This window comes from Acanthopagrus latus, chromosome 1 (genome assembly GCF_904848185.1).
Source record: "Acanthopagrus latus isolate v.2019 chromosome 1, fAcaLat1.1, whole genome shotgun sequence".
NCBI classification, from domain to species: domain Eukaryota; kingdom Metazoa; phylum Chordata; class Actinopteri; order Spariformes; family Sparidae; genus Acanthopagrus; species Acanthopagrus latus.
In genome coordinates, this window is record NC_051039.1 from 25,204,746 (window position 1) to 25,348,924 (window position 144,179).

Consider the following 144,179-nt stretch of genomic DNA (forward strand, 5'->3'; position numbering starts at 1 on the left):
CTCCTGTACTTGTATAGAATAGAACATTTTTACAAATTAATGAAGTGAAAGTAGGACAATGAGAGAAAGAAAGAAAGTAAAGAAAGGGAGAAAATTACAAGTAAAGGTGTGCCCCATTAATGACACATGCAGCAGTTTGTTCCAAATGACAAGCAATGAATGAACAATGCAGGAAGGTGCATAAACTGTATGTATCTAAAGTGCTATGTAAAAATGTGTGGGTCATATCTAACTCTCTAGCTTTGTTTTTCAAATGTGATTATATTTATCTGCTCATGCATACTTTGTGGTCACCATAAACTGCCAACTACATAAACGCACAGATGCATTAAACTACATGGTAGCAGGGTTTTATATCTCTCAGGTTGTGGATGTTTGTTTATCTGTTGCTATTAGCAACCTGTTTTGCCAAAGACCAAAAGGCAACAACGCATTCAGAACTGGAAACAATCTATGCTTCTCCAACCCACCTGCTGTGAAACCAATTCTCCTGTGACCACTATTCTAACAGACAGGATATCACACACACACACACACACACACACACACACACACACACACACACACACACACACACACACACACACACACACACACACACACACACACACACACACACCACCACTCACCACGACACTGCAGCGCTGACTCTGATGCGTAAAAGAGACACAAGGCAATTGTTAACCGCTCACACACGTGGTCAGATGGGAAGACACACAAATACTCACTCACACACACACACACACACACACACACACACACACACACACACACACACACACACACACACACACACACACACACACACACACACACCACACACAGACAATCAAAGAGCCAGTAGGTTATTGTTTATTGTGACAATGTGACAGTTGTTCTCAGTGTGCTGATTAATTTTTAACCCTGGCAGTAATCTGCTGTCTTCCATAAATGTTTTGTTTGTGCTGCCAGTTATCATATGTGTATATGTTGTATTAATCATCATTGGTGTACAGTGGTTTGACGAGACTGACTGGGGTTAAAATGTTGGAAGAATAAAGGCATTGCAAGAAAAAACAAAACACAGGCAAGGAAATCTGTGTCTATCTTTTTATTGATTGTTTTTGTGTCAGCACCTGGCCGAGTCTGTAGATTAATATGGTTTCCTTACAGCCCTCTGATTCTCTATGATTGTATTATGGGAGTTTTATCACTGTGGGGTTTGCCTGAAGCATTGTAATCTTAATGTGACATAGAAATGTGCTGTCATGCAAGACAAACAGCATTATGTCAGACACACAAAATATCCTTATCCATACAAACAGACACACACAGACACACACACACACACACACAAAGCACACACCTATCCAGCTATATGTTGAGCAGTCATTGTTATGCTGCTCATGTTGAGGGTGTATTTGTGCATCTGGTCCATTCATCCCCAGGAATTGGAATGTGAAATCCCAGACTAATCATTTTTATGCTCACCCAGGTACCCGTGTTGCCAACCAACTTCAGCCCCTTCTGTGTGTGTGTGTGTGTGTGTGCACGTATGTGCGTGCACGTGTGCGTGTGTGTGTGAATGAGGCTGGGTATAAGTTTGTGACTGTGAATGAATGACAGAACCAAAATGAGAGAAGTGTGTAATGAAAGTGGAAAAAAGGGAGGGACCAACAGACGGAGCAATGAAAGCGTGGACATCCATAGTGGAGGGAGATCAGAGAACTCACAGGGTTTATAAGGCAGCAGATGGACCATTTCGACACCATTAAGGATCAAAGAAGCAATAACCTCACAAACAATCCCCACATCTAAAATATGGGCCTGTGTGTGTGTGTGTGTGTGTGTGTGTTTGTGTCTGTAAAATGGGTTATTTTCCCCTTTTCCATCGCCTTCATCTTCAGTCCAAGGGTGGTTTTAAAAGCTTACAGCTTTCTCAATCAAACTGTTCCAAGAGACTTGCACTTCAGCTCTCGCTGACATTTAGGACTTGTAATCTGCCCTCTATAGCTCGTGTAAACTCTGTTTTACTCTATAGTGCTGCAGGAGCGAGTCCTAAACCGTGGGAATGAGTTAGAAATTTTGCACTTCTGGTTCCCTCGTCTGAAAGTCACAGGTTTTTTTTTGACTGGGTTTTCAGTTAAATACTTGATATACGGTCCTTGCGGCAGGCTTAAGAGATTTTCACATTTTGTTCGACAATATACTATGTGAGGAAATAACCCACCTCTGAACTCTGAAGCCAATGTGTCTTTAAAACTTGTGTGGCAGGAAGCTTAGTGGTGGGGATATGTGACTGCAGTGTAATTCCTTTATAGTCTAACGTGAACTTTTTTCTCCTGGCCATCACATTTAAGCTTCAAAGAACATTAAAAAGTGGCGTTTATCTATGAAGATTATCTTTCTGAGAAAAACACAGAAGCATCTTAGACTTGTGTTTGCCACAGATCTTATTTTCTGCAGTAATCCCAAATCCAATTAAAAAATCTCATATACTTTTCGTCGAGGGAGATGCTAACTTTCGGGTTAGCTAACAATAATATTTCATCCCTGCAGCACTCTGTTTGACCTCAAAGATACAATGTATTTTGTTGAGAAACACAGAAAGAAGAATGCCCCCATAGGGCACCTTTAATAGAGAACTTCTTGAGCTGCTGTAGATGACAGCTCATGTAAAATATCTCGATGTTATGCTGATAAGCCAAATAAGTCAGGTGGGAGGCTGCTGACATACAGATGGCAGCTGTCAGTCACTTGCAGCCTCTGTACAAAGGCTGTCTGGAGTTTGAAAGGATGACTTGCAGCGATAAATAAGCATAGACACTGGAGAACTGTCAGCAGCAAACTAACTAATGTTTTCTCATTTAGCACAGAATTCAAACCATCTACACATTTTGTATCTATGTTTTTTTTTTTTTTTTTTATCTGATTCATGGCTAGGATTGCACTTCACTTTAATAAGGAGTCACATCTGGTTACTGCTTTCACGGCCCTGAACACAAGGCTCATTAAAAAAGCCACACTTCTACTACTCGCTCTCTCTCTCTCTCACACACACACACACACACACACACACACACTGACTGACCTTGCTGTTAAGCCTGCGGCCTGCGTGCAGACCTTCTGCTAAGGGGTGCCAGAAGTCATAATACAACTTCCTTTTCATGAGGCCATAGATATGTGGTCTCTGGGACTGACAGTTGTCGAAATGTCTACAGGTACCCCGTGTACCCCGTGAACATGGATTATGATACGCTGGAGATTGAAGATGCCAGAGGAGTTTAAATACCAGGCAGGGTTCCGATCCATGAATACAAGGTAAACGGGACCTAGAGCAGTTGATGGACACAGAACATCAGAGAGATAAGCGCCTGTTGGTGGACCTGATTAAAAGGATGCTGGAGCTGGGCCCTGAAGCATCCATTCTTTACTCACAGCTTCCAACAGAGCTCTCCTGCTAACACCAGCATGGAAATACCAGATTCTGTAGAGTCTAGTGTCAGTCAGCAGTCTGTGCGCAATCAGACAGCAGGACCAGAGAACATTCACTGCAGGGTAAAGATACCAACTGTCTCCCTGGCAGCTGAATCAAAAGACAACACTGACGAGGAAGCTGTTTCTCAGCCTGGGACTGATGCTAAGAACGACAACTGGTTAAAGCGTCTCTTTCTACTACTTCTTCACGTTTGTCAATTCTCTATTCAGTAAATATGGCTCCAGATACATAGGGTATTGAATTAAAAGAACCCCAGAAGTCAACGAAAAGCAGCCTTTCTAATTTTTCTTTTTTCTTTCTTTCTTTTTTTTTTTTTTTTACCACACATTGGCTTGTGACTCTTTCTCATAGTAGCTGAAATTCAAGTAATATTTTACAGTGATTGTTGATGACCCTGAGAACAGATTGGTTTCCTGGGATCAAACATGTTTTATTCTCAGAGGCCCAAGTTTTCAAATTAAATCAATTATCGGTGAAATCGTTTACACAGGCTTGTTACTCTATTTGTGCTTAAATTCTAAGATGATTACTGCAAGTTGGTGTTCTCTGTGGTGATGAATTTAATGTTAATATTCTACCTGCTTCAAGAGCTTCAAAAACAAAAGGTTTCTTACTTTACTTCCTGTTTTGCCTGTCATGTAAAAATGTCACATTTATTGGTCAATACAATTTTCCCTGGCAAAGTCAGATTTTAAAACAGTACATTCTCATTGTCTGAGACGAATGAATATTTGAACTCCATCACGCTGGATAATATGTTTTCTTATTCTCATACCTCATCATTAAGAAAAACATTTATCAGTTTTAGAAACAAGATTTTCAATATGGGATCATCAATTCTGGAGGGATCGGGAGCTTACGTGGCTTTCGAGCTGACAATCTTTTCCAGTTACACTGCCTAATGTGAGTGCGCCCTCAGTCGGTAGCGTGCCTAACCACATTCGATTGGAATGGAAAGTTTGGAAGTTCTACCTGTGTACTAGTGCTCCATTCATTGGCCTTTCAGGAACTGACACGGAAACCTGTAAAACACGTCAATATGCATTAAATAGTAGACTAATACCAAGCAAATTCTAAAAGAACCCAGAGCTGCCATAGCCGATACGTTATTTAAACGTAAATCTTACTGCTTTGTTGTGCTCCTCCTAATTGACGCTACAACACTTGGGGATCATGATGGATCAAGGTGGTCGATTTTTTTGTATTCTGAAGCCTGAACCTGCTTCCTTTTCTCTCTGAGCTTTTCAGCACCACTTTTACTTTTTCACATTTCCATCTGATCTCGCTGTTGGTGCAGGTCTCTAGGCTGTTAATGCAGCAGGGGGCATGGAAGGCCTTTGGTCAAACAAATTTCCCAGCAAGCCTTTCTTTGTTAGCCCTAAGGCAAAATATGAATAGATAAAACATAGGCTGTAACTCAAAACCAACTGTAATAGTGAAGTACAATCAGGGAAAGTGGTGTATGTATAGCTTCTAGCTATAAAGGTCGTAACATTTCAAACCTTTAGTCTGGTTGATTGATGATAATGACAGAAGAGTAGGCTGGCGAAGAGAAAAACTGGGCTGGTGTGAAGAGAAACGTCTGACCAGCCCAACACTGCAGAGGCATGCTGGGATTTGTCCTGGCGGGCAAGATGGTCAGTCAACCTCTGGATAAAACCCACAAGAACTCAGATGTCTTTCGGAAAATCTGTGACCATCTGCTCAGTCATAGATACCAGAGAGCAATTGCTCTTGGCTTGATGTTTATATTGGTGTTGACATTGATAGACACATCAACGACATCAGAAGACGTGAAATCCGATGATGTGACACAGTCAGAGACTGAAGAGACCTCAGATACTGCTGCATTTATCAGTACCCCAACCCCTGCAAGAAGCAGCACCTCTAACGGAAGGCCTTCGTCAGTGAGCAGGAAGAGGAAGAGGAGGATGGAACGATGTGCGTGACATGATGAAGGCCTTCATGGTCATGCAGAGGAAACAACATGATGACTTCATGCAAGCAGAGCAGAGCTGTCAGCGTCAAGAGATGGAGATGTTAAGCGTGTGGCAAGAGACAAATATAATTCTTTTGTCGCTTCCTGCCATGGTGCCTTCTCTCCAGAGGCCCCCGCATCTGCATTGCCATTCCACTCCTCTGCACTACAACGTCTCTGCCCATGAGGACCCTCTACAGCCACTGCAGCATAAACAAGACCCATAAGCTTTGGTTTTACTTAAACTGCGTAACATTCTGCAAATTTCTTGCAGCAAAATGCTGCTCCTTACACATTGCAATTTTTTTTTTCCAAAGACTACCTTTATATTCTAAATATATTGTTATATTCTGTTTTATTTTCAATTTCCTTAGGTGCCCCACCCAAGTAGATTGAATAAGAATTTCAACTGTTTGAAAATAAATAAATAAATAATCAAGATGTCATTTTAAGGTGGATTGATTAAAAAAGGTGAAATAATATGCAAATAAAGTCATAATTCAACAAGAAAAAAATCCTAATGTCAAGCAAATTAACTCCTAACATCACAGGATAAAAAGTCAAAATAGAATAAAGTCATAGTTTTATGATCATGAATCAAACTCATCATTTAAATAAACCTGTATTTTTACAAGAAAACTTCAGTGCTAAGTACATTCTCAGCCTGTTGGAAACACTGCACTGTGTTTCAATCAATATGTGAAGGGAGTGCCCAATCCTTTACAATAATACAGCAGTGTAAGCTTCTAACACAAGTTAGAGCTACTGCTTGACACAAGGCTGCTGCACAGACGGACACACACACTCAAGTTTGCCTTGATCAAGGAGGAAAACACTGTCCATGTGAGTAATGCCCCATACTTTCTAAAAGCTGTTATATTCACAGGAAGAGGAATACCAGAATGCAACGGGCAAATAAGCTTCCTAATTATGGCTTTACATCTGGCAGCTTGGCGATACGGGCTGTGTAATGCATGTGATTAGAGAAACAGAGAGAGATGCGGAGAGAGAGCGCTGTTGATTCTCTCATAAAGACGCTTATCAGCCTTGTGTTAAACATTATTGGATTTTAGCACTTACTGCCAACTTATATCAATAATTGATAGGTGTCAATCCTACTGTGAAACAGTGCTGACAGTGTGCGAGAGTAATGTCTTTTTTTATAATCAATCAGTGCCAGTAATTGGGCATTACATGACTTCCTGTTTGATTGAGCTGCAGCCAAGCATTTGTGTGTGTGAGGTTTTGCTTGCTGACATCAGAATAAATAAGTGCATTGTCTGTATGTGTGTGTGCACATGTGATTGAGCATGGCTGTGCATGTGTGTCATCTATAATTTTCATTTCATTATGTGAGACTGTAATTGAATCTCCGGCAGTGCAAAGCTGCGACTGCTGTTGAACTTGTGAAGAAACTGACTGTAGGAAGCAATTGTGTGTATGTATCTATTTTTCATCATGCGTGGAGGGATCACAAGATTTTCTTTACTTTGTTACAATTCAAGGACATTAACATAGGGTCTGTCTATTTACATGACTGCTGGCTACAACAGGTGGCCTATGGGAATGGATATGGTCTCATGACCATGTCAACTGGAATCTGTCTATCCACAGATCATTCATTTATTGTAAACAGATCTGGTGGTTTACTTAAAATATTCATTTATGAAATACTCCCTTATAAAATTGATTAGGTATTGTGTAGTGCATTAAACACAGTAACCTAAACAAAACCCTCCCCAGCTATTTTGTAGAGACATACTGCAATTAAACTTTACAGTCTTTTCACTTTTTCTTTATGTTTTTAAAAAAGCACTTTTGACTTCTATCTTCCTTCTATCACTCAAAGTTTCAAAGCAAAGCCTTTTAAATCATTTTTAAAGTCAAGCCAAGCTGAGTGTGGTCCATGTGTGGCTTAGAACCTTGGATGCTGCTTTGGCATGGCCCCATTTTTAAAGCTTAGAAGCGAGGAACAAAAGTGTAAATCTTGTCAACTGAAAACAAAATGAGAGCTTGCTGAGTGCCACCAGCGACACAAAAGTAGGTACAAATGCATCACAAAACAACAAACACGAACACTGTCAAATCATGCTGGGGTAACACTGGTCATCAGACTTCGCACAAACTTGTGGAGTGCTTGCCAGCTTGAGTGCATGCTGTCATAAAAGTGTGTGTGTGTGTGGGGGGGGGGCGAACATATCTTGAACTTCATGACCATTTTTCAAAGATTGAACTTTCAATCAAATTTTTAAGCTGATATTATCATTTCAAACGAAAAAAAAATAACAAAACAGTATTACATTTGTTATGTCATGTATGTGATGTCTGTCATATACATGAGCTAAAATTAGCCAAGGCTGACTTTTTCGTCTCACACTGCATACGTCTTGTAACATCAAGTACCTAGCGCAACATTACTTACTTACTCATTTAAACCCAAACCATGATCTTTTCCTTCACCTTACCCAGTAATTTTCTTGTGCACGGCTAACCAAACGGTAGGAGTGTACCAAAACATCGATACTATGATATAGTGCAATATTTCGTCTTGAGGTAAGTTATCGATACACTGGTGCCAAACATCGATATTTAATAATATTTGAGTTGCGGTCAGTGTGTGTGTTGAGAAGAGCCACTGTGCAGTATACACTTTGTTTCACTCTGCTGTTATTCATATGAAACTGATTGACAATGTTTTGTAATTCCTGTGAAATGGATTCAGTGCAATCAACATATTTTGAATTTCAGTGACACAGATATCGTGATGTATCGTGGATGAAATTTCTTGCAATATGTATCGATTATTGCAGAATTGCTGTATTGTGATATTATCGTTATCATGGGCAAAATATTGTGATAATATCATATCACGAGGTACCTGGTGATACCCAGCCCTATTTTATAATGTACACAATGGAGAGTAATGTCACATAATGTCCATGTAACTTTTGGGCAGGGTCATAATCTTAATCCCAGTAGTCATTGGCAAACAAGCTATTTGTCATCTAGGTGAGGATGTGTTGACTTGGACTAAGATGAAATTAACACCTTATGAAAATATCATGGCCGTTTTAAAAAACTTACACATCCAGCAGAAAACATTTGCAGTCATTTGAAATCATATTTCTATATTTCCCCCCTTTAATCGCCTGATGTTAGCCATTCGTCACTGAGGTGTTGCTAACTTTGTCTGATTGGTGTTTGGTATGGGGCAGGTTGTTTAAACAAAGACATGAGACTGCAAATGGCTAACTAAAAGGAATGATGAGACGGGTGACAATCAGTGGGAAAATAATGAAGAAGCTAAAATGCTCCACATAGCTAAAAAAGTGTTTAACATCCAAGTCTGACAATGTTTTAGGGAACTTTTCCTACAAACTTGCATCTGTTACTATGGTGATGTAGTCCCAAAAGTGAGTGACCATTCTTAGATGGAGACTGCAGGGCTCAGACCTTTAGCCTGAGGTGGACTTTCCCTTTAGGAGATTGTTCTCTAATTGAGCAAAAAATGATTTAAATGACAGTATCTGCAGCATCTCTGACCTATGACTCTAGAGGAAGACCATTAGAGCCAGAGGATAATCTCCTCTGACACTAACTGCAGACCTTCCACTGATGATTTCTGCTGTTGTTTTGTTTTTTTTTGTTTTTTTTTGTAAAAATAAACCATTCTGATCCATATAGATCAGAGACTAAAACACCACCACACATCAACAAGAGTTTAGTCTTGATTTCCTGAATCTCTGCAAGGGTTGGTTATTGCATCAATTTGGAAAACAAGAAAAAAAGCACAAGAACATTTTCGGCATTTCAACGAGATTGGGATAATAAATCACACATTTTTTTCTTGTGTTCACACAGCAATGACTTTCATTAAAAAATGCTACAATTAAATCCCCTGTTAGTCACAACTCACAGGAACAGACATCAGCTGGAGTCAATGATCAAATAACTGAGCCCGATAACAAATCTCAATTACAACAGTTTTTCTGGGAGAAACAGAGAAGAATGAAGACGGCAGAGGACAAAATATATGATCTTATATGCCACTGACAAGTATTTATGACCTGACATGCCACAGTAGATGGTTTGTTGCACACAATGACCTGGCGCGGTGCAACTAGTAACCATTGAAAAAGTACTTGGCAGATGATTGGACAAACCATCTGTCTCATCACCTCATCACACCCGGCTGGTAAATCAAACTTACTGGAGCCAGTCGAGAGAAGAGCGAAAACATCTTTTACACCAAGGACAGCCATCAGTGCCAATCTCAGCTCCTATTTCAATAATACACATACTCCAGCTCTGATATACAGTAATTGATGCTTAAGGAGCCGCCAGTCTCTTCTCTTCCCGTCGTCACACCGAGACCGTGCCTGAAGCTGCCAGTAGAACCTCATAGTCTGCTGATTGGTCAGACCCCTTTGATGATGATGATGATGGCGAAACATATTGAAAAAAGTCCAGGTTGTATAAAATACTGAATTTCTCTTTGAAGACATTCAATCCTAAAGCAGTCCCATCTCACACACTGCTGAGGGTGATAGAAGAAGAAAGCCAAGCCCCCCAGAAGATCATTTGCTTTGACACAAGCTGTTTAACACTTGTCTTTCTCGCTCTGTGGTATCTTTTAACTGCACAATGCAAATCGTGACACGCACACACAAACACACACACACACACACACACACACACACACACACACACACACACACACACACACACATACGGCATCCATTATTCACAGTGGAGGTCAGTAGGCAGTAATGGGCAGAGAGGCTGAGATGTCACCGCTCCAGCTGAAAAACCACACTGACACCATAAAGGCCGTCTGTATTCAAATCAGCCGGCACTGTCACTGCCTGTCCACAGCCCAGACTTAAAGGGCTTAGAAGAAGACACTCGGCAGATGTGGAGTATTTTCCAAACTTAAAGAAGATTCAGCTGCTTTGATTTTCTTTTGAATAAAGCATGTTTCCTGTGAGACTGGGATAAAGGCAAGGTTAGTGGAGAACGGCACAAACATGCACATGCAGCAAAAGACAAACACACACACACACACACACGGACTGATTCCCAACTCACAGCTTGAAAGAGGAAGAGGAAAAGAGCAATGATACAGATGCAAGCCTGGGCAGTGGACAGAGGTTGACAGGTAGACAGGCGGGACCAAATGGTTTCATCATCATGTCTAGGTTGTAATATCTGAGAGAAACGGCAATAAAACGACAGTGTGACAGTCTTCATCAGATGGAAACATATTATCTATAACACAGTGAAAGAAAAACTGACACGAACACTGACAGGCATGGAGGAACAAATATCAATAGCCACAACTTTTTTACTCCAAGAGAGAAGAGCATTCGCCTTCGGATTTGAGCACTCAGCCCTGAAGATGTGATATTACGAGGACTGATGTCAGTGACAAAGAATTAATGAACAGAGAAACAAATCAATCATAAAAAGTCTTTGAAAGCAATGATGCAGCTTGTAGTCTAATGGTGTAATGTAGCAAAAACAGAGTGATGGCAGATCTCTGGAATTAGTAATGCTTCACTGCCTCTGTTATTTGTTTTTCAGGTCAAAACTGAACATGTTTTAACCTGTGAGTCTGCCAGAGGAAGGGGAAACAATCTCTGCTGCTGTTCCATTAATCCAACTACTGTAACTGGAGAGATGCTTGTGTGTCAGTCTGTCTGTCTGATTGTCTGTTCAGCTACTCCTGAAAGCCACATTCATCAAACCTGTTCGAGCCAGTTAACCTTAGCTAGGTCAACTAAATACAACTCAAATGTCATGTGTGACAAAGTGACCAATACACATATATCAAATATTACAGGCTTTGTTGTTTGGTTCAAGTAACTGCCACAATAATTATTTTAACAAAAATATTGTCAAATATTTGTACTAAGTATTTTCAAATTGTTAGATGTTATTTTGGAGACATAGGCCATGTTTGATCCATGCGTGTAAACTAAAATGAGTGATAGATATTGCATCAGTAGGCATGAGTAGGTCAATCACAGCTTGACTTATTTACTTTAATCGTGATAGAGCCGTGATATAAAAGTAGTGTAGCTCCCATAGGGAATAAAGCAGTGGTCAATGTGTGTGCATGGACACTGATTGGATCATTCACTGTGACATCAAATTCAATGCAAACGTAACAGTAAAACATTGGAAATCTATTTCTCACATGTGAAATATTATCTCCCCTTGCTTGTTTTTTTTTTACACTTTACTTTGTTACAATATCCACAAGGAGCTCAAACATCCGGCATTTCATTGTGTGGAGAGAGGCCTCTCACAGCCCAAAATTGTTTTGACCACAATTTAATGTAGTTTTCCCCTCGAAAGTCGATATCAGATTTTTGCCAAGGCAAGAGGCATTGTCTCCTCTATTGTGTACAACTTGTTTGATTTTTCCGTGGTAAAGTTTGTCTAAAGCAAGTGGCCAAAATGAGAGAGGTGTATGCACTGCTGCATTCTTAAGACACCTGCTAATAAACACGTAATATCAATCATGGGAATCATTTTCCCATAATATTTCATATGAGTGAATGAAGGCCTTTCATATTGCTTAATAAACAAATGTACAATATTATTTTTACTGAACTTGAATTTGAGAGTTGTGTGTGTTTGTGTGCACATTTTCACATATTTGCAATTCAACTTTGGTCACATCTCTTTCTAATTTACCAGAAATACAGACAGCAGGTCTGTACTTAGCATTAGATATCTTTAAGGGTTAAACCAAAGGCACCAAGTGGGGTCAGGGACAGCTGGCGCTAAAGCAAAAGGGAGGGCTGGAATAAAGGGGCAGTCGAAGAAATATCTGGAAAAAGCCAAAGAACACTCTGTCCTATTTTACTTCAGTTAAAGCCTCTGTGACGGATGATAGCATGAATGCTTTTCCTGCTTCACTGCAAACTTTTGTGCTATTTTCAGTTTTACACTCTAGGAGTATGTGGGAAACAAACTCTTTTGTATGATGTGTAGTCAAACCATATACAAAGAAAAACATTTTTATTGTGGTCTCAAGTGACCACTGGAATTGGATATTGAATTTGACTGGGAGCAAGTAAAAAAAAGGTGTAGAATGTGTCCCACAAGAGGTTTTGAATGACCTGGTCAACAGCTTAGCAGCAGCACGTAGCTGTTGTGAATTGTCCAGGGATGCTTTGCAGAGACAGGTCGAGGAGGAGTTACAACAGTTGAGGTTGGGACAAGATTACAGTATGAATTATCAATTCCATTTCAGCTTGGGACACAATAGACCTGAGTTTTTCTCATTTTTTTCTGCTGGAAAAAAAGCAGAGTCTATAGTGATACATAATTTAATGCTTGAATAATAAAAAAAAATGTATAAGTTACCTGCTTATACTCTGTCCAAGGTAAATCATAAACGAAGCAAAGAGAACAGGCCAGAACAAGGACAGAACCTTCGGGCACACCACAATGAAGCTTTCAAGAATCAGTTGCCAACAGCAACTGAGAAACCTCTGTCACATATAGGAGGCGAACGACTTCAGGATTGAACAGAGATTATTGTTCCTGAAAAAGCGCTTGAATAACAGTTTGTTCGAGATAAGCAGGGACATGACCAGATAAAAGAGAATATGGATTATATGTGGCACACAATGACCAACAGAGCCAGTCCAATCAGAGATGAAGGTAGATGTCAAGGGAGCTGGAAAATGTTTTCATATAGCTAACCATGTTTGAAAGATGTTTCAGTCAGAGTCTCCTGTCACAGAGAGGCAAGGAAAAGTTCAAACTCGTGTGTGAGCTTGTCAGATTTAAGATTTTATACTGATAACTGGAGCTCTGCACTGGAGATGCTGACACCAGCCATTATGTGCTGCTAATGGGTGGATGTACTGTCTTTTAGGACGCACTTTTAATTAGCTTTTAATGGTTGTTGCAATTTGGTGAAATAGATCTATGCAGCAGGATTAGAGTTTTGTTCCAGCAGCAAAACCCTACACTGTCATTAACATTCATTGTAATTAAACAGAGCACAGGTGTGAATGCTTATTTTCACTGAGCTCACCTTCAAACTTTGCTTGATCTGGCAGCTGCCTGTCCATTACTGGGATAAATCCAATCATAATCACAGAGATGCACATTTCCCTCAAGCTCCAAACGATGATGCCATCGCTTTACAGTCAGCTTGCCCAACATCAGCAGGAGCAAAATTTCATCCAGAAGAAAAGTGTTGGGGAGTCATAGTGGTCAGAGGGTTGTGTTGCAGTGATAACACAGCCGTGAGGCTTGTGATGGCAGTCGACCTGTCCTACGATCCCAAAGTGTCAGTATTTGATGAGTATCTTACAAATAGGAGCCTTGAGTGACAATGAGGCCTTATGTTTAAATAAATGGGAATAAAGAACGAGGACGCATTCTTGGTCTGCAGTGGCTGATAAATGCTACATGAGTGGTTTGAGGCCATACAAACGTAAGACTTCATTGTTCTCTATAAATCATTGATATCTACATTCATGAATGCAGCATGCCATCAATTGTCTTTTCAGGTAACCTACAATAGATAGGAGTTCACTTTATAGTAGCACTTGTCTCAACGGCCCCATCAGGGTAACTTCTGACCATCTGGTTGTAACTGATCACAAACTGAAAGCATCTTTAATGCAGAGAAAACAATTGAGTTCCCAAGGAGCAGTTTATTGGCAGCGTGTTTACGGGCTGCACATGTGTGTTTGACCAAATCCATAGAACAAATAAACCAACCAACTAACCCCCAGACCCAATGGTACCCTTTGAGAACACGAGTAAGAGTAAGATGGGTAGCGGAATCCGATTTTCCACTCAATTCCCAAAGTGTGAATAATGCTTTCCAAGCCAACTGCTAATTAACTAATAAGGAAAGGTTTAAACCACTCATTACAAAGAAGGGATGTAGGTAGCCCAGCCTCTTTTGTTCCCTAAGACTCGACTACACTCAGCTGGCTTTCTTCTTTCCTCTGTTGTTCTCTCTCTCTCTCGCTCTCTCTCTCTCTCTCTCTCTCTCTCTTTCTCTTGCCTCCTGTTTGCTTTATTCTTTTCTCCTTTCTTCCTCTTGCTTTTCTTCACTCCACTGTTTCTTAGACTCTGCCCTTTCCTCACTGGGCCGTTTTGGCTTTAAAGGCTGGGATGAGGGAGGGATTATGCCAGGAAGCCAGACATCTTGGAGAAACCCAGAGCAGTTGAAAACAGGTCTTGGAATGAAATGACGTATGGATCAGGGTATAGATGGATGAGGTGCTGTAATGGAAAAAGTAAAGCGGGTTTATCTGCAGATGGTGCGTTACAGTGTGGTTCCATGTTTGATTGGGTCTCAAAGTGCCCTCGTTTGGGTGGTTTACTGTACCAGCTGACACGTCTGGCACTGCAGAGCTGTGTGCTGGTTATGAGGGGGAGCCTGCAGGTGATTCAAAGCTGAGTGTCTTGAACTGGTTTTGTTCAAGGTCCACATTAGGCAGTTTTTCTTCTTAAGTTGAGGAACATTGATTCACAGGATAATGTACCATCATTCCGACATCTCCAGGATTTATTTCTGTACATTACTTGGCACACGTGATGCATTTAATTCTTCTGTGTTGACTTTATCGGCAAGCCTAAAGTAATGATGACTCCCCGTAGCCAATTCTTCACTCTCCTGTCTTCATCGTCACATGCGATTCCCATAACAATTTGTCTGTCCTCTCTCGGCCAATCTGTGACCTCTCTCCAAGTGACACTTCACAGATGGTCATTTTTCACCAATGGCAAGTCAATCTGGTGTGCAGATCATGATGCAACACCCAGTCGATGGATGTCGGTCTGTGTCTGGCGTGTCACGTCCTTCAACACATTCCTGCTGTGCTCAGCTCGCCTGCAGATCTGCCAGCATGGCCCAACTGTCCCTCAGATGGAAGGTAATGACTGTGCCGGGCCACACAGTGCACAGCCACTCATCTCAAGCAGGGAAGTGCTTCTAATTGGAGAGTCCATCTATGATGGGATAGTTGCATAATATGTAAAGTTGTGTCTGCAATGTAACAGTGTGTTGTGCCACAGCAGACATAGTAAAAATGCTTCATGAGCCTGAAACCTTGTGGTGCATCATTTTTAGAAAGCTTTGATTTGTGTTTAGAGGCACATACAGAATCACGAGTCCCTGATACTTACTTTGGAAGAGACAAAGAATAACAGAGATACAGGGGAAGACCTGGACCAGGACTGCTGAATAAAAGCGATAAGAGGCAAAAACATGCTCAAAGATATGGATGCTTTATTTTTGTGCTGAATATCAGCCAGATTTTAAAACAGTCAATAAACTGATTCTCAAAAAGGTCCCTTCACTTTCAGGAACCATGAGCAGATTCATTTAGAGTTTGACAGAGCAAAATGAGTTCTACTGACTGCTATTGAGCGATCAACACAAAACTGTGGATTAAATGTGATTGTTTTTTCAATGATAGAAAAGAAAAAAAAAAAACAATTTTGGTTTTCAAAATCATTTGATATTACAAAGTTATTATTGCAAAGTTATCAAATTCATATGTGACACAATGGGAATGGTATATTTTTTACTTGCATGTGATCAGATCACCAAAGATGCATGCTAATGCCGGGAAAAACAGCCTAATATTTCATTCTGATGCCGTGTAGTGAGGATACAGACATTTCATACAGGGGACAAGCTTATATAATCTGGAGCTGCCTGTTTATCACCTTTAACAGAGACTCCAGTCTGCAGGAGTTCCTACAGCTGCTGTATAAACTACACAATTTTAGAGTAACAATAGGCTTCATGATCAACAGGGTCATCGCTAGGAGTGCAAAACATCCGGGGCTTTAGCCCCGCAGACAGTGTTGCCTCAGATATGGTGGAAAAGCAATCTGATTGCTGATTACTCCTTTAAAAAGTAACTTTACTGATTACTTGTTTTTAAAAGTAACTAAGTTACAAAGTTAGTTATAAAGCACAAGTTACTTTATTAGTTACATTCAGCAGCTGCCGACAACACCCCTGCCACCTCAACATGAAAATGAGTTTTGCCAATACTCACTTTTGAAGTGCACTTTTAACAGTAACGCCAAGCACTGCTTTAATAGTAGCAGGGATCTTGATTATTATGGCACGAAACGAGGGTGAGTCAACCGTGTTTGAGGGCAGCACTTCCTCTACAACATACCACTAGACCAACTTCTTCAACTCTCCCCTACATACTTGTTTTGCACTGAAGTCCAGCTTTTGTTGTTTGGGTGGTGGGGGACCTCCTGCAGAAGTCGTGGCTGTGGCTTTGATTGCAGCTCTCTGCTTAACACCACCTGGTGGGACTTGCTTTGTAAACCTACCTGCTGAAACCTGACAGTACTTTGTTGCCAGCACAGAGTGCACAACAAACCTTAATATTCTCATCTTTAGCTGACAGGAACTCAAAATAATGACTGTATTTCTAGCTAGAAAACACACATCTCGCTCCACCTTCCACTGTTTGAGTTTGTGTTTGTGTCGCTGCGTGGTGTTACATGTGAGTTGTCCTCATGCTGAAAATGTGACATGTCGCAGACATGACATCACTCCCCGAGACGCAAGAAGAAAGCAAACAATGACAAAAATAATAGTAACAAAAAATTTGGGAAATCTTGAAAATTGGGCTGTTAAAGATGCAATTTCAATGTAGTTTGAGAAGGAAAGTAAGGCCAGTAGTTAGGGTCCTCATTGTCATATTTTAATCACAAATAAAGGTAATTTTCCCTCACTAGGCCTACTGAGTAATGTTTCCATTACAGATATTATAAGTTATAAGACCTGTGCTGTGTGCATAGGCTATTAGAGCAGGTAGAACATTCCCTATTATAATTTCTTTGCTTCATTGTCTATCTGCATTAGGCCTACAGAAGGCTTTGAAGGGTATTAAGAGAAAAAAATCATCAGTTAACAGAGACTTCACACCCACGACCACAATTACATTTTTCAATAACCTGAGCTGATGGAAGTGTTATTAGGGGACTTTTTTTTTTTTCCCAAAGAACCTCTGTATATCCATAATAACTAAGCACTATAAACGCTGCAATGGTAGTAAACAGTAGGCTAATAGACAGGCTCTGGTAATATTAGTGACATATAGAGGGGGAAAGAATAACACTGATGTTGAATTTGAAACAAATTATACTGACTCTGCCCATATTTGGGCATATGCCATGAGGAAATTTACGCTGGTGACGGTGTTGCATTTGTGGCTGCTGGCTGTTCGTTATGAAACCACATAAAATCTTCTGGGGCTATTTTCATCATTAGGCAATTGTATTTGATTTTTTATTATTATTTTTTTTTAAGTCAAAGAGATCTTGGGCTATTCCCAAAACATCCAGGGCTATAGCCCCAAATTCCCAGGTCTAACAAACTTGCTGATGATCAAGGAAAGATTTTATATGCTGTGGACACTTCTGCATCACACTATATTACTGATTGCTTTGTCTACTGTCTCGTTTTAGGGTGTGCTGCAGCACCCTCAGTACCCCTAGTTTCTGTGGTTATGGTTATGATCACTGGGCAATGTCTGCAGCCACCGACAGTATGCTTCAGCGAGGAGTAGAAAAGAAGGTTGCTGACCCGAGGAGGCGACTGCAGATGAAAAGATGCTGGAGGAGGAGCACGATTTGTAACCTAATCTTAAAAAGTTTACCTAAAGTTAAAACATCGGAGCAGATTTTTGATTTGCCATCAATTTTCATGAAACTGCCCAGATATCTATATACTTGATTTCTTGCATAATATATTCTCAGAGGTGAAGTTAGGGATCAAATAACATTCAAAAACTCCAGTGCACTGCTTGGAACTGTCTGCCTCGCCCTCTGAAGAGATGCAATGCATTCTGGGGTAGCTGAGTATGTGCAGTATGCACACGGCATGTATTCTTGTAAATTCTTGCAAATGGATTTTACATCCAGGCATTTTTTTCGCACACAAAATCCACATCCTATGCAGCTGGACCACATCGTATATTCAATTCAGCGGCATACTTAGTCTGAAAAGTACTCTGTCAGAGGTTGTGCATGTGGTGTAGGCATGGCACACCTTCCTTGACTCTCCTGGCTTCAGGCTCCCTGCTGATCACACACACCTGCCCTCCATCCATCTCATCAATATGCATGATATCAACCAGTGGCTGTACACGCCTTAGACCACGATGTCCTTGTGCTTAGTGATCTTGTGACTTATGTAATTGTCCCTTGTCTTTTTTTTCTTTTTTTTTTTTCTTATCTCCATGCTAATTGTGTCTCCTTTCCTGTGCTCCAGAATCATTACTCGCCCTCTGGCCTGCCTACTGCTTGGACGCGTTCCAATCAACTAGCCACTAACCCCAGCCAGCCCACGCCATCCTCCTCCATTGATCTGCCCTGCTCAGAGAAGATCCTGCCATACCTCACCATCCATCTTGCCCTTTGCCTCAGCCCACTTCTCTTCCCTTCATCCCATCTCCATTCTCTGCTGTCCTTCCAATAACTCTTCTTAATCTATTTTACTTCTAAGTCTGTTTCTGCGTTTCGGGTCAACCAAATCGTAATGTAAACTGCATCGTGCTTGACACACAGCTGCCTGCTTCACAGGGACAACTACGCCAAGGTCACTGTGGATGTGCTGGCAAATCTCCATCTCTAGTAGTTCTGACAATCGCACATACACACAGCTATAAATGAAGAAGCAACTGAGAGTGATTGACTGATCTGGATCAGCAGGAGAGATATGGGATTGTTCTCCATGGAGATGTAGTGAGCTAGAAAACAGACCGCACCACCTTTAGTGTTCATTTTAAAAGATTTAGGATTCAGGGTGGAAGAAGATAAAAGCAGTCGGAGAAATCCAAATCAGCAATTCCATTGATCTTATTTTACAGTTTTCCAACAAGGTAATTCGTCACTGAAGGGCCAGGTACTAGATAACAAGCGGGCCTGGTTCTGTGAGGGGATGCTTGCGAGAGAGAAGCTCCCCTGGGCCAGATGTTGCTCCGCTGAATTATTTGTTCTCCACTCTGTAGTTGTCTACCCAGGTAGCACCACCATTTGTCACTGTCAACAGCTGGTGCAATACCTCCCCCTTATATGGGGGCCTACATGGAAACTACTGCACATTAGGGAGGGTGGGGAAATTAGAAGCGCCTGTCATTACTGCTGATAGATTTGATTTCTTTAGGGAATAGCCTTTGTTAGCATGTAGTTGATTTAGTATTCTGTGCTCACGTTGCACATTCATGCACAGTATGTACAGGTAGATGGTAAGTGTTCATAAGCAGGAGGATAGATGCCTGTGGCAGTATGTCTTCTATCCATTATGGGGAACTGATGGTGTGAAGAAGCGTAATAACTGGGACGGTCAATGTATTAGATTTCACTGGAACCACTAACGGCAACTCATGTTACCTTGAGAGAACACGTCAGGTGTTATTACATTTTTGAAGCTCTATTAGGTGAACGTTATTAGGCTCCTATTGCTTCTTTCTTCTACCTTAATAGAAAGCTCTCGGCCTCTCCTCCGCTTTTTTTCAGCTCCGCAATTACAGTGCAGCACAAAAAAAGTTCAGTGACTGCAAAGCAACAGCCACTCGGTTACAAGCAGCAGACAAGGGCCGTTCTTTGTAAAACTGCGGTGACTCAACCAGAAGAACAAAAAAAAAAAAACAACAACAAAGAAAAACAAAAATGAAGAACATTTAGAATGTCAGTAGTGTGAGGAGAGCAATAAAGCATAAAAGCCTTGACTTAAAGACATAAAAAACTCATCAAAACAGTCTCCTTGGCACCCAAAAGCTAGCTTGTGGTGAAGCAGGAAGAGCCAACTTCTTCCCTCAGAGCACAGCACAACGTTGGGAACAAGAAAGGGGCTAGATAATAGCTGAGATCGCTCACTGGTGCCCCAATTATATGGACAGAGCTGCGGCCCCAGGACACGAATTAATGACCATAATAAGGCTTGTCTGTCTGTTCAAAATCAGCTTAGAGTGCATCCACACTGACCTACAGCATCACTCCATCCTTAGTTCAATTTAAAGAGGCAGCATGAGAAGGAGCAGAGTGTTTTGGGGGCTGGGAGGGGACAAGTAAAAGACTGCCCGCTGTCCTGACTGTGTGTTTCCCAGGCAGATGGAGCAGGACCCTCTGAGCTCCTCTCATTCCACCTCGTAGCCTTGATGAGGATCAATTTGGACTTGAGCATTTCTTGCGGCTGTGGGTGCTCTTTAATTCAGTATGGCTGAGCGCTCTGTGATTAATGACAGGTACTTAGCCGGGAGACTGGTCAATATACACACTGGTCCAGGGACTTAATACCAGGCTATATGCCAAAGGGGAGACAGGCTTTCTCCAGGCGGCAGCACCACCCAGATTAGAGGACGTTTTAAAAAAAGAAAAAAGAAAAAAAAAACTCTGTTTGAGTGGCAAGTGTGCATTCACATGCGTGTCCCGGTGGGAAATGAAATAACCTCAGACAAGATAAGCTGGAAGTCACAGTCATGATAGATGCAGCTCTTTATTGCCTGTGATAAAGTCCACCCAGGGAATGCACCCATGACTTAAAGGTCTATACTCATTAATCATATAGCCATCATGCGAGCCCCACTCTATTCTACAGCATTCACCCTGATATTCACAACAGCTGAGCGCTTCTCAGCTCCATCAGATCATACATGACAACTGCACCCTGTAATCCTCTAATCTTCTCATCAACACAGTTACCACAACACAAACTAATAATAACAGGAGAGTGCAGGGAAATGACAAAAGTTCCCACTGCAAGGTCAAGCGCTCTTTGTACCTCCATCCTCCACGGAGAATGAATAAAATACATATCGGAGTGTGTATTCACCTGACGGCTGTGTGGATGTAACAACGCATCTCTAATCTTGTTCATATTCACGGTGCGTGTGCTCGCTTGTTTGTCCCTCCGGAGCTGCCTGTTACAACACTGACCTCCAGTGTGCGCACAGAAGGACGGAGCGGCGCGGAGCGGAGCGGCGCGCGTCCTGCTCGCTGTCAGTCTGCGCTGTGTGACAGCTATGTGACCTCACCCCAAAAACAGCTGCTGCTCACTTGGAGAGGCGAGAGCACGCTCGAAATGCTGAAACGGACCTTCAGAAGACAAAAATCAAGGGACAGACTGATCAGCTGTCGGATTTGTGACTGACAGCCTGCTTGCACGGACAATGCAGATGAACAGGACACACACAAACACAAGCGCACACGATCGCTCCTCCAGCATCTGCAGCCGACACTGATCCTACACAATATTCCATATTCTTATTAAAATGAGCATTTTAATTAGCTGTAGTTTGCTTTCTTATTTAACTGGTTTCATCTCCCTTCCTCCAGTTATCACTCCATCACCTCTCCGAGGCAGAGAGAGAGAGTGTGTGTGTGTGTGTGTGTGTGTGTGTGTGTGTGTGTGTGTGTGTGTGTGAGAGAGAGAGAGAGAGAGAGAGAGAGAGAGAGAGAGACACGTGGTTGTTACAAACCTCTCTCAGGACACAGCGGGGAGGCGGAGGTGGAGAGATGCGGGCGCAGTCGGGATGGGAGAGGACGCGTTGAGGAGAGAGCCCGCTCTCTTACCGTGGACATTCTGCTGCTGAGCAGCCCGCATGCTTTTGGAATAAGGACTCAAAAGACTTTTCGTTTTGCGTCTCTCTCTCTTTCTTGATCTCTTTCTTTCCACCAAAGGAGATTCTTGAATGCAAGATGTGGAAGATCGCAGGTGAGGGGAGACGGAAAAATGTCATTTGCTGTCGATGAGATATGCGCTCAAGTCCCAGTGGGATATTTCTACAGATTATTTGGGCACATTTAAAATTTTTGAAAGTCATCCCTTGACTGAATTAACAAAACAAAAAAAAGAAAAGAATCAGAATGGATTTCTTCAATAGCTCCAGCCTGGAGGACAGGACAGAGGCGGATAATATCTCCTCCACCTCTCAGAGCCAGTACAGCCAGCTTGCTATCTGGGGTCTGGCCGGACTTGTCAGCTTCCTCATTCTGTTTACAATAGTCGGGAACGTGCTGGTTGTTATCGCCGTTTTAACCAGCAGAGCACTGAAACCACCCCAGAATCTTTTTCTCGTCTCACTGGCCAGTGCGGACATACTGGTGGCCACCCTGGTCATGCCCTTTTCACTGGCTAATGAACTCATGGGCTACTGGTTTTTTGGCAAAATCTGGTGCGACATCTACCTGGCTCTGGACGTTTTGTTCTGCACCTCCTCTATTGTTCACCTGTGTGCCATTAGTCTGGACAGGTACTGGTCAGTGACACAGGCGGTCGAGTACAACTTAAAGAGAACGCCTAAAAGAGTCAAATGTATGATTGTGGTGGTGTGGTTGATCTCAGCCGTCATCTCCTTCCCGCCGCTGATATCAATGGACAGGAGCAGCAACGAGGCCAGTCCCCAGTGTATCCTGAATGATGAGACCTGGTACATCCTCTACTCCAGCATTGGCTCATTCTTTGCCCCCTGTGTTATCATGATCCTGGTCTATATTCGGATCTACCAAGTGGCGAAGACAAGAACCAGAACAATGTCGGAGAAGAAGAGGGACGTGGACTCGCCACTGGAGAATGGGATGGACCAAGCAGAGTCAGGCAGAGGAGGGTCGTTAAAGTCCAACAGGGGCGGGAGCATGAAAGACCAGGACCGCGAGAACGGACACTGCCAGGAACACGGGGCTCAATCCCCGCTGCCGAACGAGCCGAAACATCCAACGACGGACCACGACGACGACTACGACGACAGCAGCTCGTCGGACGAGAAACCTAAAAAAGGTTCCAAACACCACCACGACGACAGAAAAGACCGGAAGTCCAGCCGGAAAAGCAGCTCCGCCTCTAAATACTCCAGCAGGAAGTCGCGTGCCAGCTCCAAGTCCATGGAGCTGTTCTCATCTCGCCGCAAACGCAGGAGCACCGTCAATCGGAAGAAAGTCTCCGCCGCTCGGGAGAAGCGCTTCACCTTCGTCCTCGCCGTCGTCATGGGCGTTTTCGTCGTGTGCTGGTTCCCGTTCTTCTTCTCCTACAGCTTGTACGGAATCTGCCGCGAGCCGTGCCAGATCCCAGAAACGCTGTTCAAGTTCTTTTTCTGGATTGGCTACTGCAACAGCTCCCTGAACCCGGTCATCTACACCATCTTCAACCAGGACTTCCGCAGAGCCTTCCAGAAGATCCTCTGTAAGTCATGGAAACGTTCTTTCTGAATGCTTCCTGCATGGATGGGTTTGTAATACAGACTTTACCCAGCAGACACACATTTAAAAGTCTTCTGACCTGACGGATAAAGCGCTGGCTTTGGGGAGGGGGGGCTGTCGCACCTTTACATTCAGGAATTGCACTGGAAATAAAGGGATGCTTAACAGATCAAAGGATTGAACTGAAGTGCAGTAAAGGCTTTAAAAAACAGGAGTACGCTCATTGAGGAGACTTTCATTAAACACCAACCAGGCTGACTTTGGACTCTGATGTGGGCTTCGGCTCATTCCCCTCCTCACTGACTGCTTCTCCCCTCATTTAAATACAATAAACTGACTCGTAACAGATACCGTGATGCATGCACGCCCCAGCGGCCGAATCTGCATGAAGTGCACAGGAGGTGAAGGGTTTACAGAGACACTTGATTTATTATGTGACCTCGTTCACTGAATACAACGCGAAAGGCCTTGACAATCTCCACACAACCGTTGTTTGTGACGTTAGACGGTTATTAGACGTTATCTACCTTCTCTCTTTCTGTTTTTCTCTACCTTTCTATTACGTCACACTCTCAAGACGAGGACCAATGGGACGAAGGGGCTCCTTGCTTACTGTTTCAGTAGCAAAACCGTTTCACAAAAAAAAAAAGAGAAAAAAAGAAGAAAAAAAAGACTCAAGCTTAAAAACTACCAAGTCGCATTTCTGCTTTAGTGTTCTGTGTCTAAAGTGGGAACATTTTATCAGGACGCGTGTTTGTGTAACTTGTACATGTGGCTATGACGACTTGGTCTGGTCACTGGTTCATTTCCTCTCAAAGGAAAGTGTTTGCATCGTCCTCTGAGAAAATAAATGGAATACAGCAGTAGTGCTGAGGCAGATGGGCACCAACAGAGGCTTTCACTGTGTGTGTGTGTGTGTGTGTGTGTGTCTGTGTGTGTGTGAAAGTCACTGAGAGGACTAAGTATAAAACGTGGAATCGTGTTGTGATAAAGTGAGCCAGAGAGTTTATCTTAACCCAACTGTCAGTAAGTGATTGTGTGTGTGTGTGTGTGTGTGTGTGTGCGTATGCCTGCTCTCTCAAATGGCCTGATTCTTTCTGCTCAAGCTTCTATTTTCCTCCCTCCTATTTTCTGTCACGCACCTTCTTTTCCCCCTCGTACAGCCACAGTAAAAACCAAACACCTTATGACTCTGTTGACGTGTCTGCTGCTCACTCACGCACATTGTTATTATACACACAAGGACACACAAATGACTTATCACAGTATTTCCACCTTGACATTTCAAGTATTTATAGCCAGAAGGGCTAATGCTTTGTTTCTTTTGTGTATATAATTGAAGACAGCACAGTACTATTGTGTGGTGCCTCATAATCACACATATATCAATATGCTAAAAAATGTATTGTTTGTATAATGAACAACGCTCCGAAAGATTTTCATGTTACACCGACCTCTGTCCTTTTCTAAAAGAACAAGTGTTTACTTCTCTGCTTTGAGCACATTTGAAAAGATCAAATAAAGCGACTACTTCAACTTCAATTATAACAGTGCACGACTGCATTCTTCTTGTACCGCAGTAACGGTTTGGAGGTATATTTTTAACTGCTGTTTATCTGTTATTCAAACTGACGCTGTCACCGATGTGACTCAGAAGGTATGACAAATGATCTTTTTTAAGTGAAGTTCATTTCAGGTAGCCTCTGTGGAAAGCTGCTGTTGTTCAGGCTTGAGAGTGTCAGTGAAGAATTATCCACTCAGAGTGTACAATTAAAAATGGAAATTATATCAACAACATTAATCCTCACCACTCTGTTTGGTTATTGATCCGAGAAATATCAGACTTTAAGGTAGGGAAGGCAATTGTGAAGAAAGAGTCTCCAGTATTCTCCAACTTAGTTATTTCCATACATACACACAACCCAAATTGGCAGTATTTGACAACCTGGGAATGACATTCAACAATCAACTGTGTTTCTCCAGAATCACCTTCCCTTTAATATTAATGGGAAGCTGAAACCATTTGTTGAATTTTCAGACAAAGTCAGTGCTAATTTGCTCAAAACGACAACTTTTTGTTTATAGACAATGGACATTTGTGGTGGCCCCAAATCCTGCAGCACACAATCAAAACAGTAATCACATCACCATCAGTTTGCAGGGCTATAGCAATGCTAAGCTAACAAAACGGTGGCCCTGAGAGCTCACAGCACCACAACTGAAGAAAACACATGCAAAAAGACAAAACACAAGCTAATTAAGAAAACATCTTCATCAATTTGACAACACATGCGCAGCATTTTCGAAAACACGCTGCAAAGACCACAGTGGAACACATTAGAAAAAAGTGATGCAAATAGACCGCAACACAATGGAAGTGTTTCCTTTTTCCCCCTTTTTTTTGTTTCCAGAGGACTCTTAAAAGTGATGCACACGTCCGGACACGTTTGTTGTTGACGTGGATTTTGAGTCACAGCGCTATTAAAGTACTTTTACTTACTTTTTATCACATTTTCCAACACCACTGATGGAAAGAGAATGTCAGTAGTGCTGTGACTCAACTTCCGCGTCAACAACAAGTGTGTCCGGACTTGTGCATCACTTGTCCTCTGGAAACAAAAAAAGGAAAAAAAAGGAAACACTTCCATTGTGTTGCGGGCTATTTGAAGCACGTTTTCTAATGTGTTGCGTTGTGGTCTTTGCAGCGTGTTTTCTTAAGTTGCAGTGCTGTGAGCTCTCAGGGCCACCGTACAAAACACATTATGAAACAGTGAGAAAATGTAACATATCTGTCACAATAACCAGTGACATTCCAGCTGCAACAAGCTGACTGCACTGGACCTGAGTCGGCTGCAGCACAACATGCTGCCGCAGAGCGAATGAAGACTTGTGACTCGGGAATGTGAGCAAACAAGCCAAGAGACGTAAAAAAAGAGACTAGCTTACATCAACATCTGTGAGTGAAAAGATATTTAACAATGTCTGCGTAGCTTAGCCACTGAACAGTGTTATGAGGCAGTAGGTATGTTCAAATGAACTGATTTTGACGATGACTGGTGGGGCTGATGAAGGGGTACTTGTGCTCACAGTATAGGATGCTGGGAATTACACCATCAATAACTGATTTAAAATATAGCTATATTTTCAAGACCCTGGGATATAATAGACCACATGCACTTGTCGTGACTCCCTCCCTTGCCTTGATAAAAAAAATCTCTTCCTGTGTTTTGCCCATCAATTACTTGCTTCATTAGTTTCAATTGAATTCCATGTATTTTGAGATGTACCGTTCGTCTCATTTTCCTTTCCCATGTCACATTTCAGTTTCAATACACTGCCAGTGTGCAGGACTGAGAAATACTTGATCAAAAACTAGACTTGCAACGCTTGGATATGACTGTGCACATTGTTTAGAAATCTCTCCTTCTTTCTTTCTTCTTTTATAAATGAAGCTGAAAATAGAAAATACTCAGACAGGGTGAACAGACATATTGAGACTTAGACTAGATAGACTACAGCGTGCACACTAATGTGATCAAAGTCAGAATCAACAACAAAGACTTCTGTAGGATTGTTACTGTGATTTTTCTTTTTTCTTTTGCTCTCCCGGCTTCACCTCCTTCACCACGCGCGGAAAATGGTTGAGAAAACACAGCACAAATCTTGCATTGTCGGCTCAGACGCTGACGCAGCCTGAAACCGTTATCTCCTGCTCAGAGTCGGTTCTGGCTCTCTCGCGGGCTGAGAACCTGCAGTCAAACGTAGGTGTAAACAGCGTCTTTTCTTTTTCTGCTGGTGAATCATTTATGTCCTCCAGAGATGTAGCTGTTTTATGTACTGACCACACTACATTTGTACAACAAGTCTAACGGGCGGTTTGGAACAGACTATGCGGTTGTGTCGGATTAAATCAAAGCCCCAGTTTCATTTTTGTTTGTGGTGCATCTTCTCCACCTGTGTCTTTCAAACACACAACATGGAAAGTGACTGGATAGCTGACACACCACAGAAGATACTCCAGTCCGTCTGCAATGAAAACTGCTTACGTGTTCACTGCATCAGGTAAGAGGAACTCTGGCCCCGGCTGATCCATGAGCAGGGGTCAGCTGCCTCAGCTTTTACTGATATGGAGCGTATGTGTGTGTAAGTGTGCATTTATGTGTGTGTGCAGGAGAACACTACTCTCAGGAGACCAAACAATCCAATAAGGGGTCAGATTTGGGTGAGAGTTTACCAGAAAGCCTGGACCCAGACGAGGTGTATAACAGACCCCTCCTCTGTCTGTCTGCCCTGTGCTTATTTATTTATCCCCTGAAAGCTGACTGGAGTCGCCTCCATGACCAAGCAGAGTGGATTCTGTCATCCGTGCCGCTCCCTCGTCAAAGTGTTTACAGCGCGGGGTGGAGGGGTTTGCTCCGGTGCTGCAGAGCTGAAGCAGCGCCCATCAAACGATCCTGAAAAATGCACAAATGGAGACTAACTTGACACCGTCATGTCCACTTTTCACTCAGGTCTTTGACGATGCTCCTGGGTTGAAGGGACACGATGAAGAACTAAATACACGTTTTCTTCTTCATCAGCACCGACTTTGAATCAATTCACCCCATTAATTTAGGAGCATTTTATCATCTGCGAGCCAAACAACCCTCTTTGCACATCTGATTTTACTTTCATTTGAAAGTTTTTACCAGTCTGTAAGAACAAATGACTGAACCGAAACATATTCATGAAATGAGCCTCAAAAGCATTTTTCCACAAATCTTTAAATTACTTAACTGTGTAGCTTTCCACGACAATACTATCTTCAACTCAGCCTGACCTCTCAAATCCCTCGTCTCCTCTGCCTTCCTCACACATGTCATAACTACTTTCAGCAGATCGGCGTGAGTGCTCAGTGGGCGGGAAGAGCCAAATCAAGACAGGCCAGATTGTAAAGTATTTTATGTTTTAACATTATGTCGTGGTAAATACTCATGAGAGGTTTGGAAGCTAAATTCCCCGAGATATGATTTTGAACGTGGCAGAGAATAGCCTTCACTTGGACAGACAGCGTGTTGTTTTCTGGGGGATTTGTGGGACTAAAGACTTAGAAGTCCCGGGATAAACGATAAACAATGTCACTCTTTCTCTGCTGCATCTTTTTCTGTCTCCTTCAAGTGCACATCAGCTCCTCCACCCAGTTTTCCTCTGTGTTATCACACACTCCGTATAGTTTTCCTCTGCTTACCACTGCAACTCGTCTTAACTGCAACTTAAGTTGATCTCCTCTACTTGTGACTATTTGCTGGTTCTAAATTCAGGGAAATGTTACTTACTTCTCCAGTCAATAGAACCAACCTTAGATATGGCTTGTAGGGCCCTTCGGCTCAGTTAGGAGCCAGGAGGCTAATGTTTGGCCAGCACAGTTCTTAGTGTGTTAGTTACGAAAACATGGATAACATTCTCATCTATCCATTCATTAAGCTATAGCAAGGAGGAAATTTGATTATTACTCTGTCAAAAGTCAACCTCTTTTTGTTAGGACCAAAATGCAGAGAACAGAGACAGGAATTAATGAGTAAGGATTTATTTTTTCACAAACTATGATCTCCGGAAGGTAATGTAGATGAGAAGACCAGGTTTGCAGGCAGGCAGGCAGGCAAGCGAGCAGGGCTGACTGGAGCTGCCTTGGAGAAACTCAGGAGAGCAGCCGAGCAGGAAGCAGAGCAGACAGGCAAGACAATAGCATTAGCACAAAGGCAAAAATACTGAACACGCCAAATACTCTAAAGAGCGGCTCTCTGAAGTCACCGTATGGGACGCAATTATCTAGCGTGAAAGTGGTGGAGAGACCGGGTAGATAAGGCCGGAGGGTGATGAGTTGATCACATACAGGAATGCCAGTCTGCCACTGCTGCTGACGCACACACAGACACACACACAGGGAAGGAGCAGGTGAGGGAGAAATGAGGGGAAAACAGAGAAACAACCAGGCTGCCACAGTAGCAACGTGACACTTCTAGGTTGCAAGACTCCAGGAAGTCCCTGTGCCCAGAGTGAAACAGCGTGGGCGTACGTATGACCTCTGGAGGAAACCAGAGTCTTTATGCAAAGCTAAGTAAACTGACCTCTGGCTAAAGTTCCGTTTAAAACAGACAGATATGAAAGTGTTGTCAATCTGCTCATCTAACGCTCAGTTTATTTATTTATTTTTAAAGTTGCTGTAACACCGTTTCCCCCTGAAGCTGCTCCTCTTATTCTTATTCTCCAAAGCTTTATAATGGACACACTAGCACAAGCGTGGACCTGACCAAACACACACACACACACACACACACACACACAGTTAAAAGGACTTCAGGCCATCACCGTGTACCACAAAGATGTGACGGTAAATTAAAACACCGACAGCGAATGTTTCTTTCTCTATTGTCTGGTGCGGTTCTGTCGGAGGAGGATAAAGGGTTCTGTAATGAATTTCACTGCATGTCATGTTCATGCCTTTAAGCACAGAGTGTGTGACTAACACCATGTAATTTGTAATGCGTTCTATCAGTGTTGCTGCATGTTACAACACAAGGGGTGTGGTGGCTGACAGGTAAATACAAATGAGAAACTGGATGTGAATACATTACTATTTGATTAATAAAACAGAAAGCTCAGATAGCAACATGTTTCAGTGGCTAGAAGATAACTCAAATAGTAGTTGTGGGGCAAGAGAGGGGAAATCCATTGTCTGATCAATCACTTCGTCCTTTTATTTTTTCGGGGTTCTCCGTACCCCCTCTCTCCTCCCGGCAGCGATGGAAAAGAAGCGGACTCATCTCTCACACACCATCTGCCATCAGTCTCACAGTCCTCCGTGCTACCTCCACCTCTGTCTTTCACCATCTTTCTCTGTCCCCCCCTATCTATCTATGCCTTCTCCTCAGTCTGACAGCAGCCATCTATCCTGTGAGCTTCTATTTCACGTTCACTTGCAGTGGTGGAGTGCAAGTGCAACTGAACTCAGTGTAACACTAAAACACCATTCCTAGTGTAGTTTTAGTTCACGGCCGATTGCCTTTTATCCTTTTATCCTAGTCCGCTCTAAGTCACATTTTCTGTAGGAGAATCTGAGCTCGTTAGTTCTTTTAAATGCTTAAATTCAGGGTGAAAGAGGTAGACTCAGTGGATTGCATTTGAACAGTAAAGTTATCGATGGGAATTTCACAGGGGAATAGCACCTTGCAATCCCGACGGCGCTGCCAGATGGTCAGCTCTGATGGGTTTTTTCCCCCTGTTGTTTAAGCAGGTTGTGAGTGAGGACCTGAAACCACCCTGAAAGCCAGCAAGTTTTATATACTGCCCAAAACTGAACAGACTTTCTATTTTACTGAGTAGACATGTAAAAACCTCTCAAGATATATTTTCCACCTTTATGCCCAGTAGCAAATGTTTCCGACTGAAACTTTCTTTCTGGAAACAGTAAAAGTGAAGCAGTCAAAGTATAGCAGCTCAGACTGTGAGTGGTACATTATGAAAGAGCTTAAGGCTGATGGAGGGCACGAACGAGGGGCAATCATTTATTTACTGCTCCAAATGCTCCGTTCTTGTTTCACCTTGCATTTAGTTCCAGAGTGTATAAAGTTTACAGCCACTAACAGCTCTGTGAGATTCTACCTACAGACAAAGGCCAGTTGTCCTAAATGTTATAAATAAATAATGAGCTGTGGCATGGCCAAAACTATGGGCGGACCTGCTTTTAGCTAATTGCTCACGTTAGCATGGCAACACTTTCACAATTGCAATGCTAACATGCAGGGATGTTAACCATGTTGTCACCGCACTATCAAATGGTAACGCTGGATTTTCACTGTCTATTGTCTGTTTAGTTGTTGAGTGCGGAGCTGCCATGTTGAGTTTAGTGTCTTGATTAACGACACTGAGACACATAGACAGGTGGAGCCAGGGATTGAACCACCAACCGTGGGGTTAATGGATGACGTGCTCTCCCCCCTGAACCACAGCCATTAGGAAGTCATTAGGTTTCGTCGTACAGGATCCATTCATGTCTGTAGAGAATATCATCCATATATTTAAGTCTGGACCAAAGTGTTGGACCGACTGACCGTCGAACAGACAGACTGACAGATATTCCATCCCCAGAGGGTTTAATAAACATGTGGACTGAGAATGAATAGTGGTTCAAATATCTCCCCCAAGGACATATTTGTCTTTTGGATGAAGGCTGTGTGTAAATGCTCCAGTATTAATCTTTGTCCAAAGACATAAGCTTTTTCATGGGCTGCTCATGGCTCTATATTTCATCTCAGCATTGCATTTAGAAATGTCTCTCTCATGCTCTGGTGTCTGGTTAAGCTGCCTCCATCTAGCAGCCGTACACCCTCAGGGTCAGAAGTTCATTCCCTGCTCCTGCTTTCTATTCTGCTCTATCCATCCATCTCTTCCACTTCTGACACTATTCTTCTTTGTCTTTAAAAGAAAATGATGCAGAAAGTGAAAAATTACTCGAATTTTCGCAAACAAAGCAAAGAGATGGAAGTCCAGTTGAGATAATGTAGGTTTTAGTGTTTTAAACGAAGAAGAATTGTCAGATGGGGGAAATCATCCCTTAATTCACCCTTTTTTTCACAAGCACACTTTACCAGAATTTAGACTGACATGCGCCTTTGAGGGATAACAGCAGACTGTGCTTTTGTACAGTGATCTTTTCTGCTGGCTGTCAGTTGGCTCAGCTCTACATGGTGGATTAAACACACAGATACAAAGAAAACCAGCTTAATATCAGACTTGCTGTGAGGGGATTGAACATTTTAGATATAGTAATCAATATATAGATTGTCCCGTGTGAAGAAGTGAGGAAGTCAGTTGAGAGTAAGCTGACAGCCACTGTCTTTCCTGCATAACATTAAAGAGCCATTGCTCTGGGGAAGACACGATCAACACCTGAACGTGTGACTGATGAAGTCGGCTTCGTTACGACTTCTGCATCTGTTGTCACCTGACAGTATATACTGTCAGTCAAGAAAGTCTAAAAGACTGCAGAGAAAACTATGCTTAGATCTTCATGCTGTCTACATGCTGTGCTGCATGAATTACAGAGGTCTGATTCATCACAAGGCATCTGTAGTTCTTCACGCAGTATTAGCTACTCACAATCTTCAACAAGGAACATTTCCCTTTTAGTAGAATTTGAAAGATCATGTCATTTGCAAACTGATTGTGAAACATTGGTATAATTACCACAAACAAGTGAGACTCTATAGTACTTGCCCAGATCATTAACAGCCAAAAAAAGAAAAGTGTTTATAGGGGTTTCTTCCAGTTAAACCATCTGCTTCCAGTCAAAAAAAAGGGGGCATTTCTACTTCACCTGCTCACCATCTTTGATCCCTCTGAATTGCTAAAGATGATGGATGATCTGATGATGATGATCTGATACCATCTGCTACTTTGATACATTCTGAGATCCTTCACTCCATTTGTACCAGAGAAACAACCATCTCAGGCAAACGAGAACATTTGGTGCAAAATCTGTTAGTACACCATGTAGAAATGTGCAGTGTGGAGGCTAAGCAGGTGGTTCTCTGCTGACAGCTCAGTTAATGCCTCTAAATGAGTATTGCACTGAGGACACTTCAATTCCCTTCAACGTTTCCGTTCAGTGACCCATGGCGTTGACTGGTTCATCTCTGGAAGGATGTCTCAAATGTCTGATGAAGTTTGAATAATGCATCAGAGTCCAATCAGTTGAGTGAAATGATGAAAAAAAAGACATTGACATTACTGATAAACATAATCAGAGGAGTTTGAATTTTTGACTCAAAGTATCCTGGGCAGGTCAGGAGGTGTGTCAAAAACACGTAGTCCATATGTGAGCCAGTTTGACTTCAGCTGATAATGGTTAATGCTCATTTGACATTCATTGCATTAGCAAGTAACTCAAGCTGGTGCACTATTAGAAAGTAGTTATTGCATATGTACAAGGATGATACTCATGAAGATATCGGTGGAATGTTACATGCTTCCTCTTGCCTGTTGGATGGTGGGATTGACCCTTGGCCCCTGTGACCTTCCCCACCCACACTTACAGTGCCATACACGTCTCAGATGGAGGACATAATGGTATTCTTCCGGCATGCACCATTATAAATATAAAACACTACATTATGTATGCAAAACAGCCTGAAAAAAAATGAAAAATGCAGTAATGAAACGGATCATGAATATTATGCAGAAAGTAGAATGAATAACAATCGCCTCATTCCGCTTGCCCTTTCCACTTAAATGGAGCAAGCAGAGAAAAGTCTGCTGAGGGAGCAGCAGTCGGTGAAGCAGGTGTGACAAAGTTTGGAGGTGGGACAGAGTCATCGTGATGTCAGCCTGAAATGTCACATTATTCCACCCCGGAGCTTCCAGTCAAGGAAAACCACAATGTGAGCACAATTTTCTGCCATGTGAGTTTTTCTATTAGCATTTGCTAGCGCCAGTGCTCATATGAGCACTACAGGAAGTCAGACCACTTTGTTGCAAAAGACTTTCAGGAAGTTTGGGCCAATAATGAATTTGTCATAGGTCTTCTAAAAATGTGACCAAATCGAAGGCAAAAATATACACACTAACTAACACACACGGTTGCAAAACTTTTCAGTCCCTCTTAGCTACTTTATTTCTAAATAGCGACTAGCCACAAATATTATTGGACTTGTTCAGAGCATTAGGGGGATAGCAAGAAATACACACAAATCCATCAAATTGTAATTTATTCCCGTGCATGCAGCTCACAGTAATCCCAGTCAGGGACTCCTCTGGCAGCAGCACGCCGTTTCTCCATCTTCTCTCGTGCTGGGTGCACATCAGCAGTGTCTCTGCCGCTCTGAAAACTTTGCAACAAAACAGAATGAGAAGAGACAGATGACACAGGAGGAGGACAAGGTAGGATGGTTGAGAACATTTTTTGCAATTTGCAGCAGACATATGAACAGGGAAGATGGCCCCAGCTGACCACTGGTGAATTGCAAAGGATGTGCCAGACATTTTCTTCACCTCCACCTCTGTAGAATAAAACACATTTAATGGATTTTGTCAACCAGTATGTCAAAGCTACCCAGGCCATAGCTAACATTTGTGAGCTACTGTAATGTTAACTATAATGTGCAGCTGTTTGAATTTGAGCCGCTTAGAGGAGCTAGCAATTATTTTTTATGTTTATTGTCCTCCTGAACAGTGACATGAAATATCCACTCTTGGTGCACACCCATGGGATCCTCAGCAGGTCAGGGTGCTGGGCACTAAGACCAAAGCAATGAAAAACATAAAGATGTCCTCACAATGGAATTAAAGCTCCAGAGTGACATACACTACTGGTAACATTTATGATGTGATTTGGTGATCAGGATGTCTGCGGTTGTGACGTTTGCACTCTTATTGATTTTTATCTGGTTGACGTGTTGCCATTAAAGCCTATTTTACAAGGAAGCTTTAATTCCAGAGCACAGATACCTTCCATTCCCATTACAAACCTAATACAGCTACATGTTATCTCTCAGCGCCGAACACTATGTTCAGTCAGATATACCATCTTGTGAACACCATAACAATTGAATCATTTGCGGTTGTTAGCCCTGTTTATTACTATGAGATGGGTTCAAAGATACATGGTACACACCTCTCAGATCCATGTCTGTTAAATGATAACAATCTCCCTCAGCTTCGTTTTTGAAGTGATAAAACAGAAATCTATGATTTTACAGTTGGGTGACTGTGTGCATATCTTAGAGATAAACTCCGGTTGACACAGGCGATGTTTAATGCATGGGAACAGCAAAATATTCAAAAAGGGTGCAATCCATCCACACCCACATCCTATTTATCTCTTTTCATTAGCAATGCTTGGCAATTTCATTCCCTTTGTTTTACAGGCCTGGGAGTGTTCACAATATAGCAGTGAGTCATTAAGTGAAGCAATCTGCACTTATTAGCCTGTTAATCTCCCTAATTAATTTGACTCTTGGGTAAACAGCTGTACACAAGCAGTCTCTTAAGGGACAATCTTGGAGTGGCTGCACACACACACGGACACATGCAGTGAGTGAGTGCACGCACTTATACTCACATGGCTGCACACATGCTAGTGCACACACTCATTTTGCGCGTTCATACAGACACAAATGCTACCCTTGTCTGTGTGTGTGTGTGTGTGTGTGTGTGTGTGTGTGTGTGTGTGTGTGTGTGTGTTGTCAATACAAATCGTTTCACAGCTAAGCTTAGACAAGCCCTGGCTGAAGATAGGGACAAGAACCAGGAAACTTTACATCAGTAATGACTCTAATACTTTTCTATTAGAATTTTACAGGCCGCTGGCATGGCTCAGCCGGTCCAACACACTGGTAAAGACCAAAACATATGGTCAGCTATTCGATGGACTGACATTTTGAACAAATATCTACGGTCCCCAAAGGCATCCTCATTACTTTGATAATGTACCGACTCTTCCTCTAACAGATTGTTATTCAAATATCTCTGTAACTATTGGATAGATTTCTGTGACATTTAATGCGTTCATGGTCCCCTAGCTTGGATCCCCTGCTCTTCCTCAAAAGAAAATACATAGCAAAAACAACCAGGAGACATACTGTATTTTAAGACCAATCCAACCTGGTTTAAGTAACACTGGATTAAAAACTGATTGTTGTTTTTCAGATAGATAAAATAACATTCCCCTTCTTCCAATTATCTGAGGAAACCTGATGTCATCCATCACTCAGGTGTAAGAGGTCAAATGTCGGGTCTCATTAACAGTGAGGGCATGGAATATCCATCTTGATGGAGTTCAATTGATTTCCCATACCATCTTACTACACGTTGCCTCATGGATGATTTGCTTTATTGACTGACTTGAAGTGTCTCTATGTGTATATATATTCACATGTATGAGTCTAAGATATTGAGATATTGATCAGCAGGTATCAGTCTTGATCCTGAGATTAGCTGTTGAAGAATGGGGTTCACAAGGAGGCTGAAAGAAGAAATCTGATGGGTGGATATTATTAACCTCTGGCTCTTGTGATTTGTGATGACATCATTGATTTTTGATGACATAGTCATTGCTTTATTGCCTAAATCAACTTTTGAAGAACAGCAGTGAGGATCCACGGGCTCAAGAAATAAAAAGTGGAAGTAAAAGAGAACAAATAAACAGAGAAGGTGGCACCTCTAAAAAACATGATGAATTGCTGCTTTGGAACTGTGGATGGAGTCATTAAATCTGGGATAAACAAGCAGTTTAGATTCACTCATCAGTCATGGATGGAAGTGTGGATGGGAGTAGAAAAATATGTAAATGCAAGTTAAAAGTCCAGACTGTCAGATCACTTGTCAAGATAATAGCGAGTCAGGTCAATATATTTTCTTCCAAGCAGCGGGTCTGCGCCCAGGAACACTTGGTTCACTTTAGCTCTGTCACACCAGAAGGGGACTCGAAAGTGCTTTACTTTAGCTCAAGTGCCACAGTGCTCTGACCTTCGAGTGACAACAAAGTATGAAAGTAGAAAAGTAGAAAATCTCTACCACAAGATTAATTTGTGCTTTTTGTCTCGCTTTGGAGAGAGTTAGGAATCAGGCTGAAAAACTGATACAGCTGTGTGTGTGTGTGTGTGTGTGTGTGTGTGTGTTGAAAGTGTGCTGAAATATAATGAACACAAGACAAAAGACATACCGTGATGCAGAACTGTCTATGAAACTGTGCCTGTTAGCGTGGCGCCGGTATGCACATGTTAGCGAACAGGAGCTGGGGCATGCAAGAAAATACGAGTCACAAAGTTTTCTTTACCTCACCCGCTCCGTCTCCTCAGGACTCTCTAAGGATTACACAAGATAATCCTGCAGCTGAAAGTGCCGGCGATGACACAATGGTTCCACAAGATCTCGCCTCGCACAGCATTTTTTGATGGAAGCGATAGCAAAATCCCGCGTCTGCTGAGCCACAGGTGGTCCCACATGAGGCCGGATCTGCATGGTTTCCTTCTCCACACGTTTAATCCTGCAGCGCAAGTCGCTTTTGCAGCCCCTGGGGAACAAGATGAGGCATAATGGAATATTAATGGAACCAGGCTGTTTGTCTTAGCACGTTAGTGGTCCATACATTACATGTACAGCCCACAGCTTTGGTGATGGATGCATAGAGATGGCTCACACATGGGAGTATACCTGGTTTGAAATGGAATATCTGAAGCGGTTTTCTTTAAAATACACACACACACAAATTGCATTTGCACCGTGGTTCTTGGCTGCATCGTGTGTGGAAGAGTAACTCTCCAAGGAAGCCACGAGAACAAATGCACGTGTCTGATACATTGGATAGCCTGAAGGAAACTACAGTGTGTCTATTAGAAGATTTGACTCTGCCGATCAATATCTACCTGTCAGCCACGCTGTATGGCACCAACACCGAGCTGAAGGGCTTTATTTCTATCGGGTGCTCTCTCCTTTAAGTTGATGTTTTCTCCATCTGCAGCAGTATGCTGTAAGGTATATTCCCTGCCAAATTAAATCATTCAATTGAACAGCCTCTGCTGCATACACAGGGGAGCTGGGATGGTGGAAGTCAGTTCATAGGGAACAGCGAAATGAAAGGGGTTAGGTTGTGAGGAAAGCAAGATAAAAAAGGGGAAAAAGGCATGAAAACACTAACAGTGACGGTGAAGTTTATGGGAGATAAAAAACTGAAAGAGGGTTTGAAAGTAAGGAAGGAAAACTGAAGTGCAATATGTCTCTGTTGCCTTGAGATTCTTTGTCCAACTTGTTTTAAATCTCCAACCTTGCGGCTCAGAGAGATCCACCTGCTCCATCATTGCAACACCAAGGAAACCAGTCGCATTTAAGGTGATATGGGCAACACATAATGACCCATATGAGAAGTTCCTTTTTTCAGTACAGTTCTGTATACAGTACTGTAGGCTGAGAGCTAGATAAATCTTGCCATGTAAAGGGACATGCATGTTTGGTTCAAAATATTATTCGCCCAGTTTCTGCTTTCTAGTGGACAAATTCCACTAGAAAGTGGGGAAAACTGGAAGCAAAACATCTGTTAAACTCAAAAGAAAAAAAATCTGAATGTGACAACAGAGCAGCCAGGTGAGAAACTGGTCTCAGTCTGCAAATACTGTGAAATGAATGATGGAGCTTAGACCAAAGTGAACATTTATTTGTTTGTGTTTTGCTGTGTCTCTCAGGTCTCTCGGGTTTTCTCCGTGTGTAGAAACAGTCATAAACATCCAGGGCTGCTCTTGTCTCTTTGTTTCTTTTGTCTATGTGCGCAAGACAATTGACAGCTCCTGGCTTTCTTGTTTCTCCTTGATTTTGTTTAACATGATGCGTTGACACAAGGTGGGCTGCAAATCAGGGTTCAAAGAATCGCGCCTCTATTGGTTCTTGGTGAAGGGCGGTTGCTCTGGAGACAGACAACAAATCAGACTTTAGAGAGTGGAAATAATCTGGCATCCATATGCAATAAAGATTACACATCCCCAAGTTTAAAATGCAATCGCATATCATTAAACACAATCAGTTACTGTATTACACAGTATTATACATATATGTGTGTATATATACATATATGTATACATAGAGAGACATGCATATGTATATTTGTCAGAGAAACTTAATCTCGAACAACTAAATAACAATAAAGCACACATATATAGACATAAATATACATATATACACATATATACATAGATAAATATACATATACATCAATCTCTATATATTCTAGCCTCTTTCATCTTATTCATTTCTCATCAGCCTTGTTTCCAGCTGCGGCAGAAAACTGCTTTCAGGAAAAGAGCTGTGCTAAACCCACTGTACGCTACAAGGACAAAACAGCAGGCAGACAAAGCTGGCAACTAGCCACTGACCATAGTGGAGCATTCAGCAGCTAAATAGGCAGATTATTCCCGCAGAAGCTGGAGAGGTGTCATAGCCTACCCCAGCCCCTACAGGCTCACGGTGAGTTACAGAAAATATGGATGGCAGTACTATAAGAATCTGCGCCCTTCTCTTCCCATCCTCTCTCCTCTCAGGATCTCTTTCACTCTCACACCTCACTGGCTCGCTGTCTGGCCCGGTCTCCTGTTCTCCCCTGCAAATCTGCAAGGTCAGTTCACCCAATTACTTTTCTTGTTCAGGAGAGGTAAAGTGTCCTTCTCCACTCGTCAGCTCTACAAGTGAGGAGATCAATAGCACTCTAGGTCCAAAGTTAGAATGTCTCTTGGCTTATTAGCACTGAGCTACCCCGATGACAACAACCGACTTGCCAACAACACACTCTTTCAACTCAAGTTTCACTGTCACAGTAGAATGCAGGTGAAGTGTTTCATCCCAAAATGGAATATCCTCCATTTAAGAAGACAAACTACTGTATTGATTACAGACTTGGGCTCAGTCCAATTTGCAACTTCTATCCCAAAAATGTATTTTCAAGTGCCCTTCATAACAGACTTAAAAGAAGTAGTGGTTGAAATCTCCTTCTGTGAAATGTGAAAACTTTCAGGACGCCTTACTGACCCCTAGGCGTGATTGTGCAAAACAGGGGTAGGGCTAAGTGGTAGGGCCAAGGGGTGTATTGATGTTGGGCCCTGGATGTCAAACACCTCGCGCTTCCTTTCTGATGAATTCATCTGAATAGTGTTGTGCTCCACATAAGAAAACCGGTCCTACAGCAGAAGAAAAAAAAGCTGCTGATGATAATGAGTTTGATCCCTGAGTCGTTTTTACTGCTTTGCATCATGCTTTATGGAACTGTATGAGACAGCTATAACAGAGAGTATTGCACTTGTACAATACCATGAATATTGTTTTTCTTGTTAATACAAAATTCAGTATGAACACAAGAGAGTAGATCAGCCTCAGAGACTGGATTAAATACATTTAATCGATGAAAATCAAAGTGGCTTTACACGTCACTGCACCAGAGTTTTGTTGTAAATGCTTCTCAGAAACTTCTGTGCTGTTTCCCCATTATTATTATTATTATTATTATTTTTTTTTCTTTTTCTGGCGCCTACCCTATGAAAGCAAAGTGGCCACTGAATTAGCAGCTTCAGTGATGCTTCTGCCTGATGTGACTTTACAAAAACAAAGTCATTAGTTCCATTAGGTCTGTATGACTCTGCTTCAGTGCACGCTGCTCTGGCTTACACAGGGCCCAATTACACCGCACGTCTGTCATTCAGCACCATCTTTCTGTGTCTTATCTCAACTTGTACCGCAAGATAAATTAATGGATTTGCTGCTGTGAAATCTCACTCGACAATTCACATAAATGAATGCGTGCAAAAGCCCTAAGAATAGACAGGCCAGGTTTCTAATTAAATAACCAAAACACGTCCATGTAAGCATGTTGTACAAATAACTAGGCAGCACACATGTACAGTATATCACACGGTGGGTGTGTGCATGTATGTGTGCATGTTTGGTGCGATGTGTGTAGATGTTGTAGCATGAAAGAGGTACAGGAAATGAGAACCCGCTGATTAAAAAGCTCTGAAGCAAATCCCTGTTATCCTGACTAATAACAAAACAATTAACCTGCTTTCAATAGAAAGCTCTAAGTGATGCTGGCACGCACACACATGCACACTTATATAGTAATGTAGTAAACACAAGGGGAATATAATGGGAGAGCCATTTTATCTGGAGCCTTTACATGTCAGCACATTGGATCCTGGCAGAGACAGAAGAGTTCCCTTACAATAACATGTGCTGCATAGATCACCCCTTTCACACCGGCATGATTTTATTCTAGCATCGGTAATTTTCCCCCCCATATTATTGTACAGTGATATGGTATGGTTAATTCACATATTTAAATTGAACACAGGTCAGTTGCAAAATGCTCTGCTATGCTAACCATCCAGTTGCCTGCTGCGGAGGTACAGAGTTGTGTAATGGGTTTGTGTATGAAAAAACAGCCGAAAATGAAGGGAACGAAGGCAGTGAGAGTGAACCAAACAGAAATGTTTGGTTCACTCTCACTTTGTAGAGACTGGGAGACTGCAGTAATAATTGCGATTATTTGGTGTTGGTGCACTTATTTAATCAATCAGCCTGAAATTATCTCCCATTTCTATAATAATTCCACCCACCTTGCAAGTTTCCCATTTGAATCTAAATGCATGTTTCCGCTGTTCTGCATAAAAGGTCTTTATAATACTCAAAGTACAGATCTGGTGTAGAAACATGACCGCAGACAAAGAGGTTTGTGACAGTTTGTGTTAATTGTCATGCTATGGTGAAACATGTGCAGGGCAGCGACTGACGGATCAAGATCTCTCGTTGACAATCTTTGAATTCACACCGCAGTCGCACACGTCTGAAGACGTAGTGCTTATAAATCACTTTGGCTGTTCCCCAGTCTTTATCTGCACGTGACAGATATTACCATAGAAATGTACATCACTGAATCTCTGTTGCTGGTCGCAGCCAGATAGAATTTTTTATTACCAACTTATTACCTGGATTTGCAAATGCTTACCATAGATCCCTCTAAAACAAAATGTAAAGCAGCTATAGTTGCCAATTATCCTTAAAAATGGCTCATTCTGAAGGATATTATTTCCACAAAGGATAATGGCTCAGATGCATAATGTATAGGGGTCATTAAGAAATGCCAAGGGAGCTGAAGAAAACACACATCAGCATTAAGAACGTTGGCGTATATAAGGAAAAGAAACTGAGCCCAGGGCGATACAAAGCACCGCACAGCAGGCCGCTGACCTTCAGAGCAACACAACAGTCAGCACCTTGTCAACACAGCAGTGTGTAATCTACTGTGTGGTGTATTGTTTGTGTGCATGTGTGTGCAATTCGCCCTTTAAGCTCATTGTCATCAGGCTGTCCGGCTTCGTAACAGGTGCTGCAGAGACGCTAGAAATGCCATGTAACGTCACTCTCCCGTAACGCCGCCGGACCTGATCAGTCCACATGGTGAGAGTCTTGAGAACATACAGGACAATGCATACAAATTGAAGGATCTGCAACTCCACACTCACTGAAGCGAGTGGGTTTCCCATGGAACAGCTGAAGGTCAACTCTACTGCACTCTCAGTGGAAGCCGACCTCCTGTGGACATGGACTGGATCACAGCAGGGTAGGAAACTCACCAGTAACATCACATTCACTGACAGGAAGGGCCTTTTTTTCAGATTAAATGTTCGCCAAGAAACAGCACGTTTCTTGGCAAACATTTAATCTGAAAAAAAAAAAAAAAAAAGGTCAGGTTAGCACCTGATTTAGACATCTAAGAAAAGTCACAGCTCTCACAACCTCTCGGTGTGAGGGACAATATCTGATGTGGCAGCACTGGTAGAGGCACAGATATGTGAAAACACCACCGACTTTATTATAATAGATATACTGCTAGCAACACTGCATAAGAAGCCAATTAGGCTCCAGGATCCCTGCCAGTATGTGTGTGTATATGTGTTAGTTGCTGCTGTATTTAATAAATGTATACTCACTCAAGTGCTGGAAGCTAAAGTCGAATTTCGAGGTACTTATACTTTGCTTCTTTAGGCCTCATTTAATGGAATATATTGTATTTTTTAACTTTACTGCAGTTATGTAACTGCAATAGCTACTTGGCTGAAGATGATTAATGGGGCAGGGAAGAATAAGAAATTAAAATGTTTTTTTTTTTAATATATTTTTTTTTTTATTCAAACCATCTAATGTCTCTTAGATGAGACAAAAAAAAGCCTTGGAGCCACCAGTTCAATATATATCAATGCACTGTATTTTAAAGTATAATCATATAACTAATTTAATAAATATACAGTAGTAAGAATATTAATATATAAGAATATTTCTCACAAGTACCTCAAATTTGACTGATGTACTAGTATGCAATGACATTCCACCACTGGAGTGACTGGAGTGTATGATCAGGCAGTCAGTGTCGCAAAGGTTAGAAAAAAGAGGGCTGACAGATCTGCCAAACCATATCCTCCTCTTCACTTCTCTCTCTCTCTCTTTCTCTCTCTCCCTGGTTGGCATCACTCCCCCCTCTCCCCCTTTATTCCTTTCTCTGCCGCTTTAATGTAATCATTCAGCAGCGAACTCAGGAAACCCAGACACTTATTGGGTTGCAAGGACAAAGGAAGTTCATGTGCCCACTCACAAACAGAAATACACACAGGCACAAGCACACACAAGTGCACACACACACACACACACAAGCATGGCAGGTAAAAGGACACGCTATCTCTGCGCAGCTTACACCGTGACCACCTGCTGCTGCTGCTGCTCAATAGGAGACTGATCGAATTTCCCCCTGATTAACTTTCAGCCGACATACTCAACCCCTCCACTCGTACAGTTGGCCTATAAACAAGATGAGGGGAAACACCGAGTTATGCAAGTTATTAGTTTTCCTTCCACTCCTCTTCATGTTGGCTCTACTGTCTCTGTGTGCCCTGCTGTGCTATTAGAGCCTATTAACATATAGCCAATTCCTTGTTTGACCCCCACCTCCTATAAGGAAGGGTTCACAATGACCAGGAGGTCTGCTTTTGGTCTCTTGATAAAGACTTTGCAAAATGAAGGATGCTGCTTGTCAATCAGCGGACATAATAACTACTGACTGGAATACACTGAGCTTTAACCCAGCTACATAGATTGACTTTGATTCCCTACATGTTGTGGAAAAAAAAAATAGCAAACAAAGGGACACACACAGCACAACATTACTTAAAGCTAAGGCTGCTCACTGTCTGCCTGTCTAAGGCACTCAGCCCCAGGCTTATCATGTATATCTTTAAATGGTAGATGCACTTTGTATCAACACATTTTTTTTAGAGCTTATCTACCTTAACAGAGAAAGTGCTCGACAATATTGCCCCAGTTTCACTCGTTCGCACTCACACATCAATGATGGCTGAGCTGCCACGGAAGGCCTGCCAGGAGCAGGTCAGGGTAAGGTGCCTTGCTCAAGGAGCTGGTGAGCTACAGCCTACCCATAAAATGGGTCACAAAAGTCCAGCAAATTTTTTTGTTGCGATATTTTCAGCCTTAGATTAGGTGCTCGACTGAGCATTTATGGCATCAGGAGGAGAGTATGTGGGACAGACCTTAATTGGATGTCGTCCGACTGTAACAGTGTGGCTTATTGATGTGCGTTTTAATAGTGTTTGGAGAACAGTGCAGCTCTCTGGCTGGAGGGATAACCCCTTCAGGCTTCAGCAACGTGAGCAATTCCTGTTTGTAGGATCAGTTGGTTGTGGTCCTCTTGTGGGATTCGGTGACAGAAAGACACACACAGGAAAACTTTTGCACACTTGTGGATCGACAGGTGCTAGTAGAAGACGGGGGATTGACCAAATCAGAGCAAAAAATTTTGATTTGACAGAAAGAAAAATGTTGAATACTTCCAGCCTCATCCTCTGTCTCGTATGGGGCGGCTCGAATCACTTTTGGTACTGGGTACCTTTTCTGGATTTCTGGTTTCCACTGCAGAGAGTACCAGGCACAAACATAGGATATATCGAAGGGATGGCGGTTTGTCACAGCAGGGAGGCAAAACTTTGTTTCAGAAAAGGCTGAAGGCAAAACAAACATATTGTTTGAGAAGAGTTGGAGAAATCCTGCATCAGATTTCAGATGATGAGATGAGTCGGGTTGCTCTGTTGTGTAAGTGACAAATCCAGTGACGATTCTCTGGCCAGTCAGTGGCCTGCAGTATTTCATCTTCAGCTAAACAACCTTAAACAAGCTGATGTAGGCACCAAGCAGGAAACACAACTTTGTAAATAGGATAATAAAAAGAATGTTCATAAGCAAAGATGCGTCAAGCCATAACATGCAGTTTAAATGAAGCAATAGGAAGAGGTGTATACGACCACTGAAGCAAACGACTGCATTTATAGCCTTATCTAATCTTTAACGCCCGTCTCCTGGTAGGTATAATGAACACAATGCAACACAACCCATCGTAACGCAACATTAAATCCTAATAAAAGACACCAGATCATTCTCTCTTTATTTGACATTTCCCAGAATATATTGCAGAAGAAATTTGATTCCCTGTCCCATGTGGCGAATCAAAAGGATAAAGAGAAACAGCTCAGTAGGTTTACCCAAATATAATAACTTTGATATATGCAATAAGTGCTTTGAATTCTAATGTACCATATACTCTTATACACTTGTTGTTGTGTTTTTTTAATGTATTTTATGTTGTCTTAAAAAATAATAATAGAACAATTATAATAAAATCATTTCATCTTAAGGGACAATGAGAATCTTAACTGAACTTATATTTGAAAGTGAGTTTGATTTAGATCCAGTTTGAGTTGTGCAGTTAAAAAGTCACTGATGCCCCTGAACGACGCAAGACAACAGTCCAAAGATCACCTTACAAACGCATCCAAACATAACATTTCTTGTGGCACAGTGGCAAAAAAGGTGACTGGCTAAAATCTAAAGCATTAACTGAGAAAAATAATGAGAACTTGAAACAAACAGTGTCGATCTGTTGAGCAGATAATAACTAAGACCATCTGTGAAGTGGAGCATGCATTCTGCATATACACACACGTGTGTGACAGATTGTTACAGACACTAGGTTCATCATACGTTTTAGAGTGGGTCACACCTGTCTCCTCATATAAAAATTAATTGTGTTGCAGAGAACGTGACCTGAATCCATCTGCATGTGTACTTACAGCATGTGAAGGTGTCCTTTTGGCCACAGGACAGAGGGAGCATACTGAACACTGTAATGGCCTCTCCCTCCTCAGAATCACGTTCAAATTTGTAACACTGCCAACATTTGTTTAAAGGGTCACCCCCAAGATCGCAGGGGAGGTCTGAATCGTACCAGGAAGCTGTGTAGTGGTGACCTCTTCACCTTAGCTTTGATTTCTGAGTTAAATTCCACAGCATACACTGACATTAAAAATGTTTACTGACCTCCGTGGTTCATTACTGTTGTAAAGCAGTCCAGAGTAAGCAGACTGTCTGTTTCATCCCTGAAAACTAGTTTTTAATTAAAAGAGGCAGCTATTTCTAGGTCTTGACCACTGGGAATAGACAGTATGGTCTCTGCTCTGCAAATGTATCAGACATGCATGTTGGGCCGAAGCAGCAGAATTATAATCTTAACAAGACAGCTAACACCCCCCACCCAGATGTTTCCTTAAAAAACTGCATGTTTGTTTTGTTGGTCTTAAAATAATTTGCAATTCAAATCAAGAATTAATGATGTCTCGGGATAAATAGAAACATCACCCGCTTCAGCTTTTTGTGGATTCAAACTGGTCCTGCCATGAAGCTAGAAAACAATGTATGTTCTTGATGTTAGTGATTCACTTCAATTCAATTCTATTCAGAGTACTTTACTGGTCCCTGGGGGGCAATTTAAGGCACGTTGAGCACACAAACAAGTCAGACAATTATACTGTCTTTTAGTTATAGTGTGTAACACATACTGATTTTCATTCAAAGGGAACCACAAAGTTATTTTTGTGCAGTGGAATGTCTCAGCTAGTATTAACGAACACTAGAACCTAACTCCCAAATACATCGTGTCACGCTGGTGGCTGCCACTCAAAGACGGAGAGGCTGTTTAAAGAAGTTTTAAATGCACGCCACAATCGATTGTAATCAGGCTCAAACGCCAAGGCTGATTAAATCCTTCGCAGGCCTTCTCTATATTCTCTATTCAGCATTTTCAGGTTCCTTCATTCATTCGGTTGATTCCCTCTGCAATCCTACAAGTAGCAAAATTAGGCTTGGAATCGAATACATGGGTAAAAGAAACAACAAGTGACCAACCAAACAACCAGATTATGAGCAAAAGACAAGAAAATGGCAGTGACGTTGTGCAACCTGAGATTTATTGAGCTGCCGACAAGGTCAGAGATGGTACATAACAGCACTTACTCAGTTCACTCAGTAGCACTGCGCTGCCATGAATCTGTGGCAGCTACATGAAAATAAAACCAGCAGTGCACGTAAGTTATAGCGGCAATGACACCCAGTAATGACCTAACTGCATTGTAACAGAGCTGGGGGAAATAAGTAAAATGTGATTCTGCAGAGAGTGTGTATCATTCTGGTGTAATCCATTGCTACTCTGACCTCATGCGCATACTGAGGTAAGGAATAATGGTCTTTATGAGAGCTGCAGGCATCGACTCCATGCAGCGCTGGGGCCAGCAGCAGATTTGCAGCACAGAGTTGCAGGAGTCCCATTTCACTTGTAACATGATGAAGTTAAGGACAGTTGACTGACAAGTCAACTGACAACCCAATGCAAATACAGAACCTGCTAACATTATTGAAGGCAAAGGAGCTGGTTACCCCACTGAAAGTTGGAGTTGTGTTCCTGAATATATTTCAAATGGTTCCCGTGTCAACAAATAGATAAAAATTACAGTTATTTTGCTCTGTAGACTCATTTTTGATGAAGGACAGCTGTGTGAAACTCGCCGGAAACACTGCAGTTCCTGTGACAAGTCAACTTCAGAATTTCACCAGTTTGGAGCTTTAAATGTGAAGCTACAGCAGCAAGAAATGTTTAGTTTGCAATAGTAAAAGTAGAAAAAATCCAATGTACTGGGTCTTACCAGCGGTGTCACAAGCTTATTAGTCGATGGGAACATATCATCGCCAACGATGACTGCACTATTCATGACTGGAGGGCTGATTTAATATCACTGCTGGTAGGTGCAATTCTGCTTATAAAGTAATAAAAGCTAAGCACCCTAATTCAGCCCATTTGTCAGGCAAAGAGGCATAATTTGTTACGTGGATTGCTTACTTTATTGAGTGCAAACATTTCTTCTCCTTCAGAACATTTAACAGGAACAAAAACAACCGGCTAAAAAAAAGTCACTTTTGTTTTTGCGCTGTGAACACATCCACACAGAAAGGAAAACAGTTGGAAAAATAATGAGCTCCTCGTGTCCTTTTCAGATTTCTGATGAACTGCGCTGTGAAAGGTCATGTGTGAATGTAGACCGCACTGTGGCTTTTTGTTGCTCTGCCCTTTCACATCGATTTCAATAAGAAATGTAAGAAATGTTAAATGGGTTTAAACTGCCGTGTCTGCACCGTGTGAACAAAATGAGTGTATTTCTAAAAGCAAAGTCTGCACTATGACTAGAATATGGCCCATGATGTGTTTTACCTACATTCAGCCCAATGCTACACATTTTTGTTCCCGTGAACACCTAAAACCTGATGTTAGGGTGCACCGAGGCCATTATCACCGCTACGGTGCAATTTTCTGTAATCAGACAGAAAATGATAAGTGATACTTTGGAGCAGAAAATTGTTCCCCGAGAGTCAACACTGGGCAAAACATAATTGAAATATATGAAATCTGATGCCTCTGCAGACCTACTATCTCGACAAACTTTCAATTAATTTCAATTGAGATAGCTACATTCCTGCAAGTCTTTTCAAGCGTCCAGCTGTGCTCAGTGAAAGGCTGCTCTCAAACGAGTAAATCACTCCACCTTGTTCCCACTAATGAAAGGTTCCTCTTGTTAGGAGGAAGAATGGCACCTACCCACTGCAGCTGAGACAAGGCTGAGCAGTGGCAGCTTGGACTGTACTTAAACATCCGACACACACGCGCGCACACAGCCCCTGTTACGGCCCATTACCCAGCCTTTGCTACTATGAGAGGAGAAGACTGGCAGGTATTGATCCACAAGACCAGGCAAATACAGAGAGAGAGAGAGGAGGAGAGGAGAGAGTGAGCCCACATCTCATTCTGTCACCTTCTCTCCACGGGGGGATGACACATGCTAGAGTAATGACTTCTCCATTTCAAAACACAGTGGTCTGCATTAGGCCGAGCTCGGACCGACTTGGGCCCAGCGTGATAAAAAAAGATCCCTCTCACTGGTTTGAATAGAGCATGCAACAGGGGTCCGAATGTGCGGGGTTCCAGCAGGAAATATATATAACAGAATGACTTAATTCATGCTGCTAATTTATGCTGCTGAAATGGGAGCACCGACAAGAGGTTGACGTTCTCAAGTCACTGCCTCCAGGGCAGTATTCCAGACATTAGTCTGAGAAGAAAGTGCACTTTTAGGTTTGGGGGCCTTAAAGAGACGGGTCGATGAGTGTTTCAGACAAGAAACAGGATGAAGGATGAACTGGCAGGTTGTAAATAATGCAAACTCATCTAGTTAAGTCCCAGAATAATAAATCAAAAGCTAGAGATGGACATAATGGGTTTCCTTTAAAGGGGTTGAAACAACAGATGTTTACATTGAAGGAGACATCTAGTGGTCACAGTCATTATGACAGGAGCAAAGGGCAAAGGCAGGTGATGATAAACTTAATCAAGCAGTTTGGGTGTCTAAACCTCACCAACATGCTATGTGCTTAACACATGTTACATACTTACATAACTTCCAATTTAACAGGACTATATTTCCTCATCTCACTGTTCCTTTACACAATTGCTATTGATGTTTTCAGTCTGCGTGCCCACTTAGTGTCTATATTTACTGATCTTTGTCATCTGCATTGTTAAACAAAGGTGAAGTTGAATCCCAAACCCGTGAGTCTGCTATAGCTGGCCAGAGGACCACGACAAAACAGGAAACACACGCTTAAATTCGTTGAACAGAAGGTGGAGCACACATCAGCAGGAGGAGAGTGTGATGAGACCGTACCTTGTGAAACCACTACTTTTGTGTGTGCTTGTTGGACTGTCAGTGTTTCAGACCCTATCCTTCCACTAAAACGGCTGATATAACAAGCATGCCCTCTTCACAATTGGCCAGGTGGGGCGAGAGAGTTGGCAGCTCTACTTTTTATTCCCCAAACATTCCTTCATGTTCACATCTGAGTGAACGTGCAGGATGAGTGCTTTCAAAGGAGAGATAGTCCAAATGTGTGTGCCATTAGCTCCTTTTCTTTCACGATTCAGTGCGTTGACGGCGCAAATACATGCGAGGGACACAGAGATCAGGGAGGCAGCATGATGCAGCCCAGACGGAGCTGTGCTGGCTTCTGCTTCGCCTTCGAGTGTGGCCATATGGACCACTGTATAAACACCTCACACGCCACGCAAAGTGGCCCGATTTAACCTTTAAGGTCGGAAATGTGTTTTTGAATGTGTCTGATTGTGTTCTTTTTGAATGAAGGTGTAATAGTTATTTTCCTCATTTAACACTTAATTGCGCCTGTGCTTGAAATCTTCGGTTAAAGTAAATGAAAATATTTAAAATCATATTGTAAAAATGCTGTAAAAACTCCCTTTTTTCCTCTACACAAGGCATTCTTAACCTTAGTTACTGTCACAGTGGGTTTGTGTTGAGTACAGACCTTTACAGACCTCTCAAAAGCATATAAACCAAACGATTTCAAAGTTGTTAACAATGTTTGGATAACTGTGACTTAATGTGTGAAAGAGGTTGAAGAGCTCCTCCAGCTACACTAACAGATGTTACTGTAGCTGCGTTAATGATAATCATAATGACGGTGTCCAGGCTGAGAGACAGAGTCCTTCTTCCACTCAGAAAGCGCTCGAACTTCTACAGTAATGTGTAATCGCTTCCCCTGGGTTTTTTTTTCCAGTTTTTTTTTTTTTTTTCCCCCAGCTCTCATCTTGGATGGATAAAAGAAGAGAGCTAAGTAAGCGTCGTACCCATTCCTCCACCGCTGAATCCTTCTCAGATCCCTCTCTTTTTTTATCACATGTACCATTTTTCCAGGCTTTTATTTTTCTGTCACCTTGGTTTTACTTCTTTATTTTCCTCTCCTCTGTTTTATCGTCCTCCACTTCTTTTACGATCCCCTTATTCCGTTTGTAGCACTTTGCTTCCATTGTTTCCATCGCTGTGATTTCTGTCACCCTACTACCACCTCCATTCCCTTTTTTTAAATTTTTTTTTTTTATTTACCATTCTTCTTTCTCCCTCCCTCCACCGCACAACATGTTGACAAGATTAAGTTGTGCAGCAGCTGTTCGGGATGACATTCTAACTTGGCATCTACCTCGAAATAGTAACCCCAACACCACTTCTTCTTCTCCCATGGTAATAACAGGAAATATCGTATTTTATTGTTTAAGGATCAATAAATTAGTACATCGAGGTGGTCACAAGCTGACTGTCCTGAGGGTGTTTTTTCTTAATGAAAGACCTCCAAAACAACCTGGGATTTTTCTGGGACTCTGTCACGGTCCGCTTAATTGAGATCCCAGTCAATAGCGCTTTCTTTCATAAGCTCCTGTCAGCTGCTCTCTGCTAGAAAAGTTCATTATTTCCCCATCTGGTGCTTTAAGTGTTGCACAGAGGGAATCTCAGTCAGAGAACCAGCCTTTGGAACTCATAAATTAGACTAAATTATGAGTCAGAACCTATAATTGGAGTTTCTGCGTGTAAAAGTGACAGGCAAGCTCCGGAAAGCATAATGGTAACTAATTTTTACAGAGATATACTAATCACCCATGTATCATGCTAAGAGGACAAATAGGCCACTAATAAATCAAAATGCCTGGATGAGCACAAGCATCAATCTCTTAGTCGCTTTCAAAGATTTCAATCAACAGGGGTGTTTTTCATAAATCAAACCGACCGCCCACACATCCACGTGACAGTCCCTCCTCCAGTTTTCTGCCTCACATTTGTGCTCTTCACACCACTACATCACAACAGGAAGAAAAACATTCAAATATATATATATATATATTTTTTTATGAACACTTACGCAAGCTTCTCCGCAGGCCCCCATAATAATGTGCACTGATTAACCTACCATGTATTTTCACCATATATCTGTGATCTCACCCTCTCCCTTGCTGACTGGTCAATGTTCACATGCCCACCGTGCAGCAAATGGCTAAAGCAAGCCAGGCTGTAATAACAGGGATAAGGCTGTGTTTCATGCAACCATGGCAACAGGCACCTGTCAATATGCTAGCTGTGAAATCTGAAATAAAAGATTTATTACACAGAGGTTTCATGGTAAATAAAGTATGTCCAGACACTCCATCTCTATCTCCGTAAGCATAAATTAGAAATCTGGTATCATGTTTCCACAGGCTCCACAGAGTTATCACTTCCCCCTCTCTGAGCCAAACTTAACTGTGTCTGCCACACGGAGAATGATTTGACTTTGCACCTCCTCCAGCAAAAGAAAGAAATATGGATATAAGCGGAGCTGGAGCAGGAGTTTGTTCAAAGAGATGTCCAACAATGTCTGTGACTGTTGTTTAATTTCTGCAGTCACGAGTTAGCGCACAGATGAGATCTCCTTTCTGTGACTGTCTCAGACATGCCATCGCAGGGTTGTCTCATGGGCCAGCGGGACATGATAAATCATTCAACACTAGTGGTCTGGCTGTAGGAGTGTGTGCATGCATGTGTTAGTGTTACGTGTGTGTTACAGAGAGAGAGAGAAGACTGGGGAAAAGTGCACCTCTGGGAATCAAAGATTGAAGCTTGTGGTTGACTGACAGTGAAGGTTAATGGCAGGTACAGAGGAGCTTGTCGACAGTGATAGAGAGGTAAGTATTGACTTCTGTCAGTTCTAGTCAGTATTACCTGCTATGAACTCAGATTACAACACTGTTACAGCACTGGGGTTGAAACTGTCAGCCGGTCAGTGTTGAATAACTGTTTTGTTGTGTGCATGTACGTGTACGTGTGTGTGTGTGTGTGTGTGTGTGTGTGTGTGAGAGAGAGAATTTAGTTGACCTCTAAAGTTTTTTTGCAAACACAGAAACGACAAAACTTTCTCCTGAGAAAACATCATCTTGGCTCACCAGTGAACAACAAAATGCCTTACTTTGAACCTTCATTTTGGGTGGCAGCCAGTCTAGATGTGAAATAAATGTTCGACTGAGTGTGAAAAGTGGAGTGCAATTTTACCCTTTCTGCCAAATTATCCTGTAGACACCACACTTAATGCTACCTAGACCTTCAATGGCTCAACAATGGCTGCAATTTGACAAAATGTAATGCCATATTATGCAGTCTTTGATAAGTTCCAGTCAGTTTTTAGATCCTTACATAGCACAGAAAACACCCTCTTCAATGTAACACATAATCTATGTATGTAATGTATTTCAAGCCCTTGAAGCATCAGTTCACAACAGAGCCATGTCCTGATGTTTCCACTATTTCTGCGGAGTCTGACTGGTGAGTGTAACTTGATGCTAGCAACATGGATCAGACCACTGTTATTCATGCAATATATATATATATGTATGTATGTATGTATGTATGTATGTATGTATGTATGTATGTATGTATGTATGTATGTATGTATGTATGGTATGGATGGATGGATGGATACAATTCATATATACAAATGTACTTCTTTCATATCAAGTTGGTTTGCTTTATGTGCACGAATGTGCTCCTCAGCATGGATACAATACGAAAAGGAATGGAATCATTTCAATAGCTGCACCAGTAAAATGCTTCAAGTACTGGTCCTAACAGTCAAATGTTGGACTACTGCTTGAGACATATTAGGAAAAATCAAAATAGATTTTTCATTTCAATACATGATCTGTAGAATTGTGGGAAACACTGACCACAATTGCTGAACACAAATGGACCTACCACTCCCTTCAAATAGTCGCTTGCTACCTATCACATAAGCATTCCATCACCCACCTCACAGTCCTGTGTTGTCTTTGAGTGAATCAATTAAATCGTGTCCCGTAAACACAATCAGTTCTCCATCCTCATCAAGTTCTCTCTATTATTCATCTAGCAGAGATGGTGTTTTTTTCAGTCACAGGGAGTTGAAAAAGCTTGAAAAGCTGTATTTGCAGTCAGATAAGTAACTGTGCTATTCTTTCTACAGGACAAGCATTGCTGAAACAGGGATGGAGAGAGAGCACCAACATCAACAGCCTAATCTGTTGACTGACCACTGACCTGCTTTTATAGTCTGTCAAGAAACCTCTGGATATCCTTCCTGTATATAGTTGTTTATGCTAATTGTATTGTATATTTTCTAAATGATGAAATGATTCTATTTTTGCTGCGTTATTTACATTTGTTCCAAAATATTCAACAAACAAGTGTTTTACCTAATTTAGTTATTATTATAAGTGCAACATGTAAAGTGTAAGAACTGTAATGGGATGGTTGGTCATGCTGAAAGTGTAAAGAAAAGGCACTCATCATTTTCAAGACTTTATTCAAAAACAAGTTAGATAATGCAAACAAGGAATAGTTCGAGAACTTGATGTGATTGCTACATTGAATGTATATGGAACAGAGCTTGACGGTCCTCAGCATACTGTGAACATATACACTTTCAGTGGTCAACACTGTAGACATTCCCTGGACAAAACTGTATGTTCCAGTTTACACAACTTTTTTTTTTTTAATCTATCAATGGTTTGACTTAATGTCCCAGCCCTTTATCTTTCTTTAATTTTTTGTGCTTACTGTGTGTTTATTGTCATGCACCAAAACACAAATTCAGATGGTGAAATGCTACTTGGCAAGAAATGTCATTCTGACTAAGGTTGCTTGTGTGTCCAGTATACATGCCTGGCCAATATACCATACAAACACAAATTGTTGTAGGTGGTGTTTATCAGAATAAAGCACCAGTCACGTTCTACTTCAGATACCTGCTCATGTACAATCATTTGATCTCAAAGACCTTCTACTATATGTCATCTTTTCTAGACCTATTTTAACCCAGGAAGAACTGAACAAAACAGAAGAGAACTTCACACATCCCTAATCATCCAAGAGAAGAAGCACCGGACACCATTCTTCTTCTTCTTTGTCCTGGTGTCCTCTGAAAGTCAAAGGACATTAAAAACCTCAGCTGTACTCCAGAATGCACAACAATTCAGACTCAAGTGGACTGTTATTCCTGTTATTACCATGACATCTTAAAGCTGCAACTAGCCCTAGTTAGTGTGTGGAGTTGACTTGGAAATGAGTGACCGAAAAAGGCAACACATTTTTATGCTATTTTTCATCATGTCACCTAACGGCGCTCTCCTCATCTTCAAGCAGCAGTGTGTTTTCGGATGTCGCAGACTGAACCCGATTCACGCCTGATGGGTTAATTTTGGGAGATGAATTGCTGTTGTCTGGTTGGATATTAATGCTGTCCTCATTATTCAGAGGTGTGGCAGGAGGCTCACATTTGAGATCATCATGTGCAGAAGTGAAGCACACACACAAGCACACACACTTACTTCGGGTAGTTTTTGGTGTTGAATGGAAGAGCAAGGACTTCTTGGGGAGTGATCCTCTTGTTCGGATCAATTTTCTGCATGGCCTTCAGAAGCTCAACACAGTGCTCTCGCTCTACAGCCTCAGCTTTATTGTTTTCCTCCTCAAGCATCTAGTTGAGGAAACAATGGTCAAATTCACCATCAGTCAAGTCATCCTTACAATCATGAAAAGATAATCAATCATAATGACAATGAAAGCTACCTCACACTTACTACTGTCAGATCATCCAGGGACTGGAACTTGTAGTACTTGTCTGTTCTCTGAAAGTCATCACCACAACATTCCTCAGATGTCTAAAAGAAGGTTCAAAGTGTTTGTAGTAATGTTCCTCTAAATCGTTCTGAGTGATTAACACTGAAATGTTGGGAAATGTTAACATTTTATCCTAACAAGAAAATACTCTCATACAAGATTAAACTACTTTTGTAAAGATCAGAAAAAGGTTTATTGTGGCACATTGAGCTCCCAGTTAGCAGAATCAGTCCTGTCAAAGCACTCCTCTGTCATCAGACCCACGTTCAACAATGCACAGCAGCTGGAGATTAAAGCAAAATATTTTTCCCAGGAGGAGGTGATGACCTGCCGCATCTGAATGGCCAGTTCCAATCGGTATTTTGGTCGCTTAGGTTTAGGCAAGAGGGGTGAGAATGGTTGGGTAAGAATATCAGGGTAAGCCAATCAGAGGCAGAGAGAGTACAGTCAGAGTACAGCAGATCAGCCTGGAAAACTTCTGTTGTCTTTTTGACAACATGCTAATGCTACAACCTTCCATCGTAGCTAATGTACAAAGTTCTTTGAAACACTAAACATCAAATAACTTCAATACTGTCATACGAGAATTTGGATCATTTTCATTTGGAGAAAAGTCCAAGACTGTTTTTCAGTCCCGATTTTCTTTAAACTTAATTTTGATTCCCAACTTTTGGTTTCTCATCATACATGTGGGATGTACATGGGGCACTCATTTGATAAAATTCACGTGTACAAGTGAAGAAATAAAGTCAGCAGGGGGTGGCTACAAATTATAAGAATTATCCTAACAAACAAGGTATACACCAATGAAACAGATTAAGCTCTGAGGGGGATTTAGCACCTGCAGTTTTGACCTCAGAGAAAGAAAATGACATTTTTCCAGGGTATTTTTCTTTTCTTTTCTTTTGCTTTTAGGTAACACATAAGTAACAGATTGTCAAATACTTCTCAATCTCAAGCACTTTCTTTTGTTATATTTCAGTATTTTTGGGAGCGAGGACAAAAAGGGGTACATCAACTGTGAATTCAGTGAAGAAAAAAACAAAAAAACTCAATAAATCAGTGTCTGATATATGTTTACTGTTGAATAAAGACCATATTAATTCCAGTCTTTGTCTTATTTGACAAAAAGTACAGCTTATTACATCTTATCAGTGTACTCTATAATAGTGTGATGTAAAAAGTGTTTGTGTGCAACGTTGGATAAGATCATACAGACAGCTGTAAGGACGTGTGGTGTTTAGGTAAATAGTACATATAAACATATTGTGAGAGACATTAAGACATTTTGTATGATTAGGTCACTACGAAACATGTCTACCTTGAAGAAGGGCTCTAACTTAATAAAGATATCCATAAATTTAGACTGAATGAAGACAAAGATGTTGCAGATATGTTTGTGTGTATCTGTATGTGTGCTTGTCTAATGTCTCTGTCATCCTGCGGGCTGGATTGAAATGAGAACGTCAATGATAATCCCCTTCAGAGCAACGCTGGAGGGACGGCAGCATCCTTGCTCACTTCATTTATCAGCCCAGCCCTGGTGACAGTAAAGCCCTAGCAACCTAATTAACTGCGATGGCTGTCGGATGTTTAATCTCCGCGGCCCCACAAAACAACCGTTGTGTTCCAACAGAGATTTACACGAAGCCAAGAGCTGACACACCACGGCAAAAACTTCTCCAGGACTAAGACTTGGAAACTGTGTGTGTATGTGCTCTCCCTTGATGTATCAAGGTCTTCACGCAGTCTCTAATGTTTACCATATTTGTAAGTGTGCGTGCTTGTCTTGGTATGAATTCTCATTTGTGATTTTTTTCTACTTCCCACAGACCAAACGGTGAGAGTCAGACAAACGAGCAACTAAATTTAGAGGCTCGTTTCATCTCGTCTGCACTTGTGTCTCAGCTCCCAGGAGGCAGCGTCACTGCAGAGCAACAGATTGGGTGGAGGCATGCACGGGGTGAACTCCAGTGTCAACACTGAAAGAGACAGTGTGATGTGTTGTTTATATAGTTGAAGTGTTGCTGAGTTTCTCCATTACTTGAACATAGACAGCACAAGGTCACATTTTACACTACTGTGGCATTTTCTATGTCAGTCAAACTGTTGTGTCTCTCCATGGTTCAATACTTTTTTTTCCTCAAACACACTGAGATGAGAAAAAAAAACCCCAATAAAATTAATGTCTGCACATTACAGAAATATCTTCGTTCAGTACAAATTGGGTTTCATTGTGAAAGCTCAGGCCAGTGGTTCCATCAGCTGCAATAACATTATTGTCACTAATGTAATTTCTAAGATCTGTGAAAGCGGATATGTCAGAAATAGTGAGAGGTGAGATACTCGAGCAGTCAGCCAAATCATACGGATTGTAAACGGTTTAGTCAGATTAGCTACACAATGCATTCGCAGGTAAAAATGAAAATTAGCGCACTTCTGTAATCTCTAATTGCAAAGAAGAACTGAATGACCATAAACATGTACAGTAGCTCAATGTTATGTAAGGAAATTAGCTTGTAAAATGTGATACAGTGATGACGATCTGACTGTTCACCATTGTTTTTTTTCCTCTAACTGAGCTTGATTAATCTTGTTCACTTGTTCAGAAACATAAAGAAGAAACTTGATCAGCGGTAAATCCTTTCCGGTGTACACTCAATGTAAGAAACATGCCCGACAAGGGGAAATGCACTGTAACTTAATAAAATACATACAAATAGAGAAAACATGAGGAATTAGGAAAACATCTGCATCAGTTCGACAACACATGCACACAGCATTTAGGAAACTCCCTCTTCGAGGTTTGGAGTTCTTCCGCTGTGCGACTGGATATGCAGCGTTTTTCTGTTGCATGTGTTTTCAGGTTTGATGCGTTTGAGTTGTTGTAGCGTGTAAGTGAATTTAGTCGTGTTTTTGCAGCACATTAAATGTTGCATGTATGTTGTCACATTGCTGAAGATTTTTTTTTTTATTTGCTTGTGTTTTTCTATTTGCACGTGTTTTCTTAAACTGCAGCATGTTTGGTCGTGTCAGCCGCCGTACATTCAAGCTGTAAAGAAACGTAGTTTTCCCACAAGCATGGACTGAAGCCAGGATATGTTTAGCTTCGTTTAGACAGGGGATGGATGAAAACTTCTGTAATGCTGTTAAATTAAGATGCTGCATCTATTGAAGATGTATTTAACATGCTTTATATCTTGTAATCAAGTCTCACAGAAAATATATATATATCGTGACAACAACTTGCGACTACAAGTCTTGTAAGCTTGCCAGGCTTGGTACTACTGTGCTCACCGATTCGCACTGTAGTGAGAGATACTGCAATGAGTTCTGTGATGGCTGATGGCTAAACTGTTGTTCTGCAACAAACAGCTCCCCAGAAAACCACAAATTGTTTACTAACTTCAAAACCCTGGTGAGGCCCATGGAGATTGAAGCCTATTATCAGCTCAGTGTTAAATAAGAGATGCTTCGCAGTGACAAAATGTAGGAGGCTCTTCTGCAGTCCTGACTAAATCACTCTGGACAGGCTTAATGGAACTCACTGTCGACACTGTTCATGAGTAACAGTGTGGGGAATTTTCTAAAGGCCAGAAGAAGCTGGCACAGTGCCGGGTGGAGTATTCCTGCTTCTGGAGGGGAGATCTCTAGTGATCGAGTAACACAGCCTAAGGATATCAAGTCTGCTGGTTGGAGAAAGGAAGATATATAATGTAATAAAACATGAAGGTGCCGTGCTTATGCTGGTGCTCATCAAACAAAACAGTCGTTCAACTATTAATAAGTGGGCAAAACCCTGAAAACGTCCAGTAAATACGTTCTATATGACTGGGTTAAAGGACGGGGTTTGAATAACATATCAGGTAACCATGACACCTCTGTCTTAGAGACAGGTTCATAACTTATAATACAATTAGCCTCTGCAAGAACAAAAGCTGGTAAAGTGCTCTCTGACAGATGACAGTTTTATAAATGTAACAACACTGGCAGTGACCTTTTCCATCACAGTTTACAGAGGCAACAAGTGAGGCTCAGACAACACGAGTTTTAAGACCAATTTTCAACGCGGGCTCTATCTTGCACACGATGGTAAACTTTACAGACGTTGTTTTGTCTAGTCTCAAACATGCACACACCACGAGATTTGAAATCACAGCTACGTGTTGTTTCACTACACTGCCAGCTGCTCGGGGATGTGTCACTGGCTATTGTGGTCCTGCTTGGACAACAGCAATATAATTATCCACATTTCATAAACTTGATATCATTCATGTTTGAAATGATCAGGACGGCGTTAAGTCTTTGAGCAGCTCACAGGCTTTAAGACTGGATCTGCAAACCCCCAGATAATGTTGGCCAAACATGAGTCCAGACCAAGGTCCCAGACCAGTTTTCCTTTGTCAGGTGGGGTGAATCAAAGATGATTTGCCCTAAACTCCCGTAGTCCTTATTCAGTGTGGTTTAAAACAGAAATGTTTCATTTACGTCACTTTGGTTCAAGGCCTTTTTATTTTTTTCTCTCTCTTTTTTTTCCATCAAAAACATCTGTCTGAAAACAGAATGAAGAGGCAGTGAAAGCCAACACTCCATAATAAGCCAGTGTGAGGGAACATTTTACTTTCTTGAGTTTATTGAAAGGAAAGTTCAATAGTTTTTCCAAGACATTTTCTAATTTTATTGACATCTGAGGTAAAAATGACGCATTCTGAGAAAACTAAACTGCTCTCTGCCTGAGTAGTACAAGCTGTCATTCCAAAAGACGAAGCAATGTCCTGAGATGCTCTGCTCTATTGTTCACTTGGAGATGTTCTGTAAGTGGTGAATAAAAAAAAAAAAAAAACAGGATCAAAATTTGGGGAATAGCACAGAGTTCTATGACTCTGCAGTTAGGTCATCTGAAAGTTGTTAGAATTACCCGTCTGGTTATCACATTTTCCTGATCCTAACAAATAGAATATGCGTAAGGTCAATGTACAAGAGGTGTAATGGTGCATGTGTTCATGCTACAGTAGAGAAAGGGAATTCATTCTGGCCACTGTATCATCAATGACTCCCATCTCTCCGTTAATCTTACTTTGTAGCTACTATTTAAAAAAAACTCAATTTAAACGATTTGGTCAGTGTAGGTTTAAAAGTTGTCAAGACATGACAAAATATCCCTTAGCAACACTGAGTCCTGTCAACACACTGATGTATCCATGTTTGTTCTCACTGGTTTGTCACTTTGGTCCAGACTAAACCAGGGTTCTCGGTACTTGAAAAATAGTTATGCTCAAAACATGACATTTTTCCATCTAATTCTTTTGCATGAGTTCAACAATTGTCACATTCAATGCAATGGTTTTCATGTTGAGTCACTGTGAACAAACTGAACATCTGCAATTGTGATTTAGTACATGAGACAAATTAACCAATCTGAGATCATTACTTTTATGTACAATACTAGAAGAAACACACAAGGTTTATGCATATATCTGCATTGATTCATTCAGACAGAAGTTTCTCTTTAATAACACTGACTTATGTCTCATGTCAGAGAAAATCTGATGAAAAATGCAAGTTATTCAAACCCTTATTCAGTGTTTGAGGCATCATCACCACAAAAAAAAGAGGGACCGTGAGTACACAATTCTAATCAAATCAATCAATTTAATTGTGTAAACAATTAAAGGCTGCAAATCAATCAGAGTGCTCCAGTCCCTCGCTTCCTTTATGAGCAAATACCTTCAAAACTAATGACATTTCCATTAGTCTCGGCGGTGCTTTGTGTTTCTTTGTGTCTCTTTCCCTCTCATCAAGCCCAGCTCTCTGGATAACAAAACTCATCTGTACACAACCACTTCACATGTCTCACCCTCTATATGATGTATTAAACTAGATCAAACCCCGGTGGACCAAAATCTTTAAATACCAATCACAAGTGCAATAAGGAAGTCAAAATCCCAGTTGCTCACTGTAAATCATTTTCTCAAGCATCTGAGGGGGCACACAAAATATCAATTACAAAGTTCTTCTGCATCTGAGCCTTTTAATTGAATAATGACTCAGACATCTCCTGCTGTAGTCATGTCTCTGTGGACCGTCAGTCGCTACTCATCCTCACACTGCTAACTCTGAGCTAAGTGGTGCAAGTGAGGAGGGATATTAGGAGGAACAGAAGAAAGAAGAAGAGAGGATATGGCAGAGTGCCTGCAGGCTGTTTGTGCGCACCCATCACACATCCAGACTGTAGATATCACCTTACCCCGTGAATTTATGTGTGAACAACCTTATTAGCCCTGTAGTAAAACTTCTAAGTCCTGCAGAGAGACTTTGACAAATAGCCTGTCTGCTGAATCAGTCTGGCGCAGTCAGTCTAATGCTGTACCGTTTGACATTTGGCCTGCTTCTAAATCATCTTAATGTGCCTGAAATATCCCAGGCCTTTAATCATTCACAGCCCTGAGGGAAAGGAAAAGTTAGCTGGCAAAGGTTGGGAAGAAATGATGAGAAATGATTTTCTTATTTCTGTAACTGTTGCAAAAGACAAACATAAACAGGCGCTCTCCTCTCTTAAGCCACACCACACACCACTGCGCAGAGGTACATCGTGATCCTTATTGCCTCGTGTCACCACGACAGATTGGACATCATTGTGGATGCAGTATGAGGACACTGAATACAAAACATGATTCATACTTGTGAAGACAAAAGAATCTTTTGAGCAACCCTCCTGTGTATTACATTATTCATTAATAATGTAAGAAATTGTTCTTGGAGGAAAGCATTGCTGTGTTGGAGAGAAGATGGAAGGGCTGGATCAAAGGGTTCAGCTTATTTCAAACAAAACTCGTTCACAGGCAAAAAGCGTTTGTACTGTTCCAAATAGCCACAGCTGAGACAGGACCAAAAGCCTGCAGTCACAGAGAGGGGGGGAGACACAATGAACTGGACAAAAAGGAGTGGGTCGATCGATAAGTAACCTGGTCTAATTTCTCCTCAGACTTGGCCAATCATTGTGTAAGGTGGGCGTTACTGAGACAGCCCCAGTTGCCTCAACTCCAACTTAAGGAAATTAAGAAAAGAGGGAGGAGGTTTCAGAATACCTTGTGCATGAGAGCGGTGAAAGGTTGAACATGCTCATGCTGTCGGTGAAGTGGATAATGACCGTGAGCACTGTGAACTCCTGCTCCCAGAGTTAACGATGATGATGTATGGTTTTATTACATCCAGATTAAGGAACACTGATTAGTCATCAAACTAAAACCAAGGCATCACGGGGTTTCCAGTGAGTGGCTAACAATCATGCAAACAACTAAAATGACTTTATTTTGAACAAAGAAATAATAGATAAAACAAATCACAGACAACACTGAGCGTAAGATTTATCAAAGGTATGCAATCACACCGGAGCTGGTGTATCCTTCTGGGCGAAAAGTGTAAGTCTCTGATGTTGAGCTTTCCATAGATATTTAGAATATTGTCAACAACACATTGAGATACTGTATTATTGACCCAGTTGATGTGGTCAGGTGGTAACAATTAATAATTGTCAATCAAAAGGCATATCCCCAACACCGGTGGCAACTATTGTGGTTTTGGGATGGATTGGTTTATTGAAAAATAATCGCTCAGAGCACTTCATTTAAAAATAAATAAGTTAAATCTAAATTGGGAACCATGTATATTCTAACTGCACAACACTGGTTCCAGGTGGTCCAATGATCCCACTCGCACATTTTCTGAAACTAATGAATGGCTTAAGATATAACATGTAACATTTGCTGAGTTGTGTACTTGAACTATCCCAAATGTACAATATGACAATGTTCAATCCCCAAGAAATCCTTAATTCCATTATAAGTAACAGTACGTTTCATTTGGTCGCCTGTTGTTATAACTTAAGAGACAGTGGAAGGAAGGAAGTCGGCGAATGTGACTAAACCTGAGTCACGCAGACAGATTTTCATTGGCAAGGGAGGTTGTTCAACAACGAAAACAACAACTCCCAAGAGAACACATGCTACTTACAGATCTGACCTTCTCTGAATTAAGAGCCAATGAGGTGGGTGTAAACAGCGGATTGTTGGTTTTGTGGAGTTACAAAAATTGTCTGACATAGCGTCCCACATTTCAGTATCTTTGGTCAGAGATAATGTCTGTTTTCAGTTTCACTCAAGAAAGAGAAGAGGGAAAAACTAAATTACAAATCACTACCATAGAAAGCAAAACATCAACCTTGGAACTAAGTAAAGTGTATTAGAGGTCTGCATTTTGTAGGCCGCCATCCATTAATAAACCAAGAATAGCTCACATTCTTTTTTCATTTGATTTGCTAGTACTCTGGTAAAAAAATCTAATTTAAAGGTCTTTTGTTGAGTCCTTGGAGGCTGAAAATTCGACAGAAAATGAGTTCCTGTGATGCTGGATTCCTGTTCATATTCATAGTAGTTAGTAATAATACATCAACGTGCCAGTTCACTGTGCATCCAGGACAAAAGGGACTAAATAATTGCTCAAGACCACCACAGACACTGCAACTAATCAAGGGCAGCATTTAGGTGGTAAGGCTCTCAGACTGGCCAAAATGGTCCAGTGATTCAGACTGGTGACTGGTCTGACTGTGGCCAACTATGAAAGCATGAATCTTTCTTTCTGTCAAAGCAACATCAGCAGCACCCTCCTGCTCCCCTCCTGTGCCTCTCCTTGTCCGTGACCCTGTCTGCTTCTGAGAGTCAGCCATGCTTCAGCTGTCCCCAGCACCCTCACCGTGTCGCCCCTGCACTGCACACCTGTTCCCTATCACCTCATCAGCTCAGGAGCCGTGCCTCACTGGTTCATTAGCCCTGCTGTATGTTGTCAGCATTTTCCACCCATCACTGGCCAGATTTTACAAGTTGCCTATGTGTAAGCATTCCAGCTGTTCTTCTATACCTGGTCTTTATTTCTGTCCACTGCAGCTGATCGCCTGCTGACTATCAAACTTTTTGTTCAGATTCTTGTTATGCTGCATGTGTCACATATCAGCTCACAATAAGCAGAAATGTCTGGTTTTCCAACATTACTCTGCACCACATCATTCGCCTGCCATCCCAGGTGTAAAATAGTCCCCATTAGATGGCAAGAAAGAAATTCAGCTGTACTGCAGGACCGGGAACCACTGACTTAAATCACATAAGTAATTACGATGCTAATGGGGTTGGTGCCATTCATAGTGGAATAAATTTAACCTTGCACATTATTCATGAGGTGGAGAAGTGGGACAAATGACTTTGACTCATGTTCTTATTAGTGATTTAATGTAACAGAGGATATAAAAATCACATCAAAATGATCTGCCATGTTTGCTGTAACATTTCACCCAGCAAAACCATTCTGTTAGTCAAATTCAGCAAGACATGATACTTCTAAAGAAAAGCATCTTACATTCAAATCTGTTTGAACACATCAATTCAGTGCTCTTTTGCACTTCTGCTCAATTTAACAGGGAGTTATTTACTCTGAGTGGTGCTCAAGTCATCAGCCTACCCAAACAGGTAGAGCGAAGGACCTTGGAGTGTAAAACCCATCAAGAGGAGTAGAAAAGCATACCTGTTGCCATGACAACCACTCGAAGAAATCAAGGCTACATTCGTTTGACTCTAGTGCCATCTTATGGTTGGAATTTAGATCAGACATATATTCTGCTGGTAAGAAATGTTTATAAAAATTGAAGCAAACCAGAAATAGATTTATGAACAGCAATATGATTGATAGGTTTTAAGGGATAAATGTGTGGACACACAACAATGGCTTCGGCTCACTCAAGGGAAATGAGACTTGTGCAATATGATGACACACGAAGAGGATGAGTGACAGGAGAGTTGGCAGAGAGAAAAAAAGGCTGGTGTCAGCATCAGAGGGAGGTCATTACAACTTACTTCAGGACTACTAAGTGATATTTTGGTTGTGTGCATGCCTGAATGTGTGTGTATGAACTCTTAAGACAAAAAGGATAAGGTGAATGTTGATGCTTGTGAATAAATAAAACTACTGTTATGTGGTATTTTTTTATATTATAGTGTAATGGCCACTTGCATCAGACACACAGGACTCAAACATTTTGATGGTACTGTGTGTGTGTGTGTGTGTGTGTGTGTGTGTGTGTGTGTGTGTGTGTGCGTGCGCACGTTTAGTGCAGGTGTGTGTGTGCGTACGTTTGGTGCAGGTGTGTGTGTGTGTGTGTGTGTGTGTGTGTGTGTGTGTGTGTGTGTTCTTGAATGCATTGTGTGCAAATGGCTTCTGACAGTGTGGGCCTTGACAAAGGCCAGAGACCTGTGGAGAGAGAGGAAACTGTGTAGCTTCATCCAATCATCAGCCAGAACACTCCGGACAGAACTCTGCAGTGGGCCTCTAGGTATCTAATCATGCCTTACACACACATGCAATCCGTATACACACAAACATACACCCACCTCTATGTTACAGTGTCAAATGCTTGTTTTTTGTGGATGTGTGGGATTCTTCGCTTAACTTTTAGGCGAGCTTCAGCACTTGGAGAACACTGGAAGAAATTAAGAAAAACATGCTAGGTGAGATTTAAAAAAAAACATTTTTATTCAAAAACATTTCAGAAACGTTTCAGAAAACATTATTTGTAGTAACAACAATTGCACCCTCAGCTTGTCAAATGGCATTTTTAAACAACAAAACAAATTAAATATAATTAGGATATCAGTCACTTCAAAAACATGCTTGCTCGACGTGTTGTTGGTGGTATTACATTTGCAAGCGTATTTTAATAAAGAACATTCAAAACACTGTTTTAAATTGAATATCTCAAACGTCGGTCAACTAGCCCACATTTTCAGTGAAAATGACAGTCTTTACAAAAGTTTTGTAAACTTTGGAAAATGTATGTGTTTTCTCTGAATCTATTGAAGTGATCAGATCTTTTTTTATACACACTACAAAATTAATCTCTATAATTATTAATCAATAACCATGGGATTATTCATATCAAATAATAATCACAATTATTAAAATTCACACATGTTTTTTCATGTTTTTAACAATGAAAAAAAGAATGATAACTGAAGACAATAGTTCCATCTAACTTCAAGTGAAACTCTCGCAAAATTGCAACCTAGGCTTTTTTGTGAATGTATAGGAGTCAAACCTTCGTGTAAAAGCATATTTACGACAAAATAGATTTTAAGATTGACCATATTTTCGTTTTTGGCTCAAACTCATTTTCATGGGGCACTTTTATGATTATGAGGGTCTTTACACGTAAACACAACCACTGAGAACATTGTTTGTGTACACACAGTTGAGTAAAAAAGGACGTTTTTGAACAACTCATGTTAGCAGCAGCTTACTCCTCTAGCCGTCGTCATGGCAGCCCAGACGCACTCGGGGACCGACACATCTGGGTAGAGTGTATGTGGTTCAGATGAGCTATATGTGTAAAGACCCTGGTGATAATACAAGCAAGGTTTCATGCTGTGTTGAGCCTTCTTAGTGTTTTAAAAATAGCAATTTTCATATCATAAAAGTGCCCCATACACTCCCATTGAAAATGAGCTTGACCCAAAAAATGAAAATACAGTAAATCTTAAAAGTGCCTCTATCATCGTAATTATGCTTTACATGAAGGTTTGACTCATATACATTCCCAAAAAAACCTAGGTTGCATTTTGGGTGAGAGTTTCACTTTCAGTTAGAGATTTAAGTGTATACACAGGATTTTCATTTTCCTTAAAAGCAGCATATAGACTTACACAAAATATAATAGCTATTGAAAATTAAATGTAATTAATCGTAACCATCGTTAATGACCCACTCGAAGTACATGGTGGTGTTCATCTCTGCAGTGACAGAAAGATAATTGACTGCATCACCTTATTGTCCAGGTGTCACATACAGATGCTTTAGGTTGGTGAATATCTAAGGCGCTATTTGAAGACCATGGAAATGAGACTCTACAATCAACTTTGAATCATGTGTTAACAAACAGCAACCAATGTATGATGGGGCACCCCACTGGCTTGGTTGGTGGAGTGTGCAGCTTATGTGCTGAGCTTTATCCCCTGTTGCAGCAGCTTGGGATATGGGGCTGTGTGTTGTCCCCTCTCTCTCTGTCCCTCATTTCTGGTCATTTCTTAGAGCTACCCTGTGAATAGGGGCACTAAAGACCCCCCCTGAAAATTGCTTTTAAAAAAGATCCTGCAAATCAAGACTTTAAAATAGAAATAATAACTAAAACAAGGAAATACTGTCAAATTATTTTCTGACATGAAATTGAGCGATATATATCTGGTACATGAAATATAGGTTCTTGTGTAAAATAAATAAATAAATAAAAATTGTTCAATTAAGAACATATTTAACGTGTGTTTTATATTTTCACTTTTTAAAAAACAAAACTGTTTTTAATATACTATAAGTCAAGATTCTAAGTCTTCATTTGACTACTTTGTTTAGTCAAAAGCACCTGTACCTGATTTAGTTTCTTGAAGACACTCTGATGTCATGTCTCAAGTTACTAAATCACCAACATATCTGATCCTGGTGTCATTAGAAATGCTCAAATGTCAGTTTACCGCAGACACTTCATCAGACTGATGCAGCCCTTTGATTTCAGTGTCCTATCATTAAGCTTCACACCGATGATCCATACTGCAAATACACCCATTAGGTTGTGATTGCGATTAAGGGCATTGTGTATTGCATCAGTGGTGCTGTGTGCCCACATGGGCGATTTAGCTCAGAAGGGGGAGGGTCAGATTAAGGTGATCCCTGTATATACTAATTCGCTGACGCTGAGGACATTAAAGGGCCCAAACATGCCCCATTCCCAGCAAACCACTACTATAGAGACTATAGCATAATCACTTTAGCCTGAGAGTCATTGAATATAGGCCACTCAGGAAGTGTAGCAGTGGACGCAGGGCGGGGCTTTAGGGAACGTTGCGTGACAAGACTGAAGAAAACAGAGTGCAGTCTGGTGTCTCACTAACACTCACGCACACACACACAGGCACTTGCATGTCCATCCGCACACACACAAACACACATGCGTGTGCACATAGTCTCTTTACTCTTTTATGTCGCTTCAGGTTAGGTTAGCTGCCCTTGCCTTTTTTTCACTCTTGGCTCAACTCTCCTACTCCCCCTTTCAGTTTCGTCTACTCCACTTCTCTTCACTTCCTCTGCCTTTTACCCTTCCTAAGACTCTAAAATCTGTCTGTTCTTTGCATGTCTCCCTGCATGTCAGTGTTGTCCACAGAGATGATTTTTTTCTGATAGTTACTAAAAGGCATGCAAGTAACTAAATTATTTTGTCAAAATGCTGCTCTCATATCAGCGACTCTAGGAATACCACACAAGATGTTTCCAAAGAAAATGTAAAACTAAAGCCCCTTTTATGCTTTCTGAATAATTTGTGTGCCATTTATTGTTCATAAAAGAGATATTTCTTTCAAACATTTTCCTAAACCCCAAGATTACACCGCCAAAGTGACGTCAAAAGTGAAATCTTTAATATTAACTTTAAACAGACACAGTTATTCTTAATATAAAAATAATCTAATGATAATATTATTCATTTCAAGTTGTCTTTGCATGTTTAATATAGGAACATTAAATGATCTAAAAAAAATGCTGTGAAACAGGGACAGGAAATTACTTGTTTCATCTTTATAAATTCAAATTTACCAACTGCTTGTTGTTGGTTACAAACTTAATTTCTCTGAATGTTATGGGAATGTACTTTCCCATTTTTCCTATTGGGAATCATGAAGTAAAATTTGCACACTTAAGGAAACCATCAACACCATTTCATCAGAAGCTCTGTACAGGTTGCATTTTCCATGTCCCATAAACCTTATTTTTTGCCATCACATGATGTAAATCTTTACTTAGTTGGTTTCTTTAATTCTGTGCTTTGTTGTTATATCCACTGTTGTTGTAAGTGTTTTTTTTTTTTAGTTTTTTTTTAGGAGATTTAGCTTCATGTTGCATTCAGGGGCAAAAAATAATTTGAAAAACTTGCTCTTATGTCCCTTTTTCACTTTATGTACTTGTGTATAGAAAGAAAGAAATACATAAACAACTGATTGTACCAAACATGAGAGGGGAACACTGATACATGTAATCACAACACACATCGGTATTAGACATTTTTAAACTTAGGTATTACATTTGTTTTGCATTACCTAATACAACTTTGGCAGTAATCATTTGAGACACATTTACCTATCTAAAACTACATTCAGTAATAATTTTGAATGATTTATTTTTGTATGATTTCTTTTTTTTTCTTTTTTTCTTTTTTTTTTTTTTTTACTGTTGAACAAATTATGGACCACAGCATTAGGAACTGAAATTAGAGTTATTTTATACACACAATTTAGTTATTGGAAGATTTTCATTTCTCTCCTGTTTTAATTTCATTATTTTTGTATCAAGATAAAAAAACAAACAAACAAACAAGTAGTTAAAGGGTATCAGCTACAAGAATATTATGTGATGTAGATTATTTTTAACATTTGGTGAATATCACAACTGTGCTGTGGAGCAGTGAAACGCGATGGAAATAGCCTATGCATCGAAAACTGTTAAAATCATGTGTGTTGTTTGTTTACGGAAAACTCATTATTCTTTAGTAGTTCTGGTTAAACGTCAATCTGTGCCTAGCTGCCTGAGATCCGTGAAATAACATATATACATATGCACATGGTTTTAAAAGTCCTGAAAGAAGCAAACGAACTAGCCCGTTATCACAAAAGTCCACTGACGTCAGACTACAGGCGACGCAGGCACTGATTGGGGTGCGACGCTGGAGGATCAGATCTGTAGTTTCACCTGGGCAGACGTGGCTCTGTGAGGTGTCACACAGCGGTACATGAGAAGCGGACCGGGACTCTGGGCAGGATGAAGTCTTCTGAACAGTGCGGTGATGATCTAACAGCCTGCCCTACCATCCTCATTTACTCCGCTCGAGCTAATCGAGAGCGCGGAACGCGGCCTACCTCGCGCGCTCGACCCCGACCGCGTCTCCGTGCTCCTCTCGTGCCGCCCTCTGCTCTCTCACGCGATCCTTTAATGTGACAGGTGCTCATCTGAGCATGAGTGAGGAGAGGGACGGCGTCCAGGTCTGTCGGGTGGCGGCCCTTTTATAGCTCACATAGCTCCAATTACACTGAAACACCTTTAGTGTGATTATTGAACACAGCACCAGTAGTGTGAGCGGCTTCCGGGCGCGAGACTGAACAAACAGGCTTAATAACAAAGCGATAAACTCACATAAGCTGCCTTCACAGACCTGATTCTCTGCTCCGGTACAAATGAAATTAAGTTTGTAAATGTGGTCAAACTAATACGCTGCTAATCTAATTTTCTAACACTTCCACGAGGTCATTCGAGTGCGAGTGTGGGAAATATGCAACACCAATCGTTCAGCTCTTTTGTGTGGATTAATCTAAAAAACCGCAAGGCCTTTAAGTTGTCCAGACGAGGGTTAAAAAAACAAACCACACTACAGTGGCCCCGGTTTCTGTAAGCTACTGGGAACAGCTCATGGAAAATGACTGTAACCCCGAGTTGTTTATTCAGAATAACAAGTACAGTGAGATGTTCCAGCTGTGGAAAGGTTCCAGTCCAGTAGATTGAGAGAACTCTCTGAAAAAAAAAGAAAGGAAAAAAGGTAAAAATAAATAAATAAAAATGTAGTTAAATAGCGCATACATTCAAAGTTTGGTTAATTCATTTAATCCCGGTCATTAGCTGCATCTATCGGGTGTCACTAATCGATTGGTTTGTACTTGGACTTGTGCCAAATACACTCTGATTGAACAATTAAGAGTTCAACCAGAGTTCTTAAAAAAGAAAAAAAAAATCTGCCATATGACCAGATTCCTTCTTTCAAAGCCTGATTGAACACTTCGGCAGCTCTTGGCTCCTTACACCCAAGGATCTCGTTCGCCGTAAGCTTATTACCTGAGGTCAGCGTGTCCCCCAGACACGTGTTTTCAACTGTGGTAAGAAATTATGAAGAAATATTACACCTCGCTTAGAGGGCATTAGCATGTTCCTGTACAGTGGTAAACCAAAGAGAGAGGTACAGCAGGTCCTGCGGGGAAATTCACACAATTCACTTCACAGAGTCTTTATTTAATTTTAGACCATTCTCTTCAGGTCAAAATAAACTGTGCCCTTAAGATCCTAATAAAAAAAAAAGTGGCTCAGATAGACATGTGACATTTAAAGTCTCCCATCGCTTTAGGTTTGCCTTATTTCACGGTAGTCTTGGGAAAGGACTGGGAACTTTTCAGGAAAGCAGGCTTGGATTTGCGCACAGGGTCGGCAGACGGGGAAAGGTCCCCGCTTTTCAGCCCCTTTGTACTGGGCTGACGAGTACGTCCTGACAGGGGTTAACGTACCGTAAAGAGGTTAAACAAACGGAAATTCCCGTTAGAAATCCTCCAGACACACACGGCCTTATAAGTGGAGAAATTGGCAGTGGTGGTTTTAACCAGCGGTGGAGGCTCAACTCGCCTGAGTACTTTTGAAGCCCGATCACGGTTTTAGAGATTCTTTTAGAGTAATAAATTCAGTATTGTCATATAAGTTGTTGTGAATTGTGATAAGAGGGTCTCTTTTGAAAAAAACAAAACAAAACAAAACAAAAAAGAGCTTAATCGAGATTTCATTTATTCCAATTACATTTTTTCCTTAAGTTTACGATTATCTTTATTTGCCTGATACATTTTATGTCATCTGATTTTATACAAGGACAAAGTTGACCAATGTTTGGTTCCTTAAGCAGCTGCCACTGAGCTGCACTGTCAACTGCCAAAGACATAAATAATGTTCAGTAAGTGTTGGAAATATCTCAAAATAATTACCTGCAATATGAACATCAGTTAAAGGATGTAGCTTTTATAATATTCCTAATGAGGTCCGTTTGAATTTAAAAGAAAGTTCCTAGTTTTCACATTATTCTCAGGTTAACACAGTAAATAAACATAAATGAAATAATAAATACGGCCATCAAGGTAAGTTAAGTGTTAAGTATTTCTTACCATGCACATTTTTCCACTGATTTAAACTGAATTTTGAAATGCTGAAATGTTTTATTGCTTTTGTTGGACAGGAAGAAGAGGAAAGTAAATTTGGACTATACTAAAGAGCATGATGATCAATCTGCAGTGAGTATACAGCACAGTCAGATGCAGCAGCCCAGCTTAGTTGTACTTTACATTTCTTTCCAATAAAATTCACTGGGGCATAATTTGATGTGGTGTTCTTATACAATCACCTATTCAGTGTAATCCACCCTGTGTATAAAGGACCCATGGTTAAAATCCTGAACATTTAACTGAAGGTAAAAAGGCTGACCTTCTATTTAGGGACTTCAAAATTAGATTTATTGTGTATAAAACAAACTGTATTCTTTAAATGAGTGGCCCGCTGACACAAATCCGTGAGGCAGAATGATCAAGAAACTAGGTTACAGCAGGCTCTCAATGCATTCTTAATAATGGAAGAGATAAACATGCACATCATAGCCAGAGCTAACAGATGTGGAACTGAAAGCATGTATCAAAAGAAGATAATCTGCAGTATGTTAGCTTTCAAGTTTCTTTACATGTTTTTCAATAGTAAAACTGCATTTTTCAGGGGCAGCAACATTAACAAACTCAGTCTTAAGAAAAAAAAAAGCTGCTGTTTTGCCCCAGGATACAACTACAGTTTTGTTGAGTTGAAATCCCAGAACAGTAAGAGCCACAGTAAAAATCCCCAAACCCTCTAAAGAACTTTGAGTTCTGAGTTGAAAATCTCTGCAAGCATTCCTTGCTGTGAGGCTTGCGCTGATATGGAGTTAAAAATGCCTTGCTAAGGTCTGGCATTTCTAGGCTATACGCTGTTGACTTGCACTGAGAGGAAGGAGAACGACAGAGATTATGGGCAATTAAAGCCCACTTTATGCTGGTCTGCTGGCGTCACAAAGTCTGGCCAAGAATGCTCACCTCGGCTAATACTATCAATGAGAACAAACTCTGCAGCATCAACTTATTATGAACAGTGAATTATTAATGCCAGAGCTAGCACGGTCTGGCTAAGTTGGCTTGCCAGCTAAGCTAAGCAAGTGCACAATGAGGTTTTGTTAGTATGCTGAAAAGTTAAATACTGCAATACTGATTTGGCAAGATCCCTAATGTTAAAAGAGATTAAAAGATGTAATTTTAATTATTGAGCTGGCAAAAATATATTTAAAAAAAACATTTAAAGAGGAAAATCTCTGGTTTAACAAACTGAGATAAATAATCTAGTTTGTTTTCATTATAGCTGTGAATTAGTGACACAGTCAACTTAACTCAACTTCCAGCATGCCATTATCTAAGAGCAGAATATAATCTTAGAGTAATGAAAGGTTATGAGATGACTGAAAGAAGGCTGTTGTGGCAGCTCTCTAACCCATGAGGGTGTAAGGGGGTTTCTGCATAAAGTGCTCAGAAGAATAATAACTATGGGATGTGTGAGGGTGCATTGCAGTGTGTTAACCATTAGAGGGCATCCTACAAACCCAAGACAAGTGCCTGTTAATAGGTAGAAGCTCCAGGATCAGTGTGGAGTCTCAGTAGTTGGATTTTGCCATCTTCATTGAAGTTAAGTTGGATTTCCTTCATTTGAACCACTATTCTCTCACTGCAGAATTAAACAAAAGAAATACATACATTGTGCATTTACTGTATGATTATGTCCATACATACATGTGACTCTGTGCCTCAAATACAAGTCAGCTGAGGTCACTATACTTCACTGAGTCACTATGAAGACCTCTTAATGTTAAGAGAGCCCCAGAGTGAAATGCCCCAGAGGAGATACATGACTTCCTGTCTCTGCCCGCCTGTCTCACTGCCTCCAGTGTAATGAACTAGGTCAAACTGTCTCCACTTACATTGACTGTAAACCCCTACTGAGAGTGGTAGACTCCAGAGCCATTAATATCACACTTGAAGGAGTAATGGCTGTTATAAAAGGGTGATTAGACCTGCGTAATTTCAAAATGAAAAACAGTCGACTGGTTAATAATGATCAAATACCTGTGTTATTTGAAGCAGCAGTGTACCATATTCCAAATGAAATACGGTCAATGGAAATACATAATAAAAGTCTCATTCTTCTTACTGTTTATATAAATAATAGTTTACATCTGAACACTCTAAAATCAATTGTGGCTGCCAACGTTACGGAAAAACGTTTTTGTTTTATTCGTTGAGTTTTTGAAACATATAATATGTGTTATATTCAGTCAATTTGCTCTACAAAAACATGCAACTTGGCCTCACTGCCACCTCACAGACCACTTCTGCTTTTTCTTGGAGGATAACAGCACAAACTGTAACACTGTGCTTCGCTGCACCAAGGGCTGGAAAACACCCACCGCCGCCAACTGCAGAAACATGCTCAATTTGGTCCAGCTGTCTCCTGGAGCACAAGCTGATGATTTTGTGTGGTGAAACTGTATTTCTGAGACGTGGTGGCATGGAGGGGGCCGTGGAGCAGGCCAGCAGGCCATATAAAGCAAAGGGCATGCCAGGCTGGATAAGGATCAGACGAGGATGAGAGAGAGGAGAGAAAGTGAGAGAGGGGCCTCTGGGTCTGTCGGCCCCCGGAGCAGGGGGCACTGGCCGGGGTGCCACATCGTTCAGACGGCCTGGTGTACACAGAGTAACCTGATCTAATGTGCAGTTTTGACACACGCAAAACATCTTTTTTCCTTTTAAGAAACACCATCCAAAAGCTACATCAAACTCAAGCCTCACCACACAGTATTTCACTCACTGAGGAGGTTTAAAACATTATCGTGCTGAGGAGTGATAAACAGCAGTGTGAAGTAACTGAATACATTTATTCAACTAACTTACAATCTGTACTTTACTTTCACATTTCCATTCTGTGCTATACTTTTACTCAACTGTAATTTAGAGGAAAATATTCAGTGACATTCACCTGATAACTACAACATCAAAGGCTTGAGATTATGAATCAAAAACATAAACCTAGAGAAGTTGATCAAAGATGTTGTATTGTCAGATATTAAATCAATGTATCTGGCATGTACCCTCTTGCAAAAAGGGTAATTGTGATATTTATATGTCATTGAGTTGTCAGAGACATTTCCCCTCTAAACTTTCCAGGTTTCTGTTTTCCTCAAGCAGAAATAATCTCATGACCACCGTGATTTTTATCGTGACCCTTTGGAGGGGGCCGACACCACTGGTTGGGAACCAATAGACCAAACTGCAAAAGTGTAAAGTTCAAGCTAGCTGACGCAGAGCCTCTGTTTGTAATGGAGATTTTTTACAGTGGGGACTGGCCATAATCAATGTACCAGAATGCTGTGTGGTTTGCTGATGCTAGTTGACAATATTTGTCAGTTAGTTGGACTTTTTTGTCCACAGGGAGAACATCTTTTTCACAGCAGTGTACATCAATGAGAGAATCGACAGTGCAGTCTACACACACCTGAACGCTACATACAAATCCTAGCAAGTCACTTTGCTCCGCATCTTGAAGTTTGTTTTTAAATGTAACATTTCTAGGTAGCCCACAGGAGGATTTTGAGTTAGCCCTGCTCTGCGGCACACATGGCAAGATGGAGAGAGTTTTTCATAAATCTCACAACTAATGTCTACAGCAGCACAAAACCTCCTGAGCGAATATGAAAGCCTGTCTACTAATTTCCTGGACTGGCAGTTTTATTAATTTTAACAGATCAATTGTTTATTAGATTGACTAATAAATAAGAAACGCAGCCCAATAATTATGCAGAAAATGAGAACGTCTTTGCAGCAACAGTTGTAGACTACACTGTTTTAAGTTTATTCATGAATTGCCTGTAGGTCAAAACAGAAATTCCTTTGTAAGTGAGGCACATTTACTTACGTTGTTTTTTCTTTTCTTTCTTTTTCTTTTTTTTTTGGAAAAAAAAATCTAAATATTTTCTTTGCTTATATCTTCATACAAATGTCTGTCTGTGCCCGCGGGAGAAAAACGGTCTGTCTGTCCGCGCGTGGAGGACACCGACACACAAACAGAATTAAAGGCGCATCAACAAACACGATACTAAGGATCCTGACTGAGCCGGATGTTACAAGACAGGTGCGAGACTCCGCTCTCCGACGCACATCTCACGTTACTGTTGTCTGCGCTGAGTGTGAGGTTGAAGAGCAACATACCGCTGATCCTCAGTCAAAGGGTAAGTCTGGCCTTAGGGAGGGAGAGAGACACGCAGAGAGAGAGAGAGAGAGTCACACACGCGCGCGCGCGCACACACACACACACACAAAGCGAGAGAGAGAGAGAGAGAGAGAGAGGCTGAAGTTAAAGGTCAGCGCCGCTGACTCCATTGAGGGAAATAAAAAGCTCAAATGTCTTGCCATTTCAGCGAAAAGGGTAAAGACGCCCGTCAGCACTCATTTAAATGTTTCAGATGATCTACTAGTGATAAGCTTATCTTGATCTTTCCGATGAGGGCCGCAAACACACACTATTTACTCGCCATCAATGAACTTGTATGTTTGCACTAGCGTACAAAGCCTACTTCTTCCATGTAAAATTGTCAGCGTTGATCCCGTCATGAAGCTGGAGCGGCAACATGGAAACTTTCATGAAGTGACTTGATTTAGATATCTGCGCCTGTATGGAGTTTTTTTTAGAAAGGAAATTTTGCAGATTTTCCTAGGAACATAAGGCCTGTTACTCGGGGTAAAATGGAAATGTCAAGATTAATATCAAAAGAAAAAATAATAAAGAAAAATTAAAAAGAAAAACAACAACGTAACAAAACATCTGTTCGACTGTTCCGCACAAATAAAAACTTCAGAGTACAACCTCCTGATTGTTTATCACTAATTGCTACACATCATGAAACTACAAAACAGAAATTACCTACACAAACTTGAGTGAGACAGTCTCCAATAACTATATGCAGGCCACAATACGTCACCGTATAAACAAATAGTCCTAATACCGCCGATCAACTCTAAATAAAGAAAATGGAAAAAATAAATAAATATATATATATACGTAGTTCGACATAATTAGCCCCTGCAGCGCTCGGCTGCAGAGAAACAGGCCTATTATCAGGACTATTGGAGCCATAGGCGAAGTTTTGATAACCTTTGACAGCTGCCGCATCTCCAAGACGCAGCGTCTTACGTGCCACTGCCAAGCCATGCATGGCTGAGTATGCACAAGCATTTAAAACCCATAACTCTGAGGTCGACAGCATGAACCACGACTGACGTATTATTATATGGGCTTACTGTACTATACTGAAAACCGAAACGTCTTCCAGATGCTGTCAAAGGTTATCCAAACTTAGTAGCTTAAAGGCCTGCAATGATGGAAACACAGGTAGCCTTGGCTTTTTGCTGCGTTCCTATAATGTTCTAAAAGGAGCACACGTGCTCACACACACACACACACACACACACACACACACACACACACACACACACACACACACACACACACACACACACACACACACACACACAGCCATACCCTTAAAATGGACAGGCTCCACACTGTCGTTCCCTGCCAGTTAATTGCTGACTGTGATCCTGCCTATGTCAGAGTGGACCGGGGGGGTCCGACCCCGGGGATGGCTGCTGCCCTGGCGGATCTTTATTTTGATTTGCTCTCTAATTGACCCAAATAAAGAGTGCTGTACCACGAACAGAGGTTTTCTCCTGGCTGCATGGCCTCGAGGGGACGGGCCTGCACGTGAATTCACTCACACACACACACACACACACACACACACACACACACACACACACACACACACACACACACACACACACACACACACACACACACGCTGACGCAGAGAGACAGTCATAGTCCTTTCCTTGGAAAACCCCATTTGCCATTGTGCTCGTCCAATCGCTGGATGCCCTCGGCTCCCTGAGCGTTTGACTTGACGTTTCACTGTACTACTGCTTCCGTCTCCCTGGCTCCCTCTCCTCCCGCTGGCACCGAGGAGATCCCCGTCCCGTCTCTGCGATGACTCCTCATCCGACCGCAGCTCAAAAGCAGCGACGCTTGAAATGACCGCTTGGACTTTCTTTTGCCGTAACGCACAATTAAGACGGGAACCGCTCGGTTTTGGCGTGTAAAAGCACCGTGAAATCGGGAAAACATGCAGGGGAAGCTGACGGAGAACCAGACTCCCACCTCATCGAGGGCGTCGTCGTTTTTTATCGAGAACCTACTGGGCAAAGGGCGGACTGGGCCGGAGCCGATGTCGAACAGCAGCCGCGGTGAAGCTGATGTGGAGACGGTGTCCACCGGCCGAGCCCTGAACGCTTATCACGCCGAGACGAGCGCTCCGACGCCCGAAGGCTCCAGCTCCACGGCTCGGTCCCCGTACAGAGACTCGCCGTTGCAGTGGTACCGCGGAGGTACTGCCTTAAACTTCAGAGCTTTGGAGACACCGCAGAGTGAGTCGAGAGCAGCTTTTACGTGTCCTGAAAAATAAATGATTGTTTGACCGAAGCGCTGAACAAGACCGTGCAGTTCATTGCAGCCTGGCTCTGTTAGCAGGGGTTTAACAGACTTATCAGATTGTTGGTTAAATCAAAATGCTATTGGCTCATATTAATATACAGATTAACTATCAAAGCCTGTAATTAACTCAATATAAGAGTCTTAACGTCAACAAAACACTGGTAATTTTGCTCAAGTCAGTTAAATGTCACAATTATATAGCTTTTATTTAAAACCAGCCATGTTTGAATCGTTATTTACGCCTTCAGATGTCCGGTTTATTTATTGGTGTAACTGTATTGTGGCTTTATTGGAAGCATATGGAGTTAATAGAGGCCGACTGAACGTCTCATGCTGCTTCTCGCTTCATTTAATAAAACCAACACAGTCGGGACGAGTCGACGGCGCAGACTGGACTGTGGCTGTTCTCTCTATTTACCCGCCGAGCTCAGCGCGCACTTGGTTTGTAATAAACCTTAACGCCCCGCAAATCTTGTGTAGTACACACACATTGCATTGACAAGAAAGGCACGTGTCAGAGTGAGTGTTTGACTGATCATCATTTGCGCAATTTATCCTCTACTGTACAAACCCAGAGGATAGTTCGTGTTCGCTTGTTATTAGATCCGAACCCTAGTCTGAAGATTACGCACATGGATTACGCACAAGAGCCCAGTATACAAGCCAGCACAGAAGCGCAGGACTGCACGCGTTTACGCATATTCCGTGACATTTGTGCCACTCTCACACACGCGCGCGCGCGCACACACACTCAGATCAAAACAAAGTGCCCCTCCCTTTGGTGTTTACAGTCGGATAGTTTGATTGTAAACTTCCAATAACATCATCCTTGTGTTCACCCGTGATGGATGCTCCTGATCGGTGTCACTGCCCGCACAGTTCTTATGTATTAACTTGTTGGATGTTATTAAGTTATAAACTGCTAAGACCAGGTTGGATTTCCTTTGGCAGACAGCTGCCTATTCAGTATACTCTTATCTGTGTCAGTCACGCCAAACACGTGGGCCATATGTTATGCAATCCATTATAAACGCCTTAACTTTGCCCATGCGCACCCCAACTTCCTAGAAATTAATCAAATTCAAAATATAGGGCTTTGAATGGCATTTAACTCCAACCTCATTTAAAAATAATATCAGATAATATCAGTTTCTTAAGGTCCGACATTTAGTTTTTTATTTCGTTATCCTGGCGGGCTGATTCCATTCATCTTGTTGAATGTCTTGAAGCATGGCGGAATACGTTTTAATCTATTTTAAGACCAACGATGTTATCAGCCAGCTGGGATTAGAATATTTTTTTTTTCTCCTTTCAGGTCCAAGAGACAACACAGGTAAAGATGAGCACTGCGGCTCCATATCGACCAGTGACAGATGCTCCCCCGCCGTGTCTGAGCCGATCACTGAGGACAGCGACGAGACGGACAGGAAAACCGCCGACAGCAACCTGACGGACGACAACGAGGACGCCCAAAACGGGTTTGACACACGATCAGAGCAAGACCCATCCTCGGACCCGAGTCCCAACCGGAAGAAGAAGACCCGGACCGTGTTCAGCCGCAGTCAGGTGTTTCAGCTGGAGTCTACCTTCGACGTGAAACGGTACCTGAGCAGCTCGGAGAGAGCGGGGCTGGCGGCGTCCCTGCACCTGACAGAGACTCAGGTCAAGATCTGGTTCCAGAATCGGAGGAATAAATGGAAGAGACAGCTGGCGGCGGACCTTGAGGCTGCGCACATCCCACACTCGAGTCAGCGAATTGTCAGGGTCCCCATTCTGTATCACGAGGGACCTGCAGCCACTGCAGCTCTGGGGTTCAACCTGGCCGGACATTCAGTTTCTTCACCCGTCGCGGGCTTCTCCAGCTCCATCAATTACCCCCTGTCCTCGTTTGCTCACTCCATGAGCATGTTAAGATCGCAGATGACCGGCTTGGTGTAAAGACTGTTGGCCACTGATGTATCAAAATGTTGGTTAATAACTATAATTCAATCTGAATCGTGCAATAACCCACAATGCCGCAGAAATCTATTGTCTGCATCCAAAGATAAAAGCCGCAGAGGCCGTGATTATAAAACACATCAATAAATCATTTTTGTAAATCTGTTCATAAGAGTCTGTGCTGCTGTCACAGAATAACAGCAGAGGCACGGCGCGGCCGAGATGTTCATGTACTGTTCTGTATGTTTCAATATACACATATTTTTGCAAACTTTTATATTTAAAGCCACAAATCTTTCAAACTTTGTCACTTTTTCACATGATAGATAAATAAAAAAAAAAATCAAGCACTAAAGTGTCTGTTTTCCTGCTGTTTATGCGCCTTTCTGTCTAACACAAGCGTGCAGGGTCCCAGAGGAGGGTGCGCAGAGACTGACGTGAATCTGTCTGTGACACAGACAGAGAACCTGTCTGTCTTCTACACCACTTGAAGAAGTCCTCCGTTAGGACTTTTTAAGCTCTTCTCCGTGGCATCCGTGCCCAAAATAAAATGATGCACGAAATATTGTAAAATGTTTTTTTCATCAAGGATTATCAACTGTTTAAAATCAGGGTGAAACACGGGACCGGAAAGTCATTTTCAATTTCAGACAAACTACCGCTTTAGTCAATTAACCAACTTTTTTTTTTTTTAAATCAAGAATAGCTGCAGTCAGTAAGCTGTGTCCATGCGCCATGATTTTGGAGGAACTAAAGAATCTATACGACAAATAAGTCAATTAAGTGAAAATGTGCTGCTCATGAATTAAAAAAAAATATCCATACTACTTTATTTCTACAAAATTTGTTGTGGGTTCGTATTTTATTGAAAAAATGTGGAGAGACAATAAAACGCAGGAGACGATAGATACGTGTTGAAGCGGCTGCAAAAGAGAAATAAATTAATACAATAAAACTACTGTGATACAATTTTAGCAAAATCACAAAGTAAGACTGAATTAAAGACGGTTTTCTTTGTACATTTCGCCGCTTCAAATGGTCATCATAATGTGTCTCTGTGGCTTACTTTATCTCTACTACAGGATATAAATACAGTTAACAACCCCATAAAAGAAACTATGCCTCTGTGAATGCAAAATTGTACATATACATGTAAAAAATAAAAAGCACCCGTGTTTGTTTGTGTGCTTCAAGACTTCTATTTCACTTAATGTTTTACTCGCAGCCATCGTGTGTCAGTAGAAAACACATTACACTAATTCTAAAAGTGTTGTTGTTGTTTTTTTTTTAAATTTGTGTGTGTGTTTTTTTTTTTTTTTAAAGGATATAACAATGACAGATACACAATGAAATGCAACTAACAATAAACGGATTTACTTTGAAGGTACAGATCAGCTGTCACACTGGCGCTACCTGGCTGGTACCGCAGACAGGGAGTGGAAGCTACACGATCACAGTCACCGTCAGCTGAGAACGGCCTCACAGCGCAAACACGGTGTGTCGTGAATTAAAAGTGAAATGAAGCTAGTCTTTCTGTTCTGGGGGGACCCCAGCAGGGTCTGGACCCCGGCTCTCTTTGCAGCAGATGTATGAGCATGAAGGGGGGAGGGGGGTGCGGGTACAACAACACTCTGCTGCCCTCCCTCTCCTCCCATCCCCTCGCTGTTATTGGACCGCACTGCACGCTTCTCTGGACCAATCAAGGACGACAACACGCGCCCCATCCGGTGTGTGCAGTAACGGAGCAGGCAGAGCCTCGGCAGCCCAGCAGTGTCTGCTCAGTGGCTGCTGCTATGGTGCGTAGAGCATCGAGACGTTAGTGGTCAGATTAAAGTCCCAGTTTAGACTTGGTTGAGTCGCGGAAGTAAACAACTCACGACTTAAGCATTGGAGAATATGAACAAAGTGGACGCACCATGTCGACCCGCCGCCTCTCTGAAATTCACTATTGACAACATCCTCAATCTCAAGACAAGCGGGAGGGACAGCTGTCACTCCGCCGGGCTGCAGGATGACTCGGCCACGGCGATGCGTAAAGAAGCTTTCCAGAGCCACCACGAGGAGCACGTAGCCCAGCAGAGGCTGGACCCGGGCAGCAGGCTTCACCAAAGTGGTAAGAGCGTTTTGTTTCTGTGGATGCTGCTGTCTGTGGAGAGCTTATGTTATGCGTTCACTATTACCATCGGTTTCATGTAAATATAGCAGCACAATTGAAACTTAACGACAACGAGCTCAACCCAGTGTCGTTTTGTCCACAGATCTGATCACAGACTGTAGCGGAGCAACGGAGTCGGTCATCATCAGCCGCGGAGACCCGAAGAAGGCGACAGAGGTGCGCTTCGAGAGCGGGGACAGCAGCTGCGACGACAGCAGCTCCACCACAACGGCCACAGACCCCCACAAAGGAGGCAGCCCCGCCAAGAAGAGCAAAATAATAACGAAAAAGAAGACGCGCACTATTTTTTCCAAGAGACAGATTTTCCAGTTGGAGTCTACCTTCGACATGAAACGCTATCTGAGCAGCGCAGAGCGCGCCTGCCTCGCCAGTTCACTTCAGCTCACGGAGACCCAGGTGAAAATATGGTTTCAGAACCGCAGGAATAAATTGAAACGGCAAATCTCGACTGAAATCGACGGACCTGTTAGTGATTTCCCCGAGACTGGAAAGCCCGTGGTGGTGGGGCAGCTCCCGGCCTTGTACAAAGAGAGCAACCTGCTGGGGAGATGCCTGCTGCCCATGCCCCTGCCCGTTGTGTACCCGGGCAGCAGCACGCCTTACCTCTGCTTCTCAAACGCCAGCAAGTACTTCAGCCTGTACGACGGGGACGTATGATGCTTTCACAAGTCCCCACGTGAAAAAAGACACTTTTTGGTGGTCTGTTGCCAAGTTTCGAGCATTTAAGGTGTAAAGACGGTGGGCCGGACCTGCGGCCTTACTGTTCTACACGTACAACAACAGAGGAGTAGTTACATATCACATAAAAAAAAAAAAAAAAAAGCTTAATCGGTATTATTTATTTTTCAGTCAAAGCTGGGTTTTGTAGGCCTGACACTAAACCTGCTAGATTTACACGTTGTCGCTTTTTATTAGGGAATAGCAGACTGAGCTAATGATAGCCTGGGGGAGGCCTAAACAGTGTTTATGACATTATTACATTTATTATTATTATTATTATTATTATTATTATTATTATTATTATTATTATTATCATCAACAACAACAGCAGCATTTCCAGCAGCTTAAGCCACCAAAGAAATTACTATAGCCTAGCTATCTGCATGCATTTCCTGTATCAAAATGAATTTTGAATTACTGAAATTATCTATGTATTTAAATGAATGTAATTAACATTTTATTATTTGGTTTCACGCATGTCTTTTTTTTCTGAGTATCCTACTATTCTTACTTTACTTCACCTTTGCCAATAGGCTCATTACACTATTTACTGAAACTGTAATTAAAACATCTTCATTCAAGAAATATTTTTACAGAACTGATTCAGTATTTTCAATTTTTTTCTGTTTCCGAAAGTGCTATAGTTACACAAAATTACATCTAATGAAGGAACAATGTGTGTTCTGTTTATTTGTTAAACCACTTGTTTTTCTTGTACCATTAGAACTTCAGCATTAAGTCCAACAGAATTGTTATAGGTCAAGAATATGAGGACGTGCTGATTGAACACATTGAACAGTTAACATAAAATTGTAAAATCTTAAATCGAAGCAGAAACGTATACATTTGGTGTCAGTAAAGGCCCCTTAATGTATAATGATGCAATGCTTCCTAATCCAATAGGCCCAACTTGCTTGAAAGCATACACTTCAAACTGGGAGCAAGGCAGTTTGTATAAATTGCATAAAACATACATCAATTCTGCATCACTGAGTAAAACTATTAGTAAAAGCGTTATATTAAAAGTATAAGGCACAACATATAAAGTGTAATAATGTCAACAAGTCTGACAAAAGAAATTACAAGAAGGTGGACGTCAATATCAAAACTCAAATATGTATCCGCAACTGGTCATAACAGATCATTTGGGTTATAAACTATACACTTTTGTAAACTAGATTGGCAATATGTTATGAAATTAATTCTGTTCCTCCATGAGAAACAATATTTTTTTGGGGAACAATACTTATAACCATGCAGAAACATGAAGTTAGTATCATGGGTATTTTTCACTTAAGAAGTGGCGAACAGACAGGTGGTAAGACTCTGTGTTTCTGTGTTAAAGCCTCTAGATATACACAGCATATTCCTATGAAAACATTGTGAGCTATATGGGACTAATTTCGTCCCACATTCAGTGACTTGAACATTTTTGATAAATAATGATCAGTGCAGGAAGTGGTGAATAGATGCAGACAGGAGGTGAGTTTCTCTGTGTGTGAGACGGCGTCTAGTTCCTCAAGCTCTCTTCCTGAACGGAGGCCACTCTGCTGTCATACCACAGCCACAGACCAATATACCGGCAGCCTCAGCATAAATTTAAGTGTACACAGCGGTAAGCTGTGCTCTCACTCTTGTGAAGCCAAGCCAAGGCCTAATCCTTATGGACTAGCTTCAAGTCAGACGTATTGCTAAAGATTTGGGGTTGCACTTTCACCTAAGAGTGAATTAATTTACCACACTAATCCCTAAAAAGAAACATAGTTCATGTGCTTTGTGGATTTCCCGTTTCCCCTGATAAATCATCATTCATTGTCATATCATCTGCTTTGTGCAATGTGTAACTTTATAATGTAGTAACGAAGAACAGACTGGGGAAAAAAGGAGGAAAAGTCCGTAACCAGCAGTGACAGCTGGAAGTAACTGCTCCTTTCAATTGTAATAATACTGAAAGTCAAGGAAAGAAATGTATAAATCAATGAACATCAGGTTCAAAATCTTAATACATTTCTGTTGGTGATATAGCCTTTATATTCAGGAAGTCAAGTAAGCATTAATGTATACTAGTAGGCAACTTGATATGATTTATTGTGATTTTTGCTGATCTTTGTAAAAGAAAACATTGTTTAAAAAAATACTCAGTTGTTAAAACACAATGCTCTACACCAGCTACTTTTGGCATTTGTTTTGTCTATTTAACTGAACCCTTACAGTTTTTTTCCCTTAAGGAGACTCATAATTGTAGTCATTAAAATATAAAATGATTGTGGTGGTTGTAAAAGCCTCACAGTTCAAAGTTGTGATGTTTGGAACCTCATGACTTCCTGAAGACCAAACATAATTTGATAATTTTTTGATCCCTGCAGGCAATCTTTTTTCTCCTCACCCTCCTTGTGCTACAAACTTTAATATCCTTGACTTGGATGACAGGATTTGTTAGCCAACACAACTGAACTGTATTTAACTTGAGGTTTCAATCAAAATCTGATCTATCCCGTTGATCTCATCTGTGATACACAACACTAACACTCCACATTTGCATGAATGTAGCACTAAGACTTGCTGAATAGAAAAGTAAAACCTGAACAACATACGTACACATCGCTGACGTAAAGAGGTTTTCCATCAAAAACTAGATCATTATTTGGTCATTATTGATCCACTCCATCAAATAATAAAGAAATCTCTGAGGCATTTGCATGCATCATGTGTGTAATTCAGAGACACTGACTGTGTGTCTGTGTGTCTGTCTACTCACTGAAGACGAGATGCCTGGTGTGTCCAGCAGGCTGTCTCGTGTTTCAGAACAGCTAGAGAGACTCCCTTGCTCAGTACCCACAATCCCTGGCGGCTACCCGCTTAGACATGATGGCAGACAAGATGTGAGGTGTGGCCAAATGGTATCTCTGTACATTTTTCTTGTAACTAATGGAGACATAGATTGAAGATTATTAAAGGCACTCAGGCTGGATCTCTGGACTGCAGAGAATGAGGTAGAACTCTTCAGAATACAAAGTTTAAAGTATTATTATGAATGGCCTTACTGAGGACACAATGCACCAATTTCTCCTCAACGCTTGTTATAAGACGTGCTAATTGTTTCTACCACGGTGCTCTTTTCATGTTGTCACTCCATCCTCCTCTCCCATTCTTACTGTGCTTGCCTCCCGCCTCTCGCCTTGTCATAGCTCATCACAGTAGTCTGTGCACTGAAGCCCCACTGTGCGATTATGACTGAATGAGAAGGAGTGAGTGTGTAACAAAGAGACGGGGAGGGGGGGGGCGAGGCTGAGCCAGTTGATGAGTGTGTGTTTGTGTTGGAAAATCTACGATCACGTTTGTATTCCTCTATGGGTCTGCGCCTCTCTATAGACAGGGTCTGGCTGGTCAGGAGCAAGGAAGTCCTGTTCCTGTTGGCTGGACAGCATCTCAGAGTGGCTGCGTGTGTGTGTGTGTGTGTGTGCACTACGTCTGTGTTAAACTCTCTGGCAGCTCCTTTCTGCATGACTAGGTGGGGGCCCCTCTCTCTGCTCACTTGTCACTTCAACCTCTGATGACCTCCCCCAGTCATCTGACAAAGGTCATCGCCCAAGACGATGGGAGAGACTGTCCCTGAACATGTGTCTACGACATGAAAGCACATAAAGAACTGCCATCAAAAGATTTCTCTTGGAGGATTTTATAAAGATACTTAGCCTTCACTGGGTATATTTGTCTGTATGATGAAAAAACATTATCAATTTCATGAGGAATGATTCATAACAACTACAGCTCTCAGTGCAAAAACGCCTTAACAATGTCGGTCATTCTGATAAAAGAAGCTTACAATTGTGTAAGCATTTGCGAGTGTGTGCTCCAGTAACAGCCGTGTCCCAAGGATTCCCTAGGGGTGTCCCAATGCACAGAGGGGCAACCCGAGACCAAAACTACATGACACAGCACATTGTAAAGCAAACAACAAGGCTATTAGTTAGAGAGGGAAACCTAAGCCAGGAGGTCTGTGTATGTGTCACACTTAAAGAGTGTTTGATGGCCTATTGATCTGCTAATTTAGTCAACCCCCCTTCTCCATGATGCAAATTGCTGGAGGAAATTGATAGAGGGGGATGAAATCAGATAATAGCAAGTGATACAGACACAGCTGTAAGAGGTGAGTGCAGAGATGAGTAGATGAGACCATATTGGACATCAGCCAAAAATTAATTGCAATATAAGTGAGAGGGTAAAAATAAATGATAAAAAAAACACTAATGAATTTATAGATTTAGACCATGCAATATGAACAGGACTCAAGTCTGTGTGTGATTGTGCAGCGATTCTTACTTCATGTATTGACTATTTATAATTTATTTAGTAGTCATTTTCCATCTTAAAAGTGAAGAGGACATTAATGTTACAAATGTAATGGCAATTCATCCAACAGGGTCAGACATTTTTTGTTGTAACGTTTTTAAGACTTTTCCCGCCACACCGCAAACGTTTTTATCCCTTCCTTTAATGATCCCTTCCACAGATGCACTGTAGCCCGAAAACTGTCTGGCCATTACCCAAGGAAGCTGTATGGGTGAGCACAAATGTCCAATTCCATTGGCCCACACATTAAACTACCTTCACCATGTCAGCTCCCTTGAGTCAGATTACAGAATTCAGAGCGAGAAAATGGCCATGTTGATGATGTTAATCAGAGAGAGGCCTGTATTCTATTCTGCTTGCATGTATGTTGCTTTTCCATCTTATGTTGATATTGCAGATATGTTCAAATACATGTAGTATTGATGTCAACAACAAAACAGGCATCATTACAGATGAGTCCTCCTCCTCATGCACGCTCTACCCAGGCACCATCTCTTGCCTTAACCAAAAGTATTTCCTGTAGGTGAGAACACGACTAACATGGCCTGCTGTGCGCTGCATGTGTGTAAAGGCAATTCCAGATAATGTCAGTTATCAGTTAATGAGTTCATTTGCGGGAACTGCTTAGGATTCATCATCTGGAAACTATGAATGTCTGTTTTATAGTTGATTAGTCAGGCATTTATAGCCTACAAAAGTTGATTGTTGATTTTCTGGCCTCGGTTCGACAATAAAGTTGTAAAGTTACTGTTTATTTAAATTGATGTACAACCAGTATAATACAACCAACAAAACAAAGAACCCAGTTGCATCAAATCTTTGCAGAATGATATAAATTATATATCTTTTCTTTCTCCCACACACACACACACACACACACACACACACACACACACACACACACACACACACACACCATGTATCAATTAAAGAACATCGTCTCTAACGCTCTCCCTCACGTCCTGTCCCCTCAGACACCCTTGTCAGGATAATGTGCCATTAATCTACCACTGAAAACACATTATTGGCCAATCAATAGGTGAGATGGAGGGATAAAGGAAGAGGAAAGAGGAGAAGGAAGGAATGAGGAGAACGACAGGAGGCAGGGGAGGGTTGCTCTAAGTCTGGGGGGAGGCATTTGAGCGAGGGAAAGGGGGGTCAACACTTATCCATAACACCAGAGAACGAGCTCCACTATTTGCAGACATGGAATACTCAATGTGGTTTCATACTGACAGTCAATACAGGTCCATTAACAGATACAGTTGTTAGAGTGTCTTAACTTTTTTCTACCCCCAACCCCTCCAGCTTCCTTTAAACCAGCTCCAGCTTTCTCTGTCCAAAACAAACCTGCATAATTTACATTACATACATACATAATTTGTCTTACATGTCAAATGCTTCAATTCTAAATCTTGCTTAAGTTGACAAAAAACTATATTGGATTAGAATTGCTGATTCTTTTCTGTTTCCGCTCCTTTAAACATGTGCAGACACTACTGGACAGATTGTTTCTGTGACACTGAACACACTTAGGTGCACACACATAGACATACATACAGCTTCAACTACAAAGGCTCACCCAACCTTCCCACGTACACCATGATGGCGTTGTACCACAGGATGCGGTCATCCAGATCTAAGCAGAGCAGAACATGTACTGTTCGTGTAGCGAAGCTGACCTGCATGCCTCTATAGTGACATGACACACAGTAACACCCAGGAGACCCAACAGACACTGGCCTACTGCCATGTACAGCATCACTGGATGCTGCTGAATAAATGGCTGCAGTGAAACCTGGTCCCCAAACACCGTGCCTGGCAAGTTTTTGTTCCAGTGATGTTGCACTTATTCCAGTTACGGTCTGCACAATGAAATTTGGTTTAAATAGTCCTGTCTAATAGGACGATGTCTATTGGTAAGAGCTTGAACAAAAAACAAAAGTGAAGGACACAAGCACAGGAGCTCTGGATATTACAACCCAAGTCCCAAACTGGATCCCTTTTAAATCCAGAGGAAAAAAACACTCTGTTCTTGTCGTGAAATTTATGCCTGGGGTCTCGCTGAAATGACTCAAGTTAAAACAGTGCTACTGTTATTGAAGGGAATTTCCCGTAATGTCATCAAATCTAAAACAACACAAGGGAGGCTCAACCACTAGTGCTGCTTTCTTCATAAAAGAAAGTGTTTGCCAAACTATTCCTAAACTGACAGACTGCCTGTACTAATCATAGATGTATAGTGTTTATACTGCACTAGTAAGAGCGTAAGCATTGCAACCATAACTGTACTGAATAAAAATTGAGTGATTAAGCAAGGCACAAGCTTTTCTATTCAAAACTTGTCAACACCTTGGACGTTCCTATAATATATCCAGAACTCTTTAGGACAGGTTGACACTAAAAGGCTTATGGCAAACCAGCCCTGAGTTGGTGCAAGTTGTAGAGCCTTAACAACATATCATTAGGCCAATAATATCTGCGAACATCATACAACCGCAGACATATCATTTTTGATGTGAAAGTTGTCCAATATGCATCAGTGTAAAAACCTTTTCTACAGAACTTTCAAAAAATGATGCTCAAGATAATTTCTAATTATCAAATTCCCAGTAAGGTTTATTTCTTTTACTGCACTGATGGTAATAAAGTCTCTTATGTCTGTGTTCATGTCCATGTTTCATAACCACATTTGAAGGGTCACTGCAAAAAAAATGTGTGCTTATCTATATTAGTGCGTGTGCATATACAAATATTGGCCAATATATTGATATCTCACTCCCTGATGTCACTTTCGGCCCCAAAAGTCCAGTAACGGTCGGGCTGTACAGTACAAACGAGCACTCACGCTGACCAACCAAGACTGCACATGACAACAACATGGATGTGGTGTTTTTCTAGAAACAAATACATTTTGTCATAAAAGGTTTATGAACATTTAGATAAAGGATGACAAAAAAGGCTAAAATGGGATTCATGACATGTTATACTGAGGCAAGACAGCATGTGACAAGGTGAAAAAGAGGGTTCCTAACTTTGACTATATAAAGAAACTTAACCATCACTAGGGACATCTTAAGCTCACACAGCTACATAAGAGGAGCAGGGGGAATATATGTGCAAGCAGAGCGAGTGTAAATTTAATGTGCATTAAAAATAATTTATTGAACATGACAGAAATAGCCTTGTGCTGAGAAGACTTAGAATCAAGTGACAAACTATCACACAACTCACGTTTCTTCTTTACATGAGTTTTTTTGTTTTTCATTCCAGATATTTAAAGTTTGCGATCACTCTAGTGATAACTCTCTGTTACTTCTCCAGAAAAACACACACAACAAACACACCTCTTAGCCCTGAAGCATGCCAATCTCTCGAGGATTGTGCTCCCCTCTGGCCAGTTCAGGAGAAGCTCTAAGTGCTCTGTAATAGCCAGCAATCAGCAAAGATGGATAGAAACCAACGTCTCGCCCTCAGGAAAGAAATATAAATAAATAAGATGAATAAATAAAAGCCCTGTGTCCTCACAACCACATACTGCATTGGGCATGTGTTTTATAATGAATATAGATTGAGAGGTTGAAATATTTATGGTCCAAGGGTGGTGTGAGGAGGAGGGGAGGCTAATGGTGTGAAATCGCATCCCGAGTGGACGGAAATGAAAAGGGAAAATTCCTCTTGGTCCGGAAGTTTCCAAGCAAGCTTTTGTGACCCCTCAACTGGGATTCTGTAAAGATGCTTGGAGGAGAAAATCTTTTGCTCTATTTTGATTGTATGATCTGGAGTCACAAAGAAAACCCTAGCTAAAGTAGCATTATAGAGCCATAACCTAAACAAAAACATCTGCATTTATAATGACTTTTCATAATTCCTGTGTGATGTCACAAAGAGCCAAGCGCCGATCAGTCTTTACAAAATGTCTTATCACTTGGTTTCCACTGATGTGCCCAATACACCCCCATTACCTGGGTTGCTCGTATGAAGCCAGCACCTAACAGCCATAAATAGTTAAAGCCCTCCATTGGTCAGTGGAGAGGTGTCTTGGGACACGGGCCGACTAAGAACAGCCCAGGGGCCAGATGAAGAATAACTGAGTAGACTGCTGCAGAGAGAGAACATATTGTCCCTGACAAGAACAAACATTAGACTGATAAACAAGTGGCTCGGGGTGAGCAAGCGTTTTAGGGAAGCATGAGAGACAGAGCAAACTGTCAGCGGTAAGAGAGAGTCAGAGGAGATGAGCCGAGATGAGCACCGACTCCAAAAATAGTCACACGAGGCCTCGGGAGAGCTCTGAGATTTACCATTTGTCTCTTACATTGTTACCTGGGATCAGCCTCAAGATGTTTTGTGTCGGTGTGTTTGTATACAGACTGAGGTGTGTGTGTGTGTGTGTGTGTGTGTGTGTGTGTGTGTGTGTGTTGTCTGTCTGAAAGGGTATTTGTAATGTAATGTATATGTGTAGACACGATTAAATGGGACAAGTAACCAGAGGAATGACAACACTTGCAGCTTTAATTCAGCCTTGATTGAAATGTGAGACACTAGAAAGCATTGAAGTAACCCTGCTTAACCCCTGGCTCACTAAGGCAACTGAAATGCAATGTTCATCACTATGTTGCACACCAATTAGAATAGACATGAACATGAGACCTAAGACAGCATTAACTACTTTTGCCCTGCAGCACAGAGATTGTCTATCAATAATAATGTGCGTGCCTCATAAAAGCGTCTCCCGGCTCTTCTGGCGATGATAAAGGAACACGTCATCTGAGATCTTTCTTTTCAGAGCGGCACTACTCCCGGCACTTTCACTACTTAAGAGGCATAAAGCCTGCTTGTTGTCAGACGGAAAAATATTGTCTTGAAGTAAATATTTTGTCCTGCATTTGAGGGGTGGTTTCCAACTTAACGGTTTTAAAGTGTTGTTTGGGGTTAGAGGCTTTGATGAATGCTGGAGAATTTTTGAAAGAGGCAACTTCTGGCGGCAGGCGGAATAAAAAAGTTGATAGTCTGTTGGGAGGGTTTAATAATGGAACAAGAACATGTGGACTTGCCAGAGTTAAGTACACTTAGGAGTGCACTCTGAAGTGTTGTGGAAGAGATACCCGATGACAAGTTAGGACGGAGAGGTGCCATGAAGATGGTTAACAAACCGCAGCTGTGAATCTGGGTCAATTCTCTGCCGGTATTTCCCTTTATGGTAATTTAAATCATTAAATGATAAAATACAGGCAGAGCTGCAATATTTTTTGCATTCAAACCTCTTCAAAAGAGGCAGTTAATATGAATGTATTCCATTCATAAACAAGAATTACTAAGTGCTGGTGTCTGGATACTGTGATGCTGCCAATTGAACAATAAGTGTAAGTGCATTCCACTCATGTGTGTATAAACAAAAGAACACACATGCATATGCATGTGCATGTGCATGCGTTTGTGTGTGTATGTGTAGTCACTCTCTGCCATCAGGAGGTTTTAATAGAGTAGTATATTCCTTTGCATTTTACATGACTCTAGGGCACGCTGCTCTCGCCTGTCTGCTCTGCTCAGATCAGATGCTCAAACTGGAGCACAGAATGGACTGCAGGTTTTCATACTATCTCGCTCTCTAATCTGTGTGTGCCTTTATATGTGTTTACAGGCATGTGCATCTTTGCATACTTACATATAAATATAGCCCCAATATGAATCCAGACTATTCTTCAATATTTTTAGGGATCATACTGTATATCCAACACTCAAAGTCTGTATTAATAGTCATTGTGCTGCAGCACTGTATATATACTGACCTGGATTGTGTTGAGTTAAGCTACAACTCAAATAAACAAACTGAATATCAACTAGTTTCTTTTAGCTATGCAACATGCCATGGATTGCCATGACATTCATGTTTCCCAGAGGATCAATCCTATTGACTTTGGTGATCACTTAGCTTTTCCTCCAGCACTGCCATGACGTTCAGAATTGTGGTTTCAAGTGAAAAATCTGAAAAAGTGTTGAATAGGTTTCCATAAAATTTGTCAGATGATGGGTGTAAAAACTCAATTTGCCATGTGTAATTCACAAATGTTAGCATGCTAGCACACAAAACTGAGATGGTATACATTGTAGACATACTTTCTAACCATCAAAATGTTGACATTATTGTCATCAGATAAACAACTACCTAGGTCAAAAATGAAAATGAGTTATTATGACCTAATCTAATGTTTCTAGTTAGGTGGTTAGTTGTAGCAATTATTACAGCTAGAAAAAAAAGGAAGTGAGAGAAGTAGTAAAAATAGAAAGCCTGTATAGGGAGGAGGTCGGGATGGACGGTAGAGTTATATGAGCAGGACTCTCATTCAGGAGATGGCTGTTCGTGTTCAGTGTAAAACCAGATGTGCATTTTTTCAACTTTCTAATGCAGTTAAGGAAGATGATAGAATATGTTACTTAGTAGGAACATTTGTAACGTAAGTTAGAAAAGTAACAGAGGGATCTGAACCCAAACCACAATGTTTTCCTAAACCTACCCAAATCATTTTAGTGACTAAACCTAACCAAGTAGTTATCTTGCCTAAATCTAACCAAACTGCGGCTGTATGGTGCAGGTCCTGTCGCTGTTGGCGCTGCAATGGCCATGATGTTTTTGGAATGGTGATATATGTTGTTTTGGAGCTGCTGGGAGTCAGCTTAGTCATGGAGGATCTGTTGCTTCCATCCCTTAATGAACATGCAGACATGAATCTATTGTGGAATTCAACTGTACATTTTCTCAGACTGCTACAATGTTACCACCACTTCAATCTATTGGGCCACATTTAATTTATGCTGCTCTTTGATATTTGGGACTTAGCTGTAAATAAATCCTAAAAAACAGGACCAACTGCATGTCCTTTAAAGAAAAGCTGCACTGATTATAGAATGCTGCAACCAAATTTTGGCATCAGATGAAATAATGCTACGCAAGCCTTGGTCTCTGTTTCCTTCATTCTTTCTCTGTGACATATCTAACCATCCAGTGTGATGTGTGTTTTTGTTTTCACAACACAGGAACAGGTCTCTGAGGACCTTTCTCACACTTCCATTCTCCCACAACCCTGTCAACTTGAGTATTATATACAGCCTTAGGTCTCTGAACTATTCATAATGTTTCCTTTAGAAAAAAATGGCTTAATCACTTCGCACTCCATATTTAAACAAAGAATACAAATCTATTTTCAGTCCAGGCTCTCACCTCCAGGTTGTTATATTCAAATCTTTGCACAGACAAAAACACAGCTTGACAAAAAAATCCATAACAAACATAAAGCTGTGCTGCAAGTCAATATGACAAAACCATAAATTAACTTGCTTAGTAATAACTGCCCTCAGAGTATTAATCTTCATTAAACAAGGGCAAATATATTGTCATACCTATCATGAATATTGTACTGAACACTGTTAACACAGAAATTGGCCTTAACTACTGTAGCATTCAGAATCACTGAAGAGTGTCTGACTCTCACATTTCCACACGAGAGAGCAGAGAACTGGACTGTATGACCAGAGAGAGTGGGGGAGAGAGCGAGAGAGCGAGAGAGAGAAGAAAGAGTGAGAGAGGTTGGCAGTGGATGTAAAGGAGAGCAGATGGAGAAAGACCAAGAGACACTGTGTTATAAGATAAGACAATAAAGTTCAATACACTCATCAGTCTCTAATTGGGAAATAGTCTTTAGTCTCACGAGATACATTATTGTGAGCTTACTTCTTGGGATTATAGATGTTGCATTGTGTTTGCGTGAATATTTTTAATGTATATGCCAACACTGCTATGCGTTTCTGTGTGTCAGAGCATTAACATGTGCAAGTCTTTAACTTGCAAATTTAATGAGACCTCCCTGCTTAGAGAAAAAATACAGCCAAATCCTCTCATCCCGCTGACAGGTTGGGGAGTGACAGAGGCACTATTAAATAGAGTAATAGTCAGACAGGATAGACAAAAGTGCAGTTTAGACTGAGGAAATAAAACCAGAAGAAAGAAAGAGATAAATATAGGAGGTGGAGGTGGAGAGGAAGATAAGATGCTTGTCAAATCATAATTAAGTGCGTTCATTATTTTAGACCATGTATTATTGATGTGGGCTGGCAAAAGGATGAAAGCTCGGACATACTTTCTGTGTCCGCAGACAGCAGCAGACTCGTACCTCTGGCTCAGACACACATGTGGCTTCATTCATGTTATAACTGAGGGTCCGTTTCGGTCTGGCTTTCCAAGCACGCACATTTCCCAATCCAGGTCCAAGAAGAAGAAATGTGCGCATTAGGAAAGAAAAGAGCAACCGCGCGGCAGATGGAAAGACCTCCTGATTTTTTTTGTTTTTCGGCCGAACAAGAAAAAGAATACAAAATATGTGCGACAGCTTAAAGAAAAATATTACCAGGGAAGCTAAATACAGCAGAGAGGCGCAAAACGTAAGAAGATGATTAGAAGCATTACCCTCATCTGCAGCATGTGCAATGCCTGCTATGCATACAGCCCACACAATCAAGAATAATGCTTTTTTTAAATATCAAAATCAATATTTGGAATGGTACATTTCACAATTTTATTCATAATGTATATAACTAACATTGTCTCACTAAATTAGTGGTTGTTGATTTAACTGAACATCAACAATCAGCCTCTAATGGCTGCTCCCTGATCAGTATGGTTTGTACACGTTAGTGTTAGTGAAAGACGAAACATCACTCTGTATGTTAAAAAAAGGAGTCTGCTTTATTTTTCCTCATCATGAAATGACAACAGAGTGACGGACCAACTTTGTGAATGTCAGTTTCAAACAGATAGCTGGCAAACAGATTTGCCAACTACCATTAAGCAACACATTTGAATACCATGAATGTATCTGACACTGTCAAGTCAAGTACATCACCAATATAATATCTTAATTAATGGGGGCTAAACTCAACAACAAGCTGCACTAGTATGAATGTTTTCAACAAAATGATGTGTCGATAATGCTCTGTACAATCTTGTTGAATATATGTAGTAATGTAGACCACAGAAGTGTAGTTGAATTAGTAGCAAATAATCAGAAATTAAACCAGACTCTCCATATTGGTCGACAGAACTACAAAAACTACCAAAAATGCAAACAAGCCACATCCTTGCACAGGGTGACAGATTCCTCCATTATATCATATATAGGCACACAAGTTTACTTCATATCAATCTGACGTACAGTACCAAATCTGTATTACTCCAGATCTAAAAACGGGGCTCAATAGGCACAAAATTGGGGTTCAACAACTGCATTACTTCCCTATGTTTGATTAATGACCCCTAGCTGGTAAAGGAAGAAAGAAAATACATATATGTTCTAAAGATTTACAGCTTCAGTTGGATCAAAAAGGGCTTTGAAATAAATGTTACAAAGTATTGGTGGAAATATAAGTAATGAAAGTATACCCTTTTTTTTTAGTTGACAATAACTAATGATATATAAATAAGCTATATCCTCCCAATTTGGTTTGTAAAAAATAACTTTTCCTTCAAACTCTAATACTAAACACAGAAAGCAAAGTCTTTGGTTGCATTTCTGTTTTGCAGTGAGCACACTGAACAAGTTTTACCACCTAAAAATATCAGCAGCATTCAGCACTCTCCCCTCTCTCTCCAACTTCACACTAAATTGAGTGGCTGAACACAACTCAATTCACAACGTCTAGGTAGAGTTCTATTGATAAATATTAGATGGGATACTTTTATTGCATGGAGCATGTCGTGTTTGTTGTTTCAGAAGTGTGCTCCCTGTACTTACACAGCAAACCAGAGGGAAAAAGAAACCTTCATGCTAAGTAAACCAACAGAGACAGTAGACACACCACGAGTAGAAAAAAAAAAGAGGACAAGAAACATGAATGCCGCTCCGTCTTAAATACTGCGTGGATTGCACCTGAAGCGATCAAAGAGGTGTTTCCTCCTCTTTGGATCTCTAAAAAGCTTTTGAACGTGCTGCGGCATCTTCTTGATTCAATCAATATTTCAGCGGTGTTGTGGGGATAAATAAATAAGTGAATAAAATACATTTCAAGTCTGAAATGCTCTTATTGATGCAGGGTTTCCATGTATGCCCTCTGGCCAAGCAGCAGAGGAACATGTGTTCCATTACATAGTGGGAATGAATGGAGGATATGAACCCAGCACAGAATATACACAGAATAAAAACATACAGCAAATTCTTGACTGTTGTGGGATATAGACTTTGTTTAAATAAAAAAAAATATACAGAAGAACAGCTTTTTCTCCACACACTTTTCCACTTTAATTCATCACTAATCATCTATCAGGTTACAGGCAGCCAGAGAATGACTTCATCTATATCTCCCTGTCCTGTGCCACCAACAGATTTATTGTCATAATTTCATAACATTTGTGTGTGTGTGTGTGTGTGTGTGTGTGTGTGTGTGTGTGTGTGTGTGTGTGTGTGTGTGTGTGTGTGTGTGTGTGAGAGAGAGAGAGAGAGAGAGAGAGAGAGAGAGAGAGAGAGAGAGAGAGAGAGAGAGAGAACGAACTGTGAGGGAAAAAGAGTGTCTGCATGTTGATTTATGATGCTATATTGGTAATCAATATGACTCTTTTAAGTCATTTAGATGCAGTGATTGATACTTGGAGTGGTCAGCATATGGGTTGGGAACTCGAGCTGTAAGTCTGACTGTTCCCACATGGGTAACACTATCTGCACTGAAACCAGCACATCTATTGTTTGTGCTCAAGTGAATTAGCTGAAAATAAAAAGACAAAATTAAAAACCACTTGAGAAAATGTAGGCTTTTCTAAATGGAAACAGTCTGAAATAAATATTAACCAGCACTAAAACATGTCAAACCTCAAATTTAAAAACGCAGTTGGTCTCTTTTTCAGGATTGTTTCATCCATAGAGAAAATGAAGGAGTGCACAGTTTAGTTTAGGGGTGTTTCTTGTCTCTCTTTCATGTGCAGGTTGATTTGACAGGAGGGTTAGATGAAGATAAGGACATACAGAGCCCTCTCTTTGGTCGTCTGTCAGCGGACAGAGACAAGACTCCCTGCGACAGACATATTTTACCTCCGGCCAGGCACGGGAAGAAAGGCAGCTATTTTGATTGAGCTTTGATTAAATGTTGTTAACAATGCAGAGAACTGGTTTGGCCTTTTCCTAACTTGGCCGGCACACGGGCTGAGGGCCCATGGACAAAGACTACAAAGAATTCCCACTTGTGCTTTTAGAAACACAAGATGGGTAAACTCTTAAAGAAACTGTCGGAGAATTCAACTGTCATGTCTTGGGCGACAATTTTAAGGATGAGATCGGAGACTAATAAAAGACAATGAAGAGCATGTCAGACAATTTAATAATGATAGCAAATTACTTTCTAACTGTGGAATTAAAGAAACACAATTGATAATAATTTCTGCCATAAATACATTTATTTCAAAACCACATTATATGTTTCATTTAAAAGTGCAGATTGTCTAATTCCACATGGTAAAACTGCTGTTATTTTGGCTTTTTCGGCCAGTGGACACAAAGGTTACACTGCTTTGAGTGTCTTCGTCTGTGTTAACAGCCTATGAGGCTGATCCAAACTATTAGAAAGGAATGTTTCATCCAGGGCGATGAAAGACAACAACTACACTCATCTTATCAGCTCCTGCTGATCAGGATGGATACTCAAAACCCCGCATGGGGGATCAGTGCCACACAGACAAGGAGCACACACATACACACGCACGCACACAAATAAAGCCATACATATCAGCAAAAGCTGCATTCACGCACACTCAAACACTCACACACACACACACACACTACATATATTGCTATAATCTCAATAATGACTGAACAACTACTTACGGAAGTTGATGACAGTCAAAATAGCCCCACTGAGAAATAATCCACCCAACAATGGCTCAGTTATTTCAACTTTAAAACCCCTCGAGTTTTTGTCTGTTTTTGACTGACATTCCAAAAAGGATGCTGCACAATGTTTTCAAGCTTCAATTTACAATTTTGTTAGATATTTAAAACAAAAAGCGTATATATTTTTTTCTTCCTCCCAGAAGGGAAAAAAAGGAAATGAGTGAAAAATCTGCACTACACATCACTTTGGACCATTATTATATCCGTGTACAAACATTAGACTACCAATAGCAAATGACAAATAACAACAAAAATAACGATAGAAGTAACCAAAAACACTTGATGTAAAAAACAAAAATTACTGATCCAAACTCACGTGGCTCAGGTGGCGCCCAAAATGGCAGGTTGCATTTGACCGTGCCCGACATGTAGTTTTCATGTACTGCTTAATGTGGTTCTGCTTTAATCCAAAAACAATTGGTCAGTGATTGAAAAAAAAATTAAATTATATATATATATATAAGGTACAATTGTACACACATCAGCTAAACAATTACAACAGGTTGTCTAGTATATTGTCATTAGTCACTGACATTAGTCATAAGTAGTTCATGTGTAGGTAAAACTAATGCAGTCTAATAAAACAGTCCTGCAACAAATCCTCACCTCATGGGAGTTATGATGTTCCGCTTTTGTTGAAATTGTTTTAGAAAGGTGCTGATTTAACTTTTTGGTCATTTTGGAGGCTGCAGTTTGTGGTGTGTTTGATATACTGCATATACTGCTAAGTGTTGCAAATTTTAAGACTAGTTGTTGTAGCTGCCTCTCATAAATTAGCAACTGAGCGTGTACATACAGTATAAGTAGTTGTTCTCTCTCTCTCACTTCGTAATGAATAGTTTGTCAAAAAAAAAAGAAAAAAAAGATTAAGAAAATATCCAAAATAAGAGAAATACAATGGATGCTGTCTGAGCTTGTCTTGGTTGCATTTTACTTCTAACAAAATAGTAGTTCTTATTCTCATAGCAAAATAACATTGAGGCAATGTAGTGTATCCAATAAACACAGCAACAGTGAGAGTTCACCAATGTGAATTATGTATCATCTCACATGTTTCACAACCACTCTACTAGGTGTCTCATTGATTATTTTGGGATGAAACTGTAACAAAATGCCATCTGAACACAAACAGGCAGGCTCACACACATGTATCGGATCTCACCGGCCTGTATTTCATGTCCAGCGCTGCGCTGATTGCAATAGATTTCAGATGAGGATCAACACTTTGAAACTGAGTCTATGACCTGAGGGCTGAGAAGGAAGGAGGACAAGAGAGAGGGGGAGAGAAGAAAGAGAAAGAAAGCGGGGGAGAGAGAAAGATGGATAGCAAAGAAGAGAGAAAGAGAAACTTGATAAAACAAGGCGAAGAGCAAAACTGTCCAGAGAAAGAAAATGAAAAACAAAAGGGTAACGTAGGTGAACGACCTAAAAAAGCAAGAGTGTTCAATGTATTTAAATGTGTGTGTGTTATGTCTACATCGTAATGGGGTCATAATGAATAGCCTCGGCACGTTCACGGCTGCCTGTGCCTTCCTGCATTCGCAATCTAAGAAAGATGTATTCATAACTCTCCGCTCATAATCCAATCTGTGACTGATTTAGCTGTCTGCTGCCCAGGAGCCAGGCAGGCGCTACGGGATACCCCATCCAACACTTTGCTTTCCCACACCGGGACAGCGGGACACTGGGATACCCCCGCGGGGCTGGAGCTGGGTCGGAGTGGGCCGATCACCTTAGTCTAAACTGACGTGTCTGTTTAACTCACACACGCACACACACTCCAGGTAGTGTGCATGACAAGGGCTTGGTGATACTGCATCAGTTAGGATATGTGCTCTGGCCTGTGGTGTAGAATATCGTCCCTCAAGGGGCTCGGGAGGTGTGTGCATGTGTGTGTATGTTTGATCTGCTATATGTATTTCTAAGTTTCTGTGACCATTTGAGATTGAGCGTTGCATGTTTTGGCATGTTCGCCAGCATGTAACAGAGACGAAAAGGCTCTCAGAGTTATATTTTACTGCATAGTAATGGTACATTTGAGTAGCCTGGAAGACATTCACAAAGCACACTGAGGAAATACTCACTGGCATTAATCCTCAGGCAGTGAATTTAAATTGCCTCTCCCTCGATGTCTGGATAATAATCATCACCATGATTTTCACCACCATCTTTCAAATGTTCTTGGCCGTTGCCTCTGGCTCTATTTTGTTTCAAAAATACCAAACCTCCTTCTAATATTGGTTTCATGCAGGGATCACGATCTGAAAACACACCACAGTGATGAATATTTTGAGTAATCGCTACTCCTAAGCCCTGTTTGGTCTCTGTGAGCACATGAAAAACCCAACATAACCTAAAACTTCAGCCTGCATATATCGAATTCTCTCTCAAGGCCTAACAACCAAAAACCAACAGAAAAACATCCTGGGTCCAGGGGTCATGGTAACTAGGGGGTATTGTTGTTCCCGAGATCTCTCGCCTCTCACCCTCTGTAATGAATATGAGAGGCCTAATAGACCCCTCAGTCTGACCTCCAATAAGTGCTCCACGCTTGGAAACATGAAATGCTGTCTTCAAAGTGCTGCCACTTCCTGAATGTTGCCCTTTCATTTAACGTGCAAAGTGTGTGTGCGCAAGTGTTTGTGTGAAACCCATGCAGCAGAGGTGACTGCCCCCTCGAGCAGTGAGGAGAACCAGGGGATTTCAGACTCACACACATTTCAACAGTCACAATTATGCATAATTGCAGAGAGACATAGTGTGTGTGTGTGTGTGCAAGTGAAAGGGAGAGAAAGTTGAGAGACCCACAAACTGACAATCTCTGACAAATAAAAGAATAAAAAGAGGCAAACTAGTGGGGAAAAAATGAAACAGCGTGAAACTGTTTATTTTTGGGCAAGATCTGGCACGGAGAAAGGCAAAGTTTTCGATTCCCAGTCAAAGAGTCAAGTGAAATTGTGGACGCAGCCGTGAAAGAAACCATAATGAAAACATTGTACAATAGTCTGTCGGCAATCCTTGAAATTGACCCAATTAAATTATTTCAGATTTGATGCAAACAGAAATAAGCGTGGATTTCATCTCGTAACCGAAGGCCTAAAACAGGGAAAAAAGTCTTGTTTTGTTACTGCTGTATCTTATAAATTATTTCAGTTAAATGTGTACTTTCACAGGCTTCCTCACACAGGACACAATCAACTGCAATTAATCTGATCAATGGAATGTTAAACGGCGTACAGGATATGCTGCAGCAACACTAAGTGCCCTCGAGCCCCATCGAGGATATTCAACATGATGGAGAAAAACCATGTCCCCGTCTCCTCAGGGGTCTAAATCTCTCCCATGTTAGATAAATTAGTCTGGGTTAGTACCTGGACTTCCTATAGTCAACTCACAACCTTTTGATCTCTAACTACGGCAAAATGGATCCAAGCTGATGAATTTGTACGCCCCGGTTATGATTGATTATGTGGGCGCTTAGGATGGAAAGGCCTGCCAAAGTTTATTTTGAGGTTTTTTTGGCACCGGAATGAGAGGTGGTTTCCTTTAATATTAGGATTTTAAGAGAAGTTGGAACAGTGGAAAAAAGAAATACAACATAAAAAGGCATAGGGGTATTCCAGTATGAGTTGGAGTGTGTGTGTACGGTGGTACGTCAATGTATGTCTGTGTGAGTGTGTGCGATTGTAAGACAACTGAGGTCTTGGGATTTGCTGGACGGAGGGCAGATCTGCAGTCAAATGACTCTAATGAATGAGGCTGTAATGATCTTCGTCTGCAGCGGCTGGTTCTCATACAGACCCAGAGAGACAGAGAGTAAAGCAGGACGCTATCGCACACACGCAAACACACACACACACAGAATAAAATAGAAACACATGGTGACGGTGTACATGTGTGTCTGTGCATGAGGTGCTGCTGTGTGCAGCACAAAGCAGAGAATAAAATTACTTCACACCCGCTGCTCACTGTTCTGTTGCTTTCTCCTTTCAGAAGCTTACACACTAAGAAGCAGGAAGTTGCCTCCGTTCGATATAACCACATTAACACTTGGGAGGGCTGGGGTTGCAGGGACTTCTGGACAAAATAAAAACTTTGTAATGGATTCTAAATGTGTCTTCTATATGAAATAAATCAATATCTTCAGTGATTGTTGTCCTCCAGCTCTGTTGGGACAGTTCATTTCAAACTGTACAGCATCCTGGAGTGGAAAGTGCTATCGGCTCATGGCCTGATAAAAAATTGATTCCCGTTATAAATGAATGTGTGATGTCTCACATCATGAGCGAGTGTCCCTGTACATGTTAGACTCTGCCTGCTTAGGCATTAGCAAAGCCACATATGTCATGATGTGACGAGTGCCGTGTGTCGGACACATAAATACTGCATTCAAATCAATGTTCCACTTGGGACACTGGCTGTGCTCATGACTGAGTTTCTACTCTAGTGAAGCATCCTAATAAAAGTTTTACTGGGAAATTGGAACAAGTTGCTCAGGCCTTTTGAGATTATTCAAAATGTTCTTTTCAGGGTTGTATGTTTTTTTGACCAGAAGTCTAGCGGTCTGTCAGCATGACAACTTCAACAAAAACGTGATTTCTGTTGATGTGGTTGACCGCCATTTCAAAAGATACTTCTTCACTGCAACACTTTGAGATGTGATGGGTGTAAATAATTAATATAAGCCAATATTCATCCGCTGCTTCAGTTTCCGTGTCCTGGTACTGTGCACCAATTCTTTTTCTGGTAAAGAGGACAAAACTCCCTGACTTGTTCATATTTCTCAAAATTGTCTTGTGCGATGCTTAACTCAGGATGCAGCGATAGTGCTCCTCCTTGCAAAATAGTGTGCTCAGCGGTTGTTGTTGTTGTTGTTGCATGTAGCAACAGGGATCATGCACATGCAGATAGCAGAACCAAGAAGAGAATGCAGCCTAAAATATTCTCCCAGTGATGGGCTTATAGCAACAGTCTATTAACAGGTCACAAAACAGATAAATACTCTAGTTCTGAAACAAGAACTTTGTGAATATAATATTGCATTTATCCATTCAGACAACAGACAACTGGATATGAAGATTAAGATTTTGACACTGCAAAAGTTGAATCGAGTGCAATATTTATTAATGACACTGGAGTAACAGAGAAGAGGTCAGAATTTGATTTAGGGTGCTCAAAGCACAAGGACTTTGACATCAAAATCAAGGGTTTGCATCCCAGTTCCCTTCTGTAGTGACAGTTTTAGCCGCTGAAAGCAGTTGAGGTTTGGCTAAAAGTAAATAATTAATCATGTCTCATGCTTCAAGTCATCTTTGACTTTTTCTGTATCAACTGAAATACAGGCATTTTCCATAATCAACATTTTTGCAATTTGCCATTTTAATTTATTTCCTTGTTATTTTAACAGAAAACATAACCCAGTCAACATTACATTCATTTCGAAACATATCTGCTGTTGCAGTTTAAAATGAATAGAATTTCTAGAGGACAAGACTGTTATCTAATCTTCATGTGTGCCCGCTACACACACTCATCAATATGCTGTAACAGTATAGCATTCAGCACTATTCAGTTAATTGCTGGTAACTGTTAAACTGTGACAAACAGCCACAGCTGCAGCTGCAGCTGGAGGTGAAATGATCAAATCAAATGCAATTTGATCTAAACTGACTGAGGGATTAACTTTTTATTGCCATGTGAACATATTCTTCAATTATCTCAGCTGCCTTCATGCTGTATTAGTACATGTCACACCAGTGTTATGCCTGCTCTAGTCTATTCCCACTGGAGGGTTTTGTGTTATTGAATTGCCTGAAATCTGATTGCTCTCTGATTGGGCAAAGTGGTCATCCTCTGGAGTCATTAATCTAACTGTAATTGTATTTTCTATACAGTAAACCGACAAAACTATCTTAAAGCCTGGATTTAACAACCCAAGTCCATCCTATCTATGTTCCTCTTCTCTATGCTGTTAATCCACTGCATATCATTCTCAGCTCAGCTGACTAATGTACAGATGGAAGTAGCATATTATTTTATATCAATGCCCATTTCTGTGTATAAAGTAGGATCACTGCAAGTACTGCTTGTGCTAATGCTTTATTTATACTTTTGTCGCCAGGTATTTAATGGCTGCCTTAAATACACTGAACCATTGATCTACTCATCAAAACAGGTATTCATGGCATCAGGCAGCAGTATGTTCTCTTTTAAGCTTGAGGGGAGATTGGGGTGATCTGTTGTTTTTCTCTGTTTTACATCATTGTAAATTAATCTATTTGGGTTTTAAAGCATGATATTTCAATATGTCACTTTAAAACATGCAACGTTTCGGTGGACGTCTTTTTTATCATACAGATGTTACTGGCTGATATGTAGCCTACAGTGTATAGATAAAAGGGTGATGTGACCCACGGGCAAAAAAATGCATACTGTATATAGTAGGCAGGAGGTCACTGATCTTGTGTGTGCACATGCCAGACTAGGTGTTGTAGAATTAGAGGTGGACTCGGGGTGCCGGGGTATCAAAGGCCAGTTGTCTCCACAGACGTGGTTTTTCCACTTCATTTTATAGCCCCTTTGACTCAGAATTGTGAGGGCAAAAGTTAATGGATCATTCTGAGTGTGTATCTCTGGGTGTGTGAGCCTTTGTATTGCATCCACTCACCACAGTGTGTGCATCTTAATAAACAAGAAGACAGCAAAGTAGATGAAAGAGCAACACCTCTGTTTCAAAATGTTTCCTTCTTCAGGAACTTTTAATACTTTGCATACCAAGATGATGATGAAAGATTTACATAGAGAACAACCTGAGAAGTCCAGGTAAATGTGTGTCTGTATGCAAGGAGTGGAGAGTCTATATATATATATATATAGATATATAGATATATATATATATAATATATATATGCATGTGTCCTGTACCTCAACTCTTCACATTAACAGAGTTCTGGTATGACTTACTCCCTGAATAAACTCACTAAATAAAAAATAAATACAATCTGATTCACTTTCAATGACTACACCTTTTCATCCTTCTGTCTTTGAGCCCCTCCCCTCCCCCACCGGTGTTACCATGGAGATGACCAAATGCATATCATATGCATGCATGAGTTTGTGTGGCTTATGCGCTCAGGGCTGGGCAGTAGGCAGAGGGGGAGTGTGGGGAGAGCGGGGCGCGACACAGAAATGTGTTCTACTTAAAATGCTAATTTTACATATTTAATGCCACAGAGCAATTTCTATTGGGAGATGAGCATAGAAGCAGTGAAGCGAAAGGAGAAGGGGGAGAGCACTTATAGCATACACTCGACCGTCCAACAGGAGGGAGGGAGGCGTGGGGGCGGAGGGGACGATGAAAGCACAAATTCCCTTCTCCCCACTTAACTCATTTATTCATCTGTTTGTACCCTCTCCCCTCTCGCTCTCCTGCCCTCATCTCTCTTTCTGTCTCTCAGTGTCCTGAGCCTCCTTATATAATTGTTCTGAGTGTGATGAGACAGATTCACCAACAGTTTCACTTCAGACAGACGTTATCAACCAGAGAGATTCCTTGACCTGTTGTTAAAATACACTAGCAGACTTGTAATTTGTAAAATGACACAGGACGTCAGAGGGAACAGAATAGAAAAGAGGATTCATTTCTCATGGAAAGATAAAAATCAAGCAAAGGGATCAAACTCTTACAGTTTAAATCTATATTGTGTATCAACATGGCAGAATGTATATATCACCACCACATCCTCATCATATTTGACTATTAGTTCAATGTCCCAGTGTTCTCCTGAGGTCTCTTCCTGTTGTGCTCCCTGACCCGAGCTAGCATGCAGCCATCAGTGGTTTCATGGTTGATTACAGCTGTTCCTGGATTACTCCTGTGTTGTTTTTGGGGCTAAAGGTAAAACCAGATTAACTCGACTTTGGATCTGTGAACTCAGCTGGAAGGCCAGAGGGCCGGTTCTCATGGAGAGAGGATGGACACACACATCCATGGGGCATGAGTGTGCACACACTCCAACACACACACACACACACACCCACACACACACACATCAAGATATCAAATTAGCAAATGAACCCATGGTATTTTCTAAATAATTTTACTGCTGGATAGAAAAAAGTAGCAAATTCACATAGCTTTATCATCACTACTGAGTTTACCACAACCATACACACTTAACCATAACTTAATTAAGAAAATAATTTGTAATGTAACGTAAAATCAGAGTTAGCACACTTTGCGACTAGAGTGGATGAGTCTCTTTGTTCAGTGTAATGACATTTAATGTCCTCGACAAGCTCTGTAGTCTCATTCGCCTACTCATTAGCAACTGTCTTTTTTAAGAAATGTAAATTCTTTACAAATAATGTTTGGGGTATTAAGTAGTGTTTTTAATGTCACAAAAAATCTCTTCAGTTTGTGAGACCATGGACCCACCCCCACCCAAAAAAATAAATAAAAAAACACTGACTTTGCTAAAATGCTAACTTGTTTAAGGGTTTAAGGACTCATTCCTGCAAAACCCTATTACTCAATTGTAAAACTGCAGTTTTTCCACACAAATCAGATTATTAAATGCATTATGCATTATCGTGAACAACTCAAAATTTGTAGTTATTCTTGTGCAATGATTTTCTTATTCCAACAACAAACCCAACTGGTTATTAAGCAGGGTTTCTGCAGGTTTGAACAAGTGAAATTGAAGACTTTTTAGGACCTTTTTGAACTAAATTTCAGACCTACACAAAGTACGAAAAAATAAAGAAAAATGCGGCCCCAGAATTACTTTCAAAAATAACCAAAGGTACTGCCATTCACAGAGCAACTTCAACAATGAAGAATGGAGTGAATGAGTGTGTGTCACGGTTACTATACTTTTTAAAATTTAATTTTTTTTTTTCATTTTTTTTTAGTTTTGTTTGTTTTTAATTTCAGTTTAGTTTTAAGGGGGCTATCACGCACCTCCCCTCACATCAAACTGAAGAAGAGAGGGGTACAACTTTCTACATCTAAATCTGTTGCCAAAATATTTAGCAACAGTATTCAAAATCAGAAACACCTTTCAACGTCAGAGTTGAGCCGAATATGGTTTGAATGTTGCTTGACTGTGAGACGGCAGAGGTGGTGCAGAGATCGGGTCGAGCACAACCGTATGAACTTGGACCGGGAACTGGTGACAAAGGCTACAAAAGTGTGTGATAGTGTGACTTTGCGATCTTAGAAATTAACTGATGTTTTTCTGACTGTGTGTGTGATACCAGCACTTTCAAACCAAGTGTGCCCAAGTTGAGGGTCCTCTTGTAGAGCGTACACTGTGTTTCAAATTCATTAAGAGGTAGGCTTTTAACCAACTGAATTCTGGTTGTTCAAGCTAAGACTGGTTAAATATACACTATCCCATAGTTGTAGCAGATTCGGCAGTCAAAGTCTTTCTGGAACTGGTGAAGTATACGGACATACATTCCGACCTGGCTGTTAGCAAAATGTCACTTTACGTGCCTGGATACTTCAGAAAGAAGTACAACACATGGAGCTGACTGTGAATCTCCCCAGAACAAAAAACAAAAAAAGGCGATGACAGAAGCGTAAATGAACATACATATTTGAGACCTAACTAAATGTAATTTAAGACCTATATGCAAAATATGGACATATTTAAGCCCTTTTAAGACCCTGAAGAAACCTTGTTAAGATTTAAAGTTGCCTGGTGGGGCACTGTCTATGCCAGCTTATGTCCATTGCTGTTAAAATATTTGTTGAATCACCAGTAAATGTACCACATTTAACTTTTATGGATGACTGCAGGTCCTTTTGAGATGAATCTAAAAATGACCATGATGGTATCAATCCATCAGCCCTCTGTTTTAAACTTCCACTGCACCAGTTGGTCTCAGCTTCAGCACTTTGTTTAAAGGCTATCTCTTGCTCTACTCATGTCTTGTCTTTATGTCTCCAGGCTTTACCCTCTCTGCATACCAGCCCAGAGGCCATCAGCAAAGCTCTCTCAGTACAGTATGTTTCAGAAAGAGTCTTAACTCTCAAACCCTAAGGCCTTCTGCATCACGCTGACAGGTTGCCTCTGCTGTGGAGCTCAGTGGAGCCAGTGAGTCCTGGGTCTCTCTGGCTGATGATGCCCATGGCTGGCTGGAGCTATTGACAGTCCCCGACACTGACAGCAAAGCAATCTGCCTCCAGAGTCCCTGGGCTCACCGTCTGTGTGTGCACTTGTGTGTGCATTTAACTCAAGTCAACTGACTTCCAGTTTCCAAAGCTTTCTGTGTGAAGATGTGGAGTTATTTTAACCCCAATGCCCCCCTCTCTTGGATCGAGGCTCTCATAAAGGGGTGGTCTGCCTGGCCTACAGTCCTGCTTAGGTTGTTGTTCTAGGAGACCATAATGATGGGTCAGGGGAAAAGACAGGCAACAATAAATCCATAGTGATTAATTTTTCATTGCTGATACAGTTCAAGTGCAATTACAAAAACACTCATTTAGTAGAAATTCCTTTTTTCTCTCCCACAGCACAGATGTCCTGAACCACTATTTTAGTCCGACGAAAGACAAATAATGTAAGATAAAACTGACAGGTTAACCTTTTCAATTAGCTCATAGCCATGAGGAAAAACAACGCACACTGTTGATGCAATGTGGCAGGGAGACAATTGAAATATCATCGCGTTCATATCCTGGGGCCAACACACACTCTATCTCCATGAGATACAGCATAGAAATGCCCAAACAAAACAGCTGGAATTCTATTCCTGTGCATGTCTGTAAAGTTCAACTCGTCGGTGTCAGTAGAGTCTCGATGTGTCATATGCCTCAATAAAACAATCAGCCATAAAGAGCGCACACACACACCTCAGTGAGTGGCCTGCTAGACACACACAGTTTCCCCAATCCTCCCACAGGCACCAGTCCAGCCCATGAGGTCATCGCCTGCCGAGACCCAGGATTATAACTCCAAAGGGACCCTTGGAAGCATGTGGTTATACGTTCTGACAGCCCTGCAGCCTGATTAAGCCCCCTGTTTGCTAACGCTAATGCTAAGCTAATATTAGCTTTGTTGTCAGCCGAAAGGTGCCTTTTTCAATAGGTCCAGCCGGGCTAAGCTATGGTATGCTAAGCTAAAGCTATGCTAATTTCCCCCAGTGCACATCTCTGGTTCCTATCCAAATGACTTAACTCAGTGTGAGAGATTCATCATCATGTAATAAGCTCAATGCACTGAGCTAACAGAGGATCACTTTGGTCTAATACAAGATTAAGGAGGGTCATATGCAGAGGATTTAAGTTTAACTAGTTTATTGGCTGAAGGGTACAAGACTGAAGAGAGTGAAGCATGAGGAAACACGCTTAATGTTGCTGCTTGTCCTCAGGATAAAACTTACTTATCCAGCTGAATTGTTGTACAGCACTTGTTTTAGTATGTAACACAAAGCCTTAATCTCCAATTAAAATTAAGCATTAATCTTTCACCAGTCTACAATGACCTCAACAGTCAAGAAACATGTTGTTTGTATTTTGTATAGCTCAATTCAAACAACCACATTCCATGTAAGAGCATTTGTTATTTTCTTATGACTTCCACTTAAATTAGTAAAAATATGGCCCTTGCATCCTGTGATTGTGCATTTCAACATACAGTATTTTGATTTGATTGATGTCTAGATCCATATAAACTTTTAAAATTGTTTTATGCACAGTTTTCAGTTGGTTTTTCATAATGTAATACATCATCACAGTTTGCTCATTTCAAGATCAAATACTTAATAGTCAATTAGGTTTTCCATTGTTCACATGATTTAATGTTGTTTTCTTAGTATCTTTCTGGCTTACTTATTATCTTCCAAACTGACATACCACCTCACTCAGTTGAGTTCATTATAAGACCGTCACTGGCAGTGTAACAACAAATGTGGCCAAATATCATGAAAGAGACTGTTTAGACTGTGCACTGTATGCTGAATATAGGCAAGCCAGCAGACTATTTTCATGCTTGCAAAAATTGAATATTACATTTTATTTGTTGCACTGTTCGAGATGGATCCTGTAGCCCAGATCCCATTTCTCCCTCTCCTTCTCTCTCAATACACTGTGCCCATCAGCCTTCTGAGTACTTGGTGGTTTTAACATCAATTAAAATCCCAGCGCCACTTGCTGAGCTGCACTGTGCACTGTCAGATCGTGTTGTGTGATCTCACGGTGTGATGAGCTGTGACGAAAAGCTCCATAGTGTTTCACTGCAGTGCGCGCATTGACAAACACAAAAAAATCCTCTCTCTCTTGCTGTCTGTAAACATGCAAACAGTTGTTTCTAACATAAAGTCATTATAATCATCGTTCTTGTGTACACACAGATTTAAAGAGATTCATGCATGCCTGCACAAGCAAACACAATTACCAGATAATAAGCTTTGGCTGAGAAATCAAATAGAAAATGTCATTTAACACGATGAGAGAAGAGAGAGAGAGACTTGTGTGAGAGAAATCAACCATCATCATCTCCATCCGTACGAGCTCTCCGCTTCATTCTCCCCGTCCTAACACATCGTCCCGTAAACAGGCCAACGGCTCAACCCAACGCCACCACGTGTTATCCCAGAGTGTCTGCTTACGCCTCCCTGGGTCTAATCAGCTCTGACAAACCAAATATCTCTGGAGAGTTTACGCCACTTGGTTTGACTTGCCAGTTGACTTCTAACTACACAGCAGATTGCATGGCTTTAAGGTCAGTGGCTTTTCCAGGAGTCACGTGAATCTAAGTGAATCATAATCTTATGTAGTTCTGTGTTTTTCTCCGTATAGTCGAAGCAAATAAGGAAAGCCCTTAAAAATGAAATATATATATATTATATATATGTATTCATTGATCCACATCTTTACTTTTCACTTAGATAAGGCAGACAAATGCAGAAAAGGGTCAAAGCTGATGATTTTAACAAATCCTTTTTTTCTCCAATGTCTCTGATGATTGTTCCATACTGACTGGATATGATAAAGATGACTGAAGTAAATGTAAATTTTTATAGTCAAAGTGTAAGAAGTAGATGAGCATCATCATCATCACTGTGGCTATCTGTGTGTTCAGTGAAGCTGAGTGCATACTCTCACATACTCTTGCATGACAGCTAAAGTAGCTTCGTCTAACGGGACGGATGTTCCCTGCCATTTGCCTTCAGGGCTTTTCCTCATTCTCTCTCTTCCTCGCTGACTTTTAAAGTGTTCTTCTGTTTTTCTAGTTTCTCCTTGAGCAAACATGACCAACACAGCCTGGCTTTAGAGAGAGCAAGGCCCCTGATCTTAATGTCTGTTTAGTGAGTTATCGTGGCCCTGCCAAAGTCTCCGGCCAGCTTACACGTCATTCAGTAAAAAACAGGTTGAAGTGGGGGTGGAGGAAGTTAGCATTTAAATGCTGCCTCTTCCTGATCTCCTCCAGATTTGAGTATTTTCAGAATTTCTGACCCAGTTCAGGAGCAATCACAATATAGTTTACTACATTCCAAAGTCAGTAGTTTAATCCAATTTCAAGAAAGTGTACCTACAATTACTAGGTTTTAGCCTTCTTGAAAGTATACTATTACTGCATATACACCAACAAACACACATAAAATCTTCCAGGATGGTCGATGATATGTTCAGTGTAAGAAATTAAAGCTATATGGAGAAGCTCCCACATTGGTCTCAGTTTCAGGTACCTTTTTCTTCTTTCCAACTGAGCCCACTACCGTTCCATAGACATGTGTAATAATAACAATATTGCATGGTCTACTTCCCACCATTGCATAAGGAATAGAGGGGGAGACGGACTTGAGAAGCAGCAGGAAGAGAAGGAACATCAGAGGCCTCGGGGTAACAACCACCTAATTGAATTGCATTTTACTCCGCTGCTTTCCACTAAAAGGATTGGAGGTTGAGGAAAAGATTGGAGACATAAGAAAATGAATAAAAACTCTTTTACCTGAATGGTGCAAAGGCCAATTCAGAGCATTCTCTGTAAAGACAGATACAAAAGACATCGCTGAGATATGTACATTGCAAGGTCCATTATATCTCGATCTCAAACAACAACAATAAAAAAAATATTTCCTGCAAAGTCGTGACATTTATGTTGAATGACATTTCAACTCCAGCATTTGACTTCATCACCCCATTTAACATCAGTCAGACAGTCAATCAGACATATCTAGAAGATGCCTCAGGTGAATTTTCTGACTGCCCGTCCATGAAGAAATTTCAGACGTCTGTTTCGGATTCTAAAAAAAAAAACCTGTTAGCCGAGTACACAACTAAATAATTTTAACCTCATATGCTGTTTTCATAATGCACCTAGAGTTTGATCTCAGTTTGGTTTTCAGTGATTATAATTGTATGTCCTCCAACCTTTTTTCTTCTCTTCATTAACTCTGCTCACTTCTCCTCTGAATCATCATGACTAATACTAAAAATACAGCTCCCCAGAAGTTTGCTCCTCCGCCTTTATGTTTGTTTCAGTGACCACATGGCTTTGGGGTATTTCACTTTGAAAGAGACAGCCAGCACATATTTGGAAAAATGTGTATTTCTCTGTTTAGTCCAGTGTACATTTGCTTTAATGTGTTGTGTGTTTATGTTTCATTAACCCTTGATCCTAAAAGCATTTGCATGATGACTGCTGGGAGTATGGTATATGTATTTACCCCTTATTGCTCCAAACCATACACTGGATTCCATACATGACTTGGTATGGCCTTGGCTTGCCATGGTAGTCGATTATGCACAGCATTCAGGTATACAGCGTTATCACACTGAATACATGAAGTGACCGTCTTTTTGCTTTTTCTATAAAAATAAAACAAACATACTTAATTTTTATGTATCGTTATTATAGGCTAACTTAATTAGCTGATCTAAAAGACAGAAAGCTTAGAAGAACATTAGTTGCCAACTATCTTGATAATCATTTAATTCACTGAATTCTTATTCATTTAAGCAAACTGTTAAACATGCATTGGTTTCAGCTTGTTAACAGTAAAGTGTTCCTCTGCTTTGTTATTTATAATGGTAAATGATTTGAACTGTTGGTTGGATAAAAATAATTTGAAGACTTCACTTTGGGCTCTGGGAGATTGTGATGAGCATTTTTCACAATTTGTTGACATTTTATAGACTAGGCTTTTAACTGATCAATAATGAAAATTAGGGATGTCCCGATCAGGATTTTAAGTGATCAATAATGAAAATAATTGTCAGTTGCAGTCTTAATCAGCACCCAAGTTCATCAAATAAAAAACTCAAATTTGAAACAAGACTTAATAGTACAACCAGCATGTGCTTAATGTTACAATCTTACAGTTGTTGGGGTTAGTTGGAGTGATGTTTGATAGAGCTGGCAACTCAGGATTTATGAATGGCCAAAACTTCTAAACATTTATTTGCCCAAAGTAATGGAAAACTTTTAAGATCAAAGATTAAGCCTTTTTAAGATAAACAGAAACAGGAATTTGCAGATATTAATCTTTTTGGCACAGTGGCCTTCATCAGAACATCTGATGAAGGCCACTGTGCCTAGGCCTAGGCCACAACGTTAAACTGGTGAAATTGAGATATGTCAATTTTGTCCGGAAGTTTTGTGTGCTACATTTACACCCTTGTATATTCAGCAGTTACTGATCATCTTTTTATATGTATAAAAATATGTATTAAAATGAATAAGCAATGGTTTTAATGACATGTTGAGGAGTGAAAGCCACCAATTATAAAGGATAAATCCACAGAGAAATATTGCCCAACACTACATCTCTAAGCATCTTTTTAGCTACTTTCAATTAGTTGATTTGGTTGTACAGCCCACAGATTCTGCTCAAGCCCAATCTGACAGAAACATACTTTTTTTTAGAAAAAGAGCTGATAAACTTACTGCATGTGACCAAACATCAGGTAATCACAATTATCTACTAAATATTTAACACATTGGAACATTTAGTGACCTATGGAGCCGTTTTTTTTTTTTCTCTTGAGTTGGTAGAAAACCAAAGTTGAAGAGAGTCAAAGAGAGACTGAATATTCAAATTAAATTTGTCAGGTGTCTTAAACATTATCCAAAAGGACAATAATAGGACTGCTATTTCTCTGACTTTTACAATTATCAAAATCATGATGATGCAACATTTGTTGGGGTCCATGCCAAACAAACATGTTTTCTTACCTCTGGAGAGCTGAGACATTAATGCAGTATTCCGGTAGTTCTTTATAATGCTGTTTTGTTACACATTCTACCTTTGAATTGTATTTGGCCGCATTGTGATTTAAATAATAATTTGATTAATTATGTTGACCAGGATGATAACGGTGCTCCATCCGCTGGACACGTAAACTGAAACATCAGATAAAAGCTCTTGAGGCAATATATTAAAACCATTAGTCTATGTTCAAATCTTGACATACTTATGTAGCATAGACCACTAATGAAAGCGTTCCACCTAGACAGCTTTGGCGGCATATCAGTTGTTGACTATTGGCCTAAAAAAAATAGTTCCAAGACCACAGCTCATATAGTTTACATTATTGGCATGGCAAATTAAAAAAGAAAGACAAAAGTCTATTACTGTGTTAGTCCCTGTTAAGGAGTAATTTATGACAACAATGGATAAAGATTAGACATTGAATGATATTGTTTAACCCAGGTCAGGTAACATTATATCAGGAAATGGTTGCATCCTGTGTGATGGTACCATTAGGCAGAAGGAAGTCCTTCTCCCCACAGTGTTCAAGCGCTCATTAAAACAACGACCAACATCATAGGAAAACTGCACGCAGCCTGACTCAGAGAGTGTGGCATTTAAGAATAATGTGCTCAGAGTGCTTGAGCCTCAGTGTGTTCGTGCCCATTCACAGAGTTGTATTCAAATTGGGCCAATACACACGTACGGTCTGTGTTTACTTACTGACCATTATCCAGATGTGTCAGTCCCTTTATGTCAAACAGCATGAACAGCCCATGAGACACTGTTTAGTGTTCATATTTTTGAAAGTATAGAAATAAAATATATTTTGTTTTCCCGGCTGCACTGAGAAAATACTGTGCTCATAACCACAAATAAAATAGTGAATTCTGTGTAGCATTAGAGGCCGACTTATCTCTGCAAGCTTAGCCTTCTATGATATTGGAGATGTGGTAATGCTTTCATGAACAGTGACATATAATGCACAGACCTAGTTAAGATTAATTTCTGAAACCAGCTTCTTTCTTTCATAGATTCCCAATGTGTATGCTTTCTCTGTGTGAGAAGCTGCTGACAGAATTTGCCCTAGGAAATCGATGTAATCACACACAAATGGTGCATAGCTGTGTCCAATTTCACACGCTTTGTTGGTGCTTACGGCTACCCTGCTCTGACCTCTAACCCCTTCTGCAACCAGACACTGGTTGTTGTGGTGCAATGCTATGGCAACAACACTCCAACCAAATCAAAAGCAGATACTGTCTTTCAGCAAATCATGAGCAATGAAGTTCAACTTTATGAGAGAGACAAATGAGCTATTCAAAAATCAAGGTCACTTGTTGGAGAGCTGATTACACTAGTGATAATAGTCATGCATCTAAATAATTTTATCTTGTAAATTGAATGGGTTCAAATCCTTTGACTGAAAAAAGCACCAAAAAAAGCATAAGTCTCATTCCAAAACTTCCCAAAAGCCAGCCAAAGAGGCTATGAGAGACCGTGTGAAAGCAGATGATGGAAAATGTCTTTTTTTATTCTCTTCTTCTCCTTTACAGGTCTTTGCACACAAAAAGAAAAAAAAGTTTTCTTATTCACAACAAACAAAGGGGAGAGCAGAACGAGGGCTAAACAAACTGAGTACTGGTGAAACTGCCACTTCTTAAAAGAGCTTAAGCTGGCAAATTAGTTTTGGGGTCAGACACTGGCTCTGTTCTATTGTCTGCCGTGACACCAGTTCGTCATGCCTCTGCAGAGAAAATCAAATAAAACAATAGCAGCGTAACAGGAAAGATCAGTCGATGTTGTAGTAAATCCTCGTGATGGCCTTTGTAGGAGTTATGGATGGGTAGCCATGAGAGTGTTTAGTAAAGGAAGTGACTCAGAGAAATGTCCAACTGTGCGCTGCTCACACAAGGTCTTAGTTATCACACTTAGTTAGACAGTAAAAAAAAAAAAAAAACACTTAACAACAAAGGATGTTTCAACTTAAAAAAACAGAAAATTGAATGCATAAATAGTTTTTAAGACATTGGATGGTTCAGTTCATGCAGATAGACAGCAACTAAGAAAAGAAAATTGGGAAAATGAGAGTGACAAAGCATATTTATGTAACTCTGGTAGATTTAATGAATTCAAATAATAATATACTCAGTCAATCAGTCTGTGTAGTAGGACTGACTAACAATTACTGGTATTTATTATTATTTCCCAGAGCCTGATGAGACATTATGAAAAATGATTTTTGTTGCCTCTTCTGACGAACCAACAGCCTAAACCCAAAAGACTCTTCGTTCACTTTATTTTAATCAAAAATGTAAAAGAAAAGCAGTATATTCTTACATTTAAGAAGCTAGAACCAGCAAATGTTTGACTTTTGGTTAAAAATGACAAAAAATTAACCAATTATTAAAACAGTCGGCGACTCTTTTTTCTTTCAACTGACTAATCAACTAATCGACTGTTTCCTCTGTATTGCGTAGTTGTTAGTTGTTAAAATAGGAGTTACCAGCTGCAGATTCAAGTTGTAACTGTTTCAAACTTTGGAATAATTCATGTTCACAGTACTCTTGTGGCTGCCCACCTTAATAGGATTGTCCATTCAATTCAGAAAGTGTGCTTAACTGCAAGACTGCATTTGCCCTTTCCACACACACATACAGACACACACACAATGAAGCATACATACACCTCATTGCACCTCATGCACCCTACCGCCCCCATATACACATACACACAGCCTACTGTTCCTCTGCCCTTACTGTGTGCATGTCCAGTGGCAGGCCCGAGTCTGTAATTGCTGCCTCTGTGGCATGGACAGACAGGCGGACGTGGGATTGGAGATGACACACAACCATTATTAGTGAACCAAGTGCTGTTTTTGCAATTATCGAGGGTTTGGCTGAGCACACTGAATCAGACTCTGGGATTCTCTATTCAGGAGCCATTTCAACTCCAATTGGCTGCACAGCTTCTGTTGGCCCCTGCCTAAACAGCACTGGGCTGGGCCTCTCCGAGAGCCTGTAAACTGGTTCTGATGAGGTTTGTGAAACAGGTCTTCACTTTTTGAAATGCCTAAATCAAGAGGGTCTTCAATTATTTTCGTTCTTTTTTGTGGAGGCAGCACTCAGGTGGGAGTTGCAGGCAGGTTAAACAAGTGGACAGCCTAGAGGCAGTGCAGACAGGACAGAGCAGGCTAGGCTAGGCTCACACAACATGACTTCTGAAATCTTAACCAACTGTGAAATTAGGCTGCATCACGCACACGTAAGGACAATCTTCACAAATGTTTTTCTCACTAATCTCAAACCAGCACACACTACAGGACTTGAAAGTGATGCATCACACACTACAGGATATTAAGATTATGGTGCCCAAGGGAGCAATGCACCACCTCACGTGATCTCAAACGTAAATAATAGCGCTGTAATCAACCAAAGAAATCCTTGGGCGACAGAAGCTGTTAAATTTCGACTAAAAATCGATGGCGGGGGCTCTTGGTAGCCTTGGTAGCCTTCCACTTAATTAATTAAAAATAAACAAAGATTAGTAGTCTATTTGCTTTAGATTAAATCATTTTTGACCCTATTATTTTGCACTGAAATCAATTAGTTAAAATTACTTAATTAATAAACACACTCAAGTCTGTCAGCTCTGGCAGCGTTTTGCATCGCGTGCATCTGTGCAATATCAAAGCCCATGATTTCCGAAAATATACTATGTCAACTAGTAATATCAGCACAAGAACTGCTGAGGAATATTAAGACAATTGTTTTTGTCATGTTATAATAACTGACAGACACTATCATTTCGCTCTGTGCGTGTCCTCGCACAGAGCAAGACTGAACACAGGAACTCAGCTTCGTGGCTGAGATCTAGAGGTTGCTGCCATTGTGGGCAGGTGTGCCTGCAGTTATAAAATGATTATTAGACTAAAACATTGAAATATGCCAATTCTGATATGTTCATATACTTAAAACAGACAAAGCCACTGAACGCAAACAAGTCAGCTTACCGTTTTTAGGTGACATGCCATGTTTGTAGTCTCGCTGTGATATACAAATGGTTTGCTAACCTTGCATTCAACTTTTTTTTCCATTTTCTATCTTTATGGAATGCTGCCACACTGCTGGTGTCTTTGACATGGTAGAATAGGAATGACTGGAAATGGAACGCTTAAAAATAAATAAATATTTAACAAACCACCAGACCTAGGCCTTCTAGTACGTTCTTCAATCTGTTTGTCTGTAGTGGGTTGGGCTAATCCAAAATAGTGAAAACAAGGGGGTGTTCTGAAGATACACTGTCACCTGTGAAACAGGGGTGCTCTGAAAACAGCCCATTAGCACTTGGTACATTCCTCCTGATGAAGTCAAATATGACACACAGCACTGGGATGGAGAGTGCACTTGTTTACGCACTGCCATAGCAGCATGTAATTAACACGCCAAAAATCGACCAGAATTGAATCAGAAATTTGGTCGAGCCAGAACGTACCAACCAATAAATCAACCAGTCAACAAGGAGATTACAGTCCTAGAAAATAAACTTTAAGTAAATACTTTACATTGAGAAAAAACTAAAGCAAAAGAAGCGAGTGATGATAAAAAGACAGGAAAATGTTCGGTCAACATGGATCTTCAATGAGAACAAGAGGTGAGATTTAACTGTCAGTTTTATTCAACAGTAGTATGCTACAGTAGGTAACTTTAGCCTCAAGAGTTGTTTACCCTTGCTTGACAACACTGTCTGCTGCTCCAGGATATAATCTTGGCTGCCCTTTGCCACTGACCAAGCTCTTCACCATAATTTTTTCCTGAGCTTGTCGGGAGGGATGAATCAGAAATAAATCAGCCTGATACTCCCAGCCTTAAACTCAGCATCTTTACCATCTATCAAATCATTTTTAAGGTGAAAAAGAACAAAAATACAGAGGGACTCACCAGTTACTGGACAAAGATAGTGCTGAAACATGGAGTCTTCATCAACTGTAACACAGTCCTCAAAAACCTTTGTTAATGTGTGCTGAGATAACATCAGACAATAGCGTGTTTTTCTTGTAACAACTGAGGCAAATTGTGACTTGTGATACTGAGGTATATAAATGAAACTGACTTGAGTTATTCTACATTCAGATCACTGTGCGGTGGTTTTATAAGTTATAATGGATTGTTACTTGCTTGCAAAGAATATCCAGAGACATATATAACAAATAGTCAGTCTGGCTGTATGGTTGCTTACAGGTTACTTGTCTAGAAGTGCTGGCTGTTGGCCAGATGACCAGACATTACATTTCCAGCCGGCAACTTTCTTACCGTTTCAAGACACATCATAGTCACTTTTCAGATCTTGGTTGTTTTTAAGCATATCTTTTAACTGGATGAAGGATTTTAGTCACCAATATCTTATCAGAGAAACATGTTAAGCGTCTGTTCAGCTCCTGGTAAAATATACCTTGAACCATGAACCTAAAAACAACCTGAGCACCTAGAAACAAGCTCGCAGCCCATCCCTGTAAAAACACAGATTTTCAACATGAAATGGGTTTCAATTTCATTTTCAATATCAAGTTCACTAGGAGGAAGAGAAGACCTCTGCAGATCATTCATCCATTTGTAAAACCTCTTGAACAATGAACACTGAAGGAACCTAAACTTAAAAATAAATACAAATACAAAAATCATACTGAGAAGCAGCATGTGGCACAGTGCACTTAGCAGTTAACAGAAGTCAGGATTGAAAGTGTAATTTATGAAAACGCTTACATTTCTGAGGATTTTTTCGAGGAGCAACAAAAGGCATTCAAGCCACAATACATGACAGAGTATAAACCCATCACTAAAAAAGTAACTGAACAATCAGCACACATATTGTGCAGCTGTGTATTCTCAGGTAGAGGAGTTCCCAGGAAGTCTAGACATACATATTAGTTCTGCCCAGCAGGTCAGTCAGAGAGGGGGGCTGACTCGGAGACAGCTAGCCGTTCAGGCATGAGGAGGGTTTGAACCTAGCTCAGTCTATACGGCCCGGTGCTGGGGCTGAGGTTGTGGTTGTGGTTGTTGTGCCGGCAGCCAGTGGCTGCTGCGTACCTGCAATCTCCTTGATGATAATGCAACATGGCAGCCCCGAGGGCAGAGCCCATACAACTTTCTCAGCCCTCTTTGAGTAATTGGTGACCTCTGAACCTGCCCTTCGTATGAAGGGAGGGACGGTAGGGGAAAGGGGATACAAGGGGAGGAGGGGAAGACAGGACAAGGGATACTCAACAGAGACACCAGAAAAAGGGGAGACAGGGTCATAAAGAGGAAAGGAAGACAGAGGGCAGGACAAAGAAAAATCAAGGAGACACGAGCTGGGAGGAAAAGGTTAATCTCTTTTACTGTGGATAGTCTAAAAGTTCAACAGAGACAGAAAAAGTCTACAGCCCAGTTGTGTTTATCACACATTGAGGGCAAATGGGAGACCCTTCACCTCCAGTCTGTCCTTTAACCACATATTCTGTCAGTCTACTATATTTCAAACAATGTTTGAGAGACTGAAAGTTGTGCGCATCATCTGTCCGCACACGCAAAAAAACAGTTACAGTATTACTTTAACTAGTATGATGAGATCATACGCTGAACCAAACATCTATCATCTAAAGATTACATCTGTTTATAGTGAGAATGGATTTGCCAGACATTTTGAGAGGCATCATACTTGCAACTTGGATATTGGGCATTCAAAACACAGCAATTAGACACCAGAGGCAAGAAGTGATGTTCTCATGTACTTCATTTAAGGCAACTGAAATGAACTTTCCCTGACATTAATCAAGTGGCCCAATTATTCTAATTTTGTCTTCATGTCATGTTTGATTAACCAAAATCACACATTTGACTTGTAAATAGAGTACCCCACCTTTAAAGTGGCTGGGAAATGCAGATTGTAACACTGAACCTCACATCAGCCAAAGTTTGCATTCACACAACCTGCTCTGTAATCAGACAACAGACTAGATTAGTCTAGTGATATTAACTCTCATAAGTCAGGAATATGAGAATCTGAGATCATGTGAAAGTAGCATAAACACATTCATAAATGTACATTTGTTGAACAAAAAAAACAATCAAGGCGGCATTACGGTTCTTTCATGACATACTTGTTGCATATCCTAACAATATAAATGTCATTTTTAAGAGACAGACAAAGTAATTAGGTGGGTATATGGGAATTAAGGATGTGCAGCAGGAACACTTCATGGGTGGATGAGTAAAAAAAAAGGAATAATTCAATCAGCTGAACAACAAAAAGCCCTTGATATGTGGTAGCTGTTGCATTAATGCAGGCTGTCACCTGAAATCACTGGCTTGGTTTTGAAAGTAACAATTAATGCACCACCATAGATTCAATATGCAGTGCATCTGGTACTAAGATTTCCTTTTTTTACTTAGAGCTTTATTTTAAGCTGTCTATTCTTTCCCTTCAATCCTCTATGTTCCCTGTCTCCATCTTTATCTTTAGTATCTTACATGTTGGTCTGTTTCACTGCATTCATTGCTCTGGCCCTGTCCGTGTGGGTTTTTCTATGCAGTATGAATCCATTTGTCTCCACTGACGGAAAATAATTGCAAAGCAAACAAATCATCTCTGCCACATTGAGCAGGCCTCTACTCCTGGGGCATAGCAGCTAGATAGCTACAGGAATGAAAGACAGACTGACAGAGAGAGGAACAGAGAGAGAAAGGAGGGAGAGGAGAAGAGAAAGATGGAGAAAGTTCAGAGCAAAGCGGTTTGGCATTTGCATTATATGTGCAGAGTGTTAAAACAGGTTATGTTAGAGAAACTGCTGCAGTCAGATTGAAAGTGACTACTTTCTGAGGAAGCTAGAGAGAGAGAGAGAGAGAGAGAGAGAGAGAGAGAGAGAGAGAGAGAGAGAGAGAGAGAGAGAGAGAGAGAGAGAGAGAGAGAGAGAGACCTCAGTAGAAGTCTGCCAGATGGAAACTCACTCCAGGAACATAAGGAGGAGACATCTGGGAACACACTGCCTTGGAAAGAAGATAATAATAGCATGATTCAAAAACGGCCTTTTCAAAAAGAAAAAAGATCATAACTGTTCATGCTAACTATAAAATTAGCAACAGGGTTAACTGATGAGGCAATAAGTATGCCTTGGAAATAGAGATGATGCTGAAGTTTTATGGGAAAGTATAGCAAGGCCCCTTTAAGATGAACTCAGATTGTATTTATTTGGGACATCTCATCAAGATTAGCCATGTCTGTAGAGACATCAGAGAGACGGACCCCCAGCCAAAGAGAAAGCTGTGAGAATAATCACAAAGGTAACCAGCAAATATTAACGATGATTGATATAGCCGACGATAGGGCTGGGTATTGTTAAGAACCTCACAATTCGATTCAATTTCAATTCTTTAGGTCGCAATTCGGTTCGATATCGATTCGATTCAATATTGACTTAAATGATTCGATATCAATTCAGTAATAAGTAGTAATGAACAAATAATTAATAAGAGTACCTGTTGATAATTTCTTAATTAAAAAAAAAAAAAATTTAATTATAAATCTTTCCTCTAGAAGGTTCTTGTTCGAACTGAAATGTAAACAAAAGTACTCAATGTGTTTAGTTACAACCATAGTTAAGCTGAGAAAGTGCCACTGTTTCTGGGACTGCATGGTACATTTCTGTCTGACATAAACATAGGCCGTGGTCCCTCCGCCCTCTGGCTAGACGCGAGGGGGTAAAACATTGACAATGAACCCCCCTCTCTCCCCGGAGGAGAGTGCTACCCGCGGGCACACGATGCAGTGGCCAGGGTGAGACCGGCTGCACTGGGAGTTTTAAGTCTCCGAAAGAGCGATGCGTCAGACATCGGCTGCCCGCCTCCACAGCTCCGACAGTGGTTCCACGGCGCATCACCCTCCAACCCTCGAGCGAGGTCGCAGGCGAGGCACTGTATGTGTGGGAAACACTGGTTGGATAGACACTTAGAGATTACAATGTAGAAAAAGACGTTGGAAGATATATAATTCAGTTTTAAATTAATACAATTTTCAGTGAAGTTTGTTGTCTCTGTGCACCAATGTAATTTTTAAACAATAAAAAGCTGAATGTCAAACTGTCAAATATCCTGACTTGTTAACATATCTTTCTAACAAGTGTTTGAAGTGGATCCTTTTGTTTCGGAATTCCTTTCTCACCAGTACTGGTATCAGCCCCCAAAATCAAGTATCTGTGGGCAAAAACGAAAGAAAGTCTGGATCCAATGCTGTACTTGTAGATGGAACTATAAGAAATGGAAATGATTTGACAGAAAATAGGGAGACCAAGCAAAAGCTAGCATTTAAAGCCCCGGAAAACTTGATTTGACTTGGACTTTCCTCTGTATAATTAATTATTCATTATTAAATAAGCGAAAATTAAGTTTAAAGTTGAAAAACTATCCTTTGTTATCAAGTTAGTTACTAAAAAAAAAAAACTCTCATGAATATTATAAAAATTTTGTGGCCAACTTTCACCAGATTTTGAATCAAATGTTCTTCTGTCTTGATTGTCACAGGGAATTGTGTGACATCACATTTATCTACTACATCTATTTAGCCCTGCCCATTTCAAGACAGTAAGGTAAGCTTGGACACAACACTCAGGACATGCTTAAATATGGGCAGGAAGTTGTGTATCAAAGCCCATGTCCTATTACTCATTTTAAGAAGCCACTAAAAAATAAATAAATAAATAAATATCTGGATAAAAACAGCTTATAATGCAAAGCGAAAATAACTTTCATTGATGTAGCAATTGCACCTTCAAAGTTGCTTTGCAATCTGCCAATAAACACAGAAGAAGAAGAGTACTGTTGTCATGCTCATGGTATCAAAATGCTGTACCTGAACAGGGCCAAACAGTGGAAACTTAAGCGCACATCAGTGTAAACTGCAATGAATGTCCTCTCAAGGGTTTTATTGAAGAGGGGAAAAGTCAACAAGTGTTTACACAACTAATGTTCACAATACTTGAGGTTCAAAGGGCAGAGCCTTCCAAAGTTTGGCTTTCAAAGTGTGCCAACAAAGAGAGACACATAAACAGCTGCTACAGATGCAAACCTAATGTAGGCTTTCAAATGGACATTAGTATGAAATGGTTAACCTTTTACTCCACAGCATCTATGGTTTCCATACAGCTTCGTGGAAGTACTATAATGAAGTGTCCAACAATTATTGTTGCAGCCCACATCATTTTCTGCTGGACTCAATTTAGTTCACTGATATAGTGTCTCATAATGAGGATGATTTACCACCTACTGCAGACTTGCATTAGGCCCATCATCATCATAAAACCTGTTCTGAGATTCTATGACCAGTCGACGAGGTCAATAACTACTTTAGCTTCCTTGTTAACTGCATGAATTTCATGATATAGACTATACCATACAGACTCTATATAGTGCAGCTAATTATGGGATAGATTATGGATATGAATGGCTTAATACCCTTACATTAGTTCAAACACAGGTCAACATGCTTTAGAAACAGATAGCAGATGGACTGTGAGGTTAGGAGAGGTTGCACGCAATCCCGTCCCCAGCAGATATTATTGATAGACTGCTGTGCATCCTCTGCTCCAGCTGTGACAATTGGGTAAACTGGAGGATGCAGGAGGTACAGATGGATTATATTAGATGGACCTAAATAAACAAAATCTACAGACTATAGTGCAACTATGTCCATCATTACCATTACACAATATAATGACCATGCATAGTGTCTTATTTTTATGCCTATATGCATTTCTGTTCCATATAAAATGTTTTTTTTATATATATTTTTTTTTATGCACCAAAGGTCACTTCAACACATCAACCTAATCACCAGAATAAATGTTGGAAATATATGTTTCTGCAAACAACAGATATGTTGCAGCTTTACATATCTCGGGGTTACATTTTCAATTTTATGTTGTGACAGTGCTTATAGTCTGGTTAGGTTCAGACACAATAAAAACTTGATAAGTGTTGGGAAATATAATCTTTTGGCTTAAAATACCTATTTTGGTCCCTTAAACACGGCTGGAGATTGCATAGAAGTCTACCATTGTGTGGTGTCCAGCTTGCAAATGTAATGCAGCTGCAAAATGTTCACAGGCTTGGCAGCATGGCCGCCAAGTTCCACCATCATCTCCTCCATATCCAGATATGAATGTCAGGTCACAAACATGTAATGTGAACTTGGTATGACTCATTGTGTAGAAATGTCAATATGGCACGTAGCCTATGACACGTACAAATGTGAATGTATCAGTGATTTGCAAAAACATTAACTGCCAACATTCTGGCAGCTGAACACATTGGATCCTTGGAACATTGAAAATTGACATTTAAATGACATGATATTTCCACTGGGGAATAACTTTGTCATGTGTGAGAATAATTCCAATATAAAGTGTTCACAGTCACTTGTTGCATCAAATATGACCATCAAAGTGTAGTTTTTAATCTATGTTAGTCATTGTTGCTTGTCTAACCTGAATTCATGGAGACTTAAATCTGTGTTGCTGGCATAAATGTTGCTTTATTCTGGTTACAAACATAAGGCATGCCGGGGCGCTCCTTATGTTTGCTACACAGTGGGCTATACCATGGTATGCAAATTGACAGTTATCATACCATTTATATTATATAATAGGACATGAAATTATAATAAAGGATTTGACGATTTCAAAAAGACCTGTTTTTATTCCTTTAAGGGTCATGAAGCACAATATGGATTTTTTCCAGCCGATACTAATCACTGATATCTCCCTGCCTCTCAAGGCTGATAAACACTGACAGAAAATGATAATTTGGGTATTTTTGGTGGGGTAACAACAGCTGAGAAAAAAGGAGTTAACAGTCAGATTTATTTTGTTAAAACTTGTAGACATTTTCCCTCCTCTCTAAACCCGTATGTAACATTTGATGCAAATTACCATCGAGTTATCTTCCTCTGAATCTGTTTTTAAAAAGACATCATGAGCACATTGGGCCCCTCTGCCTCCACTTCTTCTTCTCCTTCTCTACGTTTATTAGAGGATCACGATCAAACTTTAATGCATACCGCCACCTCCTGTTACGATAAATGGCCGATGATATAAAGTTCCAAATAACTGTCCAATAATGAATTGATATTTAATGTGCATCATTACATTATTACCGTCAAAATCTTAAACCACTGCAACCCAATATTCACTATAAGGTTACTTTTTTTGTATCAATCAAAACATAAAACGGTGTGATGGCAATTCAGAACTACAAGGTGAAGATATTATTTTTTGTAAAACTATGATCGGTTGTTTTTTGGTTTTTGTAGCACATGATATCTGTGAGAACATGTTGGCCTGCTGTGAGCATCACCTTAATAGAGCCCGTCCGATGTACTGGTTGGCTGATATTTGCCCATCACCGTTTTATCAATATCGGTATATATGTGGTCCTATATGCACTGATATGGAACCCTTTAGTTTTATATTGGGCAAACTGTATAAATGAATGCTTGGAGTACTAAGGTTTATGGTTCCAGACACTGATGTCATTTTGGTACGGTAAAGTAAACTGCAATCATCGGACACCGTTATACTATATTGGAATTAGTTAACTTAATACAGGTATCGACATTTGCCACCGAAAATGAGTATTAGTCGGACAAAACATCTCACAGCGCGCGCGCGCGCGCGCGCACACACACACACACACACACACACACACACACACACACACACACACACACACAGGTGCAACCACTAACACCAATGATGGCTGTGTTCCATTTAGCTCTGTAGCACAGCCTGGGTATTCTGCATACTGACTGCCACTAAAACTCAGCCCTCGTTGGTGTTATGACACCTGAACTTTCTCTGCATGGTTGATGATTTATTCACATAAAAATGCTTATATACTCTTTTTGCAACATGCCCACACACTCCATAAGAAATTACATGAATGCCTCCTGACATTGTTTTCCTGTCTGCACCTCGACTTCTGTGGTCTGCTGGTGACCCGTGAGTCTTGCTAGCTTGTTTTCATTCTAGCCAGGTCGCAACATTAATGGACCCATGGTTTTGACCACTGAGTGACAGGTGAATACGTTAACTAGCAAAAGAGAGAAAAAGCCACAACTCCTCATAAAATATGTGTATTAAGTGGCCTATCTGACTGCTGAGGGACAGGCGTGTTTCACTTGGAGAGCTGGCATGGCGCGTTGGGCTTTTCTCACACAAAAACTTACTTAAGTGACTAAACCTTCATACATGTGAGGGTACAACAGGTGAGTGCGCCGACTAATAATTAACAGTAAATTAATTTAAACTTTATACCCGCAGGGCCTGCTAACAAATGCACCTGTGGATGTGCAGGGATACCACACGCGCCTGGCCATTAGTCCTTTAATATAAACGTGTTCGTCCGCGAGATATCTTCTAACATGTAAGGGAAAAACCAGTCCAGCAGCAGCAGTTTGACCATGACTGGAAAACTTACTTTCATGATGACTTTTGAGAGTTACAATAAACCATTTCTCATTGTTGGCATATAATACTAGAAGACTGTTTGTTGAGACATGAATTCATGAAAGAATGAACTTTACAAATGCCCTTTAACCACCTATTAATTGGACCGACGATACGCTAATGAAGTCTGTCATTATATGTTCTCTGGCGCCCTCTAGTGATCGAAGATGACTTAGAGCTGAAAGGAGTACAAAGTTGGCATATAAACTCTTAAAAATAGTACTTAATAATTGCTAAATAAATAAGAATAATTAAAGGAGAAATGCCAGGAATGTTTATTATATATTTTCCATGCTCGTGAAAAACAAACAAAGCAAGAATTTCTACTGTTCACAACTGGCACACAGTATTGCTGCTCATCCAAGCTTAGTAAATGTGGTGTTCAATACGAGATGGTGTTACAGGTCCAGGAAATGTTGACTGTAAGCCTTCCATGATGCTTAAAATGTGGCTTAAACATACTGGGTATGTGAAGTGTAAATCTTTTCTTTTTTCATTTTGAAACAGTCAATCTCGATTGAATCTGTACACTACTCAATTTTTTCAAAATGTGCACAAAGACATTTTATGCAGCTGCCGTCACATGTGAAATTGTAATCTGTAATCACAATATTCAAGTAAGTGCATACTTTTATTTTTTACAGAAAATCAGTTAAAGCCGGACAATTGACAAATCCATATTCATGTCCATATCATCTCCTATTGGTTCAATTTTGACTTTAAACATGTTAAATGCAGCTGCGAAACAAATTGTCCAAAACTCTGTTTACAATCCAGAATTACATTTGATGCCCGGTGGGGGAAAAAAAAAGGCCTATTCACATCCTTCCAGGGAGCACTGAAATCTGTCAAGATGCCACAGATTCCAATGTCGTAGCTCTGGCCTTGTAGATGACTCTGACACTCAGCAATGGGTGGGACTGGACGTGCAGCCGTCCATCACCAGTCTCCCAGTGGTGTGCTGGGATTTTTGTTGTCCCGCAAAGCGTCTAGACATTTCGCAGCAGCCAGTTTGGAGGTGAGATGCCAGACTGGGAGAAGTAGTTCCACCACCATGGTTTCTCCTCCCGCTCTATCCCCCCCTCACCCACGACTGGCTCGCTGTAGCGCTCAAACTGATTGTAGGGGTCGAATCGATCCCATGTGTCGACTGTGGGGAAGAGGTGGTCGTCGATATCGGGCTCCACAGGAACCTTGATGCAGGAAAAGGGTGAAGATAAAGAGACCGTTGCTGAATTGCATTGTATTGTGGTGATTAAAATGATTGAATACAATATTACAGTAATAGTACATCTCAACTCCTTAAAGATTACTCTTTTAGATTACTTTTTTAACATGGTGATGAATGTATTCAAATAAAAACTGAGGTAAAACTAACCAAGCATGGCTTGAAAGTAAGAATAAAACAGGGTAGTTGAACAATACTGGTTAAACAGGATAATGCAGAACAGGCCCAACCTTCTCCAAGACAAAGTCAACACGTCCAGCCTTGTTCATGTTGTGAGGCAGGTGAACCCTCTTACTGACCCTGGAGAAACCCTTGGCTGTGGCTGTCATGATGTGAGTGCCTGGGTTCAGCAGCCGCCAGTAGTCTCCATCTTCAGCTGGAGGGAGGGAGAGGACACGTTAGAGTGGAAAGACAACATGTCAGGGAGGAGATTAGAGTACAGCAAAGGAGACCTCGGAAAACAAAAGGGGAGAATATACATATAAACAAGTCATGCTAGCAGCTCTTCGAGGCTGAGCTTTGCCATGTGGTTCTTTAAACTAGATGCTAATTTAACATGCTCACATACTCAAAATGATTACTATGTTCATGATCCTAGTTTAGGTGCCCTGAACACTTGAGGCTGACAGGCACGTTGCTACTTTTGCAGGTATCTGTTCATCAACCAAAAAATTCAACATATTAAGATTTTGTTTTGATGAAGGCACTCAAGGAACAGCTAAAGGATAACCAAAGTGATACATGATACATGTGTGTACAAGATATCATGGTAACCCATCCAAGACTTGACAAGATCCAAGACATTTCACTCAAAACAACAAGTGCCAAAATCATGAAAAAAAACGTCAGTGGGCGCTCAGTGTCATTAGGATTCATCATGTGGAGACCATGAATATCTGTACCAAGCCTCGTGGATGACTGTCCAATAATTGTTGAAGCGACAGGACCACGCTTCTAGCATGGCTACAAGTGTTTAATTGCCACAGTAGCTTTGCAAAATACACCTCACAGATTCACCATACACACCAAAAGTTGACAACAAAGTTATCCCAAATGGAAAATGTGTAACCAGGTAGGATGTGTTTACCTGTGGTGACATCTTTCCTGATCCCCCTGATGGAGATAGTTGCACCTTTTATCCCATTTCCATCAGTGTCCTTAACCACTCCCTTTATCCCTCGATGGACCTAAACAGGGAGCACAGTAGAATATCTTATTATTAAAACTATTTTAACACCCTCTGTCCTCTCTCGTCAAACTTGCCTGTTACAAGTGTTGCACCTGCAAAGTTGATGTGACACCTAGCGATCATTTGATACTCTGAATGCCAATCATCCATCCTTCCACTATAAGTTGATATAAATAATTTACTGTTAAAAGAAAAAATGTGAACAGCTGAATAGAAATTGGTCATTTCTTTCTTGGCTCAGTAAACTGACACTTACAGACTCCATAAAACTGAGCAGAGCCTCCTTATTCCTCTTCCATTCTGGGTACAGCTCGGCCTCTGAGGGGAATTTGTCGCAGCCGAGCTCCACGGTGATCTCCAGACAGTTAGTGTGCAGATAGTTGAAATCTGACATACCTGCAAAGGAGATGTGTGCAGAATGAGTCCCTGATGAGAGGTTGGAAAAGAATGCAATGGTTCTCCCTGCAGTTTGACAAGTGTTGTATCTCACCACCAGCAAAACTGTACCACAAAGCACCATTGATGATGCCCCTGGTCCGGTAAAAGGAGGCCCCACACCGATCTGTGTCATTGTTTGACATGGTGGCGTGGGCGTCCGCGTAGGTGCGAGCCATCTGCTTGAAGGCCTGTGATTATTTGTGCATGGTGAGAGAGGGAATATGAGGGTCTACCAATCAGTCCACAAATGCAGTCTCCCATCCTCCCTCCCTACCTGCTCATCTGGAGTGGGCGAGAACATCTTCGCCTCGTGCACGTCTCTAGAGAAGTCGAAGGGATAGGAGATCACCAGCTCCCCGCCGTGAAGGCTGGCAGACTGGACGAAGGGCAGTGATCTGATCCACTTCATCACCGCGTAGGTCTCTGGTGCCACCTACAGCCCAAAGGTAGGATTGGATTGTTTTGAGGTTCAGGCTGAAATACTGTATCTAATAGGGATAACTGAATCCGTGAATGTGATTAATTAAAAAAAACATCCCCTCACCTTACCAAACCAGTATGCATCAGGGATTGGGATGTGGTCGATGCGGTAGTGCCTGCTGCGGCGGTTGCGGTAGAAAAGGGAGGTGAGGTCTGGGAAATTGCGGTTGAGGTCAATATTCTGGGCGTTGGCCCGTCCAGTGATCCAACCGTTGAGCAAATGACCCTGAAACATTTGGGTTCAAACAGCTAGGAGGATTAAAACAAGTGACAATATTTGGATCAAGGACAACAATAATAATGAAGATGATGACATGTAGACATTAGTAAGAGCCGTGATTATGTGATGAAAATATGAGTAAACTATATGAATGTTAGTCCTCAGTATAAGAAGGAGCATGTTAGACTATCTTTGTTACTTCTGTTGTCAACATGTAGACAAGACCATATATCCGTCACGAGAAAAAGCAAAACAACTGGCAAAAATTAGCAAATTACAAGAGAAAAACCAATGTGCATTTAACTGAGGGGAGCACCAAATGCAGTTCATCTTTGATCCATCCAAACAATCAAAAAGGGATTTTTGGATTATGCAAACTGTTGCATATTATTACACATTGTAAGCAAACACTGTATATATGGTTCATTCCAGGCCAACTCGGCAAGAATTCAGAACTTTCCCCAGAAAATGTCATGAATTTTTTTTCAAAACGTTTAGTTTTAATGAATCTAATAATTTTGTAGAACTTCCCAAGAAGGACTAATTCAATCCTTAACTATCTTATGTGAAAGTGTTAATATTCATGTTCTTCCTGCATTTCATGGGCTGTTATAATACATTCAGTTGAGCACATATTTGTACTGTGTAAGTAAAGGTTTTCTGGCTGAGTGATACCTACGGTACAGCTATTGGATTTTATGAGGTTCCATGAATTTAATGGAAGTTGTTATATAATTTTTTGTTTCTTCAAGAAAATCCATGACATAAACCAGGAGTAGCCTGGGTGAGTTGGTATGGAGTGACCCATATACATTGCCATATACAGCCCAAATATGGAAACAGTTTAAGGTTTCAGTAAACACCTTTGATGCACTAGGTATAACTGAAAATGTTCTACAATACATGCAATACACATAATATAAATAAATTCAACTGAGTTTGGTTTACATGATACATCTGAAATGTGATCAGACTACCACGAGGCACAAAATGCTTAATGATTGATGTTTCAACCATGTATAACAGTTTAGTAAATCACTAAGACCAGTGCAGTAGGTCAGTCTGTCAGACTTAAACCCATTCCATGCATACAACCCTGAGTACCTTTACACAGCATACTGCATACATGGACAATCTTCATCTTCACAGTTGATGTGAGAATGTGTCCTGCATGACATATACATGATCTGTCTACAGGATAGATACATGCAGTGCGTGCTAGAGGCACAGTGACATGGCCTGAGACGTTAGTGAGAGAATGCACAAGGTGTTTGTCCAAAGGTTGTGTCAGTGTTGTTATACAGGAGCTAAAAGGCTCAAAGGTTTCCAACGTAGAAGATGAAAACTAGTGAACAACAAGCTTGTGAAGTGGTGGTTAGTGTTGAATTCTCTGGTTAGTAGAAAAAAGGGTGAATGGTTGAAGGTGGAAGACTTGAGTACTCTAACTTCTTACATCCATTTTAGCGACTGGACTAGGACCGAACCATCAGAGCAGTTAAATTACCATTTAAAATACCATTAATCTGCCAAAATCACTGATTTACAACCACGTCTGTACTTTGTTCTTCAGCAAAAGCATTGTGCTCTCTTTCTAGGTATTCTATAGCTACAGTATTCTCATAATGTTACTTCATGGTGTCCCATTTCACAGCCTACAAACAGACATCTGGATTAGCAATGCTCCCTCAGAGAGTACCTCACGCCTCCACCTTCAGACCCCAAGCAAAGCGTTGTGAACAGACAATGCATTCAGAGCGGATAATGGCGGTTTGTCTTTTTTTCTGTTAACTGTATTTACTTCCTGGTTGTTGAGCTCCGGATCATTGCTATCCTCTACCTCTGCGGCAGCCAGCTCATAGCCGTCTGGATTCATGGAGGCCAGCAGGTGGATGCGGGTGGTGTTGATGAGGGTCTGAATTCGTTGGTTCCCCAGGATGTACTCTGAACACAGGTACTGTGCCAGGTAGATGAGCAGCTGGCGGCCCAGCACCTCATTGCCATGCATGTTGCCCACCAGCTTAATCTCTGGCTCCACTACAGACAGAAGCAAACGTGGTTAAAGAAACAGTTAAACAAACAAAACAGCCTTAGAATTAATACGAGGAGCTGAAAGACAGTAAAATGCTCCATAAACTCCAATGCCATACACTCCTTCTGTTGATTTTTTCTCATCAACATTTCACCTGCAAATTAATTGACACAACTGTAATTAACAAAACTGTTTAAACTGCTTGTAGCCTGTAAGTGATACTGTAGCGGCCATTGTTGGTGCTCTTATCTTCCCATGCATTACAGTTGAGTGGTGGGTCATTTTGCCATTGTCCTGACTTATTGTTGCATTTTGCATAAACTGTCTCAACACCTGCAGCTTGTTTTGTAACATGTGACCAACGAGATAACAGCCTCAACCTGTTGCTTTTAAAAATGCTTTTAATGTCATAAGTGGATTGACTTCTCCAAACACAGCTGGCTAATTAAAAATGTAATAATGTGTCATCTCAGGGGCGGTCAAAGAAGTTTTGGAGCCCTAAACAGCATAATTATGGCCTCCACTACCACCCACGACCTCAAAAAATGCAGTGAACTCCAATAGTATTGTATTGCTGAACAGCAGATGTATGTTTTCCCTTGAGTCAAAAAATAAAATAGATCGACAAGGCAACACAATCCAGGCCAAGGTAACGAAAATGCTGACAAATGAACACAGTACAATCAAGAGTTGGTTGAAATAAGAGACCGTAATACAAATTTGGGAACAGTAAAATGATGAGGTGATGTTAAAGGTGTCTCGAGCAGCATGACAAACCCACAGCGAGTTATCACCTGACTGGCCTTCCCCTCAGCTCTACTGAGGTTCACCTGTAGCGTCTTTCAGCTCATTGTTTTGGTCTCACTTTGCCCACAGAGGTTCAGTCTCTGGATAAACCCACTGTACTATACACTACACACCTTACATCTGCCGAGTCTCTGTAAACACAACTCCAAATGAATGCTAATGTTGCTCAGTATAGTTCACCACAATATTTTTGTTGATGTCTACAGCTTGTTTCCACTGCCCCCAAGTGGCCACAAATGAGTTCATCAACATTTTTAAATGGGCACATCTGATTCTAGGTAATCGGGGGAAAGAGGGTCACAGAAATAGATGTTTTTTTTTGTTTTACACAGGAAGTAACACAACAAGAAGAACTGAATAAATCAAAAAAACAGACACAGACAATCAATCTATGCAGTTCTTCTTTACTCACGTAGCTCGTGCTGTCCTGGGTTGTCGGTGAACTCGATAACCAGTAGATCTCTGCCTTCCGTGCTGCGTCCAATGCTGTACACTTGAGAGATGTGGGAGCACTTGGCCGCCGTTCTCTTCAGTAAGCTGTACATCTGGGCGTTGGAGGTGTAGGTGAACTGGATGATGGTGCTGGGTTCTTCAGGAGAGAGGCTGGACAATGCTATCTCCTGTCTGGCTGGAGGAGGGATACCAGGATTTAGGGTATATGCATTGATCCAAACAGTGCAATACAAGAGTGTGAACTGTACCTTTCAGTCCCGCCAGCGGGTCGAAGCAGCCCTCCTGGTCGCTGGCGAAGAAGCGGTCACAGTCGAGGAAGTAGGGCCAGGCCATTTCGATGGCCTCAAAGGAGTGAGCACAGTCCTTCCTCAGTGCCTCGCATGTGCTGCGGCACGGCCGGACCATCTTGTCATTCTGGCAGGGCGAGGCGAGCACCGAGCAGCCTACGAGACGTATCTCAGGGGTGCACTCCCCGTTGAGCAGGGCATGGATGACGCTCAGGAGGAGGTACTCTGGTCCGGACTCTGCTTCCATGCGGTTCCGGTGGCCGAGGATGTTGGGGAACACGGTTCTGGAAGGGCAGCACTTGAACAGTTGTTAAACATGATACCTAAAAGAGGCTGTGAAGAACTTTATGCACATTTTAAATCTACGTGATAACAGCATTGACTTAAGTTCCCATTAGTGCCCATCTACTGGAGTTGTTTAGGGGAATGTTTTACTGAGAAGCTAAAAAATGCTCTGTGGACTACAGAAGCTCACCCTACTAACCAATTGGCACGGGTCTGTGTTGATAATGGCTCAATTTGAACTTATCCTTTAAAATGTATGCACAGTTTGAAGGAGTGCTTTTATTTCTGGCACTGAGTATCTCGCCCACATTAGCACCAACCTCGACGACCCACCTTGAGTACTCCATGTCATTGCAGTAGCCCAGGTTCAGCTCTGTGCACTTTGCTATGGGACAGAAAAGGCAGAGAAAGCTGCTGAATAAACTTTTGAAAAGGGATGTGTTACCTCATGTATAATTCAATCAGTAAAGCAAAAGCATTTTCTTTGGTTTACTTCTGGAGCTAGAACAAACCTTGGACTCAAAATAACTACATCTTTTTATGGCTTATGCTAAAAGATCTATATCTGACACATCGTAAGGAGAAGCCAAGAAACACTGTGATCTATATAAAAAAAAAAACACCTGGCTGGTGCAGCACCTGGTGCTCTGAAATGGAAAAGTACAGAATGGGGTTTTCAAAGCTCTATAAATCCTCCCCTGCAGATTTGCATGCTGGATGTCTGCAGCCCCCTTTTCTCTCAGAGACCGGCTTTCTGAGGACAAGACCTGTTGCATCTTGCAGTGGCACCTGGTGTTTCAAATAGTTTGTTTTTAAAAGCCCTGAAGGTCATGTCATGGCATGAAGACTCATCTAACGGCACACAGTCCACTTACTATGTCACATGTCGGCAGGGTTGGGAGGGTCACTTCAAAAAAGTATTCAGATACAGTTACCCGCCCACAAATGTAGTCAGTAACGTAATCCGAGTATCACAATATTAATGTAATTTAACTTGTATTAAATAATGACTTTCTTGTACTTTCAGATTAGCTCAGAATCAAACATGTAAATGTATGCAAATAAATACTAGAGAGAAGAAATATCAATAAGATAACTCTTATTTAAGCATGTGCATGCTTAAAGACCAGTACATCAATGTTTTGTTTTTTTTTAAGTTGTGATCCTGATAGTAATCCTCCTTTGAACTGACTGCATCTGTAATCTGATTACATCATTCTTCTTAAACTTTACTGTAATACAGTTACACCTCTGTGTCATAATTACATAATCCTGTTACATGTAATCCTCTTCCCTGCATGTTGGTTACACTTTGAATTAACAATCATTAAAAGAGACTGAATTTACAGTCATGAGGCATTTCACCTTTCTTAACAGTAAATTGACCATACACTAAAGATTAACCCACTATAAATGCATCATCTCTTAATTATGGTTATTATGAAGTATGTGGAATGGCAGTCTGCAAAAAGTCACAAAGTGTACCTTTAAAAAGATGCATTGTGAAATTTAAAGGTTGACTTTACTTTAAAAAGAAGAGCCAGGAAACCGATAACCTTGGACTTGCTAGGTATATCTAACTATTTGATTGTTTGAAGTTGTGCAAGCTAAAAACTTTTAATTATTAGTCTATTGTCATAGTGTGCAGTATCCAGATATGAAAGTACTGAAAGTAACAAAGCTATAAAATGAACAGATCTACAATCAGATTTTATACCCAAGGCTACACAGATATAACCACCACAAATGTGTTGGTTAGTGTTCAAGGATTTTCATCTGCAGCAGCACTGTGTGCAGGCTGTTGTGTGCACTGGGCTTATTTTCACAATGGTATCAAAAGATGTACTAAGCAGTGTTTCTATAACAGTATTGTATCCAAGTTTGAAGTCCTACTACAGCGACACCCTCGCTACCTGGGAAATTAAAATCTGACCTTTAACAATCCATCACAGACATGACTTGGTGTAAAGCCCATGAGTGAAATCAGTTTTACACCTACGTTTTTCTTCGAAGTCGTTGTTGCTGCATCTTCCTGTGAGAGAAGACAGACAGAAGAAACAAACATTTTTTTAAAAAGCATGGAAATATTAGTTGGACACAAATCACACCGCTAGGGGGCGACCTCTTTAAAAACAAGATAGGAGCCGAGAGAGTGACTGCTTTATTACTGCTGAGGACAAAAACACAGACAAACAAAAAAAAAAAAAGCGGGTGACAACATGTCTACCACGCTGTGCTGGACTGATACAGAATTTAAAGGCAAGCTGCCAGAAATTAAATATTATTATCTTTAACAAACAAACAAACTTTTTTTAAACACAACATTTAATTACAAGAGCATTTATCCTTTAAATATTTTAAATAATCTGCGTGTTAAGTGTTCTCTCAGTCTTAAATCCGCAATTGCCCAGTCTGGTTCTGTTCCCTACACATCATCAACTGTCATCACGCGTCCTTCAGTTTATTATCTACGAGCCTTTACTTTTCATTAGAAGCGACCTTACCCAAAAGCTCGTCTCCGGGGTGGCACGTCTGCTGCGGGGCGCACCACGAACTTCCGCAAAGGGACAGAAGCAGCACCCAAAGTCCTGAATGCATGTTGCCGGAGCGCAGGGAGAGCTGCTGGACAAAACTCGGCGGTGTGTGATGTGGCAGTGTGTTTCTGAAGCTCTAACTCTTCCCGTTCTCCAGGCTGGATGATAATTACCACCCACAGCACGGAGACCTCCTTCCTTTGTCTGCGTAGAGCATCCCTGACCCGAAAAAAAAAAAGTGCCAGGATTATGGCTCTGTGCGTCCAGAGCCTGCGCTGATCATATTTCACTGCACAGAGCCGTGTGTGTGTGTGTGTGTGTGTGTGTGTGTGTGTGTGTGTGAGTGAGTGAACATGAGGAAGAAACGTGGCCTGTGTGGGGGTGGGATTGAGGGAAGTTCATGTCTGTTTTGTTTGACATAATGGGGCTGCTGAGCCGGCTCACCAGTTGAATGCAGCAGCACCCCTCTGCACCATTAGTCTGTGGAACCCCTTCAACCTTAATGCGGTGGCTGTGGTATTCCTGCAATTATCATCTATTATTAGACTGTCACTGGAATTTATGATTGGTCTGTAGCTGTGGTTCCCAGCATGGGGCTCATGATTCCCAAGAGGGTGGTATAATAAATGCGCTTATGATTATTAAAAGAGACATATTATTCTGATTTCCAAGTTCATGATTGTATTTTGTGTCACTACTATAATCGGTTTACATTCTTTAAAACTCGAAATATGCAATTTTTTTTTGTTTTAACTCCTGTCTCTTTAAGCCCCCCCCCCATATACCTGGTCTACTCCGATTGGTCAGCTCACACACGCCTGAGCCAGCACTGCTCACCATGTCCCCAGTCAGCTCTGTGTGTTTTTAGCTTCCAGATAGCTTTATTTATATCATGAGTATAGGCATTGGTCATGCAAATCTGTCACATGGTGACATAGTGTGATGTCACAAAGTCACAGAATTAAAGGCGGGACTACTGACGAGGCATTCCAGGGGCAGTGTTTTCTGTAGGACAGAGGAGTTCCAGTTGGTGTGGATTTGGGGCTATAAACTTGCAGGATCTTTCTCATACACCAGAAGTGATATGAAACACTGAAGGAAAGGGAACATTTAAAATATTATGGGTCTCCTTTAAAGGAAAAGACAAAACCCTTTGCTTTAAATTGTCTTCTGACTTTTGTCAACTCTCCTTGTGTATTGTGTAAATTTATATGACTTCAAAACATCCTTCAAATGAGACAAATCTGAAAGTAACAGTCAATCTGCATTTGAATTGCTCACAGCTCATGTGATTCATTGTCATAGGCCAAAGAAAAGCTGTGAAGCAGTGAAGCAGTGCTACAGCGTGACGATGTCACAGCGTTACCGGAAGGTAAGAACTGACACACAGTGGGTCTGTGGCAGTGGACTTTATTCTTCAATCTGTGTTGTTGCTGTGATATAACATCTTTACACATCCTCACATACATTTTTAGACACTCTGTGTTGAATGCCATTAACACAAACTCTAATATTAGCGTCAAAAGAGCCACCAGGATGAACACTTTTTGTTGCAGTTTTTTCACTGAAAGACCACTTTCTGACAAATTCAAGGTTACTTCAACATTTACACTGATCATAGTAATAAACATAGTGTTCTGTGTTTCATGTGGTGCATCCTTGGCTATGCCTCTGCCGGCAAACTGACAAGCCCTGTGGAAACAGTCTGAAAAGGCCTTTGGCACACATCAGAGGCCAGTGCGGTCTCAATGAGTATACGCTGTGTCCTTCACAGATCTCCCAGTGGACAACACTGTGGCTTAAAGAGCCCTGTGCTCCACCACCCCCGTGTTAAAGACACGGACGCTCTCCCATCTGCGGGGCTGCCCCTGACCAGAAGGTATGCAGGTGTTGAGCCATTTAAACATGTGAGCACATCAGGCTCAGGTGACTCTGGTGATGCAGTTGTCGTCGGTGGTGTCCAGCGTGCTGCTCGTGCTGTGGATGGACAGCGCGTAATGATCCTTTCTCATGAACCGGCTGATGATGCTCACCAGGACCTTCCTGTACTGGTGCCGCAGCAGGCAGTAGACGAACGGGTCGCTGGAGGTCTTGCCGTAGGACAGACATTTGGCGGCGATGCCCCAGTACCGGGGGATGTGCACAGAGGGGACCAGCTCCAGCAGCCTGCAGGAGGAGTGCAAGCAGAGGAAGTCCATTTAAAAGGCAATCATACTAAATGTGGACGCCCATTTCTGCAAATCAACTAAAAAATACACTCGTAACTCATAATTATGAGACACTAAAATATAATTATGTGATGGCATTTCACAATTATGACTTATTGATCATTGATCACTGATCTTGATCATTGGTGTAAATATGTGCCTAGAGTGTCTTTATTAACTGTCCCATCTGAACCCCGTATAAATTCAGCTGATTGCTTTAAACGGGCTCTCAGGGACCTCGGCGTTGTGCTGGAAGCCGGTCATTAGTTTATGTCAGCAGGCCCCATTTCTAAATTAAGGTTAGCTGCTGTTGCTCTCTGTTAGCAGAGCGGAGAGAGGCACTGAGACGAGGCGCCTGAGAATGTGCAAGTCACATCCTTTGGACTGTCGCTCAAAATCAGACCCCTGAGTCCTCCGCAAAGCAAATCCACAATCCAGCAGCATTAAGCAACCTCAACAAATCCTCCACAGGCTTGTACAGGCAACCGAGAGACGGGGAAGGTCTCATTTTTCACATCACATTAAAACATAAAGGGGATTGAGACATGTTAATTGTTGCACATTTTTACACAGAGCCCCTTTTGAAGATTGAAATGTGAAAAGCTAACATTGCCCAAACCAACAAAGTATATCTTATTGTGTCTTATCTATAAAGTATAATGCAACCCATTACAATATCCATGCAATAGATAATGCCTTATTAAAGGACTTTATGTTGACATTTTGTATCAGGGAGGTTTTACCCCCTGTGAGATAACACACATAAACCACTGAAGTAAAGTTCCAGCGTTCTTGTATCTAAATCATTCAGGCAGCTGATGTTTTCAGGAACTCATGTCTGGTCTCTGTGCTGCAGATGTTACACCACAGTACCACTGTCGGCTGCACACGCGATCAATATAAACCCATTATTGTATGGTCAGACACACCAGACACAGGAAATGTTTGATTTTCTTCAGGGACCATTATTGTAAAAGCATCTGCACACTCAAACACACACACCATCATCATCATCATCATCATCATCATCATCATCATCATGTAGGAAGTTGACCATCTATAAATAATGATGATAAAAGATGGCCTACCTTGTTATAACATAGGGTGAAAAGCAGAGGATGAAGGAGCCGATGAAGATGCAAATCTTTTTAGTGGCGCGCTGCCTCCTCTTCTTCTGTTCTGCCAGACACCTCTCCTTCACACTGACAGACGGGCAGACACAAGGATTAAATCAGATGATGCATTCATAGAAATCATTTGCATTACGAAAGACTTTTGCTCCTCTCACACCTCTGTGCTGCAGGCGGAAACAACTGTTGAGCCTCAAAGTTTGCGCCCCTAGCCCCCCCAATCCCCGTGTGCACCTCACCTGGGGTGGATGTCCACCAGCAGCAGCAGAGTCTGCACCGTGATCACGTCTATCCTCTTGCAGTGCGACCTGGCCACCCTCAGAACCTTCAGGT

General features: G+C 41.0%; 5 protein-coding genes and 2 long non-coding RNA genes across 12 annotated transcripts in view; 3 read left to right on the forward strand and 4 right to left on the reverse strand.

The window, feature by feature from the left end:
• Positions 1-3,175: 3,175 nt before the first annotated feature.
• Positions 3,176-4,725, reverse strand: LOC119025474. The gene is made up of 3 exons (XR_005076830.1): positions 4,606-4,725; positions 4,339-4,500; positions 3,176-3,311 (listed from the first exon to the last, which is right to left on the reverse strand). It is a non-coding gene; the product is annotated as an uncharacterized LOC119025474 (long non-coding RNA).
• A 17,276-nt stretch (positions 4,726-22,001) lies between these two features.
• Positions 22,002-25,194, forward strand: adra2c (adrenoceptor alpha 2C). Its single transcript, XM_037093996.1, has one exon. It carries the CDS (start codon positions 22,344-22,346, stop codon positions 23,679-23,681), a length of 1,338 nt encoding a protein of 445 aa, XP_036949891.1. The 5' UTR covers positions 22,002-22,343; the 3' UTR covers positions 23,682-25,194.
• Positions 25,195-54,822: 29,628 nt separating this feature from the next.
• LOC119028758 lies at positions 54,823-114,818 on the reverse strand. 5 transcript variants are annotated; one of them, XR_005077794.1, is made up of 5 exons: positions 114,784-114,818; positions 66,592-66,680; positions 56,105-56,163; positions 55,864-56,012; positions 54,823-55,454 (listed from the first exon to the last, which is right to left on the reverse strand). It is a non-coding gene; the product is annotated as an uncharacterized LOC119028758 (long non-coding RNA). The 5 variants fall into 5 exon arrangements; XR_005077797.1 differs by lacking the exon at positions 114,784-114,818 and having other exon boundaries at positions 56,116-56,163; positions 66,592-67,214; XR_005077789.1 differs by lacking the exon at positions 114,784-114,818 and having other exon boundaries at positions 66,592-67,214.
• Positions 79,084-81,990, forward strand: hmx1 (H6 family homeobox 1). Its single transcript, XM_037115004.1, has 2 exons — positions 79,084-79,638; positions 81,021-81,990. Exons 1-2 carry the CDS (start codon positions 79,338-79,340, stop codon positions 81,641-81,643), a joined length of 924 nt encoding a protein of 307 aa, XP_036970899.1. The 5' UTR covers positions 79,084-79,337; the 3' UTR covers positions 81,644-81,990.
• hmx4 (H6 family homeobox 4) lies at positions 82,939-85,073 on the forward strand. The gene is made up of 2 exons (XM_037115011.1): positions 82,939-83,756; positions 83,902-85,073. The coding sequence occupies exons 1-2, from the start codon at positions 83,540-83,542 to the stop codon at positions 84,474-84,476; spliced, it is 792 nt and encodes a 263-aa protein (XP_036970906.1). The 5' UTR covers positions 82,939-83,539; the 3' UTR covers positions 84,477-85,073.
• Positions 114,819-130,810: 15,992 nt separating the features above from the next.
• Positions 130,811-140,798, reverse strand: cpz (carboxypeptidase Z). Of its 2 annotated transcripts, none has more exons than XM_037113855.1 (13): positions 140,480-140,798; positions 139,975-140,007; positions 138,309-138,360; positions 137,652-137,974; positions 137,363-137,578; positions 135,952-136,148; positions 133,959-134,120; positions 133,689-133,847; positions 133,467-133,602; positions 133,233-133,372; positions 132,875-132,974; positions 132,018-132,163; positions 130,811-131,752 (listed from the first exon to the last, which is right to left on the reverse strand). In XM_037113855.1, exons 1-13 carry the CDS (start codon positions 140,571-140,573, stop codon positions 131,549-131,551), a joined length of 1,962 nt encoding a protein of 653 aa, XP_036969750.1. In that variant the 5' UTR covers positions 140,574-140,798; the 3' UTR covers positions 130,811-131,548. The 2 variants fall into 2 exon arrangements, with proteins under 2 accessions (XP_036969750.1, XP_036969740.1); XM_037113845.1 differs by having other exon boundaries at positions 135,913-136,148.
• Positions 140,799-141,913: 1,115 nt separating this feature from the next.
• Positions 141,914-144,179, reverse strand: part of gpr78a (G protein-coupled receptor 78a) — a 3,420-nt gene continuing 1,154 nt past the window's right edge. The window contains exons 1-3 of the mRNA XM_037113868.1: positions 144,086-144,179; positions 143,805-143,918; positions 141,914-142,675 (exon numbers count right to left, since the gene is read on the reverse strand). The exon at positions 144,086-144,179 is cut by the window's right edge and continues 1,154 nt beyond it. Of these exons, the coding sequence (XP_036969763.1) occupies positions 142,432-142,675; positions 143,805-143,918; positions 144,086-144,179 (452 nt within the window). The 3' untranslated portion in view covers positions 141,914-142,431. The remainder of the gene's footprint in view (positions 142,676-143,804; positions 143,919-144,085) is intronic.

Coding starts and splice junctions, on each gene's coding strand:
- hmx1 (XM_037115004.1), top strand. CDS start 79,338: ATGCAGGGGAAGCTGACGGAGAACCAGACTCCCACCTCATCGAGGGCG. Junction 79,639..81,020: donor AGCTTTGGAGACACCGCAGA/GTGAGTCGAGAG, acceptor TTCTCCTTTCAG/GTCCAAGAGACAACACAGGT.
- hmx4 (XM_037115011.1), top strand. CDS start 83,540: ATGAACAAAGTGGACGCACCATGTCGACCCGCCGCCTCTCTGAAATTC. Junction 83,757..83,901: donor CAGCAGGCTTCACCAAAGTG/GTAAGAGCGTTT, acceptor TTTTGTCCACAG/ATCTGATCACAGACTGTAGC.
- cpz (XM_037113845.1), bottom strand. CDS start 140,573: ATGCATTCAGGACTTTGGGTGCTGCTTCTGTCCCTTTGCGGAAGTTCG. Junction 134,121..135,912: donor CGGAGCTCAACAACCAGGAA/GTAAATACAGTT, acceptor CAAATGTTTCAG/GGTCATTTGCTCAACGGTTG. Junction 132,975..133,232: donor TGCTCAGTTTTATGGAGTCT/GTAAGTGTCAGT, acceptor CTCCCTGTTTAG/GTCCATCGAGGGATAAAGGG.
- adra2c (XM_037093996.1), top strand. CDS start 22,344: ATGGATTTCTTCAATAGCTCCAGCCTGGAGGACAGGACAGAGGCGGAT.